The sequence below is a fragment of the Malus sylvestris genome, chromosome 12 (genome assembly GCF_916048215.2).
Source record: "Malus sylvestris chromosome 12, drMalSylv7.2, whole genome shotgun sequence".
Lineage (NCBI taxonomy): Eukaryota > Viridiplantae > Streptophyta > Magnoliopsida > Rosales > Rosaceae > Malus > Malus sylvestris.
This window is the reverse complement of record NC_062271.1, coordinates 29,794,742-29,935,956: the sequence shown is the minus strand read 5'-3', so window position 1 is coordinate 29,935,956 and position 141,215 is coordinate 29,794,742. Positions and strand designations below refer to the sequence as shown.

The 141,215-nt window shown below is 38.1% G+C and overlaps 12 protein-coding genes across 34 annotated transcripts; 7 read left to right on the top strand and 5 right to left on the bottom strand.

The window, feature by feature from the left end:
- Positions 1 to 477: 477 nt before the first annotated feature.
- LOC126593281 (uncharacterized) lies at positions 478 to 10,515 on the bottom strand. 5 transcript variants are annotated; one of them, XM_050259305.1, is made up of 16 exons: positions 10,172 to 10,513; positions 9,379 to 9,609; positions 8,619 to 8,933; positions 7,536 to 7,643; positions 7,267 to 7,456; positions 5,838 to 6,100; positions 5,130 to 5,259; positions 4,389 to 4,465; positions 3,296 to 3,544; positions 3,139 to 3,215; positions 2,683 to 2,774; positions 2,498 to 2,533; positions 2,111 to 2,193; positions 1,592 to 1,660; positions 1,159 to 1,288; positions 478 to 789 (listed from the first exon to the last, which is right to left on the bottom strand). In XM_050259305.1, exons 1-16 carry the CDS (start codon positions 10,304 to 10,306, stop codon positions 749 to 751), a joined length of 2,226 nt encoding a protein of 741 aa, XP_050115262.1. In that variant the 5' UTR covers positions 10,307 to 10,513; the 3' UTR covers positions 478 to 748. The 5 variants fall into 5 exon arrangements, with proteins under 5 accessions (XP_050115262.1, XP_050115260.1, XP_050115264.1 ...); XM_050259303.1 differs by having other exon boundaries at positions 478 to 808; positions 1,163 to 1,288; positions 10,172 to 10,504; XM_050259307.1 differs by lacking the exon at positions 7,536 to 7,643 and having other exon boundaries at positions 478 to 808; positions 1,163 to 1,288; positions 10,172 to 10,506.
- Positions 10,516 to 15,706: 5,191 nt separating this feature from the next.
- Positions 15,707 to 20,469, top strand: LOC126594453 (sodium/hydrogen exchanger 2-like). The gene is made up of 15 exons (XM_050260778.1): positions 15,707 to 16,310; positions 16,558 to 16,926; positions 17,048 to 17,166; positions 17,502 to 17,599; positions 17,714 to 17,773; positions 17,850 to 17,896; positions 17,982 to 18,176; positions 18,283 to 18,329; positions 18,435 to 18,501; positions 18,612 to 18,712; positions 18,829 to 18,930; positions 19,031 to 19,169; positions 19,259 to 19,321; positions 19,468 to 19,551; positions 19,811 to 20,469. Exons 2-15 carry the CDS (start codon positions 16,750 to 16,752, stop codon positions 20,144 to 20,146), a joined length of 1,635 nt encoding a protein of 544 aa, XP_050116735.1. The 5' UTR covers positions 15,707 to 16,310; positions 16,558 to 16,749; the 3' UTR covers positions 20,147 to 20,469.
- Positions 20,470 to 44,250: 23,781 nt separating this feature from the next.
- On the top strand, positions 44,251 to 45,531 carry LOC126592348 (aspartic proteinase nepenthesin-1-like). Its single transcript, XM_050258040.1, has one exon. It carries the CDS (start codon positions 44,251 to 44,253, stop codon positions 45,529 to 45,531), a length of 1,281 nt encoding a protein of 426 aa, XP_050113997.1.
- A 20,047-nt stretch (positions 45,532 to 65,578) lies between these two features.
- LOC126592347 (cysteine proteinase inhibitor 5-like) lies at positions 65,579 to 65,947 on the top strand. The gene has a single exon (XM_050258039.1). It carries the CDS (start codon positions 65,579 to 65,581, stop codon positions 65,945 to 65,947), a length of 369 nt encoding a protein of 122 aa, XP_050113996.1.
- A 2,749-nt stretch (positions 65,948 to 68,696) lies between these two features.
- On the top strand, positions 68,697 to 69,080 carry LOC126592346 (cysteine proteinase inhibitor 5-like). Its single transcript, XM_050258038.1, has one exon. It carries the CDS (start codon positions 68,697 to 68,699, stop codon positions 69,078 to 69,080), a length of 384 nt encoding a protein of 127 aa, XP_050113995.1.
- An 82-nt stretch (positions 69,081 to 69,162) lies between these two features.
- LOC126594452 (FRIGIDA-like protein 3) lies at positions 69,163 to 81,626 on the bottom strand. 7 transcript variants are annotated; one of them, XM_050260771.1, is made up of 4 exons: positions 80,566 to 81,626; positions 79,931 to 80,106; positions 78,887 to 79,843; positions 69,163 to 69,298 (listed from the first exon to the last, which is right to left on the bottom strand). In XM_050260771.1, the coding sequence occupies exons 1-4, from the start codon at positions 81,464 to 81,466 to the stop codon at positions 69,293 to 69,295; spliced, it is 2,040 nt and encodes a 679-aa protein (XP_050116728.1). In that variant the 5' UTR covers positions 81,467 to 81,626; the 3' UTR covers positions 69,163 to 69,292. The 7 variants fall into 7 exon arrangements, with proteins under 7 accessions (XP_050116728.1, XP_050116730.1, XP_050116729.1 ...); XM_050260773.1 differs by lacking the exons at positions 78,887 to 79,843; positions 79,931 to 80,106 and adding exons at positions 70,322 to 70,497; positions 70,961 to 70,989 and having other exon boundaries at positions 69,163 to 70,234; positions 80,595 to 81,624; XM_050260772.1 differs by lacking the exons at positions 78,887 to 79,843; positions 79,931 to 80,106 and adding exons at positions 70,322 to 70,497; positions 70,961 to 71,828 and having other exon boundaries at positions 69,163 to 70,234; positions 81,434 to 81,624.
- On the bottom strand, positions 72,573 to 74,211 carry LOC126594455 (superoxide dismutase [Cu-Zn] 1-like). Its single transcript, XM_050260783.1, has 5 exons — positions 74,056 to 74,211; positions 73,894 to 73,925; positions 73,703 to 73,778; positions 73,177 to 73,230; positions 72,573 to 72,790 (listed from the first exon to the last, which is right to left on the bottom strand). The coding sequence occupies exons 1-5, from the start codon at positions 74,177 to 74,179 to the stop codon at positions 72,768 to 72,770; spliced, it is 309 nt and encodes a 102-aa protein (XP_050116740.1). The 5' UTR covers positions 74,180 to 74,211; the 3' UTR covers positions 72,573 to 72,767.
- Positions 81,627 to 82,114: 488 nt separating the features above from the next.
- LOC126594454 (superoxide dismutase [Cu-Zn] 1-like) lies at positions 82,115 to 84,839 on the bottom strand. Of its 4 annotated transcripts, XM_050260782.1 has the most exons (9): positions 84,658 to 84,825; positions 84,286 to 84,332; positions 83,993 to 84,082; positions 83,779 to 83,880; positions 83,569 to 83,664; positions 83,407 to 83,438; positions 83,216 to 83,291; positions 82,686 to 82,739; positions 82,115 to 82,331 (listed from the first exon to the last, which is right to left on the bottom strand). In XM_050260782.1, the coding sequence occupies exons 3-9, from the start codon at positions 84,066 to 84,068 to the stop codon at positions 82,309 to 82,311; spliced, it is 459 nt and encodes a 152-aa protein (XP_050116739.1). In that variant the 5' UTR covers positions 84,069 to 84,082; positions 84,286 to 84,332; positions 84,658 to 84,825; the 3' UTR covers positions 82,115 to 82,308. The 4 variants fall into 4 exon arrangements, with proteins under 4 accessions (XP_050116739.1, XP_050116737.1, XP_050116738.1 ...); XM_050260780.1 differs by lacking the exon at positions 84,286 to 84,332 and having other exon boundaries at positions 84,658 to 84,839; XM_050260781.1 differs by lacking the exon at positions 84,286 to 84,332 and having other exon boundaries at positions 83,993 to 84,121; positions 84,658 to 84,831.
- Positions 84,840 to 85,748: 909 nt separating this feature from the next.
- Positions 85,749 to 90,944, bottom strand: LOC126592614 (coiled-coil domain-containing protein SCD2-like). 4 transcript variants are annotated; one of them, XM_050258365.1, is made up of 17 exons: positions 90,669 to 90,944; positions 90,223 to 90,550; positions 89,425 to 90,053; positions 89,038 to 89,110; positions 88,846 to 88,887; positions 88,675 to 88,737; positions 88,443 to 88,492; positions 88,272 to 88,344; positions 88,051 to 88,179; positions 87,904 to 87,964; positions 87,577 to 87,684; positions 87,308 to 87,429; positions 87,070 to 87,139; positions 86,935 to 86,973; positions 86,587 to 86,627; positions 86,229 to 86,358; positions 85,749 to 86,068 (listed from the first exon to the last, which is right to left on the bottom strand). In XM_050258365.1, the coding sequence occupies exons 2-17, from the start codon at positions 90,532 to 90,534 to the stop codon at positions 85,950 to 85,952; spliced, it is 2,061 nt and encodes a 686-aa protein (XP_050114322.1). In that variant the 5' UTR covers positions 90,535 to 90,550; positions 90,669 to 90,944; the 3' UTR covers positions 85,749 to 85,949. The 4 variants fall into 4 exon arrangements, 3 of the variants coding, with proteins under 3 accessions (XP_050114322.1, XP_050114323.1, XP_050114325.1); XM_050258366.1 differs by having other exon boundaries at positions 88,317 to 88,344; XR_007612721.1 differs by lacking the exon at positions 85,749 to 86,068 and having other exon boundaries at positions 86,326 to 86,358; positions 87,070 to 87,135.
- Positions 90,945 to 91,570: 626 nt separating this feature from the next.
- On the top strand, positions 91,571 to 93,887 carry LOC126594172 (protein CANDIDATE G-PROTEIN COUPLED RECEPTOR 2-like). The gene is made up of 6 exons (XM_050260387.1): positions 91,571 to 92,055; positions 92,536 to 92,727; positions 92,896 to 93,058; positions 93,172 to 93,274; positions 93,374 to 93,455; positions 93,536 to 93,887. Exons 1-6 carry the CDS (start codon positions 91,753 to 91,755, stop codon positions 93,611 to 93,613), a joined length of 921 nt encoding a protein of 306 aa, XP_050116344.1. The 5' UTR covers positions 91,571 to 91,752; the 3' UTR covers positions 93,614 to 93,887.
- A 9,360-nt stretch (positions 93,888 to 103,247) lies between these two features.
- LOC126592703 (uncharacterized) lies at positions 103,248 to 108,596 on the top strand. The gene is made up of 5 exons (XM_050258462.1): positions 103,248 to 103,387; positions 103,544 to 103,585; positions 103,679 to 103,746; positions 105,711 to 107,854; positions 108,074 to 108,596. Exons 4-5 carry the CDS (start codon positions 107,201 to 107,203, stop codon positions 108,416 to 108,418), a joined length of 999 nt encoding a protein of 332 aa, XP_050114419.1. The 5' UTR covers positions 103,248 to 103,387; positions 103,544 to 103,585; positions 103,679 to 103,746; positions 105,711 to 107,200; the 3' UTR covers positions 108,419 to 108,596.
- A 15,782-nt stretch (positions 108,597 to 124,378) lies between these two features.
- Positions 124,379 to 137,462, top strand: LOC126594246 (ankyrin repeat-containing protein BDA1-like). Of its 7 annotated transcripts, XM_050260480.1 has the most exons (4): positions 124,586 to 124,876; positions 132,305 to 132,379; positions 132,462 to 132,832; positions 136,885 to 137,462. In XM_050260480.1, the coding sequence occupies exons 1-4, from the start codon at positions 124,598 to 124,600 to the stop codon at positions 137,372 to 137,374; spliced, it is 1,215 nt and encodes a 404-aa protein (XP_050116437.1). In that variant the 5' UTR covers positions 124,586 to 124,597; the 3' UTR covers positions 137,375 to 137,462. The 7 variants fall into 7 exon arrangements, with proteins under 7 accessions (XP_050116434.1, XP_050116437.1, XP_050116436.1 ...); XM_050260479.1 differs by lacking the exon at positions 132,462 to 132,832 and having other exon boundaries at positions 136,514 to 137,462; XM_050260476.1 differs by lacking the exon at positions 124,586 to 124,876 and having other exon boundaries at positions 131,762 to 132,379.
- Positions 137,463 to 141,215: the final 3,753 nt, after the last annotated feature.

Below are 141,215 nucleotides of genomic sequence, written 5' to 3'. Positions count from 1 at the left end.
TCCAATATATTTGGTTAATCTTTTGAGGTGATATTAGTTTGAAGATAATCTAAAAAAATGAACAGAAGATATTATGAGATGATATCGTAAGGCAAGTCCAAACAGGTGGTTAGCGTCGTTTTCATGTTACTAACTCGTTAACGTCTTTATTTTTTATTTTTTTGGTCAAAGGTTAACGCCTTCAATAATGTTCTTGCAACTTCATATTGTCGGATCATCAGCAATACAAAATACGTAGCGTAAATTTGTTTATGGAAATCTGAAATATCATGCTCATACTTTTTTTCTGCTGGTGTTTGTATTTATGACAGAGGTTTGTATTAGAGGGGAAATTTTTCCAGTGTACCGCGAACACAGTCCGGTACATCAAATGTCACAAAACTATTGGTTGAAAGTTTTTTTTTTTAAAGTATCCAGCTAATTGTTTTGTGCCACGTGTTGTGCCGGATTGCGTTCCCAGTACACTTAAACACAATATTGATGAAGAATCATTTGACATTTCTCATTGCCTCAGAAATATCATCGGACAATACTAAAAATACACAAAATGTTACTATTGATTTTTCTGTCTAAAATTACACACATGCGAAGTGCATGATAATTTGTAAAACCCATTTTCCGGCTTATGGACAAAGCCTCCCCCTTTCTACCAATCTATACAACATCATCACAGAACACTTGTTCAACATTATACCCCGCTTCGTTGAAAGCATCCGCTGCGAAGTTGGATCTACGTATCAACTGCTTCCTATTCTTCATCTTCTTCATCTTCTTCATCTTCATCTTCTTCTTCGGCTTCTCTCAACCACTGAGACATAAGACACACAAGACGTAACTGCTGTGAAGCAACGCGAACATCATACGAAATTTAACTAGAAAAGATGTACTATGTAGTCCATGCCATCAATTTTTGGTTGCCAGAAATCAACTTTGTCTTTTCCGGTCAATAAATTAACCCAAATTGTAAACTGTTCTCATATGTCGAATGCATATGGTCATAACAGACTTCTATGTTAAATTTCGACGTATTTCAGGTGAATTTGCAAAATGGAAAGAACAGATAATTGCACTCGTGCAATGGCAGCATGCGTGCGTTATATTATATAATGATCATTAATCATCGCGTAAGGTAATAGAACTGAAATCAAATAATAGTACTTACTTGAATAAAGTCTGCTGATTGCTTGACATAAACTCTATCTGCTTCCTCAGCATTTTTCTTTTCGGCGTCCCACCTCATAATGGCTTCTTCTTGTATAATTTCTAGTTCGTACAGTTGATGCAAAATCTGTAAAAGAAACTTATAACGGTGAGAAAATAAATTAAACTCATCAAAATTGCAAACGAAAGTAAGGATACTAAAAACGCCTAAGTTACAACAAAAGACTCATTAAACTTTTGTAACGTGTTTATTCAAAATTGTTTCAGCGATGGTTTTATCCGTAGGTTTTCATTGTTTAAGAAAGCCAGCCTGGCAAAAGCACTCGGCAGAAACATCCACCATTTCTATGATCTTTGACATACTTAATATGAAAGTAGAATTGTTGTATCTAGTCATACATATGATCATACACTATGCAGGAAGACGTACCTTGTCAAACACAGGAGAGAATTCCTTAAGGGACTCGCACATTTCTTCAAATCTAAGTATCACTTCAATCTGGAAATTGAAAAAATACTCGGTACATAACACTAACCAAAATAAGCATCGCAATTCTGTGAAGATAAAACTTAGATCACAGTTTCTACAGGAATAATCAGCATCGCATTAGCAACCATTGAAACTAAGGGATCACGATGTCCTGCATGTTAATGCGAAAAATGGAAATAATATCTACTGATTGGACTTAAGATGCATTAAATAGAATATGATATTCGACATACTCAGGGTTCAAGTCAAATGGAAACAAAGGTTAATACGACTGCAAGGGGAACACACACACTATATCGTCATGTGAAAGTAACTGAATAATGCAGATATAAAAATGAAATCATCACATCCGCAGAAGCTTTAGAAGGGAGGGGACATTTCACATGTAACTCCATTGTAGAGTTTAATGGTTGAAGAAGTGCATACAAGCATGAAAGAAAAGGATTTTCAAGTACAAACCTCCTCGTCTATTTCTGCTAGGTATGACTTCAGCACTTTTTTCCATTTTGTAAATATGTTAACAGTAGCTTGAACCAATTCACCTAAGAAAGGAATTGAACAAGATTTGTTGAGACCATATGTCAAGAAGCAAGACAAACAATGTTAGCAATACGAAAGTAGCTCCCACACTGCAGCTGAGCAAAAATTACAGTGTAATAGTAAAAGTAAGATATGGATGCTGTAAAACAGACTTAGGAAACCTTTGACTAATTCGTGCATGCAAATCTTCCCCCAAATGTGATCTTAACTTGTATAATAGAGAAAAACTTTCCAAAACCCAAACCACCCACCTTTTCTTTGGCACCTCAATATAGAGAAAAACTTTCCAAAACCCAAACCACCCACCTTTTCTTTGGCACCTCAATGAATTATTCCTGTGTACTATTCCAAGAGAATGCTGATTGTTAAACAAGGGAATAGAAGCATATTTCTCAAAGGTTATTAACACAAGTTCCCAATCATAAAAATTTTTCTTTACATGAAAATTATATAAACATTGGGACGAGAATAGCAAGCTGAGGAAAATTTACCTGGTGAACCATATGGAGTTTCTAATGCCAATTTCATCATTGAATAAAATAAAGCTCCAGCACAGTCTGCAGCTACCTTGTTGTATGACAACCTGCAACAGACAAAAAAGTGGCAAGCACCAATCATAAAAGTCTACATACTAAAGCATTATCTTGATAAAAAGTATACAAAATATGGATATAAGATTGTGCAAGAATTGAAGAAATTAAACAAAGAATAACATTTTGCCAACAACTTGAAATATACATTTTATCAAAAAAAAAGTAATCATGAATGGTTTAATTAAAAAATTCAATATACATTAGCACCATTTCATCAGATACATGTTTGTGCCTACAACTTGAAATATTAACAGAGAATACCATTTTGTGTACCTTCAGAAAAGTAAAAATAAAAGATGGAATAACAAGGAAAAGAGTAATTGATAGAGTTGTAAGGGAAAACCGAAGAAATACCTCAGTGAATTCACTTCTAATATGACGTGGTCTACTTGTATGTTTTCATGCACAGCTCTTAAAAAGGTTGCTTCAACCTGCAGATAACATTGTAACTTTTGAGGATCGACTTTGTATACGTGTATTTACCATCAGCATTCTAATTGACATTGTTCACCTCTCTCTCAAAGTCGGCAGAATCCTCTATAGACACTACATCGTCGCCTTCAGAATCATTAGAATCAGGTTTTAACTCTCCTGAAGGTGGGAGGGAGCTGCCATCTTGAACATGCTCCAAATCATCATCTGCAGCATGTATTGCCTCCAAAAGTTTGTCAGCAGGAATGGGAGCAACTGAATGCCTCCACTCCTCATCGTGGCCTCCTTCACAAATTGACCAAACATAACCAGCCCCACCAGTACCAAGCTGATCAACAATAGCAACTGGTATCAGAGAATGTCAAGATATATGCAACAGTACAGTCAACAATATATGAAAAATTGCAAGTGAGACAATATTCTCATTATTTACAAGAGGGAATTAAGGAACTAAAACAATGTTGTAGATCATCATTGCAAAAACATGACCACTATATAGAGAAATGTACAAGTTTCTTTATGTAGCAAAAAATGGAATGGGTTTTGTTCAAAGTCAAAACAAACAGTGGTCATTAATTTACTTTCAAATGTTCTTTCAAGTCAACGATCATTTTCAACACTCCCCCCTCCCCTGTTAGTGTTTGAATTCAAACTATACTCACACTTGCGGGCATCCATCTCTCAGGGTCATTCAAACACTGATGAGGAGAAAAAATGTACACCCTCCCCCACATTTACCTATAAATTGGAGGGACCATGCTATGAGCAAGCTAAATCGTAAGTTCGTAACTAATTTGTACACATGGATCCACACATGTAGTTGTATTTCAGTCTAGATTTCAAGGGATTGTGTCATCCAATGCCATGTCTGAGTGAAAGTATAATAATCAAACACCCATAATATTAATGCTAATCTAAGCCCATTTTTTTCTTTTAATTGTTTGTCTTAAATCTTCAAAACCTAAGTACCTACCCTAACGAGCTTAGCCCTTCACCAAAGCTTGACTGCACTTGTGGTACAATTTAGGTAGAGAAAGTACAAGATATCTTTAATAGATTGTCTGATGTTGCTGGAACAAAAATTAATAAAATATGTGACTGAAAAAATACTTCAAAGTTTACTTGACGCCCTACGGACAACACAGAATCAAGCTCCATAGTATTGAGCTAACCTCAGATGTGGGCCAACAGTTAGCCTCCATTCGTTGGTTCGTTGTTTCCTCATTTAGTTTATCCACAGGTGTGATAGCTGCAGGTAACCACACAATAAGGTTAAAACATCTCTTTCTATTAATAACTAGTATAAACAAAAGGAATTAAATGAAGTTAAAAGTACTGAACGGCTGACCCAAACAAAGTATGCAATATCCACTACTAAATCCAGACAAACAGAGCTGAAAATCAATACAAATTTCATCAAATAGACAACTAACAAGTATAAATACATTATTTGATGAGTTATTTTCCCACCAAAGATGTTATAAAGCTTATGCCCCCACCTCAAGTTCCTTAATTTGAAATACAATTTCCGTAAAAGCAAATAGCAATCCATTTACAGTTCTGCATTCTGGATGACATGACCTAGAAACTTAGGAGACATTTCTTACTAAGTTATGGAAATCAATAACCATCGTCATCCACAAAATAGAACAAAGAATCCAGTAAGTCATTCTGTTACAATTTCTTTTCATTAGATTGGTTCATGTGACAGAAATTTCCATGTTCACCTCATAGAAACCATTATACTCCAAAAAATTTACTGCCTCATTATGTGTAGTATCTAAAGAGCAGCAATATGACTAATAAGAAGCAGATGCCTTACAAGTCACACATGGCTAAGGCCATTCTTTTGCACTTAACAGAACTCAACAAGACCAAACATGAAGCTTAGGGGCAAAATTTGAAAGAATTACATGACATTTCTGCAATCCCGCTGCTATTGTCAGCATACTCCAGCTCGTCGTCACTATCTAGCTTAGTTGGCTGCTGAAGTAGAGATACCTTTGAGTATGAAAGGACATTAAATTTTTGTCCTATAACAACCTGAAGGGTAAACAGTGTAGAAGTACATTAAGATCGAAAAGACATCAGAAAGCCACAAGCAAAAACATATGTATCTGGCTCATACAAATTTAGAAAGAAAAAAAAAAGGAGGAAAGATCAATTCGCAAAGAAAAACTAAATTTAGTAGGCAAAGGTTCACATTCCCTTCTAAGAAAATATCAGGCATGACATCAAAATAACAGTAAACGAGAGAAATGCAGGTATTCTCAGAATTAAAGGCAAATACACTGCAAACTGAAAATGTGATTTAAACATGGAGTTTGCAAAAGATAACAAGGCACAATTTTAATATCAAGGGTACATAAGTTATAAATCTTTTGATTTCAGAACTTAATTTTAACTTCAACATATTTTAAAGATCTTATCAGTACTAGTATACATGTCCAAACGAATTTATAACATTGTAAAAAGATTCTGACTATATATGTGGGGTGGGCCAGTAAACTGCTTAGTAATTGTTTTGTACAATTTTTTTCAGGTTTTTTTTTTTTTGGAGCATTATAATGTACACATTAGGCAGTTCAAAATAGTGCTATAACATGATTAATGGCACGTACCTTGAAGGACAAAACTACACCAGGTTCCAAAACTGCTCCAGACCTCATGATCACTCCATCACATACAATAGCATGCCTCAGCTTGCAGCCATCTTCAATAGTGGCATTATCCCATATATAGGAGCCTTCTATTGACACATTTGATCCAATAGAGCACCCTTCCCCAATAACAGAATTTGAAATTTTGGTGTTGTTCCCAATCTTGGTGCCACTCCCAATGACTGTAAAAGGACCAATCTGTGCAGAGCGCGATTGCCCTGTGTCTGCAGAGTAGCTAATTTATCAAATCACACATAATGAGATAAAAATAGTTAACCGGTTAAGTTCACAATTAGAAGACAATCATTGCAGAAGCAACGATGCTATTACTATGTTTATAGAACGGATCACCTGCGATATATAAAAACTTATAGCAATGCTACGAATTATTGGTCAAATGGGAAAGAGTGTGCAACTTTAGTATGTAAAGGTCATGTTATTACAGCAGTTGAGCAAGGAATTATTATTATTATTGTTGTTGATACACAAAACCGGAGGCGGTATTGGAACAACGTAAATCCGACCGTGAATCTGCAAGAAAGTAAATAACACAAAATGTATCGTGGTTCACCCCAAGGTTTGGGCTACGTCCACACTGATTATTGTATTTATGTGAGAGGTGAGGGAGAGAGATGGAGAGAGCTTCTGAGGGTGAGAGAGCCCTTCCATGGCCTAGGAATTGGCCTCCCCCTATTGTGAGGGTGAGGAGTCCATTTATAGAATAAGGGCTCCTCACTAATTACATATTTGCCCCTTCCTTTATTACATAATTACATTTAAGTCCCCCGAGTATTTGTACGAGATCTAAATATGGAGGCCCTAAATATGGTATAAACAATTATTATTTTCAAAGTTCACCGCTCATGATTAAAAGACACGTATTTGTTTAATTAGGCAAGGATTAGGAAATAAAGTCAACTTATTAATAGCATTGGATACCTTTGTAATGCCTCTTAATGTTTTTATTATACCAAATACTTGGTAGTCAAATCTTACTTTCACTAGGGAAGGGCAGATTGTAAAGGTAGGAGAGGATGACAGAGAACATTTATGGTCATTATAGATGTGAATTAGAAGAACTGGCGCAACAAATTTTTAACTACCCAAAAAAAAAATAATGATTTTATTGAGACAGCCAAATATAATAGAGAACAATTACTGAAAACTAAACCATGTTTAAGATTGTGGGTTAGATCAGATGTGACAGAACATCATAATTTTTTTAGAAAGGGACGGGGCACTAATCATACAACATCAGAAAGAACATGCATTAAGACGTTCACTGTTAATAGCAACCCCCTCCCCAGGAAAAAAAAAATACTAAAATAAAGACATACATAAGTATATGCAATTTATGTCACGACTCACATGTCAATATACTGAACATTACCTGATGCTCGATACATCCCCTGTCTTTCCAGTTTTATCGAAGAATTCCCAAAAAACTTCACATCTGGCACCAATGGGTAAGTCCATCTCTGAATTATGTCCTTACTAACTGTATCATAGCTTCGGAAGTTGTCAATCCTAGCCGCATAACTCGAGTGAATTTCATGTGTGAATATTTTGTAACCCATGATCTGAACGGATAGATGGGAAGAATTGCAAGGTTAATTATAAACACAGAACAAACAAAAAGATCTCCAGTACAAGACATACATCATCAACAAGCAATCCCTTCACAAAATGACGACGTAGATGTTGATAATCAAAATTGTCTGTGAAAAGGCTAAGGACTTCAGGAGAGCATATATCAATATAGCAATCCTGCAGATTTTATCAATAACAAGTTGGTAGAACCGTTGTTAGAATAGAACTCACCATACAATTAATTCAGGGGAAAACACAATTAAAATGTGAATAGTAATTGTGCAAGAAAGAATATTATCTACACAGAAGAAACTGAAGCATCTTGATCACAAATTTATTTCATACTATTGATACAATTCTTTCTTAGGGTTCATGCGCTTGCCACACACAGAGAGACTATAAACCACTGGGGGAATCATAAGCCACATTGCCCCAAGAAGATAAGACAGCTTTTTAATAATATGAGACACATGGCCTAAACCCCTTTATACCCCCAGAGAATTCAAAAATCTATCACCAATAAGTTCTAAACTTCTACATAACAGGAAGGACACCTTAACTTCAAGTTACAATTGGTATTCCAAAAGTAGTGGAAACATGTGAGGCAAAAACTAAAACTACTACAGCTTCCAATTGGCTTTATGCTAAATATAATATCTTAATATAGGTGAACTGATGAATCAAATAAACCTAAAGGGTTGCTTCATCATTCAGTTTTGTTAATTACAGAAGCAATCAGGGTCAATCCATACCAACTCTTATAATAAGAGATTTAGCCTGAATCATAAGTAAGGCTATTTTGCTTCATTTCACATGGTGATACTTGGAACAAAATTAGCAAAGAGATTCCGCATACTAAAGGTTTTTAATTTCTGAATTAGGAGTTTTTTCAAATCTCCTTTGTTTTGATATTCTCATAAATTCCATGTCGGATGTCAACTTTTTCTTCTGGATATCTATTTTACTGGGTAAGTACAAATGTAGACCTCATGGAGTAGTTGAACATCCACAAGCACATTACAATAAAAGACCCCACCAGATGACACTAAAACAATGAAGAGTTACTGAGGCTCACTACAAAAAGATCTAGTAGACTTTCTACAGAGATTAATAAGCAACCACAGAACTTTAAGGGCAAGGTTGAGATGTTACCTGTTTGTCATTATGTAAAGTAATTGAAGGGTTATCAGCAATCAACAACTTGTCAAGATAGATGGATCCTTTTGTATGGTCTTCCTTGTCCTCATAATATAAAAGCTGCTTTGTATTAGGATCTGTTGCCATAAACAGCTCATCATTGCCCAGTCGAGATTGATGAGTGATCTGAGAAGGCTTTGACCGTTTTATAACTATTGTCATCACAGCATTACTATCTTTTTTTCTTCTCTCTTTATGTTCTTTAAGTACCTGAGTAAGCGACATGTTGCTCAGAGTGTCCCCACTAATTAGAACAAAATCTCCATGTATCTGTAGAGAAAAGAAGAAAAATAATAAAAATTCTAGTCTAGTGTACGAAAAATGTAGCGACTGTAAAGTTTCAGAAAATGTTTAGATTAACAACAACAACAAAGCCTTTTCTTACTAAAAATAAATCATTGCAGGAGTAGCAGCAAAACAGGAAACTAACACCCTACAAATTCTCAGATTCTATTGCATTATCTAAAAATTTCGGAGAAAGTCGAGTAACTCTAGTACAAGTTAACCATATTAAGAATTAGTGACCAGATGTGATAATGTCATTTGGATTAGTGGGAAATTTTTCTCAAATGCCATCGATCTAGTCTGCTTTTCAAACACAAAACGTCATGCCAATATTGATCTTACGTCAAAATGGAAAATATAGACCTGATTCTGAGTATACTTGGAAACATAAAGAAAAAAAAACACAAGAAGGTTAAGATATGAGCAATACCACATTGCGCTCATATATCAAGCGCAGAGCATCTCCAGCACTAACAGAATTATGTGATTCAATCGTTGTGACTGTGAAGTTTGGTTGAGCAAACCACTCTGAACTCTCCAAATAATCAATCACTTGCTTAGAATGAGCACAACAAAAAACAAAAACCTCCTCGACACCAGCGGACTCAAGCCATGCTAGCGTGTAATTGATCATCGGGACATTTACCAATGGCAACAGCACCTTCATCAAAGAAATAAAAAAATTAAAATTCATAGTTTTTTGTCATGCATATCAATGGCACTACCTATAAGTTCATCACTACACCAAAAATCCAAAGAAAAAACAAAAATTCGTAATACCCTTCTTCGTTTTCCAGCTTCACCATCAAGTGTTAGCATTTAACAAGAGCAGTCGAAAACATGTTAAAAGTTTTAATCCAGTAGCCTAGTAGTAGAAATTTAGTCATCAACATCCACTAATCTCAATTAAATCAATTATCTATCGTATTAACCCAATTAGCAACACTAACATCTGTTTACTTGCTAATTTTCGAAACTATCATAGAAACCCAACAAAAAAAATATCGAAATTTCGCAAATTTTCCGAAAGCCCTTGTTTCCATTCCACTAAAACTGCATTATAAATTATTTGAATCATTTACATATATACATTTATGTATATATTATTATACACACATACATATATTTAGGTATATACATATATAAAATATGATACATATATATATATATGTATATGTATATAATGCATGCATAAAGATATACTGAGAAAGAAAGATACATACTTTGGGGCGCTCGAGAGTGATGGGTCGGAATTTGGTGGTGAAACTATCAGCTAAGAGGATGGCCTGCAAGGGGACACGTGCCAGTTCCTCAGGGTCCTCTGAAACCCTGGGTGCACCTCTTTTCTGTGCGCCCATTGTCGTCGTCTACTTCCGATGAATTAATCGAAGAACGGAGAATTGGAGCTGTCAATTTAGAAAAACCCTAATAAAAACCCACAGTGCGACCAGAGAGAGAAGCAATATTCCGACTGTGGTTCTGCGAGTCGTTTCCTCTGCGGTAACGGCGTTCGCCGTGAGACTGCCTGGCCAATAAATAGTGGCCACGTGGTCGAAATTGTAAAAGGAATAAATTGTCCAATTGGGCTTTGGTTAACGGGATCGGCTCGTTATTGAGCGAACAAATCACGGTCTCACATGATATAAAAAGCAAAGCCTTTTTAGTCGTAAATACTAATTTGGTACTCAGGTATTTTTATAAAAAATGGATATAAAAAAAAGTTAAGCTCAAAAAGGTATTTGGTAAATAATTAAAAACAGTTTATTTTCATAGTTTTAGGTGAAAAAAAAAACTGAAAACGTGAAGCAAAAAAAATGAGTTTATTCTCACAGCACAGTAGAAGCAGTTTTTTTTCAAAACACAACAATACCAAACCAGCCCTAAACTATAGCATTACTTTGTTAAACATTAAAGAAAGAAGAGTCAGTGGAGATTAAACCGGCACTAATATGCACATGCGTGATTGCTCAGTATTGAGCTATAGTGTCATCTGCAATATTTATTTATTTATTTTGAAACTAGTGTATTCGAGTCTTTGACCCAACTAAACACTAGCCCCCCTCCTAACCCCACAACATTTGGGGGAGCGAGAAGCTCTATCATTTGTTAGGTGGGTACCGTGGGAGAGAGTCGAACCTCAAACCACTTGGGAGCAAAATCAAGGACCTGATCGCTAGACCAACCACTCTTAGGTCATCTGTAATATAAGAAACAAACTTAAATGATGAGTAAGGATTTAACATAAACACAATATGTGTGAGCAACGAAAAAACAATGGATAGAATCATGAAGTTCAATGGTTGAGCAAAATATGAAACTCTTAGCTACAAAAGTAAACCATATCATAAAAGAGAGTTATGATAATTTATGAGAATTTGGATAGTAGGTGTGCTAATGTATCTTATTAGAGTCCTTGATACGATGTTAGGGTTACTTGGATGCTACTCCAAGTTTTTCTTCTACTTTACATCATTAAAAACTTGACTAATAATAATAATGATATATTATACAATGGTCCAAATAGATAGTCACATAAGTAATAATGTTTACAACACGAATTAGAAAATTGGATAAACATTGAAAGAGTAGGCACAAAACATAGAGAAATTCTAAGGTCCGCCTATGTGACCACACTCGCAAAGACCAAACCCAGCCCTTGTATTATAGTTCCACACAATAATCTTGTCTATGGTCGCATGCTTGTGTGAGGCACAATAACTTGTCCCAAAACATGGCTTTACTAAATAAGTTAACCCAAAACGTTTCAGGTTCGATTAAGATGACAATAAATCATGTTCAAGTTTACTTATTTATGTGTCGCTCATGGGATGATCAATATGATTTTTTTTTCCCCTAAGTAAGATGCATAATACTTGTAAGAATATTATAACATTTTTGTTGTGAATATTTTTACTGTTGATTGGGCATAAAAGTATGAACAAGAAAAATGCATGTCTCAGACAAGGCAGACCCCAAAAAAGAGGACCTTACATATGCATGATTCATGATCAACTAGATGCAAACTCAATATTTACTTATTCCTTGAAGATGGTCCATCTAAAACACCACTAAAATAAGAAAAAATAAATCGAAACATTTTTTTTTATCGGAGTCAGATTCTTTTCCCTTCAAACTCTCACCTCCATTCCTTTTCCTCTTGTTGTTCTTTTTTTTTTTCTCTCTCTCTCTCTCTATAAGACGTCAGTATCAAATATTAATATGATTTAATCGTGACCGTTCAAATGAGAGAAAACCCAAAAAGATGGGACTTTAAAATACTAGTTTTCCCGTCTTTCATAATTTATTTCCTTCAAGTTGTTGGCTGATAAATGTCAATTAATTTTACTAAATCATGTCAAAAAGAAAAAAAAAACTAAATGTTTCCCATCCAAATGAACTTGTTAATGAATAAATCTTTTTATTACAAGATTGTTAATCAATCTTTAATTTTTAATAGAATTTTCCTTTGAGATTCAAAGCTTCTTTATTCGCATTATAATACGATGGTGGAGTCACCTCATGCTGCTCGTGAGACTTGTCAGACAATTGCTGTGCTGGCTCCTTGTTCGTGACTTGCGAATATGATGGTTAAGATGAGGGAAAATTTAATAATAGTTTAATTGAACATTTGCATTTACTAATTTACATAAAAACATTTCATCATTATCCATTAATTTGGTACTTAGTCCTTTGCATATGTCTATTAAAGTAGGATGATTAACAAATAGAAATTTTTTTTCTGCGAATAAATAGAAAGTTATAGTTTTTTTTGTCAAAATAGAAAGTTATAGTTAATGTGTTTAAAAATACCATGATATGCATATTGATTGCTTTATTCACTTTTCATATACTTTTGACTACAAGTCACTTAATACTTTCATATTAATTATTTTAAATTAAAATTATCTTAATACACTCTATAAATTTTTCAATACTACCCTCGAACACCACACTCTTCATCCCACATCAAACTCTATGTTTGTTCAAATTGCGTGTTAGTCCCACAAGTCGTTTTCTTTCTTTTCCGAATAAGTCAGTTATTATCACGTATTCACAATTTAAGATAAATATTATTTATACTCGTTATTTATATTTTTTATGTCTTGTGGGAGTTTAATATTAAGACCAATATCAATCCTGCTAAGCACAAGATCCAGAATGTTCCTGTTTATTTTACAAACATTAATATTAATATATAATAATTCAGCAGAACTCGCAAAAGAAAACATCGTTGTTGAGGAGAAAATACTTGTATAGATATTTTGGATGCATTTCCACGTGAACCCCGCCATACGGCATGCATTTTCTGATACGTTAGTTTCAAAAGTTGGCCTACTTTTTTATTATTTTCTATCAGAAAGTTGGCCAAGTTGGCTCAGCATCAGCCCCACATGAATCTCATACCCCACCAAGATCTATATCCATCCACTTAACACGTGGAAGGACAAAGCCCTCAACCTCAAATTATCGTTGATAATTATTATTAGCTATTTAAAAAAATGTTTATGTTTCGGATAGCTGTTTAGCCGAAAGATTTTTTTAGTGTGCTGGAAATAAGGAGTGGTCATAGGATCCTTACCGGATTATTGTAGTCGTGTTTGTTCATCGTATATCATGCGGTCAGTTTTTATTAGGTACTATTTATATTTAAATTTTAAATTTTAAATGATTTATAACCATACAATATACGATAAACTGACACAATTGCAGGATCCGACGAGGATCCTGGTTCTAAGGAGTGGTACACTGAATGTTATTAAACAAGTGGAGGAACAATTAAAAAAAAAAACTTTCCTCTATTTATATAATGATATATAATGTACTATCTCGTTTTACGAGTACACCGAAAAACTTCTCATCTCTGAGGGCTGATAAACTGATAGTACAATGGAATTGTCCTGCTATAGCTTGCAGTCACGTGACTATCATATAATACACTTTAAAAGATAGATTGGTAGTCTTCCATAATATAAGGACCTATTTATTTTTTTCCAAAAAAAAAGAGTGTATAAAGTTAACTTTAAAGGGTAAATTAGATATTAGATTCACAACTTATAAGCAACGTAAAATGGCTTAATAGGCAAGAAAATGACGTAATTACCCTCTAAAATGTGTCATGTAGCTTTAGTTGATGAAAAACTGGATAAAACATCATTGAATATAATATTATGAATGAAATTAGTAGTTTTTAATTAATTTATGAACTTATTTTACCGAAAAAATAATTTTCACTGAGATGATAATTTAAAAACTCTATCGATAGTCCACTCTTTCTTTTATTATTTGGTCGAAGAGTCTAAAGCATTTGACAATCTAAAATCCGATGAATGTTATACTCTGATACATAGTAGAAAAACTCAAATAAAACAGTGTAATGCTTAAGCAAAACGAAAGACAAACACAAACGGATATAGTAGTAGTCCACTCGGGCACTAGAGTCTTTTGATCCTTTTCTGTCCCAACACACACGTACACAGTCGAATCTGTGGATCCAATCTCAAATAAGATTCTACCGACATCACTAAATTGGGGCGGATTTGTAATTATCGAAAATAATAAGAAGTGAAAGCAAAGAGAAACACAACCGAATACAAATAAAAAAGAAGAAGAAAATAGTGGAAAGAGATATTCTCCGAATCCCTTCCACCAAGTTCTCTTTATTAAACAATTTGAATTTTTAAAATTTGATCTAATGATTAAGATTATTATAATTTTTAAAAGTAAATTATTGTTTATAACTATTGAATTAAATTTCAAGAATCCGAATTAATTGATAAGGAGGATTTGATGAAGCAAATCGAAGATGATTTCTTTTCGAAAAAAGTGGCGTGATTTCGCAATTTGACATCAACGTGGATGAAGTTAAGAGTGAAGGGGTCCACTTTGGACAGAGCCAGCTTAGCCAGATGTGGTGCTTTCAGTGGAAAAACTCAATTTTATTTATTAAATCAATTTAGTATTTGGTTAAATCAAATACATAATCCTCTAAACTTGTCTTTTACTTCATAATTATCCAAACAATACTAATAAAAATAACATAATAAAACATGCACTTACATAATTTGCATTAATCAAAAACTCCTAAGTCCATACAAGGTGGAGATGTTATTGGGCATATTTGACATAAAAAATTCTTTCAACCGAAATGTTATTTGCTGAATGAATTAAAAATCTTTGTGATTAGAAATTAAAAACATTAGCGTCAAGTTTAATTTGAATTAATTTGAATTATGGGTTTTTGTATTCAACTAACATTCAAATCAATAGAAATTTTGTTTCAACAAATTTTTAGCAAATACAATCATTTAGAGTCCTATATAAACAAAATAACATTAAACAATTTATTTGGAGAAGTACAATTGTAATTTACCATTTTCTTTGAAGATTGTCTAAAGGTGACAATAAAATGTTTTTATTGGAAAATAATTTGTGGCATGAATCAAATTACAACAATTTCAAAATGGAATATTTTTAGGGAATTATAACGAAAAGCTCCTAGTACTGTTCACTTTAACGAAAAATCATATTTTTACACTAAAAAGTCAATCTTGGTACTATTTATCTTATCATTATCATTAAAACTCAACAATTTAAAGCTCTTCTCATTAATTTTTATATATTTTTAACTCAGACCTTTTCTTCTTTTTTAAATAATTTTACTTTTTGGAAAATTTTTTATTTTTTATTTTACAATAATACAGTTATTTCTCAAAAGGAAAACAGCGACGCGAGTGGCTGAATTTTGGTGTCTTTGCCCTTCCTCAACGGCCATTTAATCAGTAAAACACGCCCAGGCACCCGATAATTTAAGATCACCAAACCAACGGATCCGATCCCCACCGCCCGCCGCATTCCGCTACATCCCGGCCGCATTAGATCAAGCATCGCCTCCTTCCCTCTTTCGTTTTCTGTCATCCGTCTGTTTTCCCCAAGTTAAAAAATCACACGCTTCTCTCTCTCTCCCCTCCCTCGCCTTCTCTCTCTACAACTTTTTCTTCCATTTATAAGTCCACGGATTTTCTCTCGTTTTCTTCCAATCTCCATATCTCCAACTATTTATCAAAATTTTCTCTCACTTTCCTTCGTTATCCTCCATTTTCTCGGAAAATTACGATTGTTTTGGTTTGAATTAAGCAGAAGCGATTTTCTTATTTGTCATTTGAGCTCGGGAATCCTCGCATTTGCTGTCCATTTTGGGGTTTCCGGAGAATTTCGGAGCTGAAATTGAGTTCCAGCTTCCTCTGTTGGAACTCTTTGAGTCTTTGTCTTCGTGAATTTTAGACCGTTCGATCCAGAATCACGAGGTGGATTTACCGTTTTGCCCAATTTGCTCCTGCTATGCATGTTCTTCGAACCTCCCTGGTAAGCATTTTGTTATATAATTGTTGGAATTTTGGACAAATTGGTTTGTTAAATTTTCTGTTTTATGCGTTTGGATGCCGAGAAAATGGAGGAAAATAAAAGAAAGTCAGCCGCTTTCTGTCGTTTGAATCCGAAAACATTCTTAAAGTAGTTGCTTTCCTGCATTTTCTCAATTTTCTCAGCAACCAAACGATGCTTTTTGAACTTTTAGCATTCTAAAAGTTGTGTTTTTTTCGTTTTAATGCAGAGTTCATAAGGTTTACGATATTCGAAGATTATTGAGATGGACAGTGCGGAGAGATAGATTCCACAAATTCGAAGATTCTGCAAATACGAAGCTTGAAAGGGAATCTCAATCTTTTGTGCTTTCTGTTGAAAGATTGTTCAATTAGTTTGTCATATATTTCTGCTGTGTAATTTATTCCAAGAGGTGGATACAATGGCGGTTCCACATTTGAGCATGTTGATCTCAAAGTTACAAAATCTATCCACTTCGGACCACTCGTCTGTGGTTTCGATGAACCTTTTCGTGGCACTACTTTTAGCTTGTATTGTGATCGGACATCTTCTCGAGGAGAATCGATGGGTGAATGAGTCGATCACCGCCCTTTTGATTGTGAGTATTTGCTTAGGTTACTGATAGAAACGAAACAGAACATACGAAAAGAAAAGTTTGAATTATACGCGATTGGTGTGTTTCGGCAAATTGTGATTGATTTTATGTGGTTTGTTTGTAGGGTATATGTACTGGAGTAGTTATTCTTCTGATCAGTCGAGGAAAAAGTTCGCATCTTTTGGTTTTCAGTGAAGATCTTTTCTTTATATACCTCCTTCCGCCTATTATTTTTAATGCCGGGTGAGTTTTCTTGCCGTTTATATATTTTTCTAACAAGTGTATTAAATGAGGTGTTGGTTATATCCTGATAGGTAGTTGATGTTTGTTTTGCTTTTAGTACGTACGTGCAATCCTCGGCACAAGTGTTTCTATTTATGTTTTTGATGTTTCCCGTAAACTATTACAGTTGTTTTCGCCTATTTCCATCCTGCAATCAGGACACCAATTTTCCTTTTTTGTGTCGAAGTTTCCATTTTCCATTATGTTGGTTGATCTCATATTGGTAGGTAATCAATAAAAATTTTCCCCTCCGAGCTTATGGTTCGTGTTTTGGTCTTTTGCTATGTGTGTATCAGGTTTCAGGTGAAAAAGAAGCAGTTCTTTGTTAACTTCAGCACCATTGTACTGTTTGGTGCCATTGGTACATTAGTATCCTGCACTATCATATCATTAGGCATGCTCGTAACTCTGAACATGCTGTTTCCCCGATGTGCACAGGGGTGGTTATGACTTATGAGTTATACTCGAATTTGAAAAAGTTCACTTACTTTGTCTTTGCTTGATTCAGGCGCTACACAATTCTTTAAGAAATTGGATATTGGAACTCTGGAATTGGGGGACTTTCTTGGTATTTCACTTTCTTTGCTCCATTTGTTTCTTTGGATTCTATTTGGGTTCTAACTATTTTAATCTCATATTCGTAGCGATTGGTGCAATATTTGCTGCAACGGATTCTGTTTGCACGTTGCAGGTATGACACATCCTTGTCGCATCTGAGTTTTCAAACAAATAAAATATGAATAGTTTGACACTAAATTTGTTTGCCCAATGTCCAGGTGCTCAATCAAGATGAGACACCTTTACTCTACAGTCTTGTGTTCGGGGAGGGTGTCGTTAACGATGCGACATCTGTGGTTCTTTTCAATGCTATTCAGAGCTTTGATCTCACCCACCTTGATTCCGGCATTGCCTTGCACTTTCTGGGAAACTTCTTTTATTTGTTTTTCGCAAGCACCATGCTAGGAGTGTTTGTAATTCCCTTTCCCTCTCTTTTCCGTGTGTCCATATACACAAATGTGCTATATTGTTTTTTTCCCCTTACTTTTTGTACCTTAGCATAACTTCCCTCTCTTGCAGGCAGGGCTGCTTAGTGCTTACATTATAAAAAAACTTTATTTTGCAAGGTATATCATTATTAATTTATGTATTCAAGTTATGCCTCGTTCACACCACAAACCAAGTAGACAAGATATTTTTGCTGACACAACCTGGTTTGTGTCATAATTCAGGCACTCTACGGATCGTGAGGTTGCTCTTATGATGCTCATGGCATACCTGTCATATATACTGGCTGAAGTAAGCTTTTCTTCTACTCTCCCTTCTTCCGGCTTCAAGTCTCTAGTTGGATCTTTTTGCTTTGGTCATACAAACAACTATGACAATGACATACTTGACGTGTGTTGCAGTTATTCTATTTGAGTGGCATTCTCACTGTGTTCTTTTGTGGGATCGTGATGTCGCATTACACTTGGCACAATGTGACTGAGAGTTCAAGAGTTACGACCAAGTATGGCTTCCTTAATATTACCTCCAAGCCATTCGAATGCAATGGTCCTGTTTAGGACACAGTTTAATAATAGGTCATTTAACTAATGATTTCAATTTTTCTACACATTTTTACAGGCATGCTTTCGCAACCTTGTCATTTGTTGCCGAAATATTTATCTTCCTTTATGTTGGTATGGATGCCTTGGACATTGAAAAGTGGAGATTTGTAAGCGACAGGTATGCCCTTGGAAAGCAGGATGTTTTGGACCTTGTACATATCTGTTCATAATGTTATGACTTATACTAACTCGTGCGGTGCCTGACTTTGCATTCGTAGTCCTGGAACATCAGTGGCGGTGAGTTCAATACTGCTAGGTCTTCTTATGCTAGGAAGAGCAGCTTTTATTTTCCCCCTATCATTTTTGTCAAACTTAGCAAAGAAAAACCAACATGAGAAAATCAGCCTCCGGCAGCAAGTAAGCACACTGTTTCTTCAGCGATGCTTTTTTTCCCTCAGATACAGTGAATTAACAGATTAAACTAACAAACATTTTTCTTCTTGTAGGTGATAATATGGTGGGCTGGTCTCATGAGAGGTGCTGTTTCGATAGCACTAGCTTACAATCAGGCAAGTTATATGTTAATTACTACCTACTCGTCATAGAGAAAAGCAAAAAAATATGGCGTTCCATGAGAACTTATTATAACCAAATTCTATATACTATGTAAGGAAAGAGAGATGGTCTCATGTAATACAATTTTCATTCAATGCAGTTTACGAGGTCAGGCCACACGCAGTTGCGAGCAAATGCAATCATGATCACTAGCACGATAACTGTTGTTCTTGTCAGCACAGTGGTAAGACATCTGCTCTGGATTATGTACTTGTGAACGTTTTTGTTTCCTCATTGATCCTGTTTTCTTACGAATAACGGTAATCTGCCAAAGATTTATCCGTTTCTCAGAGAATTAGCTGGCTGGGCTTTTGTGGTCTGCCAGAAGTTTAGTCGTTCTATCATACTTAAAGTTTTATTAGATTTGCGGTAGTTCCAACGTGCATCATACAAGTTAGTTTTGTTGGACACCATAGTGATTATCATCTTTGGACTTTGTTCAGGTGTTCGGATTGATGACAAAACCTCTTATAAGGTTCTTGCTGCCTCATTCATCAAAACAAACAACCAGCATGCTGTCATCAGAACCAACCACTCCAAAATCAATCATTATTCCACTTCTAGGGCAGGATTCTGTAGATGATCTCGTTATCCAAGATATTCGACGGCCAGCCAGCATTCGCGATCTTCTGACGACTCCATTTAATAGGCACACTGTCCATCGCTATTGGCGTAAGTTTGATAACGCCTTCATGCGACCGGTGTTTGGAGGCCGGGGTTTTGTTCCCTTTGTTCCCGGCTCACCAACTGAACGGAACAACAACGTTCAGTGGCAATGAGAACACCGGGAAGATACATAGCCGGGCAAAATGTGAAATAAATTGTACCATATATTCACCCGAACTCACTCAGCGTGCGATATAATTCTTCGATCCTTGGTTTTTTATTAGCTTATGAAAGGAAGTAGTGTACCATAATATGCGACCATGTTTGATCTACACTGTATTTTGTATAGCTTGTTCTTTTAATTGGGGTTGTCTTGTCTTGTCTTTTGTCCCAAGCACATCGGTTGAATCTGAGACTTCAATGTTAATGTAATGTAACAATGTTCTGTTTTCTGTTTTTTTACATGTAACAATGTTTTGTTTGTTTCCAACAATAATTGTAATGTTTTTTTTTAACTTTTTTGTCTTTGCAAATTAACCCATCAGGGTTAGTAAAAATACGGGATAAAAGTAAGGAAAACTAATAAAAAAAGATTGAAAACTGCATTGATTACAATGCATCCTCAAGACTTGGAGTTCGAATTACCCAAAATAATATTAATTCTTGAGCAGAACTCATTGGTTACAATGCATCCTCATTGCTTCTTTCTCGCACTCTTTGCTCTACTGGTTTCTCTGGTAACCACTACTGCACCAAACAACGTTCCCGGTACCTGGAAGCCTACAAACTGCATTGATTTAAACACGACAGAGATCGGAGAGTGGGCCGTTTCTGAGTACAACAAGAATGTCACAAACAAGTTAGTGTTTGAAAATTTGATTTCGTCTGAGATAACATTTATATCAGGCACCTTATATTTGCTTCTTGTTGCTGCTAAGAACGAGTCTTTGCACAATCCCGCTGAATACTACAAGACATCAGTCGAGGACAGGGATCCGGCGGGAATTGATAGCCTTTTTTAAGATAAAGGCCATAGAAACTAATATTTAGTGATCTCAAAATTGTTGAGCATGTCAATTTGGATGCTTTACTTGCATCACCCTTTGTTAAAATAAAGAAATTGACGATTTTATGTGGATCTGCTTTACTGGTATTTAGTTTACTTATTGTCCTCACGTAATAGTTGCTCTGAAGTATCTTTCAATTTTTTAACCACAAAAATATGATATGAAAAGTATTAATATTGAATTATATCCATTTTTTAAGTTTATGATAATTATAGCAAAAGATCGATATGAAAGTACTTATATACTCTTAAACTGAAGTTTTCTCAGAAGAACCAAAAACCAAACAGGTGCTTCAAACTCAAAACAAGAAGTTCAAAGTAGTCTCCAACTTCCAAGTTAACCCATAAAAATTTAAAATTTACTAGAGGATTACAAAAAACCCCCACAAATCATATTTCCATTGCGGATCGAACGGGTTGAAGAGATATGGGAAGGTCGTTCGATCCCTATGATAGGATCCCAAATTGAGCTTCGAAGTTGATTGACCGAAGTCGCGCGACTTTGTCTATATAAAAACAGATTGGATCTCAACAAACCTTATTTTTATTTATGGCCAAAACAAGAAGAATTCAAACCAAGAATCTCAAATTGTTGTGCTAGGACAGAACCAAACCAATTGGAACCAACTCAAGCTAACCCACAGGAAATATATCAAATGAAATGCAAGAATAAAATATAAAAGACACCAAGATTTTAATGAGATTCCTGAACAGTCAGTGTAACTGGAGTACGTTCTCGAAGCAGTAGAAGCTCACCTTATAATCCACTATCAATCAAATGAGAGTTTACAAAGTTTTGGCAAGCTCACAACCCAAGACCCTAATACAACCAATAGCTCTCACATACCAAAGAAACAAATAGAGAGAAATATAATGAACAATTTCATCTATATACAAAATTCAAAACTATTACAACAACAACTACCTTGGTGGATGATTACTAACAAAAAGAGAGGAGCCCTCTTCCAATGGGGATACGGCACCCCTTCTTCTCTACTCTGATGCTCTGCTGCTCTTTGCTACTGCAATCAGAAAATGCTCTCTGTTTTCTAGTCCTTTTTCAACTCTCCCTCGGTTTCTCTCTTTACCAAAGGCAACAAGTGGGAGCACGAAAACCGAATTCTCTACCTTTGAAAAAGCCAAAGCAAAAGGAATAATCATTCTGGGGTGTGCTATCCACACACCCCTTTTTACTTCTCCCACACCCCTTATTAATTTCTATCATTTGATCTTCTTTAATTCATCCAATCTGACCACCGAAAATTAAAAGGGTGTGAGAGAAGTAAAAAAGGGTGTGTGGATATCACACCCCAATCATTCCTCAACAGACATCATCATTTTCTTTTCACCAAAGACACATGATGTTGTCCACCTTCCTTTTGTTTATATTATTGATTGTTTATTAGCCGAAAGTTGGCCACTTGGCCACTAATTCTACAATCTCCACCTTGGCCAAGTTCCGAAAACGCCATGACAAGCCAAAACAACATAATTAACAATCAACACAAAAAATTACTCCCAAATACTAGCAAGAGAACAACTCATGCCGAGCCAAATGCTTCAAAACTTTCTTTTCTTTTGGTCTTCAACCTAGGACAATCTTTCTTCCAATGACCCTTATTACGACAAAAGACACATTCATCCATTTCCAAGGTTTTTCTACCTTTAGAGTTTCTTCTAAGTCGAGAGTGTGATTTTTTCCTACTAGAAGAGGATCTCCTTGATCGGATCATATTTATATATATTTTTACTTCGAATTCACTCGTCTTTTTTTAGTTAGTTCCTTATATTTTTAAGCTATTTACGTTATTTTTGTGAAACATCATCATATTTATGTTTTGTAGAAAGAATAAAGAAAAGAAAAAAAAAAGAATAAAAAAATAGCAGAAAAAGGAAATGTGTGCAGGGAGAGAAAGAAGTGAGATGTGAAGAATGGAAGGAAATAATAGAATAAAGAAGAAGTGGAAGGAGACAGCGTAAAAGAAGGAAGAGAAAGGAATAGCTGCGTGGGCAGCTGAGGAGAGAGGTAAGGTAGCGAGGCTGCCAGGAGGAAAAGGAATAAAATGAGCAGAAGGCAGTGCGGAAAGGGAATAATGCTGCCCTTTGGCAGCGAGGTCAGAGAGAAGCAGCAAAGCTGCAGTGCCAGCGCGGGGAGACGTGAGGGACGGCAGAAAAGAAGTCAGAGAAGTGAGGTGCATGCGGGAATAGAAAAATAAAAAAAGAAAGGCTGCGTTGGCAGCTATGTAGAGAGAGAACTGGCGCAGGAGATATAAAAACGTGAAAGGGAGAGAACGCAGGGGGGGAGCTGCCTTTGGGCAGCTCGCAGAGACGCAAGGGACAGGGTGAGCACAGGGAGCTGCCCTTTTGGGCAGCGTGAGAGTGGAGAGAGCAAAGGAGAGGGCAGTGAGGCAGAAACGGGGCAGCTTGAGCATGAGGTGAGGTCAGAGAAGAAATCAGCGCGAGGGGAGAGAATTGCAGGCGCAGGAACGAGAAACCAACGGCACAGAACGCTACCCTTGGCAGCGTGGGCACGAACGCAGCAGATTCTCTTTCGGTTAAATCTTTTCAAACTTCTATTTTATTTCGGTTTTAATAATGTGTAATTAAATTTATTTTGGCTAGAGGTTAATTCAAAGCCATGAATATATTTGTAATATGAATTGATTACCTTCGGTTGTGATTTTATAAGTTGTGAATTCAATTTACTTATCCGTTCGTATAAAAACTGATTTGTGTATGTTGGTTGAGAGTGCACGCTTAATTTACATGCATGAATTTGATGCTAGAATATAAGTGAATTTCACCTAATCGTTATGAACTTATATTCACAAGTAGTAAAGGTTGCTAGTCACAATCACGTTAAGTAAATTCTTGGCATAAGTTTCATGCAAATCATAGTAACGAGTGTCCCGTCAATGCTTATGTTTTTCATAAAACTTAATGATTCTTGCTTGTATCTCTATTATGCAACTCATGTAGGGAACTTGTAGGGAATGTTTTGGGTTGTCGTATGCAATCATCCAACCCAATAACTTGTGGAAAAACTGAGGGTTAATTAGTGCAATTCACGGTTAATTTGGGGCGTTGAGTATTCATAGCTTATCGAAAAGCAACTGGAAATCATTTTGTATGCAAGTATAACATGTGTGGAGAAGAACCCTCTAGCTAGTCCGTCATTTATCATTTTACCTTAATTTTATGTTTTTGTCAATTCTGTAATTTAATTAAGTTTAATTTACTTTTCATCAAAACCAAACACCCATCCATTATTAAATTATATTATTTATTTAGTTTTCTTTATTGTTAGTCTTTTAATTTAATTTCCGTCCATTTCAGTTCCTAGTGTTTAATTTAATTGTTTTCATTATTTTGAGTCATTTTAAGTGTGTTTCGAGTTATTAGAGTTTTTAGCCTAGTTTTGTGTCCTTGAGTCTTATTTAATATTTTTAAGTTAATTTAATAGATTAGCAATCCCTCCTAATCCCCGGCCTAGAACGATACCCTACTTACATCTATACTACAATTGTCAAAAAGAGGGTTTAATTTGTGTGTCAAGTAATTTTCGCATCAAATTTTGGCGCCGTTGCCGGGGATTAGCAACTTTGCTAATCCTTTTATTTTTGTTTTTGTTTATGTTTATATTGGTGTTTGTGTATTTTACTTTTGATATTTGATTTATTTTTCTTTCTTTGATTTTAGGTTCAAATGGAGCCGAGGGAAATTTAAAGGAAAGATGCGTCCGGCTAAAGACGTTAAATCAAGCGCTTCTTGGGAGGCAACCCAAGCATTCAACGAAGGGAGACTTTGGAATCACTAACCCAATCAGCTTTGCATTCTTCCACCCTTATCTTTACTGCTTTCATTTTGTTTTGTTTAGTTAGTTGTGTTATTTGGTTGATTTCTGTGAGTTTGTGTTATTTAGTTTAAGTGTGGGGGAAGGTTAACCAAAGTCTCTTTACATTAATTTACATATAAAAAAAAAAAAAAGATAAAATTTAAAATTAATGAAAAAAAAAAAATACATAAAAAAAAAAAGTACAAATATTTTACAATGATGTAAACTAATAGTATTCATTGGTCGGGTGGTGCTTCAGTAGTAGGCGGGGCTTCAGCAGTCGGCGGGGCCACAGAAGGAGGAGGCGGCAGAGGTTGATCAGTTGGAGCTTCACTACGCGGTGCCGCTCCAGAAGACGAAGGCAGATGTTGTTGGAACAAACCCACAAACCTCCGATGATCAAGTAAAATTTGACCATTGGTGTCCTGCATCTGGTCAATCTTCCTCTTCATGCTGGTGGCATAGCTGTGTGCGAGCTTGTGCAATTCTTTATTCTCATGCTTGAGCCCTTTAATCTCTTGTTTGAGACTCTGTATTTCAGCCACCAACGACTCAACATGACGTGTTCGAGCATATAGGCGTTGGGCCATGTTGGACACAGAACTCGCACACTGCACGCTAAGAGCCAGAGACTCCTTAACCGCCAATTCATCAGACCGTCTAGCGAGCAGTCTGTTATCTCTGGGAGTGACAAGGTTCCGGGCCACCACCGCAGCGGTCATGTCATTTTTTATCACCGAATCCCCCACGGTAAGAGGACCGGTGGGAGATATGAAGGATGGGTGCCATATGTTGTCTGGTGAAGGCGGAGCTGCCTCTTCACCAAGGTTCAAGTCAAAACGACGATCAGAAGGGTCAGACATTTTTCAGAGGTGGTGAAGAAAGAAGAGAGTCGGAATGATCAAGATTAAACAAGTGCAAGAAGGGAGTGTTTACAAGAGGGAGCTCAAGTGTGTTGTGGAACACAATTAGCGCCTCTATAAAAAGAAGAAATCGGAGAGGCGCTCCTCAGAGAAGCGTCCTCTCGCAAATCGAAGAGTCGGGGCTCCTTTCTCAAACGCCTGATTCTTTTCTCAAAAGAGGAGTTTCCTTTCTCAAAAGCCGGATTCTTTTCTCAAAAGAGGCGTTTTATTTCTCGAAATTATGGGCTTGCTCAGAACCCACGAGCCGAACCCCGGATTTCAAAAGATAAATTTGTCTAGACGTGTTGTCACTCGTCACAGCTTTGCGGAAATTACGGGCAGCTTTGTCAGAAAGCGCGTAATTTGTACTATTCATCCATCCACCGGCTGCCGACAATGAGTGAGAGAACAGTTCCGGTTGTGAAGAAAAGCCCTATAAGTATCTACCTTCGCCTTCCACAGCAAAGGCACACCCTCTCAACACTTCTTCATCTCTCTGAAATGGCTTTCCAACAAACCCTCTCGAGTCACTCTGTATTTCTTATCCCCTGGGATACCCCTGCAACCAACCCATCCAGAGCACAAGTATTTCATATCATAAAGGTTGAGAGCACGAGTATCTCATATCATGCTTTCTCCTGGTCCTTTCTCCAGCCAGCACTTGCTCTCGAGTGCTCATCATCTTATGTTTCCGCTTCGTCTCTCACTTATAAGGGAAGAAGATGAAACCTCGAAGCATGTGGAGACAACGTGCTGATTCATCCTCAGCTAGGGAAAAAAGGGGAGAAAGAAAGCAAGAGGTGGGCACTTGGAAAGATTGAACAAAGAAACAGACCAACACCTCTACCTCGTGCCTGCCCGCCATGCTAAAGAAACAAGCAGAGAAGAATGCAGACTGTGCAATTCTCGCTCAGAATTCCAAACCAGTTCAAGAGGAAAGCTGTGGAAAGTCAACAAGCACGACCAATGATCACTTATTAGTTCTATTCATTGTCTTTTATCGTGATTTTCAATTTTTCGTTTGCATTTTTCATATTTTCTTGTGTTACTTAAATGAATTATTTCTTTTCTTTGCAGAAACTTTTGGTTATTTCCACCCTTGAAGTTGATTGCAGAATTTTAGCTTGGGGGGTCATCGCTTGATTTTACTGCAAATTAGGGAAGTTTTCAGTCCAATTGTTTTATTTTGTTTCTTACTATTTATTTATTTTATTTTTATTTGCATTATAGTGTTTTCTGACATTGGGGACAATGTCCAGTTTAAGTTTGGGGGTAAAGAGTATAAAAAAATGACCAACTTGAAATTTTTTGTACCTTCGACTACAAACTGGTTTCATTTGTTTCTGTGTTGTTGCTTTTTGTTTTCTTAATTAGTTTTGTTTTCTGTGAAAAAAAAAAAAAAAAATAAATCGGAAAATTTAAAAATCCAAAAATATTGTCTTGTTTCCCTTATTGTTTTGAATTAGATTTTTTTTGTTAGTTTCCCGACCCAATGATATAATTGGATAAAATTTGAACCATGATCATCAAGAACTTAGTTAACATGTGTTTTGTGAGATTCCTAATTCTCTTGTTAGTTTTGTACATGTTTGATCATCTTTGAAAAACCAAATGCACATAGCCTTGTTAATGTGAAACTAAAGTATAACTTAAAGCTTCATATGTGAATTTAGTGACCATATACATCCTATGTGAGTTTTTGAGCCGATTGAAAGTGTGTGCATTTTTCATACACTCCTATTCTTTCATGTGTGATGAACTTATGTGAGATACATCTCTAGAACTTGCGTAACGATCTTTCGAAATGTTTGTCATTGATTGCATGAACTTGGAAATGATAGAGGCATTAGGTTTACTACTACGGCCCAAATAACCATGTTTCCCAAATAAAAATGATATCATTAGATTGCCAATTTGAACCATGTATGTTGAGCCTTTTATTTCTTATCACCAGATATGTCTACCATTATGCCTGAAACATTTTTCCTTACCCTTTCCAAGCAAGCTAGTGAGCAATGTGAGATTGCCTTATGAGAATGTTTGTGAAGTACTTTGAAGGTCTTTGTCAAAAGAATAAGTGTGGGGGTATTTCATGTTTGTAGTGAAAAAAAAAAAAAAAAAAAAAAAAAAAAAAAAAAAAAAGAGAAAGATTGTATACAAAGAAAATAAAAAGTTTTTCAAGTTTCAGTTAAGGGTGTGGTTGGAGGTGTTAGAAGAATTGTTGGAGAGCTTGAGTTCTTATAAATCTAAAGAAAAGAATTGCTTGCAATGTAGCTTGGAATTTGTGTTTTCCTATTCTTTCGTTTCAATAACCCTATCCCTAAGCCTCATTACATCCAATAAAAGTCCTCTTGATTTAAGTTTTGCAATTATGACTGTGGAGAAGTGATCTTTATGCAAGCTTATAGTAGAAATTTCACATTTGGTTCTTTGAGCGAAACACATTAAAACTAAACACATGTGTGATTGAGTGCATATCCCGTGAGAAGGTTGCTAGTTTGCATATGATGATTTAAAAAAAATAAAAACGTGAAATTGCATTAGCATGGCTATCTCACACACTACACTTCAAGGATGATTTAAAGATTACTGCTAATATTTGAATAAGGAAGATGAACTTGGATTAGTTTCTTGATGCTAGCTATGATTCTTGATGATTTGTTTTCTTAAATGAAATTCTATGAGGGTCACATAGAGGGAAGCTAATGTTTTTCTTGTTATTTCTTGTTCTTGTTTTCTTTGTTTTGCTCGAGGACTAGCAAAAGTTAAGTGTGGGGGTATTTGATCGGATCATATTTATATATATTTTTACTTCGAATTCACTCGTCTTTTCTTAGTTAGTTCCTTATATTTTTAAGCTATTTACGTTATTTTTGTGAAACATCATCATATTTATGTTTTGTAGAAAGAATAAAGAAAAGAATAAAAAAAGAATAAAAAAATAGCAGAAAAAGGAAATGTGTGCAGGGAGAGAAAGAAGTGAGATGTGAAGAATGGAAGGAAATAATAGAATAAAGAAGAAGTGGAAGGAGACAGCGTAAAAGAAGGAAGAGAAAGGAATAGCTGCGTGGGCAGCTGAGGAGAGAGGTAAGGTAGCGAGGCTGCCAGGAGGAAAAGGAATAAAATGAGCAGAAGGCAGCGCGGAAAGGGAATAATGCTGCCCTTTGGCAGCGAGGTCAGAGAGAAGCAGCAAAGCTGCAGTGCCAGCGCGGGGAGACGTGAGGGACGGCAGAAAAGAAGTCAGAGAAGTGAGGTGCATGCGGGAATAGAAAAATAAAAAAAGAAAGGCTGCGTTGGCAGCTATGTAGAGAGAGAACTGGCGCGGGAGATATAAAAACGTGAAAGGGAGAGAACGCAGGGGGGGAGCTGCCTTTGGGCAGCTCGCAGAGACGCAAGGGACAGGGTGAGCACAGGGAGCTGCCCTTTTGGGCAGCGTGAGAGTGGAGAGAGCAAAGGAGAGGGCAGTGAGGCAGAAACGGGGCAGCTTGAGCATGAGGTGAGGTCAGAGAAGAAATCAGCGCGAGGGGAGAGAATTGCAGGCGCAGGAACGAGAAACCAACGGCACAGAACGCTACCCTTGGCAGCGTGGGCACGAACGCAGCAGATTCTCTTTCGGTTAAATCTTTTCAAACTTCTATTTTATTTCGGTTTTAATAATGTGTAATTAAATTTATTTTGGCTAGAGGTTAATTCAAAGCCATGAATATATTTGTAATATGAATTGATTACCTTCGGTTGTGATTTTATAAGTTGTGAATTCAATTTACTTATCCGTTCGTATAAAAACTGATTTGTGTATGTTGGTTGAGAGTGCACGCTTAATTTACATGCATGAATTTGATGCTAGAATATAAGTGAATTTCACCTAATCGTTATGAACTTATATTCACAAGTAGTAAAGGTTGCTAGTCACAATCACGTTAAGTAAATTCTTGGCATAAGTTTCATGCAAATCATAGTAACGAGTGTCCCGTCAATGCTTATGTTTTTCATAAAACTTAATGATTCTTGCTTGTATCTCTATTATGCAACTCATGTAGGGAACTTGTAGGGAATGTTTTGGGTTGTCGTATGCAATCATCCAACCCAATAACTTGTGGAAAAACTGAGGGTTAATTAGTGCAATTCACGGTTAATTTGGGGCGTTGAGTATTCATAGCTTATCGAAAAGCAACTGGAAATCATTTTGTATGCAAGTATAACATGTGTGGAGAAGAACCCTCTAGCTAGTCCGTCATTTATCATTTTACCTTAATTTTATGTTTTTGTCAATTCTGTAATTTAATTAAGTTTAATTTACTTTTCATCAAAACCAAACACCCATCCATTATTAAATTATATTATTTATTTAGTTTTCTTTATTGTTAGTCTTTTAATTTAATTTCCGTCCATTTCAGTTCCTAGTGTTTAATTTAATTGTTTTCATTATTTTGAGTCATTTCAAGTGTGTTTCGAGTTATTAGAGTTTTTAGCCTAGTTTTGTGTCCTTGAGTCTTATTTAATATTTTTAAGTTAATTTAATAGATTAGCAATCCCTCCTAATCCCCGGCCTAGAACGATACCCTACTTACATCTATACTACAATTGTCAAAAAGAGGGTTTAATTTGTGTGTCAAGTAATTTTCGCATCAAATTTTGGCGCCGTTGCCGGGGATTAGCAACTTTGCTAATCCTTTTATTTTTGTTTTTGTTTATGTTTATATTGGTGTTTGTGTATTTTACTTTTGATATTTGATTTATTTTTCTTTCTTTGATTTTAGGTTCAAATGGAGCCGAGGGAAATTTAAAGGAAAGATGCGTCCGGCTAAAGACGTTAAATCAAGCGCTTCTTGGGAGGCAACCCAAGCATTCAACGAAGGGAGACTTTGGAATCACTAACCCAATCAGCTTTGCATTCTTCCACCCTTATCTTTACTACTTTCATTTTGTTTTGTTTAGTTAGTTGTGTTATTTGGTTGATTTCTGTGAGTTTGTGTTATTTAGTTTAAGTGTGGGGGAAGGTTAACCAAAGTCTCTTTACATTAATTTACATATAAAAAAAAAAAAAAAGATAAAATTTAAAATTAATGAAAAAAAAAAAAATACATAAAAAAAAAAAGTACAAATATTTTACAATGATGTAAACTAATAGTATTCATTGGTCGGGTGGTGCTTCAGTAGTAGGCGGGGCTTCAGCAGTCGGCGGGGCCACAGAAGGAGGAGGCGGCAGAGGTTGATCAGTTGGAGCTTCACTACGCGGTGCCGCTCCAGAAGACGAAGGCAGATGTTGTTGGAACAAACCCACAAACCTCCGATGATCAAGTAAAATTTGACCATTGGTGTCCTGCATCTGGTCAATCTTCCTCTTCATGCTGGTGGCATAGCTGTGTGCGAGCTTGTGCAATTCTTTATTCTCATGCTTGAGCCCTTTAATCTCTTGTTTGAGACTCTGTATTTCAGCCACCAACGACTCAACATGACGTGTTCGAGCATATAGGCGTTGGGCCATGTTGGACACAGAACTCGCACACTGCACGCTAAGAGCCAGAGACTCCTTAACCGCCAATTCATCAGACCGTCTAGCGAGCAGTCTATTATCTCTGGGAGTGACAAGGTTCCGGGCCACCACCGCAGCGGTCATGTCATTTTTTATCACCGAATCCCCCACGGTAAGAGGACCGGTGGGAGATATGAAGGATGGGTGCCATATGTTGTCTGGTGAAGGCGGAGCTGCCTATTCACCAAGGTTCAAGTCAAAACGACGATCAGAAGGGCCAGACATTTTTCAGAGGTGGTGAAGAAAGAAGAGAGTCGGAATGATCAAGATTAAACAAGTGCAAGAAGGGAGTGTTTACAAGAGGGAGCTCAAGTGTGTTGTGGAACACAATTAGCGCCTCTATAAAAAGAAGAAATCGGAGAGGCGCTCCTCAGAGAAGCGTCCTCTCGCAAATCAAAGAGTCGGGGCTCCTTTCTCAAACGCCTGATTCTTTTCTCAAAAGAGGAGTTTCCTTTCTCAAAAGCCGGATTCTTTTCTCAAAAGAGGCGTTTTATTTCTCGAAATTATGGGCTTGCTCAGAACCCACGAGCCGAACCCCGGATTTCAAAAGATAAATTTGTCTAGACGTGTTGTCACTCGTCACAGCTTTGCGGAAATTACGGGCAGCTTTGTCAGAAAGCGCGTAATTTGTACTATTCATCCATCCACCGGCTGCCGACAATGAGTGAGAGAACAGTTCCGGTTGTGAAGAAAAGCCCTATAAGTATCTACCTTCGCCTTCCACAGCAAAGGCACACCCTCTCAACACTTCTTCATCTCTCTGAAATGGCTTTCCAACAAACCCTCTCGAGTCACTCTGTATTTCTTATCCCCTGGGATACCCCTGCAACCAACCCATCCAGAGCACAAGTATTTCATATCATAAAGGTTGAGAGCACGAGTATCTCATATCATGCTTTCTCCTGGTCCTTTCTCCAGCCAGCACTTGCTCTCGAGTGCTCATCATCTTATGTTTCCGCTTCGTCTCTCACTTATAAGGGAAGAAGATGAAACCTCGAAGCATGTGGAGACAACGTGCTGATTCATCCTCAGCTAGGGAAAAAAGGGGAGAAAGAAAGCAAGAGGTGGGCACTTGGAAAGATTGAACAAAGAAACAGACCAACACCTCTACCTCGTGCCTGCCCGCCATGCTAAAGAAACAAGCAGAGAAGAATGCAGACTGTGCAATTCTCGCTCAGAATTCCAAACCAGTTCAAGAGGAAAGCTGTGGAAAGTCAACAAGCACGACCAATGATCACTTATTAGTTCTATTCATTGTCTTTTATCGTGATTTTCAATTTTTCGTTTGCATTTTTCATATTTTCTTGTGTTACTTAAATGAATTATTTCTTTTCTTTGCAGAAACTTTTGGTTATTTCCACCCTTGAAGTTGATTGCAGAATTTTAGCTTGGGGGGTCATCGCTTGATTTTACTGCAAATTAGGGAAGTTTTCAGTCCAATTGTTTTATTTTGTTTCTTACTATTTATTTATTTTATTTTTATTTGCATTATAGTGTTTTCTGACATTGGGGACAATGTCCAGTTTAAGTTTGGGGGTAAAGAGTATAAAAAAATGACCAACTTGAAATTTTTTGTACCTTCGACTACAAACTGGTTTCATTTGTTTCTGTGTTGTTGCTTTTTGTTTTCTTAATTAGTTTTGTTTTCTGTGAAAAAAAAAAAAAAAAATAAATCGGAAAATTTAAAAATCCAAAAATATTGTCTTGTTTCCCTTATTGTTTTGAATTAGATTTTTTTTGTTAGTTTCCCGACCCAATGATATAATTGGATAAAATTTGAACCATGATCATCAAGAACTTAGTTAACATGTGTTTTGTGAGATTCCTAATTCTCTTGTTAGTTTTGTACATGTTTGATCATCTTTGAAAAACCAAATGCACATAGCCTTGTTAATGTGAAACTAAAGTATAACTTAAAGCTTCATATGTGAATTTAGTGACCATATACATCCTATGTGAGTTTTTGAGCCGATTGAAAGTGTGTGCATTTTTCATACACTCCTATTCTTTCATGTGTGATGAACTTATGTGAGATACATCTCTAGAACTTGCGTAACGATCTTTCGAAATGTTTGTCATTGATTGCATGAACTTGGAAATGATAGAGGCATTAGGTTTACTACTACGGCCCAAATAACCATGTTTCCCAAATAAAAATGATATCATTAGATTGCCAATTTGAACCATGTATGTTGAGCCTTTTATTTCTTATCACCAGATATGTCTACCATTATGCCTGAAACATTTTTCCTTACCCTTTCCAAGCAAGCTAGTGAGCAATGTGAGATTGCCTTATGAGAATGTTTGTGAAGTACTTTGAAGGTCTTTGTCAAAAGAATAAGTGTGGGGGTATTTCATGTTTGTAGTGAAAAAAAAAAAAAAAAAAAAAAAAAAAAAAAAAAAAAAGAGAAAGATTGTATACAAAGAAAATAAAAAGTTTTTCAAGTTTCAGTTAAGGGTGTGGTTGGAGGTGTTAGAAGAATTGTTGGAGAGCTTGAGTTCTTATAAATCTAAAGAAAAGAATTGCTTGCAATGTAGCTTGGAATTTGTGTTTTCCTATTCTTTCGTTTCAATAACCCTATCCCTAAGCCTCATTACATCCAATAAAAGTCCTCTTGATTTAAGTTTTGCAATTATGACTGTGGAGAAGTGATCTTTATGCAAGCTTATAGTAGAAATTTCACATTTGGTTCTTTGAGCGAAACACATTAAAACTAAACACATGTGTGATTGAGTGCATATCCCGTGAGAAGGTTGCTAGTTTGCATATGATGATTTAAAAAAAATAAAAACGTGAAATTGCATTAGCATGACTATCTCACACACTACACTTCAAGGATGATTTAAAGATTACTGCTAATATTTGAATAAGGAAGATGAACTTGGATTAGTTTCTTGATGCTAGCTATGATTCTTGATGATTTGTTTTCTTAAATGAAATTCTATGAGGGTCATATAGAGGGAAGCTAATGTTTTTCTTGTTATTTCTTGTTCTTGTTTTCTTTGTTTTGCTCGAGGACTAGCAAAAGTTAAGTGTGGGGGTATTTGATCGGATCATATTTATATATATTTTTACTTCGAATTCACTCGTCTTTTCTTAGTTAGTTCCTTATATTTTTAAGCTATTTACGTTATTTTTGTGAAACATCATCATATTTATGTTTTGTAGAAAGAATAAAGAAAAGAAAAAAAAAAGAATAAAAAAATAGCAGAAAAAGGAAATGTGTGCAGGGAGAGAAAGAAGTGAGATGTGAAGAATGGAAGGAAATAATAGAATAAAGAAGAAGTGGAAGGAGACAGCGTAAAAGAAGGAAGAGAAAGGAATAGCTGCGTGGGCAGCTGAGGAGAGAGGTAAGGTAGCGAGGCTGCCAGGAGGAAAAGGAATAAAATGAGCAGAAGGCAGCGCGGAAAGGGAATAATGCTGCCCTTTGGCAGCGAGGTCAGAGAGAAGCAGCAAAGCTGCAGTGCCAGCGCGGGGAGACGTGAGGGACGGCAGAAAAGAAGTCAGAGAAGTGAGGTGCATGCGGGAATAGAAAAATAAAAAAAGAAAGGCTGCGTTGGCAGCTATGTAGAGAGAGAACTGGCGCGGGAGATATAAAAACGTGAAAGGGAGAGAACGCAGGGGGGGAGCTGCCTTTGGGCAGCTCGCAGAGACGCAAGGGACAGGGTGAGCACAGGGAGCTGCCCTTTTGGGCAGCGTGAGAGTGGAGAGAGCAAAGGAGAGGGCAGTGAGGCAGAAACGGGGCAGCTTGAGCATGAGGTGAGGTCAGAGAAGAAATCAGCGCGAGGGGAGAGAATTGCAGGCGCAGGAACGAGAAACCAACGGCACAGAATGCTACCCTTGGCAGCGTGGGCACGAACGCAGCAGATTCTCTTTCGGTTAAATCTTTTCAAACTTCTATTTTATTTCGGTTTTAATAATGTGTAATTAAATTTATTTTGGCTAGAGGTTAATTCAAAGCCATGAATATATTTGTAATATGAATTGATTACCTTCGGTTGTGATTTTATAAGTTGTGAATTCAATTTACTTATCCGTTCGTATAAAAACTGATTTGTGTATGTTGGTTGAGAGTGCACGCTTAATTTACATGCATGAATTTGATGCTAGAATATAAGTGAATTTCACCTAATCGTTATGAACTTATATTCACAAGTAGTAAAGGTTGCTAGTCACAATCACGTTAAGTAAATTCTTGGCATAAGTTTCATGCAAATCATAGTAACGAGTGTCCCGTCAATGCTTATGTTTTTCATAAAACTTAATGATTCTTGCTTGTATCTCTATTATGCAACTCATGTAGGGAACTTGTAGGGAATGTTTTGGGTTGTCGTATGCAATCATCCAACCCAATAACTTGTGGAAAAACTGAGGGTTAATTAGTGCAATTCACGGTTAATTTGGGGCGTTGAGTATTCATAGCTTATCGAAAAGCAACTGGAAATCATTTTGTATGCAAGTATAACATGTGTGGAGAAGAACCCTCTAGCTAGTCCGTCATTTATCATTTTACCTTAATTTTATGTTTTTGTCAATTCTGTAATTTAATTAAGTTTAATTTACTTTTCATCAAAACCAAACACCCATCCATTATTAAATTATATTATTTATTTAGTTTTCTTTATTGTTAGTCTTTTAATTTAATTTCCGTCCATTTCAGTTCCTAGTGTTTAATTTAATTGTTTTCATTATTTTGAGTCATTTTAAGTGTGTTTCGAGTTATTAGAGTTTTTAGCCTAGTTTTGTGTCCTTGAGTCTTATTTAATATTTTTAAGTTAATTTAATAGATTAGCAATCCCTCCTAATCCCCGGCCTAGAACGATACCCTACTTACATCTATACTACAATTGTCAAAAAGAGGGTTTAATTTGTGTGTCAAGTAATTTTCGCATCACTCCTCTTCGATGATCTACCTCTAACAAATAAAGTTTCAGAGGTACTATCATGATTTTTATCTCTATGCCTCATTTCATAATTCATCAAGGCATTTGACACATCTTCAAATTTCACAGTTTTTTTACCATGCATAATAATGGTAACAAAATGCTCATAAGAGTCCGGCAAGGAATTCAACAATATAAAGGCTTTATCTTCATCCTTAATATCCGCATCTAAATTTAACAAGTCGGCAATCAACTTATTAAAAGAATCAAGGTGTCTAATCATTTTTGTACCTTCTTTGTATTGGAAGCGGTAGAGCTTTTTCTTCAAGTGTAGCCGGTTCTCTGCACTCTTCGTCATATATTTGTCTTCCAATTTTTGCCACAACACACTTGCTAATGTTTCCCGCATCACAAAATACTTTTGAGTTTTTGCAAGGTAAAACCGAATTGAAGAGCAAACCTACAAATTTAATTTCTCCAATTCCGGCTTCGACATAGCTTCTGGCTTCTCTCCCAAAACGGCAAGTAGATCTTGTTGAGCTAACACATCTTTGACCTCACATTGCCACATCCCGAAGTTGTTTGTGCCATCAAACTTTTCCACTTCGAACTTTGCATTTTGCACCGTAGTTCTTGCAAACCGGGAGCTGCTTCCAAGAGGATTCTCATCTTGCCCATCTGACATATTTAGCAACTAGTCAGTACCCAAGAGCAACCAGTGCTCTGATACCAATTGTTGTGCTAGGATAGCACCAAACCAATTGGAACCAACTCAAACTAACCCACAGAAAATATATCAAATGGAATGCAAGAACAAAATATAAAAGACACCGATTTTAACGAGATTCCTCAACAGTCAGTGTAACTGGAGTACGTCCTCAGAGCAGTAGGAGCTCACCTAATAATCCACTATCAACCAGTGTTCTAAAAAACGCCCTAGGCACCATCCGAGGCGTTTTATTGCAAATCGGCTTGAAAAATCGGTCGAGCTCTAGGCGGCCGCCTAGGTGATGCCTAGGCGGCCTAGGCGGTGCTAGGCGGCTGGGCGGTTCTTTTTTTTCTCTATTATGAGTTTCTAACTTCTAATTCATAATTTCAGATTCTATGAAGATGAGGGAAGATAGAGTGTGAAGAGAGAGAGAGAGAGACAACAAGTGAATTTTTGCAACTTGTCTATGTGAAGACGAGGGAAGAAAAAATGCATCTGCAGCTCGTCTGTGAAGAGTGCGAGAAGAGAGAGAGAGAGGGTTGAGCTTCATAAGGAGGCCGATGCTACCGGCGGCACCGAGAACGGTGACCTTCCATTCGGGGACGGAGGCGGATGAGTAGCTACGGTGAGCGGCGAGCGACTTGGTGTACGGATCTGGCGATGGAGATTGATGGCCTCATTTTTTTTTTTGATTTGGGAGTGTCGAAAGCTTGCTGCTTCGAATTGCTAAGACTGAAACAACAATAAGAAGTTAACAATGACTAATTTACAGACAGAGTGAGAGATTGGGTACTGTATATATTTATGGTTGGCTCCTAGGGAATCCAAGGTCAATAGCATGGTTTTAATAATGAAAACCATGGACTCTGACAAGGTTTTAAACTTTTAATTATGAAAACCACCTATGGACAGGTGATGTGAAAGAGTAGAGATGAGGTGGACGGTTTTAAACCACCCATGGGCTTTTTATATTTTTAAAAGTTTTGCATGTATACATTGTGTATATATATTATATATACACATGTATATAAATCTTATATAAATTATAAATTATTTAGATAATATTTTTTTTCTTAGGCAAGCATATTATATATGTACAAAAAACATTCACATATGTATGTTCTTTTATAAGAAATAACATATTAGTAAATAATTATTTACATTTGATATAATAAATTTAATTAATTCATAAAATATATAAGAAATTTACCTAAATCCACCTAGGCTGCCTAGCCGCCTAGGCGCTAGCCCGCCGCCCGACTAGCGCCTAGCGTTTTTTAGAACCTTGCTATTAACCAAATGAGAGTTTACAAAGATTTGGCAAGCTCACAACCCAAGACCCTAATACAACTAATAGCTCTCACACACCAAAGAAACAAATAGAGAGAAATATAATGAATAATTTCCTCTCTATACAAAGCTCAAAGCTATTACAACAACAACTACTTTGGTGGATGATTAGTAACCAAAGAGAGGAGCCCTCTTCCAATGGGGATGCGGCACCCCTTCTTCTCTGCTCTAATGCTCTGTTGCAACTGCAATAAGAAAATGCTCTCTATTTTCTACTCCTTTTTCAACTCTCCCTCGGGTTCTCTCTTTACCAAAGGCAACAAGTGGGAGCACAAAAACCGAATTCTCTACCTTTGAAAAAGCCAAAGCAAAAGGAATAATCATTCCTCAACAGACATCATCATTTTCTTTTCACCAAAGACACATGATGTTGTCCACCTTCCTTTTGTTAATATTATTGATTGTTTATTAGCCGAAAGTTGGCCACTTGGCCACTAATTCAACACAAATATAATGGTTTATACTTTTAACAGCTACCAACTCTCGCATTATGAATTATATATAACAAATATATCTAGCACAACAAAATATGGGCCAAGTTTTATTCTGCACTCCGTTCAGTCTCTCTAATATAACCCAACAGCGAGACGATTGAAATTGACATGCACTAAACCCTAAATGTGAAATACTAAACATCAGAGCCATCATCTTGTCTTAAGAGCAATTCCAATGTGTAAGGGCTCCTCATGACAATTGGCAATTGAATCCCCTCTAATGAATAGTAATTGCCTTTAATGAACAGTAATTGCCTTTTGCATTTCCACCTCTAAGATGAATAGCCATGGCAATAGGCAATAAAATATTAATATTTTTTATTTTATAAAATGATAAAAAATAATTTAAATTTAAATTTTGAATAAGATTTTTAACTGATCTCGTCACGTCACGTGTCATTATCCGAAAGTACAATTTTTTTGAATAGATTTCGAAAAGATTTTTAACCAATTATGTCGCGCGACATGTCCTTACCTATTTAGAATCGTTGAAAATATTGAAATGCGGTGTAAGGTGGGAGAAAATGGTAAGGTATTTATAAATTAAAAAAAAAAAAAATTTTAATTTTTTTTCTTCAGATTTTTAATTAGTTTTAAAAAAAATTATTAACTTAATTAATCTGGACCGTCGAATTACAAAAAATTTGAAATCCAACCATCCAGAATGAGACACGTGGCCCACCCAAACATTTCTTATTTTTTCTTTTTCTAAAAAAGATTTAAAGCTGAAAAAACTGGACTGTTGATCTGGAAATCAAACGGTCCAGATTCAAAGTGACTGAGTGGGGATGACACGTGAGTCCCATCGTCTAAAAATACGCTCGAAACGCACGCCTGACGCAAAATTTTTTATAACGTGGCTGACGTCATGCCAAAATCAACCTTGCATCACTCCCCCTCAGGCACTTGGGCCTTTGACTCCCACTACCCTCTCCCACAAGCTCCCCTTTAGCCCAATTGCCCGAATAGGCTGGGGCTAGTTTGGGAGGGGATTGGATTGCAAATGGAGCTTGTCCACAGGGCAAAAGAGCACGCTAAGTGCTCTAAGCTCCTGAACAACCTCGTTTGAAATCTGTCCCGTACACCAAGTCTATACTCTTCTGGCGGGATAGGTAACGACTCATTTTTTGCCGCAATGACAAGACCATAAAACGTGCTTGAAATAAACACGGTTTGCCCCCAAGTCACTTTTTGAAACACTAACTTGTTCGAGCCTGTGACATTCTTCTTGTATTCTCAGACCCCCACCTCTGCGATGCCTATCACATATGGATCCTTGAGGTCTTTAATTCCCTTCCAAGGGTGATTCGCTTCCTAGTCGCCGCAGCAGCGACAAGAAGAGTAACTGAGTAAGCAGAGTAAGGAGTGCAGGAAGCAATGAGGATGCATTGCAAAAAGTTTTTTTGGTCTCAGTAATGCAAATCCTAATATACAGATCAAGAACAGTCTTACTGGTGCTTATGGTTTTATATAGCAAAGCTATACCTTGAATGCTGCCTGATTCCGTTTATCTTACAAATTGGAAAAGATGGATTTTGCTTTTTTTTTTTTTTTTTTTAAATTATTCCATTCCAAATAAATCAATGTCATAGATAAGGACTGTGTATGTAAAATGAATGTGAGATGTCAAATATACAAAGTTCATATATGTGATTAAATTGCCTGAATAATTAGAGCATCGTGTAATGGTTTGCACTTTTTTCTCTCTTTAGTATTTTTAAAGTTTTAATTATACAAAAGGAAATTGATTTTTAATTAATCAATCTTTTTTATTTGCTTTTATTCCACGTGGATCATAGTTAGCATCCATTTCAACAAAAATGTTGACGTCAGATTTGCCATGTCATTACTTCATGGTCAAATTGACAATTTGATTAACGGTTGTATGAAATTTCTAAAAATGATAAGTAAATATATAAGATTGAAATATTTTAAAATTTTGTATAAGGTTACACTCGCACCTAAACTTGAGAGTGTAAATTGTAATTCACCTTTTATGTCTTTTTAATTATATTTTATTAGCTTTTAATAAAGTACTAAGACCTAGTTTGGGAGTGAGGTGCTTAAAAAAAAAGCACCTGTGAAAAAAAACTATGAGGGTTTTAGGTGTTTGGTAAACTGAAAAAAAATGGCTTATTTTGGAAGCTGCTGTGAGAATAAGCTAAAATCAAAGGAAAAAGCTGAAGCTGCTATTTGCAGCTTTGGAAAATTGGCTTTTTTTCAAAGCACACGGAGCTATAGTGCTCCTTTAATGAAAAGACTCACTATCAGATTGTTTTTTTTTCCAAAAGCACTTTTACAAAAAAGTTTACCAAACGCTCTGCTGATTTATTTCACAGCCGCTTATTCTCACAGCACAGCCGCTTATTCTCACATCAGCTTTTTTTCAAAGCACAGCAATACCAAACCAACCCTAAGTAGTCTATCACCATTAATTGAATGAAAGCAGCTTTGGTACCCATGCAATGCATGCATGTACATAATATGGAAGCTCTAATAATTCATGAATGTTAAGAGAAAAACAAACTCAGTTTCACTGATCTCGTGATAGAAAATGGAAAATTAGGGTTTGGTGAAAAATATCTTCATTGCATATGAAAACAACCATGAGGAACTCGGAGATCGACTAGGTCCAAGATATATTTTCTCTCGATCGATCGGTTCCATCTGGCCTGGCCTCGACCTGCTAGAGAGTTCACTTGCGCAGTCAATCGAATCCCAACCACGAACAAGATGAATCCGAAATCCTTGTCTTTCAAATTCACGTGTCATTATACCTATGATGGAATATATGTGCTAAAAAGTTGATAACTTAAAAAATACAATTTTCCACCACTTATGTAGAAACACACCACTCATATTCCAGTCACAATGAAAAATTTCTCATCCAGGTCATTCTTTATCCCGTTGAAAAAAAAGAAGGAAAAAAGCATGTTAAATTCCGGCCGCACGATCTCTTTAAAAGAGACCCAATGGCTAAGCGCATCATCCCCATTTTTTTCGTTAAAATCGGATCCCTCTCCTTAGAGAGTCTATATATGTGTGTGCACGCGCCTATGCATTACTTGATGGCTTACTTGGGTCAACGTTCACATGGTGGCCAGTGGAAATTCCAGCCATGTATCTACGTGAAAGGCTATAAAGCATGCATGAATGTATGGGTCGATGAAAGTTACTACTACGTACATCGGTACATGCACGTACATGATAGCATTTGATTCAAGACCTTGTAGTTGTAGCTAGCAATCGAGAAGAATATCTATAATATTAATGTACATATGCTAGTGAAAGAAATGAATTCAATCATCATATGATCGAGTTCATTACTTGGATCCCATTTGCAAGTGCAAATCACCTGGCAAAACTTGATTGAATTAGAAACTTAATGAGAATATTGCCTCTTAAATTAGTGGGTTGTTTTCACATGCAATGCAATGATGGAAATATTATGGGATCAAGCAACGAAATATTGTTCTTTTTTTTAATGACCAACTAGTGATCTTGTCAGGGCAATCCACATTTTTTGGGACCGAAAAAACTCACAGAAGCATTTCAACTTTATCCTAACCACTATCGTGTGAAACTTAATGAGAATAATATTGAATCTTAAATTAAACGGGTTGTTTTCACATGGAATAGTGGAAATATTATGGGATTAAGCAATGAAACTTAATGAGAATAGTGCATCTTAATTTAATGAGTTGTTTTCACATGGAATGCAATGGTGGAAATATTATGGGATTAAGCAATACCTTAATTGTTTAATCTGATGTAAGTATATACTACTAGATTAAGTAATGCCAGCTTTAATTAATTAACTAATTTAGCATAGAAATTAGGCTCTCTCTTCTTTTACAACAAATTAGCATATGCCTACAAACTAATTAACACATATACACATGTAAATACTCCAAAAAGAAAGAGAATCGTAACAAAAGGGAATAGCTAAAAGAAAGGAATGAGTACTGCATATGATTTTTCATTTTGGTTGTTCACGTGCAACAATGGCAAAACTATGGACTAAAAAAAGTAACGCCCTATATATGTACATGCACCCTATATATAATATAATTAAGTAATGACAAAATTAATATAACTTATGGACGTAGAACATTTAAAAAGATTAGATAGGGACGGTGTGGTTTGGACGATGTTTAGGGGTTTTAGTAATTTGATTATTGAAAGTGATTCTCTTCAGCTTGTTGGTGTCCTCTCGGACCCTTCCATCAATTTGTTGAGTATTGGGCATTTTGTGGAAGATGCCAAGGTATGACTCCCCACAGTCATTGAAGAAGTATGTATCCATGTCCGCCGCCAAGCCAACGGAGTTGCCCATCGTCTCGCTCGTTTCAGCCTGAGTACTAGGGACCATTGCGAGTGGATCGACTGCCCTCCTCTTTTATTATTGACCTCCTCTTTGAGGATTGTTTGTAATTTTGAATCTGGGGATAGTCCTCTGCTTGGACGTGTAACTTTTTAAACTCAGGTTCCTGAGCTCTCTAAATGAAAATCATATTGTTTCTATCAAAAAAAGAAAAAAAAATCATTAATTTTCTTAATTTACGTTGTAATTTCAATGTGTGACACAACAAATACATCCCAAGTTGCATGATTATTTTTCTCTCATACATATATAGAATATATATTTCTTTTTTTCTTTCTTGCTAATGACATCTTGTAACATGTTAATTATAAGTCTCTTACATACAAATTAGCATGCCTAGCAAGTAATTGACACATCACACACACATGGACTGACTGCTACACTTGTAAATATTCCAAAAAGAAAGATAATTATGCAGAAGGCAATAGCTTAAAAAAATGAGTACTGCATGCGTCTGAAATGTTTTCACATACACTAATGGCAATTTTATGGATAAGAAAGTAATATAACGATGATAGTGGATTGTCAAATACACGGCAAAGTTGGTGGCAAATTCATGATAATCTACCATTTTGATGGCCAGAAAGACACATAAAAAATTCAACTTATCCTGCATAGATAATAGTGGATTGTTAAATACACATCAAATAATGTTCTTTCATAGTAATATCGATGTGTCCCACAAAAAATATCCAAAGATCCATGAATCTTTATATTATCGGTCATAACTAGCAAGCTATGAATGCATAAACTCCAAAACCTTTAACGCTTTAATTTAAACGGAAAAATAGAGGATTGATCGATAGGGGTAGAACCATTCATGTGAACAAGCTATTTTGGATAATCCTTGCTTAGAATATCAAACCAATGACATATATTATATATAGTAATTTTATTGCGTGTACACAAAAGACGTACGCATATATCAATCGTTACTAATCAAAATTACTTATTAATAAAACTTTTTTTGCCAATTAAAAAGTAGTGAAAAGACCAAATCAAATTAACTAAATGCTAAACTAATTACAACACAGTAACTTTTAACTGCTATAAATACCTGCAATACTAACACTTAATTAATCAGTACAATCTGCCAATTGAAGTTTGTAACATAACCATGGCCATCAAAATTCTGTTTCTGATCCTCTTGATATTTGTTTTTGCCCCCCCCCAAGTCCAAGGTAAAGGCATAACCCTAACCCTGAAAAAACTCCCTTTTCGTCCGAATACTACCACCCAAATGTCTGCATTAGCTAGCACTAGCAGCCGCCCTTTGAGTGCCAGAAAGTCATTTTTCGGTGTATTTTACGTCGAGCTCCTAGTCGGAACCCCACCGGTCAAATTGAACTTGTTGGTCGACACTGCGAGCAGTCCTATGTGGGTCCAGTCTGCCCACTGCACGGACTGTTTTCCGGTATCCTCCGTCCAGTTTGATCCCAACAGGTCCATGACTTTCCAATTCATGCCTTTCGACCACCCGATCTGTGTCCCTATCTGGCTCCATCCGTCCGGGAACTTCTGCTCGTACGAGCTTGAGTATGCCGATAACCAGGTTACAATCGGCACCTTCGGTCTGGACACGTTGACGACCGTCACTACTTCAAGTGCTGCTGATCAACCAACTCAAATTCAGGGCGTTGCTTTTGGATGCGGTGCAATCAACCGCATTAATCTTCCTGGCGACGCGGGTCACCCCAACAAGATATCCGGAATATTAGGACTAGGGATAGACCATCCCTCCAGTTTCTTGCTCCAACTGAGTTCGATAACCCTTAAAAGATTCTCTTACTGCATCCCGTACAGGGTCGGAGCCGTGTCCTCATTACGCTTCGGTGAAGACGCACAACTTACGGGCACGGACATTCAAACCACTCCACTTCTGGAATCCTCCTCTGGCTTCTACTACATAAACATGACGGGGATTAGTTTAAATGGATCCCGTCTCCCAACGGACCCCAGAATGTTTAAGGCGTGGGGCAATAGCGGGGTGGTCGTCGATACTGGCACAGAATATTCTCTCTTTGCTTCCAAGGTGTACACACTGATACACCAAGCAATGAAATCTTATTTTACTGAGAACTACTCAATGAAACCGCTAAACAAAACGCGGTCTGGTTTGGAGCTCTGCTACAGCATGGTAGACGTGCTGAGGACAAAGAAGCGCAGAGGGTTAAAGTTTGTTGCTCCAGAAGTTATCTTCCACCTGGATAGAGCCGACCTCAAGCTCAACGAGGCCACTACTTTTAGAGCTGATGAGGACTTGCAGGAGTTCTGCATGATGATGGCGGCGATATCATCGGGAGAACCAAACATTTTGGGAGCATTCCAACAGTACAATAATAGGTTTCTAATTGATGTTCCGGAATCTAAATTTTCGTTCACCGCAGAAATGTGTTAATTAAATTTTTATCCTGGATGAACGAGAAATCTTAACTTAGTAATAAGAATAAAAGAAAATATTTTATCCAAACCCATAATTTTATCTCTAAACCCAATTATCAAACTTTATACCTTTTTTTTTCAAAGTTGTGTAAGATTTTATAGGGTGAGTGTAAACAAACCTTAATGTAAATATATATGCCAACATTAAGATAAGAGATTAATATGGCCATATTGATAAATGGTGGGAAAATCATCTCTAATTTCTAATCTTGAATCTCTAATCTCTAATCTATAATATTAGAAACCCATAAAACTACTTTGGTGTCTCAAGGCTTTATCAATATCAAGACTAAAACACCCCTCAAACAAAAAAATGTAAAACTGATCGAATTTGATGCATAAAAAAACGCAGGGGCAATTTTGTTAGAAAATAATTAAAATTGTTTATTGAAAAATAAAAGATAAAAAACATATAAAAAAGGGAACGTGCCGATCAAACTCAAAATAAAAAACCAACGTGGGAGAAGAGGGGTAGAAAAAACTATCTGCAGTTGCCATCAGTTTTAAACTCCCCCACTTTGAATCAAATTTAATGTTTGGCAAATCTCCGCTCTCATATTTGGCTGCAACTAAATCCTAAGCAGACCTCTGCTCCCGCTGGTCCACCTCCACCTCCTATCCTTCTCCCTCCCTTTCAATTCTAACCTACCCTAATTTAAATTATTTAAGGGTTCTTTCCATATAGACCCATACAACTCGTAATTTTTAGAAAAACCCACCTATCTTTAAACATCCAATATAAACCCAAAATTCAAATATGTAGCCACATTAGAAATTAAGTGACCTATTACTTCAGATAATTTACAACATATGCCACAACCCTTCTAACGTTTTCTCACACACAACCCTCCAATTTTGGCTTCATCGTGCCCGCAGAATATGGGTGTAAACACGGAAAATTCCTGAAACGAAAGAGACAAGAACAACGTGCACAAACAAATATTTGCGTTTGATGATTTTGGGTTACAATCTCTCTTAAATTTGATCCTCTAATTCGATCTCCATAAGGTATTGATTTGTGGATATTTCGTTGATCCAAGGGCCGTCGAGGCTTGATCTTGGATGAACTGTTGGAAGTTTCTTCAAGGGGGCCGTGGGCTTGATCTTTGAAGTTGGATTTGAGCGGATCTTCAAGGAGCCGCTGGGGCTTGATCTTGAGGATGAATGTTTCTTCAAGGGCCGTTTGAGGCTTGATCTTGAATAATGGTGATGAGCGGATCTTCAAGGGCTTTTGGGCTTGATCTTGAAGAACAGTGATGAACGGATCTTCAAGGGCTTTTGGGCTTAATCTTGAAGAACGATTGGATGTGTGGATTTGTCTACGTTTGTTGATCCAAAGGGCTGTTGGGGCTTGATCTTGGAAGAACAATGAACGAAGAACGAAGAACACTTTCTTCAAGGGCCGTCGGGGCTTGATCTTGAATTGGTGGATGATTGTTGATCCAAAGGGCCGTTGGGGCTTGATCTTGGAAGAACGATGAACGAAGAACGAAGAACGCTTTCTTGATTCTTCGGGAACCTGGATGCTTGAGAGCTTCGGAGTTTCAGAGCTTCAGAGCTTCAAGGTGTAATATGAATTGGTTCCTTTAAATGAATGAAATGGGCTTGTATTTATAGAATTTTCCAATGCCTAATTTTGAATATAATATCCCAGATGAAATAAGTCGTTTCTGCCAAGTGTTGACACGTGTCCTATTTGATGACTTTTCCAACTCATTTCAATTTTCGTTGAGTCATACGCTACGTGTAAAATTTATGTAATACATGAGCGTTGACACTTTGATTTATCGGTCAACATTTATTTACGAAATTTCGATGCCTACAATGGGCATTAAATTATAAGGAAAACTAATGAAAATGACTTGAAAACTTTGAGTTTTAACGATAAGGACAAAATAAAAGGTAAAGTGAATGATACCATGATTGCTTTTTTAGTGTAAAAATATGGTTTTTCGTTAAAATGATCAGTACCGGAAGCTTTTCGTTAAAGTTCCCTAAATTCTAATTACTCCTCTTGACGTTGTTTTAGCTGCTTATAATTATATAGTTACATGTATTTGAAATAAAGTAATATTTTTTTATTTTGTAGGTAAACCATTACATATATTCGTCACATTATTATTAGGGTTAATTACACTAACATCTCATGAGGTTTATTGAGTTTTCACAAAACCCCCTCACATTTGAGACATTACACTCATGTTTTAATTCATTTTCACATAACCCCTTCAGTCAAAATTCTGCTAATAAATGGACAACGTTACCCTTGTCACTAATTAATTAAATAGTAAAGAAATATATTAGAAAAAGAAAATATTAAAAAAAATAAATTAAACATTAAAAATAAATTAAAATGAAATAAATCAAATGCAAACCTCTATCAAGTTACTGTTAGTAAAAACATCAGGCTGGCATTGCGGGAGGGTCTTCATCAGGTTAAGAACTGAAAATGCCTCATCAGTCAGATTGTTCAGAGACAAGGATGAAAATTTTCTTAATTTTTCTTTAGATTAAGGGCAAAAACCTCAAGAGCATAGAGATACTGCTTCTTCTCAATAACGTCGGACAGGGCCTCGGTGACAGTGTTGACCTAGGCCTTGGCATTGTTCTTCCGATCCACCTTATTCTTCACATTTTTCAAACCGGAACGAACGGAGATGAAGCGGAAGGATTGCAGGTTTTTCTGTTAGTCGCCGGAGTTGATGTATCCGAGACGCCAGGGAACTCGCCTCTCTTCCAGTGGAGTTTTTGTTGAGAGGAAGAAGATGCGGGATGAGAGAGGAAGAGAAGGAGAGAGAGAGAGAGAGAGATTGAAGAAGCCATGGATGGCTTTGGCCTGCAACATTGTTAAACCAGTGGCAGGGTAGTGAGTAGTGAGGGTGGGGCCGGGGAGAGGAAAAGGATGAAGGTGGCAATGGTGGGACGACGAGAAAGGAAAACGGCGGGGAGTGGAATTGGGGAAGGGGTTTAGGTTTACTCTTTTTTTTCCTTTTCTATTTTTAAGTTTTTAATTTAAGGAGTTTTAACAAAACATTTCCATTACTATTTATTTTTACTTTTGCCTGGTACTAGTCATTACACATTTATTTGTCTTTTTTTATATTAAAACTAAATGTATTTTTGTTTACTTTTAGTTAGTTTTCCTTTTAATTTACTCTTTTAATGTTTAATTAATTTTTTCAATGTTTAATTTATATTAAATGTTTTTTTAAAATATATTTCTATTTAATTAATTAATTATAAGGGTAAAGTTGTCAATTTATTAGTAGAACTCCGACTGAAGGGGTTATTTGAAAGTGAATTAAAACGTAAGGGGGTGTTAGTGTAATGTTTTCAATGTGAGAGAGTTTTGTGAAAATTCGATAAACCTTACGAGGTGCTAGTGTAATGATCCCTTACGTATGTAATTATATTTGAAAAGAATATGTAGTTTGATTATGGAAGTAATTAAGCTCACAAATTAACCTTCCTATAAAAAATTAACCGTCAGTTGCTTGAAACAAAACCCAACAACAAAGATGATGAGGAGAGCAGTCGAGAGAAAAAGATGATGAGGGACCATTAATTCACCAAGGACTGAAGCGGCAAAACAGGATACGGAATGCACTAAAGCATCTTGATGACTTTTATTACAAACAATGTGAGTCTTTGTTCGTTGGTTGATGTATTTTAATTTTTAAAGAACTTTTATGAAAAGGGCTTGAGTTCAATTTATTTTAATAAAAAAATTATGCTATAATTTTATTTAATGAAAAAGACTTAAATTTTAATAAAAATGACAAAAGAACTTAAATTTTAATGAAAAAAACATAATTTTCGTATTAATTTAAAAAAAAAAAAGATATTTGACGTGCGGATCCACGCATCCTCAAACAAACTGTTTATGAAACTTTCTACATTGTTTATGAAACTTAACGGTATTACACTATTTATGAAACTTAATGGTACTACATTCTTCTTTCTCCTCTTCTTGAATTTTCTTGGCACATTCTCATCTTCCAAACACATTTTCTTCGATACTTATCAAATTTTCTCTGTATCTCTTCAATTTCTTAACTTTCTACATTAATTACTTAATTTTCTTCTATTGTCCACCCATCTGTGGCTTCCTCTTCTCCTCCACCTACAATCTCACCTTCTCCCCTTGCAAATGAAATCAATACAATCAAATACACCCATGGACATGAGCCCATATCGTGCCCCCACTTCATGTTCTTCAATTTTAGAAGCATCTCAAGTCTTCAATCATTTCAATATTTGTGTGGACTTAAAAACCTTGAATTTTGGTTACCATACAATTTCCGAAGCATCTCACAGCGCTGGCGGTTTCATGGATGAAAATTGTTGGGAACATCGCATTCATCTCAATGGTGCATCATGTAAATCAAAATTATAGGTATAAAAGGTAGTCTTCAATGCTTCATATGTCCATAATATATAGTTTGTAGTGTGAAATCTCATCCTCGGAATTTCACCATTTATTACGTATTTAGTAATTTAAATTCGTATTTTGCGATTACGTTATCTTTACTAATTATAAGTTTAGCAATTGATTAGTTATCGAGTTGGAAGTTTCATAATCAATCTTTATCTTTCGTTGACATTTCGAAGTTACAACTAGTGTTTTTAAATAAATCTTGAAACCACGAACGTATAGGCGAAAGCCGTTTGCGAGTCCGAATTATAACGGTATAGTTACGGACGTTTGAAGTAGTGAAAATATAGATTGTGGGAATTATTCTAATTTCCACTTATGGGGAAAAGGCCCAAACTTTTTTTTTTGGATTAATGGACCGGTTACTGTAAGTGGAATTGGACATTTTAGGTGATGGAAAAAGATTAGTCAGGAGCCTTAATAGGGGACACATCAGATTTTTTTTTTTTTTAAGAAGGAGAAAGAACCATAGGAAGGAATGACCAAAAAGAGGAAAAAGAGGATTTTACCCCTCCATTTCCGTCAACCCATTTGCACACGCCCACTGGAGTGGGTTCCAACCATTTCCACCATTTTTTTCAGGAGAAATTCAACCATCCATCACCTGCAACCTCTTCCACCATCTCCCATCTTCCATCTCCACCCAAGTTTGAGGGTTTTTAGGTCCAAAATAGTGTAAAACCGTGCGGGTGACCCAAGGAGTTTTGCCGGCGATTCCGCCATTCTGGCTAGCCTCACCACCCACCACCACCCTTAATCAACTCCCCTTGGACCCAGGAGCAAGACGCAATCAGTTGTAGGGGCGTTGGAACACCAAGGAAGCCAAATTGAAGAACACTCACCTTAGGGTTTCGTTGGGTGAGAGCCAATTTGAGGGGCATTCCTGGCCAAATTGGACTCGACTACAGGTATAAAGTTTACTCTACTTGTTGAAATCTTCATTCTAGTAAAATTTGAGAATTTTTGGGAAAAATCGAATTTTCCGATACGTGACATTCGATTCATGAAAATGCTGTTGATTGTATATTTTATCGGTAAGGTCTGCCACTTGATTATTCTATTAATTGACAATCTTATCATTGAATTGAGATAAGATTTTAATATGCTATTGTAGATATTGTTTAAGGACTCTAGGGACTTATAAGTGAAAATCTAGTGATTAGATTTTACGAAGGAAATGACGTAAGATCATGGACTCTACATTAGAATGACGGTTCGATTCCTCATTAAATGTTGTTGTGGGAAATATATAAGAGTTTTAAGTATGTGAATTATCTAAGGAAATCTAAATGTGGTTTGTACCTTGTTAGGCGGTGATAGAACATGATGCCTTGACTCTCGTGTTTGAGTGCGTTAGTGTGGATCTCAGGTGAGTGATTCTAATCTATGTGTTATGGTTATTGCTTTGAAATCTTTTGTGCTAATAAACTTTGTGATTACGCTATGGATTCTTAAAATAGTTCTGATGCTAAATAATTGTTGCTAGTAAGTTGTCGTCGATCTACTTATGAAACATTAGGTGACTTGGATATTTGAACTGTGATGGATTGTGTTTTGAGATATATATGTGATGGTTGATAAAAATGATGGATTGTGTTTTGGGATATATATGTGATGGTTGATAAAAGTGATGGATTGTGTTTTGAGATATATATGTGATGGTTGATAAAAGTGATGGATTGTGTTTTGGGATATATATGTGATGGATGATAAAAATGATGGATTGTGAAGAACCATTACCCTAGTGTCATGGGGTTAGGTGACACTAAGTTTGCACCACGTAGCAATGGTCCTGGATGGTCCTGCTTGGTTTATCCGCGTTAGGGGACCATACTATTTGTGGATCGCGCTTGGTTAATCCGCGTTGGGCGATCCTTATAGCCTAGGTATGGCCATACACATTTAAAGGTGATCATGCTTGGTTAATCCACATTGGGTGATCACCTTTCAATAGTTATAGGAGTGACTCTGCTTGGTTAATCCGCATTGGGGGGTCACTACCTATTTGGTTACTTTCTTAGGGGTGGCTTTGCTTGGTTGATCCGTTTTGGGGGGTCACTTCCTATTTGGTTATTTGCGTAGGCTTTGGCCGAACGACGTCTCTCTAAATCTAGTTTTGAATATATCTATGAATGTGGCTTTGAGAACTTTGAGTTTTGATTTAGAAAACTCGTTGGACGTATGTGTGACCCCTTCGGAGGTTGCAAGGTTTGGTAGAGATTTCTTATAACTGATTTATATTCAAGGTTTATAATTTTGAATGATGGTTGGTTTTATTATTAGTATCATATACTTGTATTATTTATCGCTCACACAAGCTTCGTAGCTTATCCGGGTTGTTGTTTGCCCGGTGCACCATTTCGATAGTGTAGGCACTGATCTTACAGGTAACAAGTCTGAGTATAGCTTCGAGAGGTTCGTAGGTGGGGTAGCGGTACAGTTATTAGAGATTTGGAGTGCTAGGTTACCCCTCTATCCTATCTTGTACTTTATCTTTGGGACTTTCTTTTGACCATCTCAATCTTGTTCTTAGTAAAGCAAAGATTATGCTTCTTTTTGGGAGGTACATATTTGTAAATATTTAGTGGAGAACTTAGCCACCTTCATATTATTTTGGTTTATTAGTTAAAGTATTTTATTCCTTAACTTATACCGTATTCAACGGACGTTATTTTCCTTGTCACGTGTCGATTCTCGACGTATGTTGGGATTGAGGCGTGACATGTAGTATGGTGTGTATGTATATATATAAATATATAGTATGTAGTATGGTGTGTGTGTGTATATATATATCTATAGTGTGTGTGTGTGTGTGTGCGCTGTAAAATAGATATTGGAGCAACCATGAGTGGAGTTGCTTCGGGCAAGGCAATTTTTGGATCCCAGTTGATGAGTACTGGAAAAAGAAGTAGCCGGAAGATGTAGTGGCAAAGGAGACTGCACGCGCATTTGATAACTGTTTCTTTCCTCTTGTCCTTATCATTAAATAAAGTTATTAGATGTTTTTTTTTTGTTAAAATTCAAAGTTTTGAAGCCCTTTTTATTAGTTTTCTTTATTTTTTATATGCTAGCTTTTCATGTAATTTTGTTGTTCATTGTATTGGGTGGTTTTTTCTTTTCTTTACACACTATTTGATTTGCTTTGCATCATTGTTAGTTTTAATAGGTACAAGAGGCCTATGACTAGCGTTCTACCATTGTTTTAATGATTTTAATTATGTTTTTACATGTAGAATATAATGTGAGAGGAAAACAATGAGAAAAAAATGCTACCAATAGAAAATAAAAGAAGAAATTAATAGAGAAATTATACATTATAGATTAATCGAAAGTAAAAAATAGATAGAGGGAGTTGGAGCAAGATTACAAATAAACTCATATAGATTCTAGGGCCGCGCAGCGCCCATGATAGATAAAAGGCTAACAAAGGAAGAAATCAGTAGAGAAATATAATCTAAAGTAAAAGATAGAGGGACTTCGAGCAAGATTACAAACAAACATCGTATATTAATTAAAAGATTTTAGGGCCACATAGCGCCTATGTTTAATAAAACTCTGTATGTCGCGCATAACGTGCGTGATGTAAAAGAGAATGCGCAAGGCATGAAGAACACGCATGAATTGTTTTTGTAGTAAAGATGTCCTTACATATGCTATAAAATATAAAGCACAAAAAAATATGGGCGAACTTTTATTCTGCATTCGGAATAGTCTCTCTATTATAAACCAAAGAAGAGAGTTATTGAAATTAACAGACACTATACCTTAAATTTGAAATACTAGACATAATGGCCTTTTGCTAAGCCCATGAATAGCCTGGTTAGAAATCGGTCCCATACACTGAGTTTATACTCTACTGGTGGGATAGTTAACGACTCATTTTTTGCCGCAATGACCAGCCCATAAAACGTGCCTGAGATAAACGCACTTACCCCCCAAGTCACACTTTGAAACACTAACTTGTTTGTGCCTGTGACATTCTTGTTGTATTCTGAGACCCCCCACTCTGCGATGCTTATCACATATGGATCCTTGAGGTCTTTAATTTCCTTCCATGGGGGACCCATTTTCTTCGTTGCGGGCACCGCGGCAAGAAGAGTAAGCAGAGTAAGGAGTGCAAGGAAGCAATGAGGACGCATCGTAGTAGGTTTTCGGTTCTCAGTAAAGCAAATCGAAATGTACAGATCTTCTTTCTGGTGCTTATGGTTTTATATAGCAAAGCTATACATCGAATGCTGCCCGATTCCATGTATCTTTTAAAAATTGGAAAGGGTGGATTTTGGTTTTATTAAAATATATACTTTCTAAATAAATAGAGCATCGCGTAACGGTCTGCATTGAATTAAATTTTGGAGCATCGCGTAACGGTTTGCATTGAATCTAGTCTTTTTTTTTTCACAATAATTCTATTCAGACACAAATATTAAGTATGGAAAAGTGGGTACAGAAGATTAAAGCCAATTTAAGTCGCTTGTTTCACTTAGTACTACGGTCTAGTGGTATTCCTCTTCATTTGTAAGTGAGAAGTTTTAGATTCAATTATTGCCAAAGGCAAAGTTGAACCACATTATTATGGCAAGTCTATTGTAATGTTTAGCCCATTCCCCCACTTCTCCTTTGTGTAGATACTATTGTTTGCTCAAAAAAAAAAGGACAGTATATGATAGGATTTTTAGTACCTGCGCAAATAGGGTTAAAATCATTGAAAATACTTGCAAGAATACAAAGTAATTGTAATATAAATGCTCATGCAAGGTTGTTGTCCCCAAAGATTGTTTGAATAATTTGTGTTTAAACTAACTCATAATTGAATATTAAAACATATTTTATCAAAGATTTGAGATTTATGAATTTAAATAGATTAAATTAACAATAAAAGAAATCTGAAAGTTGTAAATAATGGTAGCAAAGAAGAAAAATATTTTAAAATTATCAATTTAGAGAAATATAGGGTTTAGCCATCACAGTCACAATCCTATGCAATTCTATCAATTACTTATGAAATTCCACATACATGCTTTGAAGGTTAGGTTTTCCTAATGCATATTTTCCTTGTGATGTTCAAGCGAAAACAAATATCTAACATGCAATTCGTCAGTAATGTTCGGATCAAATATAAACATGCAAGACTCATTAAGCTTTGTGAAAACCCTCTGAAAAACCATGCAACCCTTAAGAGCGTGATGTTCGCCGTGAACTTACAATTACTAATCACAAGAAGCCCTCCTCAATTTTAGGGTGATGTTCCAACATAAATTGCATCAAATTACTTGTCTAAGTATCCTAATGGTGATCAATCATTAAAATATATAGAAAGTTTTAATCGCAGTGATTAATAATTCAAAGCAAGCATACATTCATTCATAAGCAAGTTAATAAAATTAGATATTCATGCTAAGGCTTATGGCCTTGCCCTAGCAAAGGAATTAGTTACGCATGCTCTTAATAAAAATTAAAGAAAATATTATTAAGAAGAAAATGAATGAAAACACCTTAAAGTATAAAATCTCCAAGAGCCCTATCAATTATTCTCTGTCTCCAAAGTTGTATAAAAGAAAGCGTAGCCCAAACTAGGGCTAACTAAAACCTTAAGGGTGCGTTTGTTGCACCGGACTGTCTCGGACTGGACTAACTTTAGGGACTAAGTTGGACTGACTTAGACTAGACTAAGTTGGACTAGCTTAGTGAAGCGTTTGGTGCAGCGTCGAACTAAAAAACAGGATAATTCATAACTATAATATTATATTATATAATACACATCTAATAATATTTTATTATTAATTCAATAATATTTTATTACTAAATCAAGCTTTTTCTTTTTTATTTCCAAAGTACACAGCCAGACACTCCACTGCTCTCTCTGGAGAGTTCTTCCCTTTTCTTCCTCTCTAGTTTCGTTCCCCATCACTTCTTTTCTCCTTCTTCTTTCCTGCAAGACAACATCCTTCAAATCATTTTTCTTGCAAATCGTCCCCCGTGCTACTTGAACAGAACTCATTGTTTACAAAATGCATCCTCATTGCTTCTTCCTCGCACTCTTTGCTCTACTGGTTTCTCCGGTACCCGCCACTACAACAAACAACGTTCCCGGTAACTGGAAACCTATAGACAGCATCGATTTAAACGCGACAGAGATCGGAGAGTGGGCCGTTTCTGTGTACAACAACAATGCCACAAACAAGTTAGTTTTTGAAAAACTGATTTCGTCTGAGATAACATTTGTATCAGGCACCTTATATTTGCTTGTTGTTGCGGCTAAGGACGAGTCTTTGCCTAATCCCACCGGAAATTACAGAGCTTCAGTACACGACAGGGATGGAGCGCCGCGGGAATTGATAGCCTTTTTTAAGATAGAGGCCGTAGAAAATAATATTTAGTGATCTCAAAATTGTTGAGTATGTCAATTTGGATGCTTTACTTGTATTATCCTGTGTTAAAATAAAGAAATTGACACGTATAAATGAAGGATTTTCTGCGGTGTGGCTTTACTGGTTTTTGGTATTTGGTATTTGGTTTACGAATCCTCCTCATCTAAATTACGGAGAATGAAGGATTTGAATTCGGATCACAGTGGTCTAAACGGGAAGGACCTATTCACCATAACAATCCACGTTCCTTTTTCTTTTTGTTGACAAAAAGTTTAGGGGGAGGGTCTTAGCCCCATTTTTTGTTTTTACAAATTGTCCACCGAGGGATTGCTGACATCAAGGCTCGAACATTAGGAGCGGTCTGATCAAATAAGGGATCAGACCACTCTTAGAAACATGAAAAAAAAAAGCAATCTCTCATAGTTCAGTCACATACGGTCCCACATAAGTTCTCCATATGTAGCGTCGTCCTTCAGAATTATTTGGTAAGTTTTGAATAGGCTGCTAGACAGATGTACTGAATGATGTGCATTGTGATATTATACGCGATGGCCATTGTTCGATTACTGAAACCCGTGAAAACGGTGCCATAAAATTATGTTCTTAGAAAATTTGTTGGAAATTTATGTAAAAAAATATGAATCTTGATACTGGGTTGGATGATACTGTACAATTATCCTTTGTGTATTACATGGTATACCATGTTTTGTGTGTGACATAATAGTTTTGTACACTTCAATTATTAGTCATGTGTAGTTAATTAATAATTTGGATTAATTTAATTAATGTATTATGTATGATCTGCTTACATTTTACAATGGTTTGCTACTGTTTGTTTCATTCTTATTTGTCTTCTAATTATTTTATATTTTTAGGCTTTTGGTTTCTATTGGCTTTTTACTTGGGTTTGGGATGGAGAGTACTGATGTATGCTTTCTGATTAAAGAATTAGATGGTTGCGGTTATAACGACACGTTTCATTTTGGTTAAGTTGATATTTTTTTTTTTGGGATCTCTTTACTTTGTGTTGGTTTTTCTATGAAGAAATGCGATAACATGCTTCTAATAAAATTAGTTCTTCATATAGGGTTTGCAACTGCAGATCAATAAATTTCAAAAAGAAAAAACAATGTTGGACTTCATTGGTCCGTGGAGAGGAGAAAGCCAAAAATTTTATTATCTTTTTACGAAAAAACAGGCTTTATAGTTTGTACTTTATGTATTACTTTAATGTATTCCTAGGAAAAGAGTGAATCTCATATTTCATTATTTTCTTTTAAGTATAAACATATCTTTGTATACTGTTTAAGGACTAAAATTATCCATTGCAGTTTGAATTTGTCATAATTAAAATCAAGTTCATTATTACCTAATGCGTGTTCTGCCAATGCTTTGACGTTAAACAATTGTAGAGAAAAAAATATCGTAAGGAGATAATTGAAAGAAAAAAAATATAAGAATATCTAAAGCAACATATATTTAGGGCGCGTAGCGCCCGTGATGCAAAAATGCCTCTTGCATATGCGTGAGCTCGTGCGGAGAGGCTAGTTATATTTAAAAATAATTTGTAGTTTGATTATGGAAGTAATTAAGCTCACAAATTAACCTTCCTATAAAAAAGTAACCGTCAATTGCTTGAAACAAAACCCAATAACAAAGATGATGAGGAGAGTAGTCGAGAGAAAAGGGAAATGGATCCTCAGTCCAGGGCGGACCACTTCCCGGGCCCGTTCCACCATTGTAGCACGATATTTTCCGCTTTGGGCCCCGACCACGCCCTCACGGTTTTGTTTTTGGGAACTCACGAGCAACTTTCCAGTGGGTCACCCATCATAGGAGTGCTCTGGCCACCTTCTCGTTTAACTTCGGAGTTCCGATGGAACATGAAGCGAGTGAACTCTCAAAAGGTCTCGTGCTAGGTAGGGATGAGAATATACATTTAAGGATCACTCCCCTGGGCGATGTGGGATGTTACAATCCACCTCACTTAGGGGCCCGACGTCATAGTCAGCACACTTCCGGCCAGGGATTGGCTCTAATACCATTTGTCACATCCTGGCCCGGGACGGACCATTTCCCGGGTCCGTTCCACTACTGTAGCACGATATTGTTCGCTTTAGACTCCGACCACGCCCTCACGGTTTTGTTCCTGGGAACTCATGAGTAACTTCCTAGTGGGTCACCCATCATGGGAGTGCTATGGCCACCTTCTCGCTTAACTTCGGAGTTCCGATGGAACCCGGAGCCAGTCCTCACGGTTTTGTTCCTGGGAACTCACGAGTAACTTCCTAGTGGGTCACCCATCATGGGAGTGCTATGGCCACCTTCTCGCTTAACTTCGGAGTTCCGATGGAACCCGGAGCCAGTGAGCTCCCAAAAGGCCTCGTACTAGGTAGGGATGGGAATATACATTTAAGGATCACTCTCCTGGGCGATGTGGGATGTTACAATTGTCACATCCTGGCCCGAGTCCACCACATTCCGAGCCCGCTCTACCACCGTAACACGATATTGTCCACTTTGGGCTTACCATTCCCTCACGGTTTTGTTTTTGTGAACTCACGAGCAACTTCCCAGTGGGTCACTCATCCTGAGAGTGCGCTGGCCTCCTTCTTGCTTAACTTCAAAGTTCCTATGGAGCCCGAAGCCAGTGAGCTCCCAAAAGGCCTCGTGCTAGGTAAGGATGAGAATATACATTTAAGGATCACTCCCCTGGGCGATATGGGATGTCACAATCCACCCCCCTTAGGGGCCCGATGTCCTCGTTGGCACACTTCCGGCCAAGGATTGGCTCTAATACCATTTGTCACATTCCGGGCCCGCTCGACCATCGTAGCACGATATTGTCTACTTTGGGCTTAGCATTCCCTCACAGTTTTGTTTTTGGAAACTCACGAGTAACTTCCTAGTGGGTCACCCATCCTGAGAATGCTCTGGCCTCATTCTCGCTTAACTTCAGAGTTTCTACAAAACTCGAAGCCAGTGAGCTCCCAAAAGGTCTCGTGCTAGGTAAGGATGGGAATATACATTTAAGGATCACTCCCCTGGGCGATGTGGGATGTCACACCGGATCCCTTACTTCTAATCCACAAAATCAGGGAATCCGTGCCGTTAAAATTTGATCAAATGACTACCAAGAAGGGCCCACTTTAAAAGTTATAATAACTTCAGTCGTTGGATCAAATTTCAATGGTACAGATTCTCTAATTTGGTAGATTAAGAGGAAGGAATCCGGAGTGAAATTCCAGAGAAAAAGATGATGAGGGACCATTAATTCACCAAGGACTGAAGCGGCAATACAGGATACAGAATGCACTAAAGCATCTTGATGACTTTTATTACAAACAATATGAGCATTTGTTTGTTGGTTGATGTATTTTATTTTTTAAAGAACTTCATGAAAAAAGTTTGGGCTAAGTTTATTTTAATAAAAAAATTATGCTATAACTTTATTTAATGGAAAAGAATTTTAATGAAAAACTCTTAAATTTTAATAAAAATGACAAAAGAACTTAAATTTTCATGAAAAAGACATAATTTTAGTATTAATTAAAAAAAAAACTGACGCGCGGATCCCTGCTTCTTCAAACTGTTTATGAAACTTACAACACTGTTTATGAAATTTACTACATTGTTTATGAAACTTACTACACTGTTTATGAAATTTACTACATTGTTTATGAAACTTACTACACTGTTTATGAAACTTAACAGTACTACACTGTTTATGAAAATTAACGGTGCTACATTGTTTATGAAATTTAACAGTACTACACTATTTATGAAATTTAATGATACTATATTATTCTCTCTCATCTTCTTGAATTTTCTTGGCATATTTTCACCTTCCAAACACATTTTCTTCTCTAATTTTCTTCAATACTCATCAAATTTTCTCTGTATCTCTTCAATTTCTTAACTTTCTACATTAATTACTTAATTTTCTTGTATTGTGCTCCCATCTGCGGCTTCCTCTTCTCCTCCACCTGCAATCTCACCTTCTCTCTACAAATTAAAAAAATAATGCAAATGAAATCAATACAATCGAATACACCTATAGACATGAGCCAAGATCGTACCCCCACTTCATGTCCTTCAATTTCAGAAGCATCTCAAGTCTTCAATCATTTCAATATTTGTATGGACTTAAAAACCTTGAATTTTGGTTACCATACAATTTCCAAAGCATCTCACGACACCAACAGTTTCGTGGATGGAAATTATTGGGAACATTGCATTCCTCTCAATGGTGCATCATTTAAATCAAAATTATAGGTATAAAAGGTAGTGGCTTGGTAAATAAAGTTGCACAAGGTACTCTTAAGTGCTTCATATGTCCATAATCTATAGTATGTAATAGGGTGTGTGTGTGTGTGTCTATATATAGTACAAATATATAGAGGTGTGTGCTGTAAAATAGATATTGGAGCAGCCATGATTGGAGTTGCTTCAGGCAAGGCAATTTTTGGACCCCAGTTGATGAGTACTGGAAAAAGAAGCAGCTAGAAGATGCAACAGCAAAAGAGACTGCACACGTGTTTGATAAGTGTTTTTTTTCCTCTTGTTCTTATCATTAAATAAAGTTATTAGATGATTTTTTTTGTTGTTGTTAAAATTCAATGTTTTGAAGCCATTTTCATTATTTTTCATTATTTTTTATATGCTAGCTTTTCATGTAATTTTGTTGTTCAATGTATTCAATTGGGGTGGTTTTTTCTTTTCTTAACACACTATTTGATTTGGTTTGTATCATTGTTAGTTTTAATAGGCACAAGAGACCTATGACTGGCGTTCTACCATTGTTTTAATGATTTTAATTATGCTTTTACGTGTAGAATATAATGTGAGAGGAAAACAATGAGAAAAAAATGCTACCAGTAGAAAATAAAAGAAGAAATCAATAGAGAAATATAATCAAAAGTAAAAGATAGAGGGACTTCAAGCAAGATTACAAATAAACTTCGTATATTAATTTAAAAGATTTTAGGGGCACGTAGCGCCGATGATTAATAAAACTCTGTATGTCGAGCATAACGTGCATGATGTAAAAGAGGACTTTTGCACGTGCAAGGCATGAAGAACACATATGAATTGTTTTTGTAGTAAAGATGTCTTTATGTATGCACAAATAAAATATAAAGCACAACAAAATATGGGCGAACTTTTATTCTGCATTCGGAACAGTCTCTTTATTATAAACCAAAGGCGAGAGTTATTGAAATTAACAGACACTAAACCCTAACTTTGAAATACTAAACAAATTTGCCATCATCTTTTATTAAGCGCATGAACAGCCTGGTTAGAAACCGGTCCCATACACCGAGTTTATACTCTTCTAGCGGGATAGTTAACGACTGATTTTTTGCTGCAATGACCAGTTCATAAAACGTGCCTGAAATAAATGCGCTTACCCCCCAAGTCACACTTTGAAACACTAACTTGTTTGTGCCTGTGACATTCTTGTTGTATTCTGAGACCCCCCACTCTCCGATGCTTATCACATATGGATCCTTGAGGTCTTTAATTTCCTTCCACGGGGCACTCACTTTCCTCGTTGCGGGCACCGCGGCAAGAAGAGTAAGCAGAGTAAGGAGTGCGAGGAAGCAATGAGGACGCATCGTAGTAGGTTTTCGGTTCTCAGTAAAGCAAATCGAAATGTACAGATCTTCTTTCTGGTGCTTATGGTTTTATATAGCAAAGCTATACATCGAAAGCTGCCCGATTCCATGTATCTTTTAAAAATTGGAAAGGATGGATTTTGGTTTTAATAAAATATATATTTTCCAAATAAATAGAGCATCATGTAACGGTTTGCATTAAATTAAATTTTGGAGCATCGCGTAACGGTCTGCATTGAATTAAATTTTGGAGCATCGCGTAACGGTTTGCATTAAATCTAGTCATTTTTTTTCTTCACAATAATTCTATTCAGACACAAATATTAAGTATGGAAAAGTGGGTACAGAAGATTAAAGCCAATTCAAGTCGCTTGTTCTACTTAGTACTACGGTCTAGTGATATTCCTCTTCATTTGTAAGTGAGAAGTCTTATGTTCGATTATTGTCAAAGGCAAAGTTGAACCACATTATTATGGCAAGCCTATTGTAAGGCTTAGCCCACTCCCCCACTTCTCCTTTGTGTAGATACTATTGTTTGCTCAAAAAACAAAAAAAGACAGTATATGATAGGATTTTTAGTACCTGCGCAAATAGGGTTAAAATCACTGAAAATACTTGTAAGAATACAAGGTAATTGTAGTATAAATGCTCATGCAAGGTCATTGTCCCCAAAGATTGTTTGAATAATTTGTGTTTAAACTAACTCTGAATTGACTATTAAAACATATTTTATCAAAGATTTGAGATTTATGAATTTAAATAGATTAAATTAACAATAAAAGAAATCTGAAAGTTGTAAATAATGGCAGCAAAGAAGAAAAACATTTTTAAAATTAACAATTTAGAGAAATCTAGGGTTTAGCCATCACCATCACAATCCTATGCAATTCTATCAATTACTTATGAATTTCCACATACATGCTTTGAAGGTTAGGTTTTCCTAATGCATATTTTCCTTGTGATGTTCAAGCGAAAACTAATATCTAACATGCAATCCGTCTGTGATGTTTAGATCAAATATAAACATGCAAGCCTCATTAAGCTTTGTGAAAACCCTCTGAAAAACCATGCAACCCTTAAGAGCGTGATGTTCGCCTTAAATAAACTTACAATTACTAATCACAAGAAGCCTTCCTCAATTTCAGGGTGATGTTCCAACAAAAATTGCATCAAATTACTTATCTAAATTTCCTAATGGTGATCAATCATTAAAATATATAGAAAGTTTTAATCGCAGTGATTAATAATTCAAAGCAAGCATGCATCCATTCATAAGTAAGTTAATAAAATTACATATTTATGCTAAGGCTCATGGCCTCGCCCTAGCAAAGGAATTAGTTACGCATGCTCATAATAAAAATCAAAGAAAATATTATTATGAAGAAAAGGAATGAAAACACCTTAAAGTAGAAAATCTCCAAGAACCCTAGCAATTATTCTCTGTCTTCAAAGTTGTATAAAAGAAAGCGTAGCCCAAACTAGGGCTGACTAAAACCTTAAATATATCCCTAAAAGCCAACGGCACAATCCCTGAGAACCAAGTCTCTTATTTCCACTAGGAAGCTAACTAATAATAAAATATATTAAGGGGTGTGCTATCCACACACCCCATTTTACTTCTCACACACCTCTGGATGATTTCTGTTCGTTGATCTTCTTCAATTCATCCGATCCGACGGCCGAAAATTAAAAAGGTGTGTGAGAAGTAAAATGGGGTGTGTGGATATCACACCCCTATATTAAAACATAAAGTCCTAATTAAGTTAGGATAAACTGCACATAAAATGTCCAGCCACGTTTTTGCCTCAAATCTCCTCCAAATCCGGCACAAGATAGTTTGTTTTGAAGATCGGGACACTCTGAACACATCTCCAGAAGGCCGCAAACCCATTCGAGGTCATCTTGGGCTTTAAAAATGCAATTCAAGCAAAAAAAGGTCACTTTCCAGCACCGCGCACTGCTCATGTATTCTATCGTCAGAAAATCATCGTTTGGTAGAAAAAATCTGATATTTTGATACGATCAACCCAAGTGACTCACGAACGTCCTCCAACTGGAATTACTCAAAAATTCGTCCATTTGGTCATGTTTTGCTCTAAAGGAAGTCGAAAGTCCTATATCACAAATACAACTCAAAGTATCAAAATTCTTTCAAAATATTAACCAAAATATACTAAGAATAGGATTAAATATATAATATAAAATTCACTCATCAGTATATTAATATAGTTTGGAGTGTTGGTACGTTTACAATATCACCGTTCTTTTGTTACAAATACTATCGTTTTTTTTTTAGAGAAACAACATAACAATTTTATTCATCATCATGGGGAATTACAATTAAGGAGGACATTCTGGATTATTTATGGAGCTCACTTTTTTTTTTTTCTTTTTTTAACAAACAACATTATTTATACTAAAGGAGAGTGGATGAGCTTAACCTCATAATGAACTAATAATAATGTCCTCATCAAACCAACAACTTGAATAACTAGAAATTAAGACCAACTTGGCCAATCTATGGGCCGCCGCATTGGAGGTTTTACGAACATGACAGTTTTGAAATCGCAAAATCAGTGAGACAAGCTTTAATATCTTCAATAATTAAATCGAAGCCAGAGGATCGCCCATGTGCACACTGTCCAGTGCTTCAGTAACTTGCAGAGCATCAACTCCAGAAAAATCTGCTGCCAGTTCCGCTCCAAGGCTAGGAAAACTCAGTCACGAGCTGCTAGGACCTCAACAATTTTTGGGGAGGTGACGTAGAGATATTTTGCGAGCGAAACCTCTAGCGCTACCGGCTTCATCGTGGAATACAATCCCGATAACCCCAGTATTTGTCGTGGCGTTGAACGCTTCATCAACGTTAACTTTAAACCAACACGGAGGAGGAGGGCGCCATCATTTTTTTGTTACAAGTACCATCATTTTTTTCACCCACAATTTAACGTTTTATTTGTTTAATTTTATAGATATTTTGTTGGTTTTTTTCCTTTGAAATATATCAAGGATAGTCTTAGCAAAGCTATACATTGAATGCATTGCTTCCTGATTCCGTTCATCTTACAAATTGGAAATGATTGGTTTTGGTTTTATTAAAATCTTTACTTTTCCAAATAAAATAAAATAACCTGAATAATTAGAGCATCGTGTAATGTTTTGCATTGAATCTAGTCATGTTTTGCACAAAATTTTTATTTGGACACATATTGAGTATGGAGAAGTGACTTAAAGTCAATTTAAGTAATTTGGAAGCGTTAAAATACAATGTATTAATTTTTAAAATAATTACATTGAACTGCTCAAATTTTACATTTTAAAAATAATATAATTTTTTGTATTTCTGCATATCTATTTTATGACACGGAAGAAATACCGATCATTTTGAAAAATTTCGCAAGCTTATCAATCTTGACAATTATTACTTTCTATACCAGCTAGTCTGTCTCGATTCAGTGCACAATATCCATGCTTATCTAATATATAAACAAGTATTTGACGCTATGTTGTACAATTCTCCATGCACCAATAAGAATTGTCTCGAGTCTTATTGCTCCTTGAACAGAACTCATTGTTTACAAAATGCATCCTCATTGCTTCTTCCTCGCACTCTTTGCTCTACTGGTTTCTCTGGTAACCGCCACTACAACAAACAACGTTCCCGGTTCCTGGAACCCTATAGACGGCATCGATTTAAACGCGACAGAGATCGGAGAGTGGGCCGTTTCTGAGTACAACAAGAACGCCACAAACAATTTAGTTTTTGAAAAACTGATTTCGTCTGAGATAACATTTGTATCAGGCACCTTATATTTGCTTGTTGTTGCGGCTAAGGACGAGTCTTTGCCTAATCCCACCGGAAATTACAGAGCTTCAGTACACGACAGGGATGGAGCGCCGCGGGAATTGATAGCCTTTTTTAAGATAGAGGCCGTAGAAAATAATATTTAGTGATCTCAAAATTGTTGAGTATGCCAATTTGGATGCTTTACTTGTCTCATCCTTTGTTAAAATAAAGAAATTGACACGTATAAATGAAGGATTTTCTGCGGTTTTTCTTTACTGGTATTTGGTATTTGGTTTACGAATCCTCCTCACCTAAATTACGGAGAATGAAGGATTTGAATTTGGATCACAGTGGTCTAAACGGGAAGGTCCTATTCACCATAACAATCCACGTTCCTTTTTTTTTGTTGACAAAAAGTTTAGGGGGAAGGATCTTAGCCCCATTTTTTGTTTTTACAAATTGTCCACCAAGGGATTGCTGACATCGAGGCTCGAATCTAAGCCTTGGTCTAACGAAAAGAGATATTTACAACTCAACCAACTTTCGTTGGCACCACTTGTGATTTCTTTTTTAGACAACCACTTTGCCAATGGTTGAGTTGAGTATGTCAATTTGGATGCTTTATTTTTTATTTTTATAAGAATCTAATGACTATTTATCTACACCCAACAAACATCCCAAAATTACCCTCATCAAAATCAAAATGGATAATTTTATCATCTACTTAAAAGGGTAAAAGGCAATGAATGAAAGCGTCCATAAACATAACAAATCAAAAGTTTCCAACACCGTCAGAAATCATTGGTTGTGAATATAAGTTACCAATAACTACTGGATTGAACTAAAGGTGAAAATGGCCGGGGTGCTGAGACGGCACTACATAGCCACCGCTGGAAGACACTGACCGGTCATTGTATTTAGGCGCTCCAAGCGGATCCCTATAGGCACAAAGGATGGAACTGTTCAGGCTTGCATTGCGCACCGGTGTAGGGCTTGCTGCTGATCCAAACTGTCCAGTTCTTCCATTTGCAGGTATACTTGTTCTGTATCCTGCGACTAATGGGATCAGATCTGAAGTTACATGACCACTGCCCCAATTCTTTTTCGTTAACTTCAGCACATTAGTATCCTGCACTATCATATGATCATTAGGTATGCTCGTAACTCTGCACATGCTGTTTCCCCTACGGGCATGATGGTGCTTATGACTTATGAGTTATACTCGAATTTGAACAGCAAACTTACTTTGTCTTTGCTTGATTCAGGTGCTACACAATTCTTTAAGATATTGAAAATTGGAACTCTGGAATTGGGGCACCTTCTTGGTATTTCACTTTCTTTGTCCCATTTGTTTCTTTGGATTCTATTTGTGTTTTAACAATTTTAATCTCCTATTCGTAGCAATTGGTGCAATATTTGCTGCAACGGATTCTGTTTGCACGTTGCAGGTATGGCACATATCCATGTTGCATCTGAGTTTTCAAACAAATACATACGAATAGTTCCACATTGGATTTGTTTGCCGAATGTCCAGGTGCTCAATCAAGAGGAGGCACCTTTACTCTAGTCTAGTGTTCGGGGAGGGTGTTGTTAACGATGAGAAGTCTGTGGTCCTTTTCAATGCTATTTCATAGATTTGATCTCACGTCATAATTCAATTATCGACTTCTATGTTATTTATTTTACAAAATTTTCTCTACAAATTTATTCTCCCTAGCATTGTCCATATTTTTAACACTTACAAACCCTAATACTAAACCGTAAATTTGAAATACTAAACATCAGAGCCATCATTTTTTCTTAAGCCCCTGAATAGCCTGGTTAGAAATCTGTCCCATACACCAAGTCTATACTCTTCTGGCGGGATAGTTAACGACTAATTTTTTGCCGCAATGATCAGCCCATAAAACGTGTCTGAAATAAACGCGCTTTCCCCCCAAGTCACATTTTGAAACACCAACTTGTTTGTGCCTGTGACATTCTTGTTGTATTCTGAGACCCCCCCACTCTGCAATGCTTATCACATATGGATATGGATCCTTGAGGTCTTTAATTTCCTTCCACGGGGGACTCACTTCCCTCGTCGCGGCGGCAGCGGCAAGAGTAAGCAGAGTAAGGAGTGCGAGGAAGCAATGAGGACGCATCGTAGTAGGTTTTCGGTTCTCAGTAAAGCAAACCCAAATATACAGACGAAGGACAGTCTTACTATTGCTGAACTGCTGATGGTTTGATATAGCAAAGCTATAAATTGAATGCTGCCTAATTCCGTTTATCTTACAAACTGGAAGGATGGATTTTGGTTTTTATTGAAATTTGTACCTTTCCAAATAAAATAATGTCACAGATAAGGGCGATGTATGTAAAAAGTAATCTTTTAATATGTTCAAAACACGGAGCGATATGTCATATGTTATTATACAAGTGAAAAGAAGTGTTTCTTTCAAGTTTTTCTCCACTTCTGTAATGACATATGACGTATGTGCTTATATTCCGAGCACATTGCAAAATCTCTTGCATGTAAATTGAATGTGAGATGTCAAATATACAAAGTTCATATATGTGATTAATTGCATTGAATCTAGCCATTTTCACAATATTTCTATTTGGACACATATTGGGTATGGAAAGTGACTTCAAGCCAATTGAAGTCATTTGGAAACGTTAAAATACAGTGTATTAATTCTTTATCTCTTCACATACATTATAACTAGTGAAGCATCCGTTTGAATACTGATTACTTCGAAAATTTTGTTGTTATTATTGCTTACTATACTAGCCAGTTTGTCCCGATTCAGTGCACCATATCCATGCTTATCTAATATATACATACACAAGTATTTGACCATATGTTGTATAATTATCCATGCATCAATAACAATTTTCCCAAGACTCGTCGCTTCTTGAACCGAACTCATGGGTTACAAAATGCATCCCCATTGCTTCTTTCTCGCTCTCCTTGCTCTGCTGGTTTCTCTGGCAACCGCTACTACAACAAACAACGTTCCCGGTACCTGGAAGCCAACAGACGGCATCAATTTAAACGCGACGGAGATCGGAGAGTGGGCCGTTTCCGAGAACAACAAGAATGCCACAAACAAGTTAGTATTTGAAACAGTGATTTCGGCTCGGACATCGTTTTATGAATCAGGCACATTATATTTGCTTGTTGTTGCGGCCAAGGACGAGTCTTTGCCCAATCCCACTGGAAAGTACAAAACAGAAGTACTCGATAAGGATGGAGGGCCGCGGGAATTGATAGCCTTTTTCAAGATAGAGGGCGTAGAAACTAATATTTAGTGATGTCAAAATTGTTAAGGGCATGTCAATTTGACTGCTTTACTTGTACCACCCTTTGTTAAAATAAAGAAATTGATGCATATAAATGAAGGTTTTTCTGCGATTTTGCTTTACTCTAAATTACGGAGAAACAAGGGTCTGAATTCGAAACACAGTAGTCTAAACGGAATCATTGGTTGTGAATGTAAGTTACCAAGAACTATAGGATTGGACTAAAGGTGATAAATGCCTGGGGGGTGCTGAGACGGCGCGCCATAGCCACTGCTGGAAGGCACCGCCCGGTCATTGTAGTTAGGCGCCCTAAGCGGATCCCTATAGGCATAAGGGATGGAACTGTTCGGGCTTGCAATGCGCATCGGTGTAGGGCTTCCTGCTGATCCTAACTGTCCAGTCCTTCCATTTGCAGGTATACTTGTTCTGTATCGTGCGACTAATGGACTCAGATCTGAAGTTACACGACCACTGCCCCCAAGTTCTGGGTTAGTATGTACATGAGACGGACCCGTCAATCCATAGTCTCGAGCTGTTAAGTTCACGAGCTGGCCACGGGTACCAGGAGAGGAACCCACCAAATCATATGATCGAGCAGATAAGTTATTAATAGTATCAGGAGCGTAGTGTGCTGAATCATAGTATCGAGAAGGGTATTCCGCACCTTGACCGATGAATGAGCCTCCTTGCTGATGATGAGATGCTCGCAGTGGGTTCAAGGTGGAAATGGTGCCATAAGAAGTACTGGGCGGGGTGGTTGCTTGTCGGGGCATTCCAGCCGACGATAGCAAGTATTCTGCACTTCGACTGTCATACAAGCTTTCTTGGCGAATATAAGATGGTTGTATAGCGTGTACTGTGGCTGGTCCTCTGAGAGAAACAGTTTGAGCAGCTAAAGCTGGAGCTGTTCGAGGATGCTTATTTCTGTTCTGCTTATTTGGCTGATCTGGGGCAGTACGTTTCTTTCCACTCAGGGGTTGCGGCTGAGCCTTAGGGCCAAGAGCTCTTAGAGTTGCTTTCCTCTCTTTTCTCCCCCTTTTCAGCTGCCTAATGCGTTTTCCGAGGGTCTTGGGATAATATTCTGGTTCAACAACAAGGTTGTAGTTCTCAACGCAATGTTTTATGCCTCTTAGAGCAGCTATTTCTTTGTCTATGGACTCATCCTGCAGGGGATTTAATGATCAACACTATATAAAAGTTCATTCTGAGTCTAAGGACGGTTGATGAGGCAAAAGAAACACCACCTATACCTGTGCTTTAAGACTGTCTTGCCCCCTCTCGGAACTAGTCCTTGCATCTTTCGTGATGAACTTTAAATGTGCTTTAAGCAAGGGTACAGGGGGGAACTTGTCAAACTGTCCAAATGCACGACTGAATCTAACAGCATCAACCCGCTTATTCTCTGATATAAGCTTTTGGATGAAATCTGCGTCACAAAAAAAAAAAAAAAAAAAAAAAGAGTTAACCGACTACAAAAAAAGGAGGTAGCAAAAACCAAAAACTAAACATTTTCTATTTCAAGACATATATATCAGGAGAATTTCTAGCAGAACTTAATAGAAGACATCTAAAATAACAAGAGCATAACCTTCTTCCCATGATTTCTTCTAAAACCGTAAAGGCAACCTCACAAGGTGACATTCGTTGTATCAACTATCAACAGATACTTACATAACTTTGTCCGTAAGGGTGCACTCAAACTAAGTAGATTTCCCTGAAACTATGTATGCTTTTGTTTAGAAAAATATCACACAATCTCCACCATACCGAACCCATCATTGAATTCATAGGAGTAAAACTACAAGTACTCAACACTGAAAGCAATCTATAAATTAAATGTCTCATAAAAAGATAGGAACAACAATAAAGAAGGCTCTCCAAAAACTCACCAGAGGCTTTATCGGCGAAACCAAGGGACCTAAACAACTCCGGTGCAGAATTCTGATCTGCTACGCAACTAAAAAGCTTCAAAATCTCATCACTGTCAAACTCACCACCCATCCCAAAAGCATCCAGAAGCTGAAAAAAAGCCCAAACCTCCGAAGAGTTCGACATTTGAGTTATCACCTTTGCCTTCCAAGCCAATGCAAGCTTCATTGCCTCTCTGATGATATCGGGTTTAATCACTGGTTTCACATTCACCAGCGCTTGTAACAAAATCGCACAACTTTTCCTAGTAACAGTGACGTCAAGCTCCTTACCTCCCATATTCGATTCTGATGGATAAAACCATTTCACTGCCTCGAGCACTAGCTTCCCAGCATCCACAGAAGCCTTAAGCGCATTCGCAACACCGTCACGCACCAAACCCCTCTCTTTCAAATGCTCGTTCACATACAACAGCAACGCCTTGCCGTCATTTATCGGGACGCCATTGCAGGTCGACATTTCCGGCAAAGGCTCGTCGGTTTTGACTTGGGTTTCGACGGAATCGAATTGGGTTTTCAAGGATTGGAGGGTGGCGGTGACTTGGGATTCTTTCGAACTCAATTGGGCGTCACCGGAGCCCAATTGGGGTTCTTCGGAATTGGGTTTAAAATTCAATTCGGGTTCTTTGGGTTGCGATTGCGGAGCCGGAGCGACATGGGCCTCTTCCGATTGTTGTTTTTGGAGTTGGTCGAGCTTGGATTGGATGGAATTGTCGATGGAGCGGAAGTGCTCCTCGAGGTCCTGCCATTGGAGGGTAAAGTTGGCAACTTTGGAGGCGTGGGTCTTGAGGAGGTTGAAGGATTTGCGTAGCTCCGGCGTCATGTGAAGGTCGCCCGAGATTTTGTCGACGGTGGTCGACATCGCTTGGCGAGATTATATAGTAGAAACCGGAGAGCGGATTCGATTGTAATTTGCTAAACTAATAATGGAACCCTAGAAATTGTGGAGGAGGAGTGGCGTCAACCGAAACCAGTTAACGTAAGTTCGTTTCGCACGTGAGTTTGTGTTGTTGCTATTAAGCAAATTTTGGCCCAAAACTATTTGTTTGGGCCAAATCTGTATAAACTCAAATTTGACCCCGTGTCCGTTTGTGATTTGCTTACGGAAGACACACTTTTGTTTGTAAGTGCTTTTGACTCACGATCTTTTTTGTTGTCAAAAAAAATGTTTTAGCTCTTTCAGAAGCAGTTTCGATTTGCTTATGTAGGACGCACTTTTGTTTATAAGCACTTTTATGACTCACAATCTTTTTTGATGTCAAAAAAAAATGTTATAGCTCTTTCAGAAGCAGTTTCATGCTCCCCAATCCATTTGCGATTTGCTTATGAAAGACACTTATGCTCATAAAACGTATTTACAAGTTTTCTTATGACTCGCAATTGCTTTTGATTGTCATAAAGCGTTTTTAGCTTTTCCACGAGCAATTTCAGGCCTTGATCCATTTGAAATTTGCTTTTGTAAGACGTACAATGCTATTGGAACGCTTTTAGAACAAGCGTTTTTTTATCACTTCCAGAAGTAGTTTCAGGCCTTGAAATAACGATCAACGAATGAGAACGAAAGAAACACACATGATCAAACTCATAAGCACTTTATGCATCCAAGATTTCCAGTCAATGAAGTTTGGACAGAATTTTAAACACCAAACACTGTCAGCTAAACAAGACATGTATTTTTCTTATTCAAAAGAGTTCTAAATTTCTCTCAGGCTTATAGAAACTTCATACATTTAACTGAAACTCCATGTCTTTCGCTTGGTGCTCAAGTTCATCCTTGCAGACCGATAATACCTGCACAAAAGTAGACACACCGGAACATAATTAGAAGCATGTTGACGGACACGAATCAGTATAACTACGCAACACAGAGATCTCCACAATAACATTATAAAAACTACGCAACCTAGGTAGATGCCTATAGACAAACACAAAAACAGGGGCCGTGTATATAAACCACAACTTGGTTTAAGTTTTCCATCCTCATCTGGAATGGTGACGGAGACGGTCCAAGATTTTGCAAATAGTCATCTATTGTAATTTTAGGGAAGACATTCCGTTTTCTATCGATGTTGAAAGCGCCTTACCATGATCATCCAACAAGAATGGTCCAAAATTATATGACATTTAATTCTATAGCAAAAACATTGGGTTTGATGAGATTAAGCAAATTAGCTTACCACAAGCTACCCTGCCACCAGCATTTCCAGTGGATTTGCTAAGCTCATGTCCACCTGTGTACAGAAACACAAGTATTGGATTACATTGGATATCGGATTCCAAGTGCATTCACTGTGAGTAGAGAAATAATGTAGCCGTAAGGTTGTTCATGCTTAAACCTAAATGGTAACTAAAATTTATAAGGAAATAGAAAATAACTCTGAGGAACAACAAACTGACAGTCACCCGCTAGTCTGTAGCTCATTTGAAAGGATGAGGAGCACAAGATAGAGCAATGATGAAAACCAAAATACCGATCCCCAAATGATTTGCACCTATGTAGAAGCTATTGTATACCAATTGGAATCAGAAGCAGGCTAAAACTACCCGTACGTACAAGAGTGCTCACTGCAGGTCACAGATAGACGTGAAGTGGGGTGACCCACTGAATGATGATAAGGCGCGCCCATCACACTGACTAGCTAATCAGTACTATAAGATGGAACCACTTAAGAGAGAGAGGAGTGAGAGAACAATAAAGATTACCCTTGCCCAGGTCATTTGGGTCGCCATGGACAACAACTGCCCTACCAATGACAGAGTGTGGTCCGGTTAGAGGTATCTGCAAACAATAATGTAACCTTTATAAAAGATGAAATGAAACTCAAGAGCTATCTGAATACGTAAGTTTTAATAATAGCATAAACAAATAATAATTGGGGAGGTCAATCACAAACCTGCTTGTCAATAAGAGTGAAGGTTGCAGTTCCTGAAGCAAGGAGATAAGAAACACATTAAGCTGTCATTAGCCCGTAAGTATCAAGGCGTGAAAACATAAAAGAGTGTTCCAGGCAATTACAAAACAGTTAGAAAGAGCAAAAGAAGAAAAGGTTATCTACCATCATCCCCAACAGTGACATTTCCAAGGTCGCCAGCATGACGATCCTCATATTTTTTTTCTTTCTTCTTGCCTTTTTTTTTTTTTCTGCCTTCCCTTCTTCTCAAATTTTCTTCCGCTTCCATGGCTGCTTCTTCTTCTCTTCTTACCAGCTCCCTTCCTAATATTTCCTATCTGGTTTCCATCAAACTTGATCGAACCAATTACATGTTGTGGCTTGCCCAGTTTAATCCCTTACTTAAAAGTAATGATCTTGTTGCCTATGTTGATGGTACAAAAACATGTCCAACCAAGTTTCTTGAGAATACTTCTACTCTCAATCCCGAGTACGTAACTTGGCAGCGACAGGACCAACAATTGTTAAGTTGGATTAACTCAACTTTGACACCCAATGTGCTTTCCATCGTCGCAACCTGTGACACATCCCAAGCTGCTTGGGATACTCTGAAAACACGTTTTGCTTCTCAATCTCGCACCCGTGTTCTTCAACTTAAGCACCAGATGCAGTCCACTAAAAGAGGTAACATGTCCATCACAGACTATGTTGATAAATTAACTAACTTTGCTGATCAATTGGCTCTTGCGGGAAAACCTGTTGATGACGATGATCTTATGGAGCTGATTTTGAATGGTGTTGGTCCTGCTTTCGAAAGTATAGTTACTTCGGTTCAAGCAAGAGAAAATCCTATGAGTCTTGACGATATGGTTGCTTTGCTCTTGAGCGCTGAAAGCCGTATGGACGACTATAGCACTACTTTCAGTCCTGATCACACCACAACAGCTCTCTTTGCCCCTTCTGGCTCCACTCCCAATCCTGGTCGTGGAACCACACTTCACCGAGGAAATGGTCGTACATCCTCATTCCGTCGTGGTGGTTTTCAAGGTCGTGGCTTTTTTCAAGGTCGCAGTGCTGGTAATCCTTTTGTTGGCCGTCGTGGTGGTTCAAACAGTGGTTTGTTTCATGGTGGATCCGGTCGTGGCTCGTTTCAGAATCGAGGACTTCTTCCTACACCAAATGCTGGTCTTCGTCGCTCTTCCTATCTTCCCAACCATGCTGCGGATGCTCCTTCTTCCTCTAATATTTGTAACTATTGTGGTGATCATCGTCATTCTACCGCAAATTGTTTCAAGTCTCCTTTTTCCGAAGGCCGCTATCCACAATCACATGCTATGATGGCTGCCTCTCCTGTGGTTAATGCACGGTTCCCTACATGGTATACCGACAGTGGCGCATCGTCCCATATCACCAATGATTTAGCTAATTTGAGCCTTTCCACAGAATATACTGGCCAAGACCAGGTCGCGGTTGGTAATGGTGCAGGTTTGTCTATAAAGCATATTGGTTCTGGTTTTGTGTCTCAATTTCCTTTAAATTCTGTTTTGCATTGTCCTTCTGCTTCTGCTAATCTATTGAGCGTTCATCGCTTTTGTTGTGATAATCATTGCTACTTCATTTTCACTCCTACTGATTTTTTTGTGAAGGATCTATCCACGGGGAAGACGCTTTTCCACGGCAAGAGTGAGAATGGATTGTATCCGTTTCGTGTGGAAAAGTTTCCTTTCAAGAACGTGGCATTATTTGGACAACGAACCTCTTCATTTATGTGGCATCAGCGTTTCAGTCATCCATCTCCTGCAATTTTTAAAAAAATTATGTCCTCTATTCCTATTAAGGATTCTAGTTCCCTAGTTTTTGCTCTGCTTGCCCATTGGGCAAAAGCACTAAATTACCTTTTGCTTTGTCTCCATCAGTTTCAGTTTGTCCTCTTCAATTGATTCATTGTGATGTTTGGACTTCACCAATTGCCTCTGTTAAGGGTTCCAAGTATTTTATAATATTTCTTGATGATTACTCTCGTTATACTTGGATATTTCCTATGAGATTTAAACATGAAGCTTTTTCTTATTTTCAAAAATTTAAATTGCTTCTTGAAAATCTTCTATCTATCCATACTGTTTATAAGATAAAATCTTTCCAAACTGATGGCGGGGGTGAATTTATGAGTAAGGAATTTCAACAATTTTTAATTAATAATGGTATTGAGCACCGGTTAACATGCCCTCGACTGCTTTAATTTGGTGTGATAACACAAGCTCCATTGCATTGGCATCTAATCCCGTGTTCCATGCTCGAACAAAACATGTTGCTGTGGATTATCATTTTGTGCGTGAGCTTGTAGTGGCAAAGTCATTAAATGTCTATCATGTGTCTACTACTTTTCAGATTGCAGACATATTCACCAAGGGCTTATCTGCTGATCGTTTTCATTTCTTAAAATCCAAGCTCGTTCGTCGTCCGCTCATGAGCTTGCGGGGGGATGATGAAGCTAATAATGATGAAGCTAATAATCCCACTAGCTGTCCACTAATAATCCCACTAGCTGCTGTACAACCTGGACAACAGAAGGAATACTCCCACTAACTAGCTGTACAACCTGGACGACAGAAGGAATACTCCCAGCCAGACAATCACATGGTTTCTGCCATCTTTATTTTTCTTTAGTTTCTGTCACCTTTATTGTTGTTTATTGCATGCGTGTATGTAAACTGTATATAAACCATGCTGCCATTGCAGCAGTGATAAGGTTGAATGATAAGTCATCAAAAGACAATATTCTTTACTCTACAGTCTAGTGTTCGGGGAGGGTGTTGTTAACGATGAGACGTCTGTGGTCCTTTTCAATGCTATTTCATAGCTTTGATCTCACCCACCTTGATTCCGGCATTGCCTTGCACTTTCTGGGAAACTTCTTATTTTTGTTTTTCGCAAGCACCGTGCTAGGAGATTAATTTTGTAGGCAAAATTTGCAATCATAAGTGTATATACTTTTATGGTAATGCTAGGGAGACTAAATTTGTAGACAAAATTTACAAACTAAATAGTATGTCACCAATAGGAATGAATATGTTCATCAACGCTTAAGTCATAATTCAATTATCGACTTCTATGTCATTTATTTTACAAAATTTTCTCTACAAATTTACTCTCCCTAGCATTGTCCATACTTTTAACACTTACAAACCCTAATACTAAACCGTAAATTTGAAATACTAAACATCAGAGCCATCATTTTTTCTTAAGCCCCGGAATAGCCTGGTTAGAAATCTGTCCCATACACCAAGTCTATACTCTTCTGGTGGGATAGTTAACGACTAATTTTTTGCCGCATATGATCGGCCCATAAAACGTGTTTGAAATAAACGCGCTTCCCCCCCAAGTCACATTTTGAAACACTAACTTGTTTGTGCCTGTGACATTCTTGTTGTATTCTGAGACCCCCCACTCTGCAATGCTTATCACATATGGATCCTTGAGGTCCTTAATATCCTTCCACGGGGGACTCACTTCCCTCGTCGCGGCGGCAGCCGCAAGAGTAAGCAGAGTAAGGAGTGCGAGGAAGCAATGAGGACGTATCGTAGTAGGTTTTCGGTTCTCAGTAAAGCAAATCCAAATATACAGATGAAGGACAGTCTTACTATTGCTGAACTGCTGATGGTTTGATATAGCAAAGCTATAAATTGAATGCTGCCTAATTCCGTTTATCTTACAAATTGGAAGGATGGGTTTTGGTTTTTATTGAAATTTGTACCTTTCCAAATAAAATAATATCACAGATAAGGGCCACGTATGTAAAAAGTAATATTTTAATGTGTCCAGAACACGAAGCGGTACGTCATATATTATTATACAAGTGAAAAGAAGTGTTTCTTTCAAGTTTCTCTCCACTTCTGTAATGACATACGACGTATATATGTGCCTATGTTCTGAGCATACTGCAAAATCTCTTGCATGTAAATTGAATGTGAGATGTCAAATATACAAAGTTCATATATGTGATTAATTGCCTGAATAATTAGAGCCTCGTATAATGGTTTGCATTGAATCTAGCCATTTTTTCACATAATTTCTATTTGGACACATATTAGGTACGGAAAGTGACTTAAAAGACAATTGAAGTTATTTGGAAATGTTAAAATACAGTGTATTAATTCTTTATCTCTTCACATATATTATAACACGTGAAGCATCAGCTTGAATACCAATTATTTTGAAAAATTTCTCGTCGTTATTATTGCTTTCTATACTAGCTAGCCTGTCTGTCCCGATTCAGTGCACCATATCCATGCTTGTCTAATATATATACCCACAAGTATTTGACCATATGTTGTATGATTATCCTTGCATCAATAACAATTTTCCCAAGACTCATTGCTTCTTGAACCGAACTCATGGGTTACAAAATGCGTCCCCATTGCTTCTTTCTCGCTCTCCTTGCTCTGCTGGTTTCTCTGGCAACCGCTACTACAACAAACAACGTTCCCAGTACCTGGAAGCCTATAGACGGCATCAATTTAAACGCGACGGAGATCGGAGAGTGAGCCGTTTCCGAGAACAACAAGAATGCCACAAACAAGTTAGTATTTGAAACAGTGATTTCGGCTCGGACATCGTTTTATGAATCAGGCACATTATATTTGCTTGTTGTTGCGGCCAAGGACGAGTCTTTGCCCAATCCCACTGGAAAGTACAAAACAGAAGTACTCGATAAGGATGGAGGGCCGCGGGAATTGATAGCCTTTTTCAAGATAGAGGGCGTAGAAACTAATATTTAGTGATGTCAAAATTGTTAAGGGCATGTCAATTTGGCTGCTTTACTTGTACCACCCTTTGTTAAAATAAAGAAATTGATGCATATAAATGAAGGTTTTTCTGCGGTTTTGCTTTACTCTAAATTACAGAGAAAGAAGGGTCTGAATTCGAAACACAGTAGTCTAAACGGAATCATTGGTTGTGAATGTAAGTTACCAAGAACTATAGGATTGGACTAAAGGTGGTAAATGGCTGGGGGGTGCTGAGACGGCGCGCCATAGCCACTGCTGGAAGGCACCGCCCGGTCATTGTAGTTAGGCGCCCTAAGCGGATCCCTATAGGCATAGGGGATGGAACTGTTCGGGCTTGCAATGCGCATCGGTGTAGGGCTTCCTGCTGATCCTAACTGTCCAGTCCTTCCATTTGCAGGTATACTTGTTCTGTATCGTGCGACTAATGGACTCAGATCTGGACCACTGCCCCCAGGTTCTGAGTTAGTATGTACATGAGACGGACCCGTCAATCCATAGTCTCGAGCTGTTAAGTTCACGAGCTGGCCACGGGTACCAGGAGAGGAACCCACCAAATCATACGATCGAGCAGATAAGTTATTAATAGTATCAGGAGCGTAGTGTGCTGAATCATAGTATCGAGAAGGGTATTCTGCACCTTGACCGATGAATGAGCCTCCTTGCTGATGATGAGATGCTCGCAGTGGGTTCAAGGTGGAAATGGCGCCATAAGAAGTACTGGGCGGAGTGGTTGCTTGTCTGGGCATTCCAGCTGACGATAACAAGTATTCTGCACTTCGACTGTCATACAAGCTTACTTGGCGAATATAAGATGGTTGTATAGCGCCTACTGTGGCTGGTCCTCTGAGAGAAACAGTTTGAGCAGCTAAAGCTGGAGCTGTTCGAGGATGCTTATTTCTGTTCTGCTCATTTGGCTGACCTGGGGCAGTACGTTTCTTTCCACTCAGGGGTTGCGGCTGAGCCTTAGGGCCAGGGGCTCTTAGAGTTGCTTTCCTATGTTTACTCTCCCTTAGAGTTGCTTTCCTATGTTTTCTCACCCTTTTCAGCTGCCTAATGTGTTTTCCGAGGGTCTTGGGATAATATTCTGGTTCAACAACAAGCTTGTAGTCCTCAACGCAACGTTTTATGCCTATTAGAGCAGCTATTTCTTTGTCTAAGGACTCATCCTGCAGGGGATTTAATGATCAACACTATATAAAAGTTCGTTCTGAGTCTAAGGACGGTTGATGAGGCAAAAGAAACACCACCTATACCTGTGCTTTAAGATGGTCTTGCCCACTCTTGGAACTTGTCCTTGCATCTTCCGTGATGAACTTTAAATGTGCTTTAAGCAAGGGTACAGGGGGGAACTTGTCAAACTGTCCAAATGCACGACTGAATCTAACAGCATCAAGCCGCTTATTCTCTGATACAAGCTTTTGGATGAAATCTGCGTCACAAAGAAAAAAAAAATTTAAGAGTTAACCGACTACAAAAAAAGGAGGTAGCAAAAACCAAAAACTAAACATTTTCTATTTCAAGACATATATATCAGGAGAATTTCTAGCAGAACTAAATAGAAGACATCTAAAATAACAAGAGCATAACCTTCTTCCCATGATTTCTTCTAAAACCGTAAAGGCAACCTCACAAGGTGACATTCGTTGTATCAACTATCAACAGATACTTACCTAACTTTGTCCGTAAGGGTGCACTCAAACTAAGTGGATTTCCCTGAAACTATGTATGCTTTTGTTTAGAAAAATATCACACAATCTCCACAATACCGAACCCATCATTGAATTCATAGGAGTAAAACTACAAGTACTCAACACTGAAAGCAATCAATAAATTAAATGTCTCATAAAAAGATAGGAACAACAATAAGGAAGGCTCTCCAAAAACTCACCAGAGGCTTTATCGGCGAAACCAAGAGACCTAAACAACTCCGGTGCAGAATACCGATCTGCTACGCAACTAAAAAGCTTCAAAATCTCATCACTGTCAAACTCACCACCCAACCCAAAAGCATCCAGAAGCTGAAAAAAAACCCAAACCTCCAAAGAGTTCGACATTTGAGTTATCACCTTTGCCTTCCAAGCCAATGCAAGCTTCATTGCCTCTCTGATGATCTCGGGTTTAATCACTGGTTTCACATTCACCAGCCCTTGTAACAAAATCGCACAACTTTTCCTGGTAACACTGAAGTCAAGCTCCTTACCTCCCTTATTCGATTCTGACGGATAAAACCATTTCACTGCCTCGAGCACTAGCTTCCCAGCATCCACAGAAGCCTTAAGCGCATTCACAATACCATCACGCACCGAACCCTTCTCTTTCAAATGCTCATTCGCATACAACAGCAACGCCTTGCCGTCATTTATCGGGACGCCATTGCAGGTCGACATTTCCGGCGAAGGCTCGTCGGTTTTGACTTGGGTTTCAACGGAATCGAATTGGGTTTTCAAGGATTGGAGGGTGGCGGTGACTTGGGATTCTTTCGAACTCAATTGGGCGTCACCGGAACCCAATTGGGGTTCTTCGGAATTGGGTTTAAAATTCAATTCGGGTTCTTTGGGTTGCGATTGCGGAGCCGGAGTGAGATGGGCCTCTTCCGATTGTTGTTTTTGGAGTTGGTCGAGCTTGGATTGGATGGAATTGTCGATGCAGCGGAAGTGCTCCTCGAGGTCCTGCCATTGGAGGGTAAAGTTGGCAACTTTGGAGGCGTGGGTCTTGAGGAGGTTGAAGGATTTGCGTAGCTCCGGCGTCATGTCAAGGTCGCCGGAGATTTTGTCGACGGTGCTCGACATCGCTTGGCGAGATTATATAGTAGAAACGGGAGAGCGGATTCGATTGTAATTTGCTAAACTAATTATGGAACCCTAGAAATTGTGGATTTTTGGATTTGGGGGCGGAGGTGGAGGAGGAGCGGCGTCAATCGAAACCAGTTAGGTAAGTGCGTTTCAAAAGTGAGTTTGTGTTTTTGCTCTTAAGCAAATTTTGGCCCAAAACCAATTGTTTGGGCCGAATCTGTATAAACTCAAATTGGGACTCAAATTTGACCCGTCCGTTTGTGGTTTGTGATTTGCTTACGTAGGACGCACTTTTGTTTGTAAACGCTTTTATAACTCGCAATCTTTTTTGTTGTAAAAAAAAGTGTTTTAGCTCTTTCAGAAGCAGTTTCATGCCCCAATCCATTTGCGATGTGCTTATGAAAGACACTTATGCTCATAAAACGTACTTACAAGTTTTCTTATGCCTCGCAATTGCTTTTGATTGTCATAAAGCGTTTTTAGCTGTTCCATGAGCAATTTCAGGCCTTGATCCATTTGAAATTTGCTTTTGTAAGCCGTACAATGCTATTGGAATGCTTTTAGAACAAGCGTTTTTTATCACTTCCAGAAGTAGTTTCAGGCCTTGAAATAACGATCAACGAATGAGAACGAAAGAAACACACATGATCAAACTCATAAGCACTTTATGCATCCAAGATTTCCAGTCAATGAAGTTTGGACAGAATTTTAAACACAAAACATTGTCAGCTAAACAAGACATGTTTTTTCTTATTCAAAAGAGTTCTAAATTTCTCTCAGGCTTATAGAAACTTCATACATTTAACTGAAACTCCATGTCTTTCGCTTGGTGCTCAAGTTCATCCTTGCAGACCGATAATACCTGTACAAAAGTAGACACACCGGAACATAAGTAGAAGCATGTTGACGGACACGAATGAATATAACTACGCAACACAGATATCTCCACAATAACAATATAAAAACTACGCAACCTAGGTAGATGTCTATAGACAAACATCAAAACAGGGGCCGTGTATATAAACCACAAATTGGTTTAAGTTTCCATCCTCATCTGGAATGGTCATCTATTGTAATTTTAGGGAAGACATTCCGTTTTCTATCGATGTTGAAAGCGCCTTGCTATGTTCATCCAACAAGAATGGTCCAAAATTATATGACATTTAATTCTATAGCAAAAACATTGGGTTTGATGAGATTAAGCAAATTAGCTTACCACAAGCTACCCTGCCACCAGCATTTCCAGTGGATTTGCTAAGCTCATGTCCACCTGTGTACAGAAAAACACAAGTATTGGATTACATCGGATATCGGATTCCAAGCAAATTCACTGTGAGTAGAGAAATAATATAGCCGTAAGTTTGTTCATGCTTAAAACCTAAATGGTAACTAAAATTTATAAGGAAATAGAAAATAACTCTGAGGAACAACAAACTGACAGTCACCCGCTAGTCTGTAGCTCATTTGAAAGGATGAGGAGCACAAGATAGAGCAATGATGAAAACCAAAACACCGATCACCAAATGATTTGCACCTATGTAGAAGCTATTGTATACCAATTGGAATCAGAAGCAGGCTAAAACTACCCGTAAGTACAAGAGTGCTCACTGCAGAGTCACAGATAGACGTGGAGTGGGGTGACCCACTGAAAGATGATAAGGCGCGCCCATCACACTGACTAGCTAATAAGTACTATAAGATGGAACCACTTAAGAGAGAGAGGAGTGAGAGAACAATTAAGATTACCCTTGCCCAGGTCATCTGGGTCGCCATGGACAACAACTGCCCTACCAATGACAGAGTGTGGTCCGGTTAGAGGTATCTGCAAACAATAATGTAACCTTTATAAAAAATGAAACGAAACTCAAGAGCTGTCTGAATACGTAAGTTTTAATAATAGCATAAACAAATAATAATTGGGGAGGTCAATCACAAACCTGCTTGTCAATAAGAGTGAAGGTTGCAGTTCCTGAAGCAAGGAGATAAGAAACACATTAAGCTGTCATTAGCCCGTAAGTATCAAGGCGTGAAAACATAAAAGAGTGTTCCAGGCAATTACAAAACAGTTAGAAAGAGCAAAAGAAGAAAAGGTTATCTACCATCATCCCCAACAGTGACATTTCCAAGGTCGCCAGCATGACGATCCTCATCTTCAGGGGCACCATGCTCTTTTCCATTAGGATTGAAGTGTGGCCCTGCAAATTGATATTGGTCATTAGATACAACACAAAGACAATTTACGGATACAGAGTGGAGATTAACTCCTTCAGAACATAAAGGAGAGACAATCACCGGTCAATGGTCCTTACCAGTTGACAAGCAACCGTTTGTTGTGTCTCCGAAAGCATGGACGTGGAAACCATGAAGTCCAGGCTTGAGGCCAGAGATACATCCAGTCACAGTAGTTGGACCTGCAATGAAATAAAACAATAATCAATTCAACCGATTGTTTCCCCTTCTTCGGAAAACACAGATATGATAGCAAAAAAACCATCCCGAATAATCAATTAAAATTTAACCTACCATCTCCCTCCTGGACGAAGTTGATGGTTCCTTTAACACCCTCACTGGAGCCGAGAACAGCAACACCCTTCACCATGATTTCAACGTGATCTGAACAAAGTAACTATTAGATAATGAACTACGCAGGGCCTGAACAAAAGAACCGGAAAACAACTCAAGTGAGTAAAGAAATTAAACTTAAAACTACCATGTTCAATTTCCATGTATTTTCATCAAGTTCCATATATTTTCATCAAGTTCCTCTGCAGGCCAGAATAATTTTAAATTTTTATCATAAAAAGACATAAACATACCAAATTATTTTTATCAAAATGGAGCAACCACTGAGAACTGATGTGATCTATGATTAAAGTAAAAAACTAATTAAAAAAAAACTAAATTAAAGTAAATAATCAAGAATTTAAGCTGAGTCACACTAATCCAATTCACAATTAAAACTATAAAAATACACAAAATAAAAATAAAAAAATTAAAACAGCTGCAAAGTTATGAAGGATAATAAAGGCAGATCTTCAAGATCATCATTAAATTCAAGCTGTAATTACAACAATAACCATTTCAGATAAAAGAATCAAAACCCATATCACAAAATCTTATCTTTTGATTAAGAATTAAAAAAAGCTGAGAAATTTAAGCTGCCAGATATCAAAGATTCAAGCTTTTACCTCAGGACACCCCTTTGAGAGCACAGAGAGAGAGAGAGAGAGAGAGAGAGAGAGAGAGAGAGAGCGGAGAATACAACGGCGCTTGATAGATTGAACAATCTGAACCAGATGCCTTGTGCAAATGTGGGAGCTTTGACCTTCCCGTTATAAAACAAGTGGTGTGCGACTAACAGCAGACAGTCTCACTCTCTCACACATACACAGTGACGCATGCCGAGCCATTCTGTCACCACCTACCCGGCTTTGGGGTAAGACGGGGATTTCACAGTGCCGTACTGGGCTGGGCTTAGCCGGAGGAGCTTCTCCAGTGCACATGCTTATATACACATGCTATGTGCACATTTTTCTATTAGCCGTTTGATCAAATCTTAAATGGTAGACATTAAAGTTTTAACTTAGGTCATAATTAGGTCTTTCTAACCCAGTAGCAAAGGCAGAGATTCATTCCGGATCTCATTATCGGGAGCACAAGGACCAGTCAATCCAGACTATTCAAATTGAATATGACGGTTCTCATCAACTTATTTCGCTGACCCATCTTATATAGACCAAGCACTTCGGTTTCTTTTTCACACAAACCAAGAGCTCGTGTTTCTTAATTCTTAATCTCCATACACTAGAGATTGGAATTATGAGGGATTTAAAATAAAATTGAATGATGTGGCATGTCTAACTCATTTGCCACCTAAGGTGATAGAAATGTAGTATAGAATTATGATAAGAATAACATTACTTGCAAGCATTGTTTAAATTCAATAATATTTTCATTAGTCTAATTTAAATTGTAGATATAGAATTCAAACTTGAGTGCATAGTTCTAACCAACTTCACCTTAATTATATAATTTTATTTGTACGTGCTTGTGACTATTTTAGCGACATCATTGTGTGCCAATTTTTTATGAGAATTTTCTCAAATAAGCGAGTAAACTTTAAACTTATAACACTGTTTCTAGTTTCAAACTTTCAGTTCAAAAAAAAAGACAAAAAAGGATCCTGAGTCAACAAGACTCCTCGCTTTATGAGGGTCGGAAAATGAACTTCTACACAGCCTTATCCTTACTTCGCAAATAAACTGTTAACGACTTTGACTTATAATACCAAATGCTTCAATCTGTCCATCAATTGGTAGCTTCAAATGTACAGTAAGAAATCTTGTACCCAAATATTTGATTGAATATCTGATGATTGAGTATACTTTGGTGTTTCTTGAGATGTAGAGACCTCTTTACATTCAGCTGTAGCATAACTGGTTAGCATTGATCTTAAGCTTGCTCAACAAGTTTTCATCGATCAGAAGTCGGACAGACTTTGCGTTCTATGCATCGAATCATGCTCGAGCCATTTCCGAGATTCTCTCCATAACTGGGTTTCGATTCCCAGCTTCTTCAGCTCCAGAAGACCGCGCTCAACTGTCAAAACCGGAAGAACCCGCCATATCAGATTTGAGCAGATATCATCTATCATGTGTCGCACTAAATCAAGAGCTAGTTGTATGTTGACGGACACGAAGAAAGAGATGAGTTTAGCTAGAATGTTAACTATTAGAGTAAGAGAGAGAGAGATGAGTACTATCAACTGCATCGTGCGAGGTGGCGGGTGACTTGGAGTTGTGGTTGATCCAGAATTGCAAACGCTCATCTGCTATATCTGGTTCCACGCCATGGTTTGTAGCTCTTCTCCAGAAATATGCAAGCCAAGCCTGCAACAGCATCGATCGTCTCAAAGTGTCATATATAACTGTTTTTTTATTCGAGCGATATTCTATTCTAACCTAAGATTACAAGATTGGGGATTCGAACTTAGGTGTAATCACTGTAGCGGGAAGCTCACTACTCTAGTCAACTGCGCTAGGCCTGAATTTTGCGTAGCATCGTAAGTGTTTACATGTTGGAAACATAAGAAGAATGCAGAAGGCGAAAAACAATACCTGCTTGAAAAGCACATCTTCAGACTCCTCTTTGCTGAGTTCTGAAAACAATCAAAACACAAGTATCAAATTGTGGCAACTTTGGTCGACGTGAAAAGAGACCATAGCTTGGAGATGTGCGAAGGGTGTTCAGATGAACTTGTAATTGCAAGGGACGCGTTGCTCAAGAAGATGCTGAAGAGGTTTAGAGTGGTGACCGGTGATCATGACGATGGTGTTAAGGAGAAAAAGGAGGATCATGAGGAGGGTCGAGAAAGAAAAAGAAGACGCGTAGTGCACGAAAATGATGTTTGCAGTGTTTGTATGAAAGTGACCGGGTAGTGTATATTTTATATGATGAAATCTTACCAAATGCTTCAAACTGTCCATCAATTGGTAGCTTCAAATCTACATGTAGAAAAGAACTTGTCAGGCAACTATCATGATATTTCTCTCGATTTGATTCTAATGAATTGCTCAACTGTGAATAAAAAATCCCTTCACCTATAAGACCCGTTTTCTTCGAACTAGGGCGTCGATGTTTAGCCATTGCAAGTGCCACTGCTTCCTCTACCTTCGAGATATGACACGAAAAACTGGTCATTGCAAGCAATGAATACTTCAAAAAAAATGGCAATACAGATCAACAGATCAATCAAAAGCTTTTGTTGTTTCATAAACTGACTTGCTAATCATGAAAGAAACAGGTAATATTTTTAAGATCATGAGGATTGGGGAAAACCTTCAACGAAGCAAGTTCGCGCAGACCCTTCTCCACCAAGAGCATGCTCTCAATGTTTCTCTCGCCCAAGAGTTCATTCAAATCTCGTGGACTATCTTCTCTTTCATCTAGATCATTGTTGTCTTGACAGACCAAAATTAAACATGAGTGAAGCGGATCGCTAGAGGTTCAGTTTTAAAGATACTGAGAAATTAGGTCTGTGTTTCTAACAGAGAAGGCAAAGATAAATGTACAAGACAACCAATAAAGATGGAAGCACTCAAACTAACCCATCCCCTCTTTCGCTTTTTGTCCGGCTTCTAATATAGCTTGAACAGGAAGAGGAGCAAGCGATGACCAGAATTCGGATCTTGATGCCGCTATCTCAGCATGAATACCTGCCAAAATACCCTATGGTCATTCAGTAATCACTCCTAAACCGTTTATTTGCATCATTCGGACATCTTAGAGACCTTCAGTTGAACAGTATAAATTCTTCAACAGAAGGCTTTTTCTGTATTTTGATGACTAGGCATTAGAGGATTTGCATTTCCATGTTCCGGAAACCTTTCGATGGATAGGAAGTTTTATTTTGGGGATTAAAATTACTTGCTTACCATGCTCAACGCATAAACTCCGGTACCGAGCTAGCCAAGATCTCTTCAAGACCACCTCTTCCTAAGATAAAAAAACTGAAAATCATGTAAAAAGGGTAAGAAAAAAACAAGAACTGACCAATAAGAGCTAAAAATATGAGCACAAACCATCTCTTCGCGACTCAGTATCATTCTTTGAGTCATAATCCAAAGTGATCTGAGTTCGTACTCTGCTTCGTCATTTCTACCACCATGAGCGCTACCACCATGAGTCTGTTCAGCCTCTCTCAAAGCAGCCTGTGATGAATTGTGTTCAAACTCATTGGGTAAAAATTTGTTCAATAAACTCAAATCAAATCATGATGACATGCGTTATGACATGCACACACATGAAAGACAAGGCAAAGTGTGTATGTTTGAAACACAGCACACACCTCCCTATGCTGCAGTGCTGCCTCCTTTCTGAAAATAAAACACATCGACGTAAAAGTTAGCATTCTCAAAGTAATAATCAATCTGGATTGGTATGCAGGTACACGCATGAAATCTTTGAAGCTTGCCTGCTTAGAAGACGGGCTTCCAACGTCACACCTTCGCCAAGATTAGCAACCTAAAGATCACACACAAACAATGAAATAATACCGGATTGGCCAGCACATCATCATACATGCTCATGCTGAAAATCAACTGTATTTACACCATGAAACAAACCAAAAAATTACGAACCAATAAATGTGATACTTAATAAGTACATTGCACTTGATTTCTGCCTTGATAAATTTAAAACATTACCTGTTGCTCGAGCTGTCGAGCTCTTGCTTCTGTTTCGTCACACCTCTCTTCTGCAACTCGAAGCTGGGGAAGCACATATCAGAATGGAGTGGCAGAAAGAAATATACGATAACCATAGCACATTATAAATGTTACATTAACACCATTAGAATGTTTAGTTCATTGCATCACCTTTTCGAGTAAATTTTCATTTTCTTCCTGGAGCATATCAAGCTGCAATGAAATTCACCTCATTAGTTGATTTTCCACTAGATAACTTTTCTTTTCAACTATCCTAGTCTTCGCCCGGCAAACTTAAAATTTAGAGTCTATTAACTTGAAAATTGTTTCAAACAAGAATCAACCGGAGAGAAGAAAATATACCTCATCTTCTAAAGCAGAAGAACGCTGCGCCCGATTTTCTCTCATGTTAAAAGTCCCTAAATCCAAAGACATCCTGACAGTCGACCAGAGCAAGAAACGATTAGATATAACACGTGTCGAAGGGAATTGAAAGAAACTGCTTTAAAGAACTAAAGAGAAATGATTTCAGCACTCCCTTTCTCTCGACCTGCACTCGTCTCCTTTCTTCTAGCCATTGCATTTATAAACAAAAGGAGAGTTAACTAACAGAAACAACGAAAGGAGTGCAGAATGAAAAATGAGAGTGCGGAAATCATCTCCCTAATTTATATCAAATCACCACAGATATCAAGACATGAAAGTATTGATGATGACTCAGAAAGTAGTAAATCTTTAAGTGCTTGATACCTTTTATCTCTCCGAGTATCAGCTGAAGCGTCTGATCCACCGGCAGTAGAGGGTGGCCGTAGTGGTATAGGTGCTGGCTCTCTCCGATTATCAGCTGGAGGATCAGCAGAAGAGGGTGGCCTAAGTGATATAGGTACACTAGCTGGCATGATGTGGACTGGCTTGGTTCCTAACTGCGGACGGGCAACAGCTAAAGAGCGTGCAGAGGTAGGTTGTTCGACAGCACTGGTAGCCTGAGATGACCGGGCAGAGTTCAGGCCTGAAATAGAACGAGCAGAGGTAGGTTGTTCGACAACATTTGTTGGCTGAGATGATCGAGCAGAGTTCATGCCCGATATAGTACGAGCAGAGGTAGGTTGTTCGTTGGAATTCGAAGGCTGGGATGGTCTAGTAGCGATTGAAGAGCGAAGAGAATGTGGTTGTTCGACAACAGGGTTAATGGGTTTTGTGTTGATGGATTGGTATGTTCGGCTTGCTGGTGTTGAATGAGCTGATGACGGTTGTTCTGCGTACTGATATGGTCGACTAGATGGTGTTAAATGGGTAGAAGATGGTAGTTCCATGGAGTTAAGAGACGGTGATGATCGTCCCCGTGTAGATGTAGAATGTTCTTGAGCGGCACGAACTGACTAATACCAGAATAACATTTAGGCTTCAATTCAAAGTAAGCACATATTATGTTCATAAAGATATAATCTCACATTCAAATACGAATCACTAAAACGCTATGTTGTCAGACTGTGAATCGGAACCATTGAATCCACTATGTAACATCGACATTAACCATAATCCAATTACCATTGGAGAGCGTGGGCGCATTGATCTTCCGCCGACAAGTCCAAGGCTGCCTGTGCGGCTTGACAAGCCAGGATCATAAGAAAGATCGTCGTCATCCTCATCATCGTCGTCAGCTGGTTTGTGAGCCATCACATGTGCAAGCCTTTGCGCTGCGGCTTTCGTGTGCTGCACTTTCCTGGCACCCACCATTCCAACCGACCCCGACCTCCCATGGTGGTTCATTGGCGACATCATTGGCGAAGTTGGTGCCCCCGGGGTGCCGCCACTACTATTGCTCTTCTGCCTGACATACACCGGCCTCATCCGATCCATAGCTTAACTGCCTCCACTGCCATTGAAATTTGATGAACGCCAAGAGAAATTACCAATGCAATTAATTACATGCATAAAAATCAACAAAAAAAAAAGAAAAAAAAAAGAAGATGAAATCTTGAGCAGAAGGAAACCTGTCTGTGAATCTTTGAAGGCAAATGCAGCTCCAAATGCCTCAAATTTCGTGATTTAACGGAGTGCTATTACTTGCAACGCAAGAAACTAAACTCTGATGGCTTCGGTTTTTCGACGAAACTCAACAATGTCACATTATCCAACAGAATCAAAATCTTGAAGCTTTTACGAATTCTGGAGCGGGAAGCTGAAAGGATACGATCCGAAGATTGAGGCGCCGAGGGAGAAGAGTTAATGGAGCTTCTGGCGTTGATTGGGACACGTTTGGTTTGAACCAGTTGGTGCTAAAAATTGAAATAACTTTATTTTAAATATTACTAGATTTTGATTAAAAACAAAACAAAATAAATATCAATATGATTTTGGTGTTTTCATTATAAAAGATTTTGTTCGATGTATTCCATCTGATGACTTAAATATAAAAGAATGTGTGAGAAGTTAAAAAAAGTGTGTGTAAATTATCTTTTATATTGAATTTCGTTATACTTTGATGACAAATGGGTGAGGGAAGAGAAAAATACAGTTAAAAAAAATTGTGTGAAATTATCTTAACGGCTATGATTTTTTCTTTTATAAATTTTTGCTGAATATAAGTAGAGGACCAAATCAAATTTTCATGCTTTTCTGGATGACAAAGAGGGTCATATAGTAAATATTCGGTCTAATTAGTTTTTCAATTGGAGATAGTTTATTTTATCTTATTATTTAAAACAAATCTCAATATTTGGACGTTTCCTAGTTTATGCAAACGATATTAGGGGATGCACGAGTTAATACACTTAACTAAATTTGTAAGTTGTTTTTAATCGAACGCGTATTACATGAACAAATAATCTTGACTAACTAAGTATAAAATAAAATAATAATAAAAAAATAAAATAAAAAAAGGAAAGAAAAGCCCAAAGCCTACCCGCCAGCCAAACACTTCCCCAACCTTTCTAGTCATCGCTTCTTTACCCAACTTTGGTGTACTCTGCTATTTTCCAATCATCCCTGAAGCCTCAAAACCTAGGGTTAGGGTTTTCGATTTCAGTCCCCAAATCGCCACTCAAATTTGGACTAATCTTTTCCCCCAATTTAAAAATGCAAGCTCCCCAAGAAGCTTCCTCCCAATCCGGACTCCCAATTCCACTCACCCAGGCCCCAAATTCAACCATAGACGACGGCGTTTCGGGCTCCGAATTCTACAGCTGGCTCGGCGAATGTCATGGGTTCTTCCACAATGTGGCTCTGATGGTGCCCTCGCTTCTCTTCGTCCTGTATTTGGCGTTTCAATCGAGAAAAAGCTTCTCGAAGCTCTCCCATGGCCGCTCTTATATCATGATTGCCTACTACGGGTGCCTCTGGCTTGTTAGCTTGCTCAATCTTGCTTGGTGCTGTTTTCAGGTTCGTGTTTCATTTTTCCCTTTTTGAAGTTTTCGGCTTTGTCTTTGTTCCTCGTTTAAAACTTGAATCTTTTAGCTGAATAGTAGCATGGTTATGGGTAAAGTTTAAGGCTTTCGGTTATTAGTTTTGGTGGAATCTTGTTAATTAGTAGTATGATTGTTATTTGGGGCTCATCTCTGACTGTTTCGGTAGGAAGCACTTCTGCAAGTAGTGCTTTTATTATAAACAAGTCGAATTTCTTATAAAAGTCCCAAGTGCAGGCGCTTCTACAAAAGCATTTTAAGTTTTTCTGTCAAATGTAGTTACAAGTGCTTTTGGTTGTGAGAAAACACTTTTGCCCTTCTAGTTGTAGAAGCAGTCCCAGAAAGGCCCTTGGTTTGCTAGCTGTATTTGATGTGGTGGATGATGGTTGTTCCCATTTCGAGACATTTATTGATGGTTTTGCTAAGATGTGGTTGAATTGTCACTGCTTTGGTTCAGGCATGGGAGTGCAGTCCTGGAAAAGAAGTAACGTGGAATATATTATCTTTGTTCACAACCTCCGGGATGCTATTTTTGGAAGTAAGCTTGCTGGCATTTTTGCTTCAGGGGAATTATGCAAGTGGACTGGAAGCTTTGACACGGACTTTTTTTATCTCAGGGATCCTTGTTGTTTTGGATATACTTCTCAAGGTATCGCTCGTTCTTTTTCGTGAAATGGATTTTCACCCTTATGACCTATGTATGCTTGTTAGTTACTTCAAGAATATACTAATGGAAACATATATGTTGTTGGAAGTGCACATTGGTGCATTATTGTGGTGCATAACGGACTTACAATTATACTCTGTTTTCTTCCAGGCAATATATCTATTTGGACTTGGCATTCCATTGTTCATTGACAATAATGACCGTGCACATCGAACAAAGTGGGCCTTGTGGGTTGTCCACAGGCTAGTGATTACTGCAATTTACGGCTTCATATTGTTCATGTACCATTCCAAGTGGAGAGAGAGGTTACCAGGTAAGTTCACTGTTCATCAGCTGTTTAATCATCAGCTGTTTAATAAAATCTGATGTCTTCATCGATTTCATAGATATTTAACAAACTCTGATGTCTCTTTTCTTGTTCTGTAGCAAGACCTGCATTCTACAAGTATACCGCTATCATGTTTACGTTAAACGTACTAGTACTGTTTGCTTGCTTGCTTACTGGAAATGGGGCTGGATTTGGATTCTGGTATGCGTGTAAATTGGTCTTTGGTCTGAAGTTTCTATGTTGCCAATAGTTTAATTTCTAAAGAGCTTCTATAATTAATTTTCAAATTTTTATTTACAGGCTATATAGTGCTACTATTGTCTGTTATCACGCCTTTTATCTTCCACTTCTGTACGTAACATTTCTGGCAGACTTCTTCCAGGTATTTGTAACTACGCATTTCTTATAGCATTATTGTTATATTTCTTTCCCTATTGGTAATCGACGTTTGGATGAAAACAGGAGGAAGATTTAAATTTGGAGAATGTGTACTATTCAGAAATGAAAGATGCCGGTTTCTTTGACGCGGATTGGGAGTGATGCACTAACCTCCATATCGAATATGGTTTTGGTTGTCCGGGAACTCTAGAACTTAATCGCTAGATGATCCGGTTATCACACGCTGTACATAGAAGTCGATATCTTACTGGATTAGCAAAATATGTCAATGGATTGTGTCGTTTTTAAGTTTTTGTATGATGTTAAATTGTATCTTGTGTTGCTTTTGGCAGTCACAGAATAATGGAAGATGTATTTCAGAGATTCTTAGCGCTTTTGCAACTGAGTTAAAATTTGATATGATCAATTTGTTCTAGTGCTGTTTTGCTCATCGTCTAAAGGTCTTCGCCTAAGCCGATCAAAGACAGAATATATGGAGTGCAAGTTCAGTGCAAACGGAGGTCAAAATGAGTTAGGGGTGAGGATCGGAGATTAGGAAATACCAAAGAGCGATCGTTTTCGCTACCTAGGATCTATCTTGCAAAAGAACGGAGAATTTGATGGAGATCTCACCCATAGAATACAAGCTGGATAGATGAAGTGGAAGAGTGCATCCGGCGTGTTGTGTGACCGTCGTAGACCACTGAAGCTCAAGGGAAAATTTTATAGGACGGCAATAAGGCCGACGATGCTGTATGGCACATAATGTTGGGCGGTGAAACATTAACAAGTAGGTGTAGTGGAGATGAGAATGCTTCGTTGGATGTGTGGGCACACGAGAAAGGATAAGATTAGGAATGAGGATATATGAGGTAAAGTAGGAGTTGCCGAAATTGAAGGAAAGAGGAGATAAAATCGGTTACGGTGGTTTGGACATGTGCAAAGAATGCCTACTGATGCTCCGGTTCGAAGATGTGACTACGGGACAGAGGTTCAGGGCCGAAGGGGTAGAGGAAGACCTAGGAAAACTTCGGAAGAGACCCTAAGAAAAGACTTAGAGTATTTGGATCTAACGGAGGACATGACACAAAACTGAGCGCAATGGTGTTCTAGGATTCATATAGCCGACCCCACTTAGTGGGAAAATGCTTTGTTGTTGTTGTTGTTGTTGTTGCTGTTTTGCTCATCGTGCACCGGTTAAAATAAAATGAACCTTAACTTATTTGTTAGTGACATGATTAGTGGAAATTAGTGCCTTTAAATTAATTAAAAGCTCTTGAAGTGCGTTTGAAGGAAGCATTTGCCATGTACCACAGTTAAAGACGTGTTCCATTTCGCTTATGAGATATTTTGGATTCGAATTTTGTATACTTCATCTTCGATTAAAATAAAAAATTTATTATATTAAATGTTTTATAAGAGGAAATTAGAGCAATGGTCTCTTAATTTTAATTGAATTCGAGCAATGGTCCCTCCACTAAAAATCTCTAATCATTGATCCTTTAACTCATCAAAATGTGCAATTATGGTCTTTTTCATCAACTTCTATCAAAATGAGTCAAGTGCCATGTGCGTGAGGTTGAACCAACGAGCAAATATGGAAAATCAAATGTGGTAATAGGGGCAATGGTCCCACAAATTTAATTCAATTAGAGCAATGTTCCCCTAAACTTTAACCAATTAAAGTAATGATCACTCAACTTTAACCTAATTGTAGTAATTGTCCGTCCACCATGACTCATTTTGACGGAAGTTCTGACGAAGTTGACGAAAAGAACCACAGCTACACGTTTTGATAAGTTAAAGACCAACGCTCTAATTGGATTAAATTAAAAGACCATCATTTTCTTTTTTTTTACAAATAGGGGTAAAAATAAAATAAAAATGGGGACAAAAGTGACCTCATATATTCTTTGTATTCGCAAATTTTTCCCAAGATCGTTTTGTCTTATCTGAAAAATATTCCCGTTGGGACACAAAACTTGATTCACTTAAACCAGTGCACCTGTAAAAAAAAACCGCGGGTAAAACCCAACTGCAAAAGGATCTGACCTCTCTTCACAACTCCGACCACCAACTATGGCGGCACCTCAACCGTCCGCACGACCCCTGCTTGTATATTTCCGAAATATCTCCGCCTCCACCACCGCCTTTCCAACCCACACACGTCATCGCTTCTCTCCGCTACCAAATTATGAGAATTTCAGCAATCGGATCCAGACGGAGATTGCCCTGAGACTGAGAGCTCCTCTCTCCTCCATTTTTGTGTTCTCCGAGCTTCTCTTGAACCCCAAATTCTCAAAGGTATGGACTTTTTATTTTTAGTTTTTGTTTGCATTTGGGTTGTTTTTGTTCTGCCGCAATTTTGGTTCTTGATGAATTTTTGTCAATTTTATTTGCTGATTTGATTTGATTTTAATTTATATTACCCAAAATTTAAGTTGCTATCCCCGAAGCCGCCCGAAGCAAGAAATTTTAAACGCGTCAAATGGTTAAGTTGGCAATGGAAAGTCATGTAAAATTATGGAGTGGATGCATTTGAATTACAGTGGCGACAGAGTTAACGGCCGGTGCTGTAGTTTTGATATTATTTATTGGTTCCCAATTGTTTAATCGCCATCAAAGAATAGAATTTTACGGTTTAACTTTTCTGTATTCCACAATTCTAAATAAAAGGTACATACAATCCTTATTACAAAAGAAAACAAAATAAAGGACACAATATCCTTCCAAAAACATGATTCTAATTATTACAAAATATTTTCATTCCTTTTTTTTCCTAAATATTGACTTATTCCAATACTCCCCCTCAAGTTGGAGCATAGATATTACTTATGCCCAACTTAACAAGCGAGTCATCCAACCTCCTACTACACACGGCATGGGTAAGAATATCTACAAGTTGTTCCTTTGAGTTCATAAACGGTATTGACACAATCTTCTTCTCCAGCTTTTCTTTGATAAAATGCTTAGCAACCTCAACATGCTTAGTCCTATCATGTTGTACTGGATTCTCAGCAATTTCTCTAGCGGACTTAATATCACAATACAACTTCATTGCCTCCTTATGTTTAAAACCGAGACTCCAAAGCAATTTTCGTTGTCACGCCCCGATCCCGGCATACGTTCAGGATCGACACGTGATGTCACAAAATACTCGTATATCTATCATACCTCGCCTCCTGAATATATACAAAGTATCCTTCAAGATCCAGATGCACAATAATTTTTCATATACTTTACGGCTGCATCTAACCTCTTCGTTAGACTGCCTATGTACCCTCAATAGGGATTAAGCCATTCGTAGTTCACCTTATCACAAAATCAGACGTTTATCTACTAAGTTCAAGCAGAAAAGCATAGCATTCCTCAATCATTTATTATAACCTGACAACATGTAATTCCTGGACTCAGGCTACATAACGAATCCCCATGAAAACATGATTTCTCTCCCACCAACATATAAATCATTATGTCTCATCATGATATCGCAATTCACAACACACATCATATTTAAGAGCCGATGAAACACAAAACCATTCTCTAGCTGCATTAATTAATTAATTTGATCAAAGTAATAACAATCATTCCCATATCTTCTAAATTCATACCTTATGAAATCATAATCGAATTATAGAAAATCCTGAAGGAGTCATGTAGACGTCCAACATCTTTTCTAACTCAATTCACAAGACTTTCGAAGCCATTGACACAAATATATATATAAATAAGGCTAGAGTGACACAGTTAGGCCAAGCCTACTTCTCCAATTAATGGGATTTTAGGCCACTCCATGAAATTCAACAACCTCGGGGTCCGGACCACTCAACGGAACCAAACCAAATATGATTGCCTACAAAATGTACCAAGTACAACCAATCATCATCACGTCTAGAATGCGTATGGTCCCCCATTGTGAATATACCAAGCAGAACCATAGGCATAATATCATCGTGCAAGCAGTGATCACCCATCACAGATATACCAAGCATGATCACCCCTGAATACATATGGTCCCCCATCGCGGATATACCAAGAAGGACCACATCCATGTACCACTACTACGTGGTGCAATCTCATCATCACACATTAAACATAATTATACGCATAGATGTTATCGATTCCACATATCAACCAGCACACAACACAAGGAATTCTCTTAATTACTATTTCTACTAAAAATCTAATGAAGTACCTAACTCATCTCCATCTCAAGCTAGGTAGTAATGCCAAGTTCAAATAGGTATTCAGTTGGCAATCATATCCAAATAATTATCAAACAATAATTAAATATCATAATTGTCATAACATTCATCATAATTATCAATCACATTATTAAAAAGATTATTAAACACACACACACACACACACATATATATATATATATAGATCACAAACATCATAAGTGTACAAGCCAAATCCTATTTAATAAGCATAGGTCTATGGCTAAATATATAAAATCACATTTCAATATAAATCACATTTATAAAACCAAGTCGTAATCACAATTGATATTAATATAAGAATTTAAGGTAATCACCATAGCCCATATATTCAAGTTACTCTCTAACCAATGTAGGCCCACTAGGCCTCATTGCGTCTCCCGTAGTACTAATTTTAGTATTTAGAACGTTTCGAGACATGTTGACCAAAAGTCAACTCTCGATCAAAGGTAGGGTTCACAATTCTACATAACTCGATCTGTAAGATCCGCACGTTAGATTTCGGATCTATAACTTTCTAAAATGCACATTATTCCTCTAATAAAACAACATACTAAAATTTCATCACGATCCGACGGTCAGATCTCCGCCACTTACAAATTCAAGTGGCGACCAAAGTTTGATTTTACAAACTTAGAAATTCAATACGGAAGGATCTGTACGTCGGATTCCCGATCTATCAGTTACTATGGTCCTCAAATATTACGTACTATTACGTATTAAAGTTTGTTAACAATCAAACGGTCGAATCATCGATTCATATTTTGATCAAGTAATGTATCATAGTGAAATTGGGTTCAAACGATCAATCCACGTCATACGAATATCAAATACAAAGTCAGGACATCTAATTGAACTTAGAAAGTCATCATCGGCCCACTGGCCATCCCGACTCGCCGAAAAATTCAACTATTTTAAAAAATTACGAAATTTTACAGGCAAGTAGATCTCAGTGAGGGGAACAATTTTCATACCTGTGACTAAGGCCAATTGTTCCGGGAAATACCTCGATTTTACACAAACCCGCCGGAACCCTAGAAAAGGGTGTGCTTCGATTCGGATTCCATATGAGCTCCGATGCCTCCACCAATGCTTGGGCTTTGTTCCTGGGGTTGAGAGGAGTCCTTTGTTGGTGGTCATCAACGGTGAAGCTTGCCGGAGCCACTGGAAAAAGGATAAAACCGTCTGGACACCAGTGGGTTTGTGGCTTCGAACTGAAAAAAAAAGGGAAATAAATTGAGAAATATAACACTACAGAGATGTAGGGCTCGTCAAGGGTTTTCCATGGACACCAAGATCACCCAAAACGGAGTTCGTATGAAGGAGATATGAGCGGTTCAATTTTGAAGGTTCGCTGGTCAAAATGATCCATTTCGGATCTCCCTCATTTCCCCCTCCTTTCCTCTTTTTCTTATTGGCTGTCCCCCTCCTCTTTTCTCTCCCGCACTCTCTCCTTTCTCCCCTCTCCCTTGCTGCCACTTGGCAGCTTCTAAACTTTTAATTATTTATTTTCCAACAACTAAAACGTCTCTAACTTCTTCGTTATAGATCCGTTTCACGAACGATTTGCGCTTACGCGTTCGTGAGATCGAGCTCTATCCAAAGATATAAATTGCGACCTCGAACGGTCTATAAATTTTAAATAATTAATTTCCAAACTCTAAACTTCGCAACTAGTTTAATTAAAGTATAACTTCAAATAACTTAATATAAATTCTCGAAAAATAATATAAAATCTCAAGAATACAAACACGTGCATTATAACAGTGAAATTCGGGAATGGGATTTCACATTCGTAGCCAAAGAATCTCACACACACCATGTGCCATACCTCTATACTCGGCTTCGGCAGAAGATCGTGAGACCACATTCTGCTTCTTGCACTGCCACGTAACCAAATTACCTCCAACAAATATAAAATACCCATATGTAGACCTTTTATCACTCACATCAACTGCCCAATCAACATCAGTAAATTCCTCAATCTTCATATGTCCATGATATTCATACAAAACTCCTTTACCCGGGGCAGACTTCAAATATGCCAAGATTCGCATTACCGCTGCCATATGATCCACACTAGGTGAGTGCATAAATTGACTTACCACACTTATGGCATAGGCAATATCCGGACGAGTGTGAGACAAATAAATCAGCCTCCCCACTAGTCTTTAATATCTACCTTTGTCAACCAGTTCCTCATTTGGATAAATCCCAAATAATGTTTCTCGACGATGGGAGTGTCCATAGGTTTACAAAATTACATCCTAGCATGCCTGTTTCTTTTAATAAATCCATAACATATTTACGTTGAGACAAGAAAATACCTCTAGATGACTGAGTGATTTCCACACCAAGAAAATATTTCAAATCTCCCAAATTCTTCATCTCGAACTCGGCTGCAAGGTTTTGTTCTAACTTCATCATCTCTTCAGAATCATCACCCGTTATTATCATGTCATCCACATAAATAATTAAGGTCGTCACTTTACCACTTATCCGCTTCACAAATAATGTATGATCCGAGTGATTTTGATAATATCCTATCCTCCTCATAACTTAAGTGAATCTACCAAACCATGCACGAGCTGATTGCTTAAGTTCATAAAGTGACTTTCGCAACCTACATACTCCGGTTTTCCCTTCGACATTGTACCCCGGAGGAAAATCCATATATACCTCTTCTTCCAAGTGCCCATGAAGAAAAGTATTTTTCACATCAAACTGTTTCAGTGGCCAATTCAAATTTGCAGCTAAAGAAATCAGAACTCGTATTGTATTCATCTTCGCTACTGAAGAAAAAGTTTCCTGATAATCAACACCATAAGTTTGAGTATAACCCTTTGCTACTAACCTTGCTTTATACCTGTCTACTGATCCGTCTGCCTTGTACTTGATCGTAAAGACCCATCTACACCCAATCGGTTTCTTGCCTTTAGGTAGCTCTATTACCTCCTATGTATCATTCTTGTGTAGTGCCATCATTTCTTCATCCATTATAGCAGCCCATTTAGGATCTTTCAAGGCCTCCTCAACTCGGGTTGGTGCTTGGATTGCTTCCACATTATTTACCTAGACTTGACGTTCTGGTGCAAGGTTCTTGCATAACACATAATTTCCTATTGGATACTTTACTTTTCCTTCAGGAGAAAACCTGTCAGGATGAACACCATGATTTTGCCTTGGCGGCAACTTATACGTACTTACATCATTATTTGGATTAGTTACATGAGCATTTATAGTACTTACCTTTGGGATATTCAGAGTAGACACATTGGGTGGCACTATCGAGCTAGAGAGAAAAGGTGATGTGGGTTCTGCAGGCGGCACTTCTTCCCCTGAAGTACTTGGTTCTGCAGTAAGCTGCTAGACTGTTATAGCTTCCTTAGCAGTTTCTTACCGAGAGACTGGTGTATAATTTTCATCCTTATCGTCAACACATGCTCCCCCTGAACTACATATCACATTCTCTGGTACCTCTAACCACCCAAGATCAACTTGATCACCACTAGTGTTCTCCCCTAGTGATCTGAATGTGATGGGATCGAAGAATAAAAATACTTTGATTCAGAAAAAGTAACATCCATAGTCACATACATATGTCAAGTTTCAGGATGATAACACTTATACCTTTTCTGTTGGGAGGAAAACCCAACAAAAACACACCAAATGGCACATAGATCCAATTTGCTACGATGAATCTTGTGAATATGAACATATGCTACACATCTAAACACACGAGGAGTAAGGGTATTAGTGGATACTACAGGAACATGTTCTGTCAATACTTGAAGAGGTGTACGGAATTCTACAACTCGAGATGGCATACGGTTAATCACATACACGGCATAGGTAATGGCTTCACGCCAAAAACATTTAGGCACTAACGCACCAATAAGCAAGGCATGAGCAGTTTCCAAGATACGATGATTCTTTCTCTCAGCAACCTCATTCTGTTGCGGAGTATGCAGATAGGTAGTTTGATGAATAATTCCACAATCTTGTAGAAACTGGGATAACTCAGAATTTATGTACTTTCCACCATTGTCATAACACAAAACTTTAATATTAGTGGAATACTGAATTTTAACCATCTGTTGAAATAGACAAAACACATCACAAACCTCACTTTTATTTTTCAACATATACAACCACGTCATACGAGTGCAATCATCCACGAAAGTAACAAACCACCTAATTCTCGAAGTAGTACTAACAGGGGAAGGCCCCCACACATCAGTGTACTAGTGCAAATGGAAAAGATCTTCTATTCATACTTGGAGGGAATGAAGCACGATGACTGTTGAGCAAAAATTGTACATAATATGTAAACAAATAATTCCCTCGACACAATTTCACCCTTGTTCATTTTTTCGAAGAGGGTTTTATTAATTCCAGTTCGACCCATTCTAGGCTACGCGCCTATTAATTACAACATTTCTTTTGGGAAAGGAATACCCTTTGATTCTAATATGAACAAATCGTAACTTGGGGATTTGGGTGTTTATTTGATTGTGCGACTGCGTCTAGGTAGAGCCCTAGATTGCCTATATACCCTCGTTGAGGGATCAAGTCACTCGTAGTTCTTTATATAATGGTTGGGGTTTGATGCCTTGTGCAGTTTCAGCTCATGCAGGCAAGGAGCATTTATTGCCTTGTGCAGTTTTAGCTCGTGCGGGCGAGGACTTTAAGCCATTGGAGCGTTTGTGCCTTGTGCAATTTAGGCTCTTGCAGGCGAGGACTTTAAGCCATTGGAGCTTTTGATTCGGCTTCATGCCATTTGAGATTTTTCTTCAGCTTCATGCCTTTTGGGATTTGACGCGGCTTCATGCCATTTGAAATTTGATGTGGCTTCGTGCCATTTGTAATGTGAAACGGCTTTGTACCATTTGAAGTGGCTTCGTGCCATTCGTAATTTGAACTGGCTCGCTTCTCTTTTACTCTTCGTAGAATTTGTAAATACTTGGTCAAAGTAACAGAAGTGAATTTAGTTTATATAAACCAGGGATTCGTCTTGATTTCACGGTTGTGTCTATAATTTGATATCAGACTGCCTACATATCCTTAACGGAATCAAACCGGCGTAGTTCATATAATTTGTTGATATTTGATTTGGATTTGTGTTCAGACTTTGGCTAAATGAAAAGCCAATTGGATTTATTAAAAACCCACATATGACCTTCGTATTTGCCTAATAGGCTTTGTGAAATAGGGGTTTTATTTTGTCCTTTCCTTAAGTAGTTTTGAAGACATAAATTGGGACTCCCAGCCCCATGTGAGATGCACCATTCAAACTTTTCCTTGAGACTTGAAGACAAAGTGGGATTTCCACAAAGGATAAGGCCACTCCCTTTTTTTATATTTTTCTTCCTTTGAACTTTCAACTCTTTTATCATGGGGGTTTTTATAAACCCATTTGTATTTTTCCAATCTGACAGTAAGTTTTACTATCTCATTTTTTATGTGATTTTACAGCTTCCAAGCCCAACAACTTTCCTTCATTTCCACGTGACCAAGCCCCCTTGTGCGGTGCGGCTTTATCCATCCCTCCTCTTGTGTAATTGCTTCAGAAGTCCTTATTTTCTTGACTCTAACCAGGTGGTTTTCATCCAGCAGCAACCGTAATACATGGGCTTCAAATGATTTCGTAATGTTTTGGAATTCTTTTCAGGTTTGTCAACCGTTGATTTCCAAATGAAGATGGGTGAGATTGGTAGAGTTCAAACTCCTATTGATTTGTTCCAATTTACCCTTTTTTCCTCCCTAAATCGTAAAGGACTCTTCTCTTTTATTTTTATTTTTTATGAGGTCATGATTTCTTCTTTCTTATGTTGCCTTTATTCTTTTTGCTCGTGTGCTTCTCTTATAGGTCGAAAGAAAATCAAGACGAAGAGGATAAGAGATCAAGCAGGTTCCCCCCTTTTCATTTTCTATTTTCTGGGTTTAATTTTGGAGTGGGTTGAAGTTCTGAACTGCAACTAATTGGTTTAATTATTTCATGTAGGTTGTCCCTGGCAACAGACCTCTCTTCCATTCGGTTGTTTGGACAAGTGTTAATTTATGGCTCCAAAGGTGAGGAATGCACTCTAAAGTCTGTGGGATGCCCTTATTTCTTTTTGCTTCTTCATGTGTGCTGCCTTTGATACCTGCCATATTTTCTCCATTGTACAAAGTGATGTTTGCCTATGTGAATGCCCGTGAACTTGCTAAAGTTTTCATTAACTTTCAAATCTTTTTGAAGAATAGGCAATCATGCCCTCAAATGCTTGCCAGTCCTGCAGTGAAAAAGTATATTTGAACTCGAATTGTATCACTTTTTTTTTGTCCTGCTTTATTGTCATATGAACTGTAGCTGCTCTCAGATAAGAATCTACCCAATGTTATGTCATCCAATTTTTCATTTGCTACGGGTTGTTCCGTTTGGTGGGTTGGTTTCCTAAATGACTTGGCAGCAATCTTTTTTTGTCCCATTTTCACATGGTTTGTCCCATCTTTACATGGCAGAGAGCAAGTGAGAAATTTTGACACGATTAAAACTCTTTGTTCCATCTTCACATGGCAGAGAGCAAGTGAGAAGTTTTGACAGGATGAAACTCTTTGTTCCACCTTCACGTGGCAAGGAACCAAATACCTTTTAGCTACTTCTTTAGAGATTGGAAAGTTTTCTTTCTTTCCCTTTTGTCTTGTAGCATATTGATAGTTTCATTTCAATGTTTTTGGTCAACATTTTGACCCAATATTTGACAAAAATGGCATCCACATTGTTCATTTGTCTTTATCAGGTGTTGAATTGGGGAACCTCCTAAGCATGAGTCGGTCACCTCTTTAGCTTTTACAGAAAGATGTCTTTATTTGTCAATCACGTGACTTTACTCCCTCTAGCTTTTCCAAATATGATATCCACCTTCTTTAGCTTTTACAGAAACTTTTCTTCCTTTAGTCACTCTCTTGGAGTATGTTTTCCTACTTTTCCTCTTGAATGCTTTTAGGTCGATGTTTGGAGTCGAAACTTGCTCTTTCTTTATCAAATCCATTGTTTGTTGTGACATCGATGGCTCCCATCTTTCTTGTCTTGATGGAAATTTCACGGGATGGTCTAGGCCACCCCGAAGAAATTCATGGGAATGACGATAGTGGTGGGGAGTGGAACTCTTGTGTATGTTTTTTTTGTTCTCTTCAAATTTAGGCAGAGAGAAAACATGTGGCTGCTGCCATTTTTTTGGATTGCTTTGTGTTGTTGTTGCAGGTATAGAAGAGTAGTCGGATTACCATTTAAGAAACCTTCCCTGCATAAAAACCTTTTCCGGCAGTTTTCTTGTATAAACTGAAGGTTACAAGTTTTGAGTAGTTGGTTATGCATCTTTTTTTTTTACTTCCATCTGCAACACAACATTGAACCAGAGAAATAAAAATAAATTAATAGAACTTATTTCATACCTGGTGATGAATATTCTTCTTTTTTATCTTGACTCGAATGCACGAATGATTGGAGTCCTTGTTCTCTTTTCTGGCAGCAGTTCGTTGCCTTTTGATATTTTCTCTCAAAGTTGCTCTTATTTTCTGTAGAGTTTCTCCTTCTTTTTTTCCCTTCTTGCTATAGCTGATGCCTATTTATAGGCATCCCAAGAAAGCTCTAGAATTTGTTACGTGGGGGGAGATGGAGGCCATGACCTCCTGTAACTTCCCCTTAACTTCTCCCACTAACTATGCAGTTTTTTTTTCATGCCTTGCAGAAAAATAGGTTTTGCACAGTTTCTTCCCCCTTCTGTAGGAAGACGTTCAGATTTTATTTTATTTTATTTTATTTATGTATGGATGTTAATTTGTATGTAAAGCCCCCCCCCCCTTTTTTGGGGGTTGGGCTACATTTTTGTTTTGCCTTGTAATTTGACCCAATTTGTATGGACTTTTTTTTTTTTGTTGTTCAATAGATTGCCCCCTCAAGCCTTATGCATGAATTTATTTTGAGCGTATAAGGCTTGATATGATCGCATCGAATACTGAGGTTTTGACCAATGCTACATTATATATTGCAGGGAATGAATGCAAATGGCCAAATTTGTGCCCAACGAGCTGTTGACAAGGCCGGGAAAGAGTTTGCCACGGGTGTAGAGTACAGACGTTCTTCTCCATTGGCTTCACTTAACTACAATTTTTCTTTCAATGATCCTCTTACTTGGTTTCTTCCTTCCAAAGTGAACTCTGGTCATCTTGATTTTACTCCGGAAGATGGTGGCATCAAAGTTGGTCGAAATCAAGGCAACTTATTTCAGGCCTATACTTTGATGAAAGTGAATAATGAGGCTGACGGAGACGCCAAGTTTAAGGTTGACGCTAATTTTTTTTCCGCTTCTGCACAGAATGATTCGAGAGAAGACAAATTGGGGTTCAGATGTCAAAGTCACAGGTTGTGCTACTTTTTAGGTTGGTGTGCTGGAGTGGACAGAGACTACTTTACGGACTTATGCAAGTGTGCTGCGTCAAGCGGATATTTATGGTGATGTGGCAGTGTCTCGTTATCCTTTCAAATACTCTTCTAACATATGGAAAGCTTTTTGTGAGTTATTGGGTCCATTAACCAACACCTTCCACCAGGGAAATAGTGAAATAAGTATTTCATTGTATGACTTGAAGGTGATAGGTGGTCTACCAATTCTCGGTGCTCTTTATGAAGAGTTTATTCCTCCAAATCATGATCTGTGCAGGAAAGAAGCTTACACGTCTACTCTTCCTGAACTTCTGAGAATTCATTCCTAATTGTGCAAATTTTATGGGTAGAAACAAATATTTTGGAATCAATGGTTGGACCATTTTTATCAAGGAAAAATAATTTACATGGGTTATGGTGAGAAAAATCAGCAGATGTCCCCAATTGAGCAAAAGATCTTTCAGGGCCAAAGAAACATGTTGGAAGTCACAAAAGAATGAGCCTTGGTTGCATTTTTGGCATTCTGGCTTTATAGATTTGTTTTGCCTTCAAAGGGCGGCAGAGTGAGGCCCAAGACTTTTCCTATGGCTTGTTTGATGGCACAGGGCTCTAAAGTCTCTTGCGCCGACCGTTCTTGGCTATATTTATCATGGCCTTGGGGATATCGTTTCTTGTCCGAGGGGACCTAGTTTCACCTATATTTCCATGCCGGTTCACTATATTGTCGGTTGGTTAGGGGAGCATTTTCCATATTTATACCGATCTCATCCTGATAGTGATTTTCCTAAAGGTTATCCTCAATTAGCGAGATGTGCGGGTGTTGAACCCAGGGAGGTATATCTCATGTGAGGTTTATCTTTCGGAGTGACAAATCTGTTATTTATCGCCCAACTGCTTTTGTGGAAGAGCAAGGTTGTTCTTTGATGGATAATGAAGACCTATCTGATGATTATTTTGAATTTTTGGTCTGTGTTCGCACTGCAAAGCTTCCTATCAGAATTGATGAACACTCTTGAATAGAACCATATTTTCCTAATAGGTTCGCTCGTCAAATTAGCATTTGGTGTTTCTAGTAGACTAAATTGCAATGCTGAGGATATGTTCGAAGCGCAGGCTGTGCTTCTTAAAAGGAACACTGGATCTCTTTTTTATGTTCCATGTTCAACACATCACGAAATCTGTACCTATTGGTATTGCAAGTGGTGGAGGACCTCTTGTGCAACATATCTTGGGACTTCTTTGGCCGACATTTATGCTATCTTCAATAAACGTCCCTTTAATAAGAAGACAGTTTTTAGTGTGTCAGTTCTGAGAGATATATCCCCTGGTCTAAGAAAAGAAGTTTTGCTTTCTGAGATGAGAATTGAGAAGTCTCCTAGCTTGCAACCAGTTGGTCAGAGTTCTAGCCTTTCTAAAAACAGGAATACAACGGCTGACAAGAAATGCAAGGCTATCCCGGAGTTTTCTTCATCAGGATCTTCTTTAGGGAGTAGCCGTGATGTGAATTTTAAGCGTGCTCGTTATGAGAAACCTGATGATCTTAATGGTGTGGATATTGGAACTATAGTTGCTGCTGATGCAGGTAATTTTACCCCAGAAGTGATGTCTAAAAATTCTAGTGCACCATCTTTGCATGCAAAGGTGGTGAACCAGCCTTACGGGGAGAAGTCCGCTGCTTATGTGTCTGATGGAGTTGTCCCATCTTCTTTGCAAGAAGTGAAAACATCCATCCATGCCTTGTTTGGCCCGGAGGTGAGCAATCTTAGGCAAGGATATATTATTGGTGAAGTAGAGAACATTTTTGTCATACGCTCCTCTTGCAACTCACCTACAGAAATTCTTGGCTGTCATGAGGAAGTGAACCTGGTGTTTGATGTTTTGCATCCCATTATTAACCTTTTGGAATCTGGTCGAACAGAGCTTGAATGGTTTGTCAAAACTGTTCGCCATGTTTTTGTATGTGCTTCGTAGATTTTTGATAATGCTGGGATTATTGATCAAGGTAATCAGATTCATGATTTGTTTCGTCGACATGATGAGTGTTTGTCAACTAAGAAGGCCTTGGAGTCAGAGTTAACTAATTCCATTCAAGAGCTTAAGAAAATTGAAGCTGAAGAGTTACCTGTTAAAGAAGCAGAGGAGGTTGCTCGTGTTCTTCGTCAACAATATGATTCTGGAAGACTTGCTGTTAAGCGTCGTATGAGTGACCTTAAAGCTTCAATTGAGCGACAGAAGAAATTGGATGTAGAACTTCATCAGTCCTGGATTGATGCGAATGAAGGGCTTCTCCAGATGTTGCGCGTGCTGAAGCATTGAACAAATTTGCAGAAGAAGGAATTTTGAATTCGATTGCTTCCCTGCTCCACTTTTGCAGCAAACCGGAGTAGGACTCATGTTGTTTTCCTTTTGTTTTGTGCTCCTGCTACTTGGGATATTTATGTTGGCTTTTCCTCTTTTTTCTGCAGACTCTTTTTGAGCAAACTTGGTTGATTGAACCCAGTATGTTTGAGATTTATATGAATTTTGATGTTATTCAAATCACATTTCTTTAAACTCCCTTTGCCCAGTTTATGCTTTGGTTACTCATCCTCCGTGTTCAACTTCAGGATGCTTGCTTCCACTTCTATATATAGAGAGGGAAAGCACATTTACCTTTCCATATATATACATACATATATACATATATATACATACATATATACATATATATATATGTATATATACATATATATATACATATACATATATATACATATATCTATATATACATATATATATATACATATACATATATATATGTATATATATAACAAAAGCCTCTTTTGTATCTTTTGGCTTGAGTTTTCATTTTGAATTTTTAGACTCAGTTTTCTCAGAGAAACAATCTTGGAAGTTTGGAACAAAGGATAGTCGATGCTTCTTGCTGGGCTAGAGGTGGTGCTTGATACTTCCTTTTGTTGACGGCGACGGTGTTGCAACGATGATGATGCTTGATTCGGGGATTCCTTTTGTTGGCGGAATTCCAGGAAATGACAAGTTTGCCGCCGTTGCTGCTTGTGACCGGTGACGCAGCGACCGGGGACGTGCAGAGGTTGCTGCCTCTCTTGTTGAGAGGCTTGGTTTTCAACCTTTCTTTAGTTGCAGGTTTCTAGAGGTTTTGCTCTATTTTTGCCGAGAAAAGAGAGGGAGAGACTCTCTGAAATTTTGATTGATGAAGAAGAAGGTTGATCCTCCTAACTTTGCTGGGAATCGATGGAAGTCCCACCGTTTGCTTTGCTTTGGGGGTGGGAAAGCAAAGCTTCTCTATTTTTTTTATTCCAAAAGCTGAAACATAACGACAAAGGAACCATAAACCCATTTTTTTATGCCCTTGCCATGTACCCTTTCTTCTCCCTGCCGTAGGTTTCTTTATCATATTTCCATTTGTAAATTTTATAATCACTTGGTTGAAACAGGACCGAAAGCACGGCCTACCTTCCCTTCATGATTACAGGTTTTTTACACGGCATGCTACCTTAAAACATAATTGCACCAATTTTCCAAACATATGCTGCTTTCAATATTTTAGCCGAGTATAGATGCTGTCGGTACCCATGAGCAAATACAGTTTGATATTGGAAGGTTTTACACGACAAGTTTCCTCAATCATGGCTGTTCCATTCTTCAAACATAGCTGCTACATTTGACATTTTAGTCAAGTATAGCTACTGTGCAGCACTTATGAGCAAATATAGTTTTGATATTTAGACTTAGCTCTCCGTACTCAAGTATGCATGACAATTATTGTCTTCAATGCATTAGACTTGTCCCCCATTTTTTGCCTTTGCTTTTATATATATATTTTTTTGTATTCTACATAAGTGAAAATCACCTATGCTTTGCCATTTAAACTCTCGTATGCAAGGAATTCAAACAAATGCTCATTCCATTGGAGGAAAAAAAAATATAATTTTTTATGAGTTATGGCTGCATCTAATTTTAAGGATCAGATTGCCTACGTACCCTGTGAAGGGATCAAGCCAAACGTAGTTCATCCCTTATTTTCGGGAAAGTGTTTTTTTTTACGGCTGTATCTAGTAATAAAACTAGACTACCTACGTACCTTGTGAAAGGATCAAGCCGAACGTAGTTCATCCCTTAATTTTCGGGATTTGATTTTTATTTTTATTTTTTATGACTGCACCCATTTTTAATGATAGGCTGCCTACGTACCACTTTTTGAGGGATCAAGTCATACGTAGTTCAGAGGAAAGGATTTTATCTTGACTTGCTTCCTCTGCACTTGTTTCCCTCTCGGAGTTCGTTTCACATTGTTTATGCGTAGAGCTTCTTCATGAGCTTTCCGTTAACGCATGGGTATATGCATTTCCCATTGGCGTTAGAGAGTTCGTAGGCACCTTTGGTGAAGACTTTAGTGACAACATACGGTCCTTCCCATTTGGCTTCAAATTTTCCTTGCATCTTTCTGGTGATGACGACGAGTCTTCGGACGGTAAAGACTAAATCTCCAATAGAGAAAGATCTAAACTTAACCTTTTTTGTTGAATACACCTGCCACTTGAGCTTGATAAACTTCAAGTCTTTGTTGTACCGCAAGTCGTTTTTCATCAAGTGCTTCAAGTTCCGCTAGCCTGATTTTTACATTTTCTTTAGGATTTGTCAGTTGTGTGGCTACTCTTAAGGACGGTAATTGAATTTCCAAAGGTAGCACAGCTTCTGATCCATACACCAGACTATATGGAGTACATTGGGTGGATGTACTGACGGTGGTCCTATAGGCCCATAATGCTTCGGGAAGGCGTTTATGCCAATCTCTTTTGTTCTTTGCCACCATCTTTTTTAGGATGTTGCACAACACTTTGTTGAAAGCCTCTGCTTGACCATTGGCAGTTGGGTTGTAACTTGCGGAGAAGGCTTGTTGAATGTTGTACTTTTTGCAAAGATTAACCATGGCCCTACACTTGAAGTAGAGGGCGTTGTCTGAGATTATTTTGGACGGGACTCCGTAGCGATAGATTATGTTTTTCTTTATGAAATTTGCAACGTCTTCTGCTTTCACTTGTTTTAACGGTATTGCCTCAGCCCACTTTGAGAAATAGTCTGTGCCTGCTAAGATGTACTGATGTTGGAGGGATGATTTTGGGGTTATCATGCCTATCACATCTAAACCCCATGCATTGAATGGCCAAGACAAGATGGTCAGATGGAGGGGCAATGGATTTTGGTGCTTGAAGTCTCCATGTATTTGACATGCCCGACATGACTTCACATGTTTCATCGCGTCTTGAACCATTATAGGCCAGTAGTACCCAAGTCTTTTCAATTGAGCGGCAAGCTTAGGTCCAGATTGATGGGCTCCACAAATACCGGCATGAGTTTCGGAGAGAGCATAGGCCGCTTCTTCTTTTGATAAACACCTTAGCAATATTCCATCAAAAGACCTTTTGTATAGTGTGTCATTCAGATACACAAATCGGTTGGCCCTTCTTTGTACATCAACTCTTCCTCTAGGATCAGTTGGTAGTTTTCCATATTGAAGATAGTCAATCAAAGATTGCCGCCAATCAGAACATTCATCTACTTCCAGGACTGTAACTGCATTGACTTCATAGTTTTCTTCAATCCGCTCTAGTGTTGAAGGAAGTAAATGTCGTTCTCCCACTGTAATTTTAACTTCTCGTTCCTCAGGGAGAGTTAAAGATGCCGCTAGCTTTGCCAATGCATCGGTTGTGTTATTTTCAGACCTTGGAATGTGAGCAATGTTGATTTCTTGGAATTGTGACACCAAGTGTTTTGCTCTTTCATGATATAAGGTTAGATTTTCATTTTTTACAGCATATTGACCATTCATTTGCTTGATGATTAGTTGTGAATCACCATAAGCTTGAAGGTAATCAACATGTAGTTCGAGTGCAATTTCAAGTCCAATGATGAGTGCCTCGTATTCTGCCACATTGTTTGAACATAACTCCATGAGCGAAAATGAATACGGGATTAGGCCTCCACATGGTGTGATGAACACAATACCTGCCCCTGCGCCTTTTTTCCTTGCCACTCCGTCAAAGTAAAGTTGCCATTAAGAAACGTATGTTGAGAATACTTTTTCATCCGGCAAATCGCTTGGTAACTCCATGTTATCGGGAGCAGGATGAGCTGCTAAGAAATCATCTAGTGCTTGTCCCTTTATAGCTTTTTTAGAGACATACTTGATTTCAAATTCCGATAGTAGTAAAGACCATTTTGCAAGACGACCGAATGACACTGGTTTTGACATCAAGTATCTGAGCGGGTCCGCTTTAGATATCAAAGTAATGTTGTGTGACAGTAAGTAATGTCGTAGTTTTTGTACAGCAAAAACTAAAGCCAAGCAAACCTTCTCAATAGGGGTGTAATTTTTCTCTGCCTCTACAAGCGTTCGACTTAAATAGTAGAGCGCATTTTCTTTTCCTTCTTCATTGTTTTGTGCAAGCATTGCCCCCAGTGAGCGTTCAAGTGCTGTAATATACAAAATTAAAGGTTTCCATTTAATTGGAGCCATTAACACCGGGGGTTTCAAAAGATATTCTTTAATGCTGCTGAGAGCGTTTTGACAAGCCTCATCCCAAACGAAAAGCACATCCTTTTTCATCAGCCTTGTGAATGGTTGACATCTCCCAGATAAGTTTGAAATGAATCTCCTGATGTATGCCAATCTTCCTTGTAGTCCTCGTAGCTCTTGCAGGTTTCGAGGATGAGGCATTTCCATGATTGCCTTGATTTTTGAAGGGTTGACTTTGATTCCTTGGTACCTTACCACAAAGCCAAGAAATTTTCCGGATGTCACTCCAAATGCGCATTTCAAAGGATTCATCTTTAATTGATGTTTTCGAAGTCTGTCAAAGATTTTCTTTAAGTCGTTCAAATAACGTTCCCTTTTTCTTGTTTTGATGACAAGATCTTCCACATAACATTCGATGGTGCTATGTAACATATCACTGAAAATGATTGTCATGGCTCTTTGGTATGTAGCTCCTGCATTTTTTAGTCCAAACGGCATTATAGTGTAGCAGTAGATTCCTTTCGAAGTACGGAATGTTGTAAGTTTTTCGTCTTCAGGTGCCATTTTAATTTGATTGTACCTTGAGAATCCGTCCATGAAAGATAGAGCCTCAAAACCGGTTGTGGCGTCTACCAATAATTCAGTTATTGGAAGCGGGACTCGTCTTTTGGACATGCATCATTAAGATCTCTGAAATCTATGCAGACACGAATTTGTCCATTTTTCTTCTTTACCGGTACGATACTGGCGAGCTATGTAGGGTACTGCACTTCCCTGATAAACCCAACGTCTATCAGTTTGTCAATTTCAGCCTTAATTTGTACTTCAAGCTCAGGTCGAAAACATCGTGGTGCCTGTTTAACATAACGTATTTCTTTTGATACAGCCAATCTATGAACTGCCACCTTAGTGTCTAAACCAGGCATATCTTGATAGCCCCATGCAAACACATCTCGGTAATCTTGGAGAAGACTTTTGTAATCTTCTAATTCTTCCGATGTTAGTAGGGCACTTACAAATATAGGCTTTGGCTCGTCATCTGTTCTGAGCATGGGCCAAAATATCGATATTATCGACGATATTTCACCGATAATATCGTTTTTGTGAGAGAGCGATATTTTCATGAGTATCCACTTAATTATCATCAATATATTGCGATATTATCGATATTATCGGAGGAATTCGTCGTTGTCGTCTGGAACCCTACTCCCTCTTTGACGACGACCTCTTCGATCGCCTCCTAGACTCCATCATCCTCGTTTTCAACCAGATCGATGACTTGAAGACCCTCGGCCGCCGCTGCGTCGTTCTTTGTGGCGGTGAATGACTCCCGACGATGTGGCAGTCATCGGATCCCATTCGTTCGACGGCGGGACCCATTCGAACCATTTTTATTTTCCGTGAAACGACCTGTGGTGGTCAGAACACCTCTAGACACCCACGGCCTCGCCGGAGATGGGTGTGCCTAATCTGAGCTGATTTGGTCCCAAAAACCTTGGAAAAACATGAGATAGAACTTAAAAATTCACATCTAAGCTTCAATCTAGAACAGAGAAAGGTAAACCCAAAGCTTACCTACCCGGAGAAGATTAAGAAGCTTGCTAGAGAGTTCCTGCGTTCGTCGAGTTGCAGAGATGAGAATGAGAGGGAGAAAGACGAGGTTTGATGATGATGATGATGATGGTAATGATGTTTGCACGATGGTGTTGTCGTGTATGTGTCTCGGTGACAAAGAGGGAAGAGATAGATGGTTTCGAGAGAGAGATAGAGTGCAGAGAAAGAAGAAGAAGAAAGAGAAAGGAAAGAGGGTCACGGGGTAGTGGATAGAAAGAGAGAAGAGTGAGGAGTGATATGGTGCTGCCACGTGGCAGTTTGGCAATGTTTAGGAATCTAGATAAAAGGTCCAGATTTAATCAAAATTAGGGGGGGCAAAATGAGATCTTAATAAAACTTTAGGGGACTTACGAAATTATACATATAATTGGGGGTTGGGGTGTTACACGCCGCACCCACTGCCTGCAACCCAGAAAAAATAAATAAAACCCTAATAATTGAGGTAGTTTTGTGTAATTTACCCTAATATTTATTATCTAGGATAAATTTCTATATTTAAAAAACAACAAGGGATTCGAACCCTTCCCATTTTACTCATTCAACACCTTGACCACCATATCACTTATGTTTTTGTGAAAATATGCTAAAATATTTATATATATGGTTTTGTTTTGAATTCTTTTTGCAAGAAACAAATCTACACATAGAGATGATGAAGATAGTGAAAATTTTGAACCTCATAAGAACTCTATGTGGTACTAAGTCACTCATGTATCATACCATGTAATGTATAAAGTGTAAAATATTGTACTAATTCATTATATATAAATCATTATGGTGTGTTTAAACTTCTTTCATTAATTACTACATATTTTCTACACTCACAATGTTTGCCAGCTCGCTATATAATCAACTTAAATTAGTTAAATCCATCATGCAGTGCATTTCCTTCCAATTTTTTTTTATAAACATAATTGACTAAATAAACATTCTGCAAAGTTTCAATAAAAATTTCCAAGTTTTTCTTACAATTTCCGTGGATTTTATTCAATTTTTATCGATATCGATAATATCCCGATATTTCCATCGAAATTTCCGTGTTTTTGGACTACCGATATTTCTGATATCATTGATATTTTATACCTTGTTTCCGAGATTGATTTCTCGGATTCATCCACAATGGCTTGCCCCCCGTTTTCTATTTAAGGTGGTGCCGGTTGAGTGTTGTCAATAAACTCGATTGAGTTATCACCATTCTCATCTTTTTCATCTTCAATGGTGACGCAGTTTACTTGAGCAACATTATGAACCTCTTCTTCTGTGCTTGATTCTTCATCTATTCCGTAAGTTTCACTTAGAAGTGGCGGTGCATTGTTGTGGGTTCTGAAGCTTGAACAAATACGACTTTGCCCATTTTTCTTTTTGACAAGAAAGTAGGTGGGGAACTATCTAGCAGGCTTAATTGGCTCGTTATCAGATTCCTTGCTTCTTTCTTTGCTACCGATCATGCTAACTTGAACAACACCTTGTTCCACTTCTTGTGCATCATTATTTTTGTCTTGGTTTATCTTCACCTTTTGGCTTTTGACTCTCCACTTTTTGATTTTATGAGATTTTTTAGGCTGAGAATTGGTGATTTTACCAAGTCGTTGGAAGACCGAGACTCGAGGTGGCTTCTTGTTGGATTCTTCTTCAGTCAACATTGTTTTCTCGAGATTGGTAAAGCCTTCAAACTCATGATTCTTGGTTTCCGAGACAAATTCTTTGAGCATTCCATTTCCTTGGTGCACCGTGACATTGATAGCACTCCTTTTAGCTTTGTGCCTCTTCGCTTTTATCTTTAATGGAACTTTTGACAAGGACTCATTTCTTTTGAACGAAACAATGTGACTATGTCGACCATTATTCCTTTATAAATTTGTTGAGACTATCAAATTGCCTCCAGGAATTGATTGGTTGATTCTGTGTAGAGGATTTGTGTAGCTGGTCATGAGCACTTCAAATGCATTTTGGATTTGCTCCATTGCCTTCTTTTCAGGTTCTCTTTGATTTTTTAATGAACGGTTGAGAACCACTTTTCGGGACTTTGGAGTTTTAGAACTCGTAATTTTGACCAGCCTTGACGGCTTTGCCTTTTCCACAACTGGTGATTGTGATTCCTTCTGCACTACTTCATCTTTTGTTGGTTGTGAAAAAGTGACCTTTGACTGTTTGTAGAATTTTGCATCTGCATAATTCACTTCTTCCCTTAAATGGGTCGGTGTCCGCTAGAACTGTCTTGAGTTCACCATTTATCAAAAACTTGAAGCACTGATGGAGTGTAGAAGGAACAACACCATATGTATGAAGCCACGGACGCCCTAATAAAACATTGTAAGATGTGTTAGCATCGATTACATGGAAAAGGGCGTCGGAGTACAACTCTCCTATCTCCATTTGTAAGGCTATCGTTCCCATTGGTTTTTGTCCCACTTGATTGAAGCCTTGAATAGTTAGCATTGATGGTGTTAGTTGACGAACATTCATCCATAAGGCTTGAAGTGTTCGAAGAGGAAGCAAGTTTACTGCTGATCCATAATCAAGCAAGATCCGATTTATTGATCTATCTCCCACCAGTCCACTAACGTACAAGGGCCGTTTATGATACTCGTTTCCAAGTATAAGGTCATTTTCATCAAATGTGATGCTTGCGAGGCAGCAAGCGCAATACTTTGGCGACGTTGTATCCACTTCTGCAAATTTGAAGTTTGTTCAAATACTTCAGAATTTGTCAAGGCCGTAATGAGTGCTTCCCTAAGCTCTTTTGACATTTTCAAAGCATCGTACACACTGAGAAGAGATAGAATGCGCTTAAGATGGTCGACGATGTCATATTTGCCATCTTGGGACTGTAGTACATCTTTTGCATGTCTCTTAGAGGTACTTGCTTTTGTGGTTGAGACTGAAATTTCTACTGCAGGCTCTACAGTGGTAATGACTGGAACTTGTCTTGCACTTGGTTGATCGGAATGTTTGACTGAATCAACTACTTCTTTTCCTTCTTTCTTGTCCGTAGACGGGATCCTTTGGCCAGAGCGTAAAGTTATTTCATCTACCTCATCATCGTTGTAGATTTCACATGAGGTCGTCCCACAATTTCCAATTTCTTGCTCGCTTCTCTTACTCTTAAAAAATTTTAGAGGGAGGTAGTCTCCAAGAGTTATTGGTGCTCTAAAGGTTGTTTGTACTCATCATCTTGAAAGACTTTAGGCCTTCTCTGAGTATTCTTCTTCTTTTTCTTTCCATCATTTGAAGGTGGTCCACTCCATAATTTTCCTTTTGATCGCTTTGTGGAAGAAAGACGTTTAGCAATCTTTTTCACCTTCTTTTCACTGACGGTTTACCATTCGTCTTCGGATTCAAGTGATGACGAATCCTCCCAAACATCCAAACTTGGTGTCGTCATGAGCTCGTACAAAGTTGGAATTTTTGGATTTCCGGAACGAGGCATGCCAGGATAAGCATGGATAACTGTGGTTTCATTATCGACATGGAATCCCATAGGGATTGCCTCTTCTGGTAATGGAGCGGAGGGTGTTGATTTTCCTTCGATCATATTGGACGTTGCCGTCTGATGTTTCGAGTATGAATCCACCTCAATCTCATGCTTGTTGATTTTTTCTTGAATTATATCCTTAAGGATATAACAATCCTCTATAGTATGGCTGATGAGTCGATGATACCGACAATACTTTGGATCATCGGTCTTATTTACTTCAGCGGGACACTTTGGTTCAGGAAGCGTGATCATCTTTGCTGCAAGGAGTTCATCGAAGATAGTTCCAACATCTTCATCATCGAAACTATATTTAACTTCTTTTCTTTCCTTAAATGAAAGCCTCCTCGTCCCCTTGGTTTCTTCTTTTCTTTTTACATTGTCACTTTTCTTGTCTACTTTGACAAATGTCACCATAGAATCTCCCTTCTTTGGCGTTCTTTTGTTATCTCCCTCCTTGGTGTCAGACTTCTTTTCTAAGTCTTGGATCATTTTTCCAATCACATTTTTCCGAGACATTTGCTTCTGCACATTACTTGCTTTGGATACCAACTCATTGAAAGTTTGAGGCTCTGCAATTCCTACAAATGTTGCAATCTCAGGGATGAGGGTATTGTAACATATTTGTACTGCCGAAAATTCAGAAATCTTTTCCATGCATTGTAGGTTAAGACTCCTCCATCTTATGATGAATTCGCTCGTGCTTTCTCCAAGCCTTCGTGTTGTTTGAGCCAAATCCATTAATGTGACTTTTTTCTTTGAACGAATTAAGCTAGAAAAGCTCTTTGGATATCATCCCATGTTAGAATAGATCCTGGCTCTAACTGAGTATACCATGTGAAGGCAGACCTTTTGAGTGATTGAACAAATTGTCGAACCAATAAGGGATCTGACTGTGATGTTTCCCCACAAGCTGAGTAAAAATGAGCTAAGTGTTCTTGAGGAGAACCACTTAAACCATCAAATTTATCAAAGCTCGGTTTTTTATACCCTCGAGGAAATGGCACTGCGTCATAGTAAGTTGGGTAAGGCTTCCGGTATCCGAGACTTGGTGTCGTTAAAGACATTTGAAATTCTCGAACCTTTTCAGTGAAGATTGCATCGATATCTTGATGCGTGAGTTGGCCACCGGAACTTTCTCCTTCTGTTTCTTTTCTTGCTCTGTCTTCAACATTATTTATGGTAGCTTGAACTGCTAACTGAGCTGCTAAAGCCGTAATTTCAGCTTCCTTATCAGCTACCAAAGCTGCCATTTCTGCTTCTTTTTCTGCTAATTTTCGTTGCATTTCTAGCAGTTGTTCTTCTGTATTTGATGCGCCAGTCATCAGAACTTGCATGTTCTCAGATTCGACATCTTCATTTATCTCCAACCTTTGGAATTAAGTCATTACTCTAGGAATCTCTTCTTGGAAAAAAGATTTGTTTCCTCCAAGAGTATCTCCAAGGGAAGATGAACTCTCGGGAGAATGGATTGCCAATACTCGAGCCTTTGCACGTGTGATAGGCCCCTCGAATTGAATGTTGTTACCTTCCTCGACAACTTCATAGGCTTGGCCTTTTGTTGAACATTTCCAGACACTATTGGCAAGATTTCTTCATTTTCCTCGACGAAGGTTATCATGATCGACTCCGTTGTATGTAAAGTGACCGGGATTGTTCCGATCATGATTTGAGTGACGATGGGAACCTTGATAGGCGGTGATGATGTCACTTTGACGATCTTGCGTCGAGGCACCTTGGTGTCTTTAGATGAAATAGTTCCAAGAAGCTCCATTGGAATGATTTCGATGTCTTCAAGTAAACGCTCCCTAGCGATCTTCTTCCTAAGAGCTCGTGCCGCTCTTTTCCTTGCATTCCTCAGAGCGTTCTTGGAAAGGCATTTCTTCGGCCTAACTTTGATAACTTTAAAAGCCACCTTGCATGTCTTTCTTGCTACCCTCGTCTTTACCATGTTGCAATTAGTTGGTGCTTGATCGATGGTGAAAGAGATTCAGTGACTAGCATGCCTTCCACATCCTAATTTGGATTCAGCAGTAGGAAGTTCGTGGAAGTAAATAGTGACTTGTGGCGCCATGCTTCCTGTTACAAAAACAAAAAAACATAGCAGATTAATTATCTTCGAAATTAGAGATGAAAAGGAAAATGGGTTCCATCGGGCATGCCAAAAATTATGTTAAGCAAAAATTGTACATAATATGTAAATAAATAATTCCCTCGACACAATTTCACCCTTGTTCATTTTTTCGAAGTGGGTTTTATTAATTCAAGTTCGACCCATTCTAGGCTACACGCCTATTAATTACAACCTTTCTTTTCGGAAAGGAATACCTTTTGATTCTAATATGAATAAATCGTAACTTGGGGATTTAGGTGTTTATTTGATTGTGTGACTGCGTCTAGGTAGAGCTCTAGATTGCCTACGTACCCTCGTTGAGGGATCAAGTCACTCGTAGTTCTTTATATATTTATTGGGGTTTGATGCCTTGTGCAGTTTCAGCTCATGCAGGCAAGGAGCATTTGTTGCCTTGTGCAATTTTAGCTCGTGCGGGCGAGGACTTTAAGCCATTGGAGCGTTTGTGCCTTGTGCAGTTTAGGCTCTTGCAGGCGAGGACTTTAAGCCATTGGAGCTTTTGATTCAGCTTCATGTCATTTGAGATTTTTCTTCAGCTTCATGCCTTTTGGGATTTGAAGCGACTTCATGCCATTTGAAATTTGATGTGGCTTCGTGCCATTTGTAATGTGAAACGGCTTTGTACCATTTGAAGCGGCTTCGTATCATTCGTAATTTGAACTGGCTCACTTCTCTTTTACTCTTCGTAGAATTTGTAATTACTTGGTCAAAGTAACAAAAGTGAATTTAGTTTATATAAACCAGGGATTCGTCTTGATTTCACGGTTGCATCTATAATTTGTTATCAGACTGCCTACGTATCCTTAACAGAATCAAACCGGCGTAGTTCATATAATTTGTTGATATTTGATTTGGATTTGTGTTCAGACTTTGGCTAAATGAAAAGCCAATTGGATTTATTAAAAACCCACATATGACCTTCGTATTTGCCTAATAGGTTTTTTGAATAGGGGTTTTATTTTGTCTTTTCCTTAAGTAGTTTTGAAGACATAAAGTGGGACTCCCAGCCCCACGTGAGATGCACCATTCAAACTTTTCCTTGAGACTTGAAGACAAAGTGGGATTTCCACAAAGGATAAAGCCACTCACCTTTTTTATATTTTTCTTCCTTTGAACTTTCAACTCTTTTATCATGGGGGTTTTTAAAAACCCATTTGTATTTTTCCAATCTGATAGTAAGTTTTACTATCTCATTTTTTATGTGATTTTACAGCTTCCAAGCCCAACAACTTTCCTTCTTTTCCACGTGAGCAAGCCCCCTTGTGCGGTGCTACTTTATCCATCCCTCCTCTTGTGTAATTGTTTCAGAAGTCCTCATTTTCTTGACTCTAACCAGGTGGTTTTCATCCAGCAGCAACCGTAATACTTGGGCTTCAAATGATTTCGTAATGTTTTGGAATTCTTTTCAGGTTTGTCAACCGTTGATTTCCAAACGAAGATGGGTGAGATTGGTAGAGTTCAAACTCCTTTTGATTTGTTCCAATTTACCCTTTTTTCCTCCCTAAACCGTAAGGACTCTTCTCTTTTCTTTTCTTTTTTATGAGGTCATGATTTCTTCTTTCTTCTACTGCCATATTTTTTTTTTTTACTGCTTTTTGTTGTTGTTGCAGGTATAGAAGAGTAGTCGGCTACCATTTAAGAAACCTTCCCTGCATAAAAACCTTTTCCAGTAGTTTTCTTGTATAAACTGAAGGTTACAAGTTCTGAGTAGTTGGTTATGCACCCTTTTTTTTTTACTTCCATCTGCAACACAACATTGAACCAAAGAAATAAAAATAAATTAACAGAACTTATTTCATACCTAGTGGTAAATGTTTTTCTTTTTTATCTTGACTCGAATGCACGAATGACTAGACTCCTTTTTCTCTTTTCTGGCAGCAGTTCGTTGCCTTTTGATATTTTCTCTCAAAGTTGCTCTTATTTTCTGAAGAGTTTCTCCTCTCTCTTTTTTTTTCCCTTTTTGCTGTGGCAGATGCCTATTTATAGGCATCCCAAGAAAGCTCTAGAATCTGTTACGTGGGGGGAGATGGAGGCCATGACCTCCTGTCACTTCCCCTTAACTTCTCCCACTAACTATGCAGTTTTTTTTTTTTCATGCCTTGCAGAAAAATAGGTTTTGCACAGTTTCTTCCCCCTTTTGTAGGAAGACGTTCAGATTTTATTTTTTTATTTTATTTATTTATGGATGTTAATTTGTATGTAAAGCCTTCTTTTTTTTTGGGCTGGACTACATTTTTGTTTTGCCTTATAATTTGACCCAATTTGTATAGACTCTATTTTTTTTTTTTTTTTGTATATTTTTGTTGTTCGACAATGACTTTTGGCTAAAATACATACTTCACATTTCAATTTTGAGTCTTCAATACCACTGAACAAATCAGATAATATATGTTTCAAATAACCAAACGATCCATGCCCCAAACGACTATGCAATAACAATACCTTTTGTAGATTACTATTACGTGACGAATGAACCAAATTAGCTCTTCCAGGAACCACGTCATCCACATAATATAGCCCCTCTCTCTTAATGCCACGCCCAATGATCTCCTTTGTCTGAATATCCTGAAGCAAGCAAAATGAAGGATACATTACTACAACACAATCCAATTGTTCAGTGACTTGAGGTACAGATAATAAGTGATGGGACAATGACAGAACCAATAAACAATTATGTAACGAAATAGAGGGTGTAAGAGACACTGTTCCCGCTCCAACAACATCAGCAGTAGTACCATTGGCAGTTGCCCCACACTTTCTATGAGAATCTTTCATGGGCTGAAACAAAGTTCTATCATACGTCATATGATCCGTTGCACCAAAATCCAAAATCCAATATGTATTCATCATAGTAATAGTCCACGAGAACTACTTGCAATAGAATATTCTCACAGCAATCACACCAATATCCAATTATTGCAACAGATTCTACGGATAAAACTTGTAGATACTCAGCAAAACCAATATAATAACATACGGACAGCAGCACTATAACAGCAGCATGCCACTGAGAGCTTCTGATGCATGACAAGTAACCAATCAACTAGTTGATAACTCACGTAATACCTCACGCTGCAATCCAAGGCAGCAACAAAAAACACACTCACGGGGTCAATTGCAAGATCACAGCAATTGTACACCACTTTTCATGCTGCAAAAACACAAGCAGCAGCACTAAAAGGCAGAGAAAAAAAAAATGGATTGTACGCTGCAATTCCAGCAGCAGCCAATCCCTATTTTTTCACCCTTTTGTTTTGGCAGACAGCACGGCAAAACAATACAGGGACAGCAGCAAAGCACGGAACACTATACTACTCACGGTAAAACTTGTAGCAACACGTTTACAGTGCTGAACTTGATTACAGTCGCAGCAGCATGAAGTTTTTGTTTAGGGTTTTGGATTGAAAACTAGCTCTTGATGTCAAATAGAATTTTACGGCGTAACTTTTCTATATTCCACAATTCTGAATAAAAGGTACATACAATCCTTATTATAAAAGAAAATAAAATAAAGGACACAATATCCTTCCAAAAACATGACTCTAATAATTACAAAATATTTTCATTCCTTTTTTTTTCCTAAATATTGACTTATTCCAATACAAAGCTCATATATTCTTCACAATGGACGAGCTTTGATGGCGATGTAACATCTTGAAATATCGACATTTTACTTGTCAAATGTTATTTCTTTGTTCCAAGACACTTCCAACAATGATGCTGAGGCCACTATACGATTTCACGAAATTTGACTGAAAGATTTTTCTAAGTTTTCATGAGTTATTATAGTTATCTCGTAAATAGATTATGAATTTACATTAATAGAGTTCAAACAATTAGTCTGTACGTGTCTGATCCTGGAATTTTGTACCTTAACAAACCCGAACAGGTTATGTTTATATAGTGAAGATTTCTTTGACTTTGAGAGTGCTGCATCTGGCGCGTTTACGTATCCGTAATTGGAATGAGAATGTGGAATTGAATTCCGATTACGGAATACTCCGGTGTTTACTAAACATAGAAGAATCAAAAAAGCAGTGGGGCCCACATAAATTTTGGAATTCAATTCCTTGTATTGGTGGAATTGGATTCCCTAGATATATGTGGTAATCTAATTCCTGATTGTTTGGGTAATCGGAATGACACTTTTGTTCCCTTTATGCCCTCACTTACTTTTTTTTATTTCCAAGACTATCATTTATAAACCCATTAAAGTATATAAAATATTTGATTTGGGACAAGGGCATTTTCGTAATCATATTGGTTTATATTTCGATTCTGCTGAATTAGTAAACAGCTTTATGGAATTCTATTCCGATTCCAGAACATTTAAGTAAACAGCTTCAACAGGAATCCAATTCTGACTTCTCTTCATTCCAACTCCTCCTCAATTCAATTCCTCATATTTTCATTACCGTTACGTAAACGCGCCTCTAGTGAAAACCTATTCACCTGCTCAGGCTATATATAGACACTCAATGGAGATGAGGTGGTTATCAATTAACACAACCCTTTGCAATGGATGCAAGGCTGTTTGACGCTTCTCAGAAGGGAGATGTCCAACTTTTGCATCAATTGCTGGCAGAGAATCCACTTCTACTCCATAGCCTTGCGCTAACTTCCACAGAGAATCCTTTACATGTTGCTTCGATTGCTGGGCATGCCGACTATGTCAAGGAGGTTGTGAGGTTGAAACCAGATTATGTCGAAGAACTGAACCAGGATGGTTTTAGCCCCATGCATATTGCATCCGCCAATGGGTATTTGGAAATTGTAAGGGAGATGCTGAGGGTTGACCGGAGACTCTGCCGGCTAAACGGAAGAGATGAGTGGACTCCTCTTCATTATGCCGCTAGCAGGGGGAGGGTAGACGTAATTAGAGAAATGGTCTTGGCTTGTCCAGAAAGTGTTGAAGATGTGACCGTACAAGGGGAGACTGTTATTCACCTTGCTGTTAAGTGCAGCCAGTTTAAAGCAATCAAATTTTTGGTGGAATTGGTTGCAGAAACGAACAAGGTGCACATCCTGAACATGAAGGATAAGCATGGCGACTTAGTTCTTCATCTAGCAACCTGGAAAAAACAACATCAGGCAAGTACTATTTGAACCGTTGATCAGTACCCATGAATTTTAGGCCATATTGATTTGTTAGTTGACTAATGCTCGCAGGTGGTGGAAGGCTTAGTTGGCAATGAAACAATTGCAGGAGCCTTGGAAGTAAATTCTGTAAACGATAGGGGTCTCACAGCTTTGGATCTGGTCTTCCCAAATGAAACTGGTGATTGGGAAATGGAGGCAATCCTTCGTGGTGCTGGAGCTTTGAGGGCAGGAGAGATAGTCCACTCTTGTGTCCAATTGTTCAATTCTCATAGCCATAACCACACCAACGCGGCATCAGAGACTCAGCAGTTGCAGCAGCAGCAGCAGCAGAAGACAAATAGGTGGGAATACTTCCAGTTCAAAAAGGGCAGAGACAGTCCTAGCGATGCACGTACTGCGCTGCTAGTTGTCGCTTCACTAGTGGCTACGGCCACCTTTCAAGTGGGACTCAACCCTCCAAATGGAAATTGGCAGGACAGTAGTGATGTGAATAGTAATGGGACTGGCAGCAGCAACGAACCAATACACTTGGCAGGAAAGTCCATCATGGGTTCTTATAGTGAAGTTTCATTCGTCGTTTTTGTGTTTCTCAACTCGATTGGATTTTACTTTTCACTTTACACCATGATCGTCCTCACAGTCAATTTCCCTCTCCAGTTGGAGCTTCAAATCTGCATCATAGCGGTATACACCACCTACAGCACTGCGGTTGTCAACATTGCACCATCATATAACACTTGGCTCTTTATCACTGTGTTCACAACGGTTTTGCCTTTTTTGGTCGGACTTTCTGCCAAATTGGCTAGGCACCCAGTCACGATCAGGCTTACAAAACCTCTCAGAAAATGGATCCTTCGGTTCTTTGAATTAATTTGGTGGTAAAATTGTTATTGACGGCTGGGAAGTAAGTTCTAAAAGACATTAGGCGCTAGTTGGGCGGCGAGTTGGGGCCTAGCGCCTAGGCGGCTAGGCTGAGCCTATGCGGGCGCCTAGGCGGATCTAAGTAAATCTATTGTATTTCGTATAAATTAGTGTCTGTTTATACTTAAAATATATATAATTTCATCATAAATTAGAAAATAAAATGATATATATATTATGAAGTATTGGAACATAATATAAATATGGATAGCAAACATATAATGTTTGTTTATTAAAGTGTTCAATAAGTCTCTTACAATTTATTGGAAACAATAAAATGCAAAAAGAAAGTTATCTATTTTCTATCTAAGTGAGTTGCAACCTAAGCAGGTGTCTAGGCGGGTCTGGACGGGCTATGCGGGTGCTTAGGCGACAGTGGGCAGCTACCTAGCGCCTAGGCCTAGGCGGAAATTTTTATAACAGTGGTAGGACAAACATGGGCCGCAAGCTATTCTTTATCTCATGAAGAACTCAATTCCCCCGAACAGGTGTATGAAGGACAAACATGAGAACTCAGTTCTTTACCTAGCAATCTCTACGAAACAACGCCAGGGAAGTAGAATCTGATCACCTGTTATTGTTAAGAACCCGTTAAGATAACAGGTATAACACGAATACAACAAACATGAACCGTTTGCCAGGTATTTCAAACCTATAAATGTTGACTTCATTAATTTACTTCCAAGGGTTAAGCCTGATTCAGATGTTCCACCCTATGATGTCAACTGAAAGATTATTCAAAGTCTATCTTGAATTATGAATTTACATGAACAGAGTTCAAACAATTACTCTTCTGCATCTCAGATTCTCGCGCATCGGATTCTCACGCATTTGAACCTTGAGTCTCAAGCTACTCTTCATCTACTGAAAACGACCGCACCTATCGGATGAAGTGGGACTTGTAGGTTGTCCACAACCTAGTAGTTGCTGCAGTTTACGGCTTCATGTTGTTCATGTACCGTTCCAAGTCCATATCGAAGATGGTTTCGGTTCTCCAGGAATTAGACAAGTTCATCACAAGACGATATGATTAACACGCTCACTGTATATAGGGATTCAATCTGTTACTGCATAGCAAAATACCTGAGTTATGTCCTTTTGGTGTTGGTATGATGTCGTATTGTATCTTGGTTATGCAATAAGTATGCATTGACGGTTTTTGAGTAATTGATTTCAAATTTGAATTGATCAACTTGATCAACTGTGGTTCATAGCGTATTAATCAAAAGAAAATGAACTTTAACTCTTTTGTTTCAAATCATACAACGACATGATTAACGGAAACGGATTGAGATCCTCTCCGGATTTTACACTCTGGAGTCCAGGAACCAAGAAATTCGGACCATTCAATTTAAATCCTGCAATCACTATTAGCGCATCACACGGGCCCACCTCACTCAGACTAAAAAATTCAAACCGTTCAACTTAAATCATGTAGTCCAAATTTCTCAATTTGTGGGCTCCAGAGTGTTCAAACCGTTCAATTTAAATCATGTAGTCCGAATTTTTCATTCTATGGGCTCCAGAGTGTTGAGATCCAGAGAAGATCTCAATCCAATAGAAACTAGTGCTTTTAAAGCGTTTTCAACTTTTCATATCATCAAAAGCATAGCACCCGACTTTTTGGAAGAAACATTTGTTATGTCATTTTGTTTGGAAGCGCTTGCATTTCAATGTGATTAATATTAGTGCTTTTACTAAAAACGCTTATGAGGATACGTGCTTCTAAAAGAAATATTTTCAAATAGAGCCTAAGACTAGTTTAGAACTAGCAGAGATGTTATAAGTTCAATTTGCCTTTTCCGTGAACTGTTCTACCTAGAATGTCACTTGAAATATGTCAGCAGACATTGTAAGGTTATTCTTCAAGTGATCAGAATTCCACCGAGCAAAAGAAAGGGACCGAAAAACATACACAAACTCGAAAATTCTTAACTTCATAAGAAAACCACTCAACCACAAGGTTCGGATTAACACAAAAAGACTGAGTACAAAACCAGTTTACCACGTACTTATGTCTAAAGGGCTAGGATATGAAAATATTACTCGACTCTGTTTCCATCGCTTCTAAGCCTTGTTCTTCTCAATGAGCCTCTGAATAAGATCCGCGGCATCCTGCACAGTTGCAATGGCCTGAGCGCTATCCTCTTCCACACTAATACCGAATTCCTCTTCCTCCTCATGTCCCATCACAATCTCAACCTGGATGCAGATTTACATCAAAATAAGTTGGAAGTACAACATATTGCAATGCTCGTAACCACAGGAAAGGTAACTAAGGCATAGAAAAACACGGGAAGTTTAAAGTTTGATGGTCATTGATTTTTAATTGAGAGACTAGGACAGGTTTTAAGCCAATCCTAGCTAAGGAAGTGAAACACCCCAACACCACTTTTATTTAAAAATTGTTTTAAGGTTTTAATTGGTGAGCCCGTAGGGCCCACCTTATAACTTTTTTTTGTTTTTCCCCCGGTCTCTCTCTCTTCTCTGCTCTCCCCGTAACCTCCTCCTTGTTCTTCGTTTTATCCCTGCACTCACGCATCTCTCTCTCCCTCTCTATCACCGTGAGCACCCACCACCATAACCACCTAGCTACGATACCACCATCACCTCTGGAACCTTCTTCTCTCTCTCCCTCGTCTTGACGAAGCTTCGGGACACCCTGAGAACACCCAAGTCTCCCCCGACGACTCCGGAGACTTTCGAGGCCATTTCCGGCCAAACCACGGCGAGTTGGCCGGCTTGTAAGGTATCAATCTCTTCGTCTCGTCGATTAATATAACTTTCCTTTTTTTTTCACTCAATTTCGTTGAGTATTGAAGAAGTTATACTCATTTGAATCTTACCCAGTTTCCGGCGACCTCAGTGGCTTTCGAGGAATTTTTCGGCCAAACCATGGCGAGTTAGACGTCGTGTGAGGTATCATTCTCTTCATATCTTCAAGGGCTACAACTTTCCTTTTTGTATCGCTTGATTTCGTTAAGTAGTGACAAAGTTATGGCCGTTTAAAGTTGGGTGGTTTTCCGGCTGAATCTCCGGCCTTCTTCCTCGGCAACCAGGCCTTTCAGGCCATTAGAACCCCCGGGCCTTAGCCAATTGGGCTAGCCCAGTAACCCAGCCCGCACCCTTTTATTTTTAAGTTATTTTGTTTTCAAAACCCAAGGGCCTCGGGCCTTATTTTGAAGGGCCTTGGGCCGGTATCCTTTAAAGGGCTTAAAGCCCTGTCCTTTAATGAGGCCTTGGGGCCTTTGTGAAGTATTGTGAGGGCTGCTCTAGTGCAGCCCGTGTGTGTGTGTGTGTGTGTTTTAGGGTGTGTGTGTGTGTGTGTTTAGGCGTGTGTGTGTATGTGTGTTTAAGTGTGTGTGTGCGTGTGTGTATATGCATGTGCATGCCGTGCATGTGTTGTGGTGTGTGTGTGTTTGGGCTTAAGCCCAAACCATCATATGTTCACCCTAAAGCCTTTTAACCCAAAACCTTAGAATCCTAAAACCTATTAGGGCTTAACCCATCCAACCCAATTTCCTTATTTTATTTAGTTCAAAACCCAATAGGTCCTAATCCTATTTAACCTAAACCCTAATCCGGATTTCAAGCTTAAAACCCGTTAGACCTAATTTGACCGTTGACCCCCGGTCAACGTTGACCTTTAAGGTTGACTTTTCAGGTTTTTGCTCAAAATCCCTCTTAAGCTAATTTCGACATTATGAACCCATTTCCAATGTCCGTTTTCCCAAATTCAGTCGTTTAAGTAGAGTTTGACTAAATGTGCTCTTTATGTGCTTAGGGGGCAATTATTGTGACGTTTCCGTCTTCGCTTGTGGCGCAGCTTTTGGCAACTAAGTACTGTGAGTAGACCCCTTCTAAAATTACATGATTTGATAATTTAATTGCATAAATGATTAGCATGCCTACGGATTTATGATTTGATTTATGTGAAGCTTGTTGATTTAATATATTGATTTTCGTCTCGTGTTTTGGTGAGGAAATAAATTGTTAGCCTATTTTGAGCTATATTTTAATATATCGTATTTTCTATAAAAACCATGAACTGGTAGACTATCCGATGGATGACGATAGGATGCTAAAACATGTTTTAGAAACCCCTCTTTATAGTATAGACGATGGATGACTTTATACTATGAAGTGGTTATTTATGAGAGGCGTAAATATTTGTGCGTACCTAGTAGACACTATGCCGCTTGGGGCGAGGATCTGGTGTTGGCATTTAGGCCGAGAGAAATAATCCCTAGCTACGGGCTGAGGGACATGAAGAGGCATTGGGCCGGGAGTTGGTAATCTCTGGCTACGGGCGCAGAGACAATGAAGAGGCATTGGGCCGGGAGTTATATTTATTCGGTGATCTTACTAGCAGCACACCGTGCTTACGAGATGATTTATGAGACGTTTACTGTTTTGATTTCTGTGATGATATTCCGCAATATGGCTTTTGAGATATTTTGGCATGCTAGGAATTTTTATTAAATCCATCACTTATTATGCTAGTAGTTTTTATTATATAAACTTTGGGGGTTAGTACATTGATAACTGTTTTTATTATTATTATATATAAACTTGGTCCACTCACCTTTGTTTTGCGCCCCCATCCAAGACTTAGAATCAAGGCACCTAATCCTGGCGTGAAGGCACTTCCGCAGTAGCATATTTGAGTCCTCTCGATGTAGGACCCACTTCTTTATTCATTCAATTTTATCTCAATTCTTTTTAGTGATTAGGTTTAGTTGTATGTTCTGAACACGTTCCTAAATTATTAACTCATTGTATTTCAAATTTCTAACCCTTATTTACTTCTTATCCTTAGCTTTTGTATCAATTAATGGCTTTCATCACCCTCGGGTGTCGGCCAGCACGTGTTTATCCTGGTATTCAGGGAATATCAGGGTCGGGGCGTGTCAGGAGGCCAAACAAACACGGTCTAATGGTCATTGATTTTTAGTTGAGGGACTAATGCTCAAATTTGGTGTTTTTATTATTGTTAAATAATAGATTTGTTAGATTAAATATTAGATAAATAGGGGTAAAAAATGAGCGACTAATGATCAAATTTGATTAAAATTAAGGGACTATCGTTATAATTTTTTTTATATAAATAGGGGGAAAAATAAAAAAATGGGGACATACTTAATATTTAGAGAAGGGTAAAGAGAACATAGGTAGTATTCTTGCCTTTGTCAAACAGTGGGCAAAACTTACTTTATATATTCTTCGTATTTGCAAATTTTTCCCAAGATCGTTTTGTCCTATCAGAATTATATTCCCATTGGAACACAAAACTTGAATCATTTGAACTTGTCAACCTGTAAAAAAAAAACCGCGGATAAAACCCACAATTTATGTTGCTACTGCTGAAGCCGCCCGCCATAGTGAAATAGTAGTTTGACTAAACTATGCGTTTGTCTCCACCAAGTGAGATTGTGTGTGTTCTGAATAAGCTTTAGTTCTGGTTTCATCAGATGCAGATGAAACCGCAGGTTGATATTGTCGTTGATATGGCGTATGACAATCCCATTGATGCGCGAAACTTTGAGCCAATCTTATAGATTGTAGGAAGAGAAATAAACAGTGTAGGTTTAATCTAATGAAGTAGAAATTTTAAAAGCGTCGAATGGTTAGTTGGCAACGGAAAGCCTACTAAAATTTTCATGGAGTGGATTCGTTTGAATTACAGCGGCGATAGAGTTAAGGGGCCGGTGCTGTTAGTTTTGGTATTATTTATTGGTTCCCGATTGAACAATGAAAGGATTCTTTGACCGTGAGGGTGCTGCATCCCGGATTCACGTGCATTTGAACCTTGAGTATGTCAAACTATTCCTCATCTAGTGAAAAACTATTCACCTGCTCAGGCATATATATATACACACACTCCAATGGAGATGAGGTGCTTATCAATTAACACAAACCTTTGCAATGGATGCAAGGCTGTTTGACGCTTCTCAGAAGAGAGATGTCCAACTTTTGCATCAATTGCTGGCAGAGAATCCACTTCTACTCCATAGCCTTGCGCTAACTTCCACAGAGAATCCTTTACATGTTGCTTCGATTGCTGGGCATGTCGACTTTGTCAAGGAGATTGTGAGGTTGAAACCAGATTATGTTGAAGAAATGAACCAGGATGGTTTTAGCCCCATGCATATTGCATCCGCCAATGGGTATTTGGAAATTGTAAGGGAGATACTGAGAGTTGACCGGAGATTCTGCCGGATACAGGGAAGAGATGAGTGGACTCCTCTCCACTATGCCGCTAGCAGAGGGAGGGTAGACGTAATTAGAGAAATGGTATTGGCTTGTCCAGAAAGTGTTGAAGATGTGACCGTACAAGGGGAGACTGTTATTCACCTTGCTGTTAAGTGCAGCCAGTTTAAAGCAATTAAATTTTTGATGGAATTGGTTGCAGAAATGAACAAGGTGAACGTCCTGGACATGAAGGATAAGCATGGCGACTCAGTTCTTCATCTAGCAACTTGGAAAAAACAACATCAGGCAAGTACTATTTGAACCGTTGATCAGTACCCACCCATGAGTTTTAGTCCATATTGATTTGTTAGTTGACTAATGCTCGCAGGTGGTGGAAGGATTAGTTGGAAATGAAACAATTGCAGAAGCCTTGGAAGTAAATTCTGTAAACGATGGGGGTCTCGCAGCTTTGGATCTGGTCTTCCCAAATGAAACCGGTGATTGGGAAATGGAGGCAATCCTTCGTGGTGCTGGAGCTTTGAGAGCAGGAGATATAGTCCACTCCGGTGTCCAATTCTCCAATTCTCATAGCCCTAACCATAACCACACGTCAACAGAGACTCATCAGTTGCAGCAGGAGCAGCAGGAGCAGCAGAAGACAAATAGGTGGGAATACTTCCAGTTCAAAAAGGGCAGAGACAGTCCTAGCGATGCACGTACCGCGCTGCTAGTTGTCGCTTCACTAGTGGCTACAGCCACCTTTCAAGTGGGACTCAACCCTCCAAATGGAAATTGGTAGGACAGCAGTGACGTGAATAATAATGGGACTGGCAGCAGCAATGAACCAGTACACTCGGCAGGACAGTCCATCATGGGTTCTTATAGTAAAGTTCCATTCGTCGTTTTTGTGGTTCTCAACTCGATTGGATTTTACTTTTCTCTTTACACGATGATCGTCCTCACATCCAATTTCCCTCTCCAGTTGGAGCTTCGCATCTGCATCATGGCGATATACACCACCTACTGCAGTGCGGTTGTCAGCATTGCACCAGATAACACATGGATCTTTATCACCGTGCTCTTATTGATTGTGCCTTTTTTGGTCAGACTTGCTGCCAAATGGGCTAGACACCCCGTCACAATCTGGCTTACAAAACCTCTCGGAAAATGGATCCTTCAGTTCTTTGAATTAATTTGGTTATAAAATTATTATTGTAAATTGTAAATTGTACAATAATGTGGAAAGAAAACAAAATAAGCAAGAAACTTTGAACTGTTTGTTCTTTTTTATTCAGTGGTATGTCAAATCTCCAAATTTGAATGTATTTTGTATTGATTTCTCATAGTTTATGTTTTACATTCACAGTTTTCTAAAGATGGTGGCAAGTATTGTAACGAATCATTCTCAAATATTACGAATTTTATAGTTTTAAAATGTGAAACTACGAAAATGTTCTTCAAGGAAAATATGTTGACTTTTGTTGACCGTCTTGTCGTGTCACGTAAGATATATTTTCTTAACATATCCTCGTTGTGCTCATCATCACCAGCCCGTGGGGCCCACCTTGTTTTATTTTTATGTTTTCCGGTCTCTCTCTTCTCTCAGTTCTCTCTTCTCCCTCACCTCTCCCGTGTCTCTCTCTTGAACCTCATCTCTCTCCCTCGCTGCAACTCCCTCTTCCCCGAGCAACACACTCAGCCATGCCATCTGCTGAGGACATCATCATCAAAACCTCTGTAGTTTTCTCTCTCCCGTTGTAGAAAGGACGACGAAATCCCAGGAAGCCTCGTACACGAGATCCGACACAGACCGCCCCTTTCGAGGCTATTTCCGGCCAAACCACGGCGATTTGGCCGGCATGTAAGGTATCAATCTCTTCGTCTCCCTGAGTACTACAACTTTTCTTTTTGTTTCACTCAATTTCGTTGAGTATTGAAGACGTTATACTCATTTGAATCTTACTCAGTTTCCGGCGACCTCCGAGGCTTTCGAGGAAATTTCCGGCCAAACCACGGCGAGTTAGACGTCGTGTGAGGTATAATTCTCTTCGTCTCTTCAAGGGCTACAACTTTCGTTTTTGTCTTGCTTGATTTCATTGAGTAGTGATAAAGTTATGGCCATTTAAAGTTGGGTGGTTTTCCGGCCGATTTTCCGGCTTTCTCTCCCATTGGGTCCGGCGACCCACCAAACCCGAGCCCTTTGGGCCTTCCTTGCCGAGCCCAACCCTTTTGGTTGTGAGGCCTTTGGGCCCGTGTGTGTGTTTTGGGCCTTTGTGGTGTGTGTGTGTAGCCCGTGTGTGTGTGTGTGTGTGAGTTTTTGTGTGTGTGTTTAAGTGTGTGTGCGCGTGTGTATATGCATGCCATGCATGCATGTGCATGCCGTGCTTGTGTGTGCATATGTTCATGTGTGGTGTGTATTGTGTGTGGGTTTGGGTTTAAGCCCAAACCACCCATTCTCACCCAAACCCTTTTAACCCAAAAACCTTAGGACCCTAAACCCAAAACCCAATAGATCCTAATCCTATTTAAACCTAAACCCTAATCCGGATTTCAAGCCTAAAACCCGTTAGACCTAATTTGACCGTTGACCCCCGGTCAATGTTGTCTTAAGGGTTGACTTTTTGGGTTTTCGTCCGAGCCTCTTCTTAGGGTAATTCGACATTCTGAATCCGTTTTCAATATCCGTTTTTCCAAATTCAATTGCTATTATATAGTTTTCTTACAACATGGCATTCACCATCGCCTCAGTTGTCCACATCATCCTGAGCAAAACGGTCTTGCAGAGAGAAAACATCGACATATTGTCGAAACTGATTTAACGCTACTTGCTCACGCTTCTCTTCCCCAAACTTTCTGGGATGATGCTTTTCATACCGCCAATTATCTCATTAATCGTCTTCCCACAAAAATTTTAAATGGCATCTCTCCCTTCCAAAAATTATTTTCTAAATCACCACAGTATGATTTTCTCAAAGTCTTTGGTTGTGCTTGTTTTCCATATTTACGTCCATACACTACTCATAAACTCCAATTTTGATCCAAACAATGCATCTTCTTAGGTTATTCTTTAAATTATCAAGGTTACAAATGTTTTGATCCTTCCACAGGAAAGTTTTTCATGTCTCGTCATGTTGTATTTAATGAAAAGTGTTTTCCTTATCAAGAACTTACTACTCCACCATTGTCATCCACCGCTGCCTCAGACCATGTCCTGGACATTGACCCATTTCACTTTATCACACCTAACCCTATCCCTCCTACTCCTACCTGTACCCCACCTCATATTTTACCCCATATCCCTGCCACCTTATCCCATCCACTGACTTCTGCTTCCAATCCTACCCCTACCCTACCTCCATCTACCCTAGACTCTCATTCCCACACCATCACTCCAACTAATTCCTTGAATACTGGAACAACCAACGTGTCCTCACATACTCCACACTCCACTCATGGCATGATCACGCGTGGTCAACAGGGAATTCGAAAACCGAATCCTAGATATGCTTGTATCATTGATGTTAATAGTTCTTTGGTTGAGCCCTCGTGTTTCTCACAGGCAAATAAATTTCCACAGTGGCGCCAGGCCATGGCAGATGAATTCAACGCTTTACAGCGCACAGGGATTCTTTGACCTTGAGGGTGCTGCATCCCGGATTCACGCGCATATGAACCTTGAGTATGTCAAACTATTCCTCATCTAGTGAAAAACTATTCACCTGCTCAGGCATATATATACACACACTCCAATGGAGATGAGGTGCTTATCAATTAACACAAACCTTTGCAATGGATGCAAGGCTGTTTGACGCTTCTCAGACGGGAGATGTCCAACTTTTGCATCAATTGCTGGCAGAGAATCCACTTCTACTCCATAGCCTTGCGCTAACTTCCACAGAGAATCCTTTACATGTTGCTTCGATTGCTGGGCATGTCGACTTTGTCAAGGAGATTGTGAGGTTGAAACCAGATTATGTTGAAGAAATGAACCAGGATGGTTTTAGCCCCATGCATATTGCATCTGCCAATGGGTATTTGGAAATTGTAAGGGAGATGCTGAGAGTTGACCTGAGATTCTGCCGGATACAGGGAAGAGATGAGTGGACTCCTCTCCACTATGCCGCTAGCAGAGGGAGGGTAGACGTAATTAGAGAAATGGTATTGGCTTGTCCAGAAAGTGTTGAAGATGTGACCGTACAAGGGGAGACTGTTATTCACCTTGCTGTTAAGTGCAGCCAGTTTAAAGCAATCAAATTTTTGGTGGAATTGGTTGCAGAAACGAACAAGGTGCACATCCTGAACATGAAGGATAAGCATGGCGACTTAGTTCTTCATCTAGCAACCTGGAAAAAACAACATCAGGCAAGTACTATTTGAACCGTTGATCAGTACCCATGAATTTTAGTCCATATTGATTTGTTAGTTGACTAATGATCGCAGGTGGTGGAAGGATTAGTTGGCAGTGAAACAATTGCAGGAGCCTTGGAAGTAAATTCTGTAAACGATAGGGGTCTCACAGCTTTGGATCTGGTCTTCCCAAATGAAACCGGTGATTGGGAAATGGAGGCAATCCTTCGTGGTGCTGGAGCTTTGAGAGCAGGAGATATAGTCCACTCTGGTGTCCAATTCTCCAATTCTCATAGCCATAACCATAACCACACGTCATCAGAGGCTCATCAGTTGCAGCAGCAGCAGCAGGAGCAGCAGAAGACAAATAGGTGGGAATACTTCCAGTTCAAAAAGGGCAGAGACAGTCCTAGCAATGCACGTAACGCGCTGCTAGTTGTCGCTTCACTGGTGGCTACGGCCACCTTTCAAGTGGGACTCAACCCTCCAAATGGAATTTGGCAGGACAGTAGTGATGTGAATAATAATGGGACTGGCAGGAGCAATGAACCAGCACACTCGGCAGGACAGTCCATCATGGGTTCTTATAGTGAATTTTTTTTCGTCTATTTTGTGGTTCTCAACTCGATTGGATTTTACTTTTCTCTTTACACCATGTCCGTCCTCACAAGCAATTTCCCTCTCCGCTTGGAGCTTCAAATCTGCATCGGAGCGGTGTACTTCGCCTACAGCACTGCGGTTTACAAAATTGCACCATCAATTTACAGCCGGCTCTTTATCATCGTGTTCACATGTGTTTGGCCTTTGTTGGGCCCATGTCTTGTCGAATGGGCTAGACACCCGGTCACAATCAGGCTTACAAAACGTCTCGGAAAATGGATCCTTCGGTTCTTTGAATTAACAAGCAATTTAGCCCGACGGTGCCGCGGGTCTAAAATCATGTTAAACGTATAAAATATATTAAAATATATTTACTTCTATATCAAAACATATTTACATCTTTATGATCAATAAAAAACAAAAGATGCATGTTTGTGCAATATGTTACAACACTCTGAGGCTCATGTCTTTAGTTCTAGTGATTCATACTTCCTCAGCAAATCAACCATTTGTTCTTTACCAATGTCCAAGGCCTGTTATGGAGAAGGCAAATGGAGTATAAATGTCAATGGGGCTACCAACATGTAACTTAAATTTAGTTACGAAAGTATATTAAATTTAAAAGCAAGAAATTAGAAGATAGCTAAATCATGTAGAAAGTCATAATAATAATAATCATAATTTAGACGAAACACATGAAACTGGAGTGGCCTTAATGCATTTATATCGAATTCAAAATAGAAGAAAATTCAATTAGGCTGGAATGGAAAATTTTAAGCTTTTAAAATAATAAATTCGCAGGCACATATTGCACATTCGATATGTGGTGTGACAAAACTCTAAAACTTATCCAAGTTTACACAATTATACTTGGCACTCGTCAGTTTTCACCTATTACAAATGCAGAGCAGCACTACATTCCAAAGTTAATTTCAATAGGAAATACTACTCTCCAATGATTTTTCCGATCAAAGGAAAAGAAGTCTCCAATGATTAGGTGATGTGACTCAATCGACAAAGTCAAGTAGAGATCGCCACCTATCTATTCCAAAGCTAAAATTTCAAGCGGAAATCTATATAATGATTTGATGAGATGACTCAAATGTGAGAACCAAGCAGAGAGCACTGAAAAATAAACCTCAGTAATCGAGCAACAAAATCACAAACCAAGGGATCCAGCTATTAGGATGTACTCGGTTATCTTTAAGAATACATAACCTACTACCTAAAGCCTATAATGTTACGTCACCAACAGTCATAGATAAGAACCAAAATAAGCACCATAATCCAAAACACATGATTTTATCAAGCAAAGAGAGGGAAACAATTGCACCATTACAAAATCAAAGGAACCAAGTTTCAACCAATCAAAATAACACCACACAAACACCAAAAGTTGCACCAATTCCACACAAAGAAAAGCTAACAATTAACAAAGCATGGATTTATTTGAGAAAAAAACACAGGATGAAATAACATTATCTCTTTTCAAAAGAATATAAAAATACTACCAGGGATTCAAAAATATTAGTTAATGCAAACAAACAGCAACAAAAGCCATTAGACATAAGGTAAAGTACCAAAAACTTGATCCAAGAAAAAAACTTGTTCCAGGTATTTGTAATTATGTGTTTCTTATCCATAGTATTATTATTAGTATTCGTTTCCTATTGGTAATTGACGTTTGGATGAAAACAGGAGGAAGATTTACATTTGGAGAATGTACTATTCAGAGATGAAAGATGCCGTTTCTTCGACGCAGATTGGGGAGTGATGCACTAACCTCTTGGATGGAGTCTCGTCCATAGATAGAGGAAGAGTACGCACTCTACGGCTTACGCAGTATCGAAGATGGTTTTGGTTGTCCGGGAACTCTAGAACTTAGTCGCTAGATGATCCGGTTATCACACTCGCTGTACATAGAAGTCGATATCTTACTGGATTATCAAAATATGTCATTGGATTGTGTCGTTTAAGTGTTTGTATGATGTCATATTGTATCTTGTATTGCTTTTTGCTGTCACAGAATAATGGAAGTGTATTTCAGAGATTCTTAGTGCTTATGCAACTGAGTTAAAATTTGATATGATCAACTTGATCAATTGTTGTTAAAATAAAAATGAACCTTAACTATTCGTGAATGATTAGTGGAAATTAGTGCTTTTAAATTAAGCTCTGGTTTGGTATTGAGGTGCTTCTGAAAAAAATAGGTATTAAAAAAAGCTGAAAGCTTTTTTGTGTTTGGTAAACATTCAACTTCAGCTTTTTTTTCACAGTTTTGGATGAAAAAAAATAAAAAACACAAAGCTACAAAACACAGCTTTGAAAAATTGGCTTTTTTTGCTTGCCCCCTCGTGAGATTGAATCTCTTGACACAAATGCAATGCCGATAACTCCTTGTAATGCTTCCCTATCTGCCTAACTTTGACCCACTCCGATGAAGCCGATGAAGAAGAACTCGAGTTCTTGGCAAGTTTTTGCTTCGACGGTGGTGTCAGCAGCGGCGTCGTGTTTTCCCTCTCTTTCTCCCCAATCAACACACTTACAACGGTTCCCACGCCTCGTATGATGTTCTTCAACAAAGCAACCCCTATTCTCTTGCTCATGCTCAGGCTCTTCGAAACAAACAAATTCGCCCCTGCACCAACCTTCCTGTCATCGCCACTGCCTTCGCTGGAAATGCTCTGTCTTCGCATAACCTCTTTCACCACCGGCGAGTAGCCGACACATTCCTCGAATTTGTCCATCATCAATTGCTTCCCTGTTTGGAGATTAGGAATGTGATTGTGTAAATCCTAGTATATCTTGGAACATCTTTTATATTCCTATTAGGAGTAGATTACCTATTAAATGTTGTAATCCTAAAGGGTAAGGAATTAACCTTCCCTACTACTATAAATAAAGGCACAATGGGGTGGAATAGAACACATCCACAATTACATATCTATCTCTTCTTCTCTCTCTATGCCGCACTCTCTCCCTCTCTCTATGGCCTCCATAATTGTTTAGTAAATTATGCCTACAACATGAATTGATTTTTCTTTTTTATTCAGTGGTTGTCTAATCTCCAAATTTGAATGGTTTTTTTGTTAATATAAATTTTTGAAGGCTGTTTTAGTCAAAATGGACGGCATAACTCTTCAGTTTGATCACATACAATAAAAATTGATAGAAGTAGTCTCTGAGTTTGTCTACCTTCAATCATTTTAGTCTTTCCCTAAAAAATATGTCAATATCCTCGTTAAATTGTCATGTGAGCGACCACGTGACCCCCTTTTTAAGGTATTTTTTTGTTGACTTGTATTAGGATTCCTATAATCTTGGGCTTAGTTTAGGTCGTATCCCTTGTAATCAATTGTAATTATTCTTTCCTTATTATGATAGCCATTGTATATGATTGTATGTATATCTCTAAATGAGAAGATTACAAACACATTGGAAAGCATTCTTTCTTCTTTTCTGTCAAACCGAACTCCTCCAGTTAACAAGTATATTGACAGATTTTTCACGAAATGACGACAAACTCAAAGACCATTTCTATCTTTTTTCAATGTCAGTGTCTAAAGTGAAGAATTGTGTCAATCTCAAGAACTATTTTAGCTAAAAAAGAAATTTTGACACTTAACACTCCGACTCCTTACCATTCAGACATCCACAATGTTGTTTCAAACTTCCAAGGGTTAGGGTAGAAGCCCTAACCTTGAGGCCTGATAATGGTTCGGAATGTCACACGTCATGAAACAATATTTGAGCATTCATGGAATCCAACAACACTGCAACCCAAAGACTATTTCTATCTTTTTTCAATGTCAGTGTCCAAAGTAAAGAATTGTGTCAATCTCAAGAACCATTTTAGCTTAAAAAAAAAGAATTTTGACACTTAACACTCCGACTCCTTACCATTCAGACATCCACAATGTTGTTTCAAACTTCCAAGGGTTAGGGTAGAAGCCCTAACCTTGAGGTCTGATAATGGTTCGGAATGTCACACATCATGAACCAATTTCCCTCTGCAGTTGGAGCTTCAAATCTGCACCTCAGCGGTATACTTCACCAACAGCACTGCAATTATCCGCATTGCACCACCATCTTCTTCTTACATGACGATCTTTATCTACGTGTTCACAATCGTTTTGCCTTTTTTGGTCGGACTTGCCTGCAAATGGGCTCGGCACCCTGTCGTAATCAGGCTTAC

What these genes read in the sequence shown, in the direction of transcription:
- LOC126594452 (XM_050260771.1), bottom strand. Translation starts at nt 81,466, where the DNA reads ATGTCGAGCACCGTCGACAAAATCTCCGGCGACCTTGACATGACGCCG. An exon ending in TTTCGCCGATAAAGCCTCTG is followed by an intron (nt 80,107 to 80,565) that starts GTGAGTTTTTGG and finishes TTTGTGACGCAG; the next exon opens with ATTTCATCCAAAAGCTTGTA. An exon ending in AAGACCATCTTAAAGCACAG is followed by an intron (nt 79,844 to 79,930) that starts GTATAGGTGGTG and finishes AATCCCCTGCAG; the next exon opens with GATGAGTCCTTAGACAAAGA.
- LOC126594172 (XM_050260387.1), top strand. Translation starts at nt 91,753, where the DNA reads ATGCAAGCTCCCCAAGAAGCTTCCTCCCAATCCGGACTCCCAATTCCA. An exon ending in TTGCTTGGTGCTGTTTTCAG is followed by an intron (nt 92,056 to 92,535) that starts GTTCGTGTTTCA and finishes GCTTTGGTTCAG; the next exon opens with GCATGGGAGTGCAGTCCTGG. An exon ending in TTCTGGCAGACTTCTTCCAG is followed by an intron (nt 93,456 to 93,535) that starts GTATTTGTAACT and finishes GGATGAAAACAG; the next exon opens with GAGGAAGATTTAAATTTGGA.
- LOC126592703 (XM_050258462.1), top strand. Translation starts at nt 107,201, where the DNA reads ATGTTCGAAGCGCAGGCTGTGCTTCTTAAAAGGAACACTGGATCTCTT. An exon ending in ATGCCTTGTTTGGCCCGGAG is followed by an intron (nt 107,855 to 108,073) that starts GTGAGCAATCTT and finishes TGTGCTTCGTAG; the next exon opens with ATTTTTGATAATGCTGGGAT.
- LOC126592347 (XM_050258039.1), top strand. Translation starts at nt 65,579, where the DNA reads ATGCATCCTCATTGCTTCTTCCTCGCACTCTTTGCTCTACTGGTTTCT.
- LOC126593281 (XM_050259303.1), bottom strand. Translation starts at nt 10,306, where the DNA reads ATGGGCGCACAGAAAAGAGGTGCACCCAGGGTTTCAGAGGACCCTGAG. An exon ending in CTTTACATAATGACAAACAG is followed by an intron (nt 7,644 to 8,618) that starts GTAACATCTCAA and finishes TAAAATCTGCAG; the next exon opens with GATTGCTATATTGATATATG. An exon ending in TTAGAAGTGAATTCACTGAG is followed by an intron (nt 2,775 to 3,138) that starts GTATTTCTTCGG and finishes TGTCTGTTGCAG; the next exon opens with GTTGTCATACAACAAGGTAG.
- LOC126592348 (XM_050258040.1), top strand. Translation starts at nt 44,251, where the DNA reads ATGGCCATCAAAATTCTGTTTCTGATCCTCTTGATATTTGTTTTTGCC.
- LOC126592346 (XM_050258038.1), top strand. Translation starts at nt 68,697, where the DNA reads ATGGGTTACAAAATGCATCCCCATTGCTTCTTTCTCGCTCTCCTTGCT.
- LOC126594246 (XM_050260476.1), top strand. Translation starts at nt 131,807, where the DNA reads ATGGATGCAAGGCTGTTTGACGCTTCTCAGAAGAGAGATGTCCAACTT. An exon ending in CTTGGAAAAAACAACATCAG is followed by an intron (nt 132,380 to 132,461) that starts GCAAGTACTATT and finishes TAATGCTCGCAG; the next exon opens with GTGGTGGAAGGATTAGTTGG. An exon ending in TCACTAGTGGCTACAGCCAC is followed by an intron (nt 132,833 to 136,884) that starts CTTTCAAGTGGG and finishes GGCTACGGCCAC; the next exon opens with CTTTCAAGTGGGACTCAACC.
- LOC126592614 (XM_050258365.1), bottom strand. Translation starts at nt 90,534, where the DNA reads ATGGATCGGATGAGGCCGGTGTATGTCAGGCAGAAGAGCAATAGTAGT. An exon ending in GAAGCCCGTCTTCTAAGCAG is followed by an intron (nt 88,345 to 88,442) that starts GCAAGCTTCAAA and finishes TTTTATTTTCAG; the next exon opens with AAAGGAGGCAGCACTGCAGC. An exon ending in AAAAGCGAAAGAGGGGATGG is followed by an intron (nt 87,430 to 87,576) that starts GTTAGTTTGAGT and finishes TGGTCTGTCAAG; the next exon opens with ACAACAATGATCTAGATGAA.
- LOC126594454 (XM_050260779.1), bottom strand. An exon ending in CTTCGTCCAGGAGGGAGATG is followed by an intron (nt 83,881 to 83,992) that starts GTAGGTTAAATT and finishes ATTTCATTGCAG; the next exon opens with GTCCAACTACTGTGACTGGA. An exon ending in TGTCACTGTTGGGGATGATG is followed by an intron (nt 83,439 to 83,568) that starts GTAGATAACCTT and finishes TCCTTGCTTCAG; the next exon opens with GAACTGCAACCTTCACTCTT.
- LOC126594453 (XM_050260778.1), top strand. Translation starts at nt 16,750, where the DNA reads ATGGCGGTTCCACATTTGAGCATGTTGATCTCAAAGTTACAAAATCTA. An exon ending in CTGCACTATCATATCATTAG is followed by an intron (nt 17,600 to 17,713) that starts GCATGCTCGTAA and finishes TGCTTGATTCAG; the next exon opens with GCGCTACACAATTCTTTAAG. An exon ending in TGGAGATTTGTAAGCGACAG is followed by an intron (nt 18,931 to 19,030) that starts GTATGCCCTTGG and finishes TTGCATTCGTAG; the next exon opens with TCCTGGAACATCAGTGGCGG.
- LOC126594455 (XM_050260783.1), bottom strand. Translation starts at nt 74,179, where the DNA reads ATGGAAGCGGAAGAAAATTTGAGAAGAAGGGAAGGCAGAAAAAAAAAA. An exon ending in TCACTCTTATTGACAAGCAG is followed by an intron (nt 73,779 to 73,893) that starts GTTTGTGATTGA and finishes TATTGTTTGCAG; the next exon opens with ATACCTCTAACCGGACCACA. An exon ending in CCCAAATGACCTGGGCAAGG is followed by an intron (nt 73,231 to 73,702) that starts GTAATCTTTATT and finishes TTCTGTACACAG; the next exon opens with GTGGACATGAGCTTAGCAAA.